This window comes from Watersipora subatra, chromosome 10, assembly GCF_963576615.1.
Source record: "Watersipora subatra chromosome 10, tzWatSuba1.1, whole genome shotgun sequence".
Taxonomy (NCBI): Eukaryota; Metazoa; Bryozoa; class Gymnolaemata; order Cheilostomatida; family Watersiporidae; genus Watersipora; species Watersipora subatra.
In genome coordinates this window covers 46,130,380-46,274,558 of record NC_088717.1, presented here as the reverse complement: position 1 = coordinate 46,274,558, position 144,179 = coordinate 46,130,380, and the positions used below count along the sequence as shown (strand labels likewise).

General features: G+C 33.6%; 5 protein-coding genes and 1 non-coding gene across 6 annotated transcripts in view; 4 read left to right on the top strand and 2 right to left on the bottom strand.

Moving 5' to 3' along the window:
* The window catches only part of LOC137407333 (short-chain collagen C4-like), a 12,997-nt gene extending 7,835 nt beyond the window's left edge, over positions 1–5,162 (bottom strand). Inside the window, exons 1-4 of the mRNA XM_068093954.1 lie at positions 4,842–5,162; positions 4,382–4,425; positions 3,637–4,010; positions 2,299–2,361 (exon numbers count right to left, since the gene is read on the bottom strand). Coding sequence (XP_067950055.1) covers positions 2,299–2,361; positions 3,637–4,010; positions 4,382–4,425; positions 4,842–5,078 — 718 coding nt within the window. The 5' untranslated portion in view covers positions 5,079–5,162. The remainder of the gene's footprint in view (positions 1–2,298; positions 2,362–3,636; positions 4,011–4,381; positions 4,426–4,841) is intronic.
* Positions 5,163–25,760: 20,598 nt separating this feature from the next.
* On the top strand, positions 25,761–25,833 carry Trnar-ucg (transfer RNA arginine (anticodon UCG)). The gene has a single exon. It is a non-coding gene; the product is annotated as a tRNA-Arg (tRNA).
* A 6,598-nt stretch (positions 25,834–32,431) lies between these two features.
* LOC137407327 (short-chain collagen C4-like) lies at positions 32,432–46,878 on the bottom strand. The gene is made up of 8 exons (XM_068093946.1): positions 46,519–46,878; positions 44,654–44,898; positions 39,236–39,588; positions 37,989–38,060; positions 37,321–37,464; positions 36,364–36,446; positions 35,879–35,954; positions 32,432–32,767 (listed from the first exon to the last, which is right to left on the bottom strand). Exons 1-8 carry the CDS (start codon positions 46,756–46,758, stop codon positions 32,565–32,567), a joined length of 1,416 nt encoding a protein of 471 aa, XP_067950047.1. The 5' UTR covers positions 46,759–46,878; the 3' UTR covers positions 32,432–32,564.
* Positions 46,879–52,587: 5,709 nt separating this feature from the next.
* Positions 52,588–102,247, top strand: LOC137407137 (collagen alpha-1(III) chain-like). The gene is made up of 24 exons (XM_068093738.1): positions 52,588–52,839; positions 58,616–58,764; positions 58,867–59,096; positions 59,861–60,130; positions 61,711–61,881; positions 63,565–63,744; positions 65,152–65,403; positions 66,474–66,725; positions 68,304–68,483; positions 69,821–70,072; positions 71,130–71,516; positions 72,575–72,826; positions 76,997–77,266; positions 80,148–80,301; positions 80,876–81,045; positions 82,452–82,628; positions 84,071–84,289; positions 86,772–86,924; positions 89,177–89,347; positions 92,994–93,083; positions 94,487–94,630; positions 98,042–98,124; positions 100,657–100,732; positions 101,905–102,247. Exons 1-24 carry the CDS (start codon positions 52,588–52,590, stop codon positions 102,105–102,107), a joined length of 4,737 nt encoding a protein of 1,578 aa, XP_067949839.1. The 3' UTR covers positions 102,108–102,247.
* A 6,783-nt stretch (positions 102,248–109,030) lies between these two features.
* Positions 109,031–117,735, top strand: LOC137406273 (uncharacterized). Its single transcript, XM_068092814.1, has 5 exons — positions 109,031–109,446; positions 111,118–111,513; positions 112,310–112,993; positions 116,073–116,354; positions 116,942–117,735. Exons 2-5 carry the CDS (start codon positions 111,258–111,260, stop codon positions 117,082–117,084), a joined length of 1,365 nt encoding a protein of 454 aa, XP_067948915.1. The 5' UTR covers positions 109,031–109,446; positions 111,118–111,257; the 3' UTR covers positions 117,085–117,735.
* A 1,254-nt stretch (positions 117,736–118,989) lies between these two features.
* LOC137407136 (uncharacterized) lies at positions 118,990–141,940 on the top strand. Its single transcript, XM_068093737.1, has 5 exons — positions 118,990–119,098; positions 124,103–124,243; positions 134,154–134,522; positions 137,855–138,097; positions 141,524–141,940. The coding sequence occupies exons 1-5, from the start codon at positions 118,990–118,992 to the stop codon at positions 141,766–141,768; spliced, it is 1,107 nt and encodes a 368-aa protein (XP_067949838.1). The 3' UTR covers positions 141,769–141,940.
* The last annotated feature ends 2,239 nt before the right edge of the window (positions 141,941–144,179 follow it).

Below are 144,179 nucleotides of genomic sequence, written 5' to 3'. Positions count from 1 at the left end.
TAGGTAAGTAGGTTTTCAAGTTAGTATTTATGTATGTATGTATGTATATATTCACACATTTTTGATGTATGAACGCATGCACGCATGTATGTATAATGTACATATGTATGTAGGTATGTATGTACATATGTACATATGTAAGTATGTACATATGTACGTAAGTACACATGTATGTAAGTACCAATGTACTTAAGTACGCATGTACGTAAGTACGTAATACGTATGTATGTACGTATAGACTATGTATGTATGAACATATGTACACATGCATGCATGCATGTACGTATGTACGCATGCATGCATGTACGTATGTCTGTATGTACGCTTGCATGTACATATGCATGTACGTATGTATGCATGTGTGTATGTGTGCATGTACGTATGTATGCATGTGCGTATGTATGCATGTGCGTATGTATGCATGTACATATGTATGCATGTACACATGCATGTATGAATGTATGTACAGATGTACGTGCATACATACATACGTATGTATGTTTGTACGTTTGTAGGATGTACGCACGTATGTATGTACATATGTACGCATGTACATACGTACGTATGTATGTACATATGTATGTACGTACGTATGTATGTACGTATGTACGTATGTACGTATGTACGTATGTATGTACATATGTACGTATGTATGTATGTACGTATGTACGTACATATGTATGTACGTATGTATGTATGTATATATGTATGTCCGTACATATGTATGTACGTATGTACATACGTATGTATGTATGTAAGTATGTACATACGTACATATGTATGTACGTATGTACGTATGTACGTATGTATGTATGTATGTATGTATGTACGTACGTACGTATGTATGTATGTACGTACGTATGTATGTATGTACATATGTACGTACGTATGTACATATGTACGTATGTGCGTACGTATGTACGTATGTACATATATATGTATGTATGTATGTATGTATGTTTGTATGTACGTATGTACATACGTATGTATGCATGTATGTACATATGTACGTACGTACATATGTATGTACGTACATATGTGCGTATGTATGTACATACATATGTATGTACGTATGTATGTATGTATGTATGTATGTATGTATGTATGTATGTATGTATGTATGTATGTATGTATGTATGTATGTACGTATGTATGTATGTACGTATGTATGTATGTACGAATGTATGTATGTATGTATGTATGTATGTACGTATGTACATATGTATGTACGTGTGTACGTAAGTATGTATGTATGTACGTAAGTATGTATGTATGTACGTATGTATGTATGTATGTATGTATGTATGTATGTATGTACATACATATGTATGTACGTACATATGTATGTATGTACGTACGTATGTATGTACGTATGTACGTACGTATGTATGTACGTACGTATGTACGTATGTACGTATGTACGTATGTACGTATGTACATATGCATGTACATATGTACATATGTACGTATGTATATATGTACATGTACACATGTGTGTATACATGTCTGTAACTATGTATTTTACTATGTATGATTGTATTTAAACCTTTAAGTATGTGTCAATGTATATACATGTATATGCAATTATGTATGCAAGCACATAAGTAAATATTTACATAATGTACATATATACAATGTGTCCATACATATATGTATTAAAATATGCAAGTCTGTATGTATATAAGTAGGTATGTATGTATGTATGCAGGTATGTATGTACTTATGTAAGTATTTATGTATGTATATAATATTATATCCATTTATGTATGTATTTATGCTAGTGTCTTGCTTATATGCGTGTTGCATGTATGAATGATTTTTAATTATAACTAATAACCATAACAAATGTTTTTGTTGCATGCCAAAAAGAATTGAATTAGTACTGCTTGATTGAATTTTATGACTAGCAAACAAGTTTTTCCACTTATTAATTTGACAACAGAAAATTTTCTTATCAATTGTGGATAATGCATAGACGATGTAAAAACACCCTGTTTTAAAGACATAGTCCTCTTTCACTGTCAATAGTATTGTAATCAGAGAAATAAGGCTACAGCAAAGAGATATCTAACATTACATATTTAAAGCATTTTACCGAATTTATTATTTGGTAATTATTTATTATTTACTAATTAATATGTGATTTAACTAAATCATGAAACAGAAAACGTTCTAAAACCTGTTTTACATTTGTTTCAGGTCTGTTGTGCAACTTTTTTGAAAAAATCTGTACAACATCTATTTCTGTACAAGTATAACATAGTTGAAGAATACTGTTTGTGTAGTAAAACATCTTACCTCGATAGAGTCGGTCTGCAACTTGTGGGCATTGATGACTTCCCCATTTTATGAAAGTGCTGCCTGCAGCAAATGCAATATGATTTAAACAGTCGCTTGAAATGATTTTGTCAAGTTTTGTGCAAAATTTTTAAACCGTCCAACCTTAGCAAAACTCTGCATATTATTTGGCTATAATTAAGCAATTTCTAATTCTATCATCAAACGCATTTGAAACTATACTCATACTTTTATATACATTAATTACTTTTCAGCTTTATTATTATTATACAGATTGAAGTTTCTTGAAAAAACAAAAAAAAACTTTTTAAAATTAATATTGTTTTTTTTCTGAGTGTTGAGTCTGGGATATAAAAAAGTTTTGAACTACAAATTCTACTTCAATTCATCATATCGAAAGCAGTTTTTCACTGACCCGCAACAAGCCGTTTTTACAAATAAAGAATAAAAACTGAGAATGCATAGCCATACATCCACATTTCACAATTTCATTGATTTCTATAATCTGACAAGTGTTGACAACCACAGGTATATTCTTGTACAAAAGACATTGATTGTCCTACCCCTAATTTGAAAAACGTTGTACTTGCATATTGCTTTAAAGTTCCGTGAAAAATTAATTTATTTCAGTAAATACAATTAACGTGGATATATTGCATTTTCTTACAAAACTATTCAATCAAAGTTTTAACTTATGTAAAGTTAATTACAGCTTGTTTGTATCAGATCAAGTTTTTAGGTTTAAAATAGTTGAATATCTTAAAGCTTATTTTACACTCCTAGATACTTAAGCATTACTATATATTAAAATTTTACTTAACAACTATAACTGTCTGAGCACTAATAGTTAGTATTGTTAACTTGCGCTTTGTACATAAACAAGGTGAAATCGGTGTGATGTCCATGTTACTGTCAGTAAATAAACTGTTCCTGTGGTTTTAAAGTAAGTATGTACAATAGCTAAATTAGTCTTGATAGGTGCTCAAAAAGTATCGCAATTTATTGGCTTTGTTTATGACAGGAGTCTGCTTTGTTTTTTTATTGCTTTATAGAAATTTTATAAATTAGGTCAACAACTACCAAAGCATTTTTTTATTCTTATGCAGTCCCACATATATTGTTTTTTATTTAATATTCTTTGCAACTAGTGCCTTCCGGAAAAACACAGATGAAAAGTTTGGTTTTGAGGAAACCTATGTTCAGAGCCAAGTTGTAGTTTACTTTGTCAAGGTTTGTAACCATAGGTACAAGAACTGATTAAAATAATCAGTAAAAACGGGATAAAGGAAAAATTGCTAGGTAGGTTTTTAGTAGCTGACTGAGAGGTTAATAACTTACCTGAAGAACTAGAGTCACCTGGGCGTCCTGGTGCACCATCAAACCCTGGCCTACCTGGAGCCCCTTCTTGTCCAGAGGGACCTGGAGGTCCAATCAGTCCAGGAGTACCACGCTGTCCAGGTGCACCAATCATGCCATTTTCCCCAGGTGGTCCTGCACGACCATCCGTGCCATCTTGTCCAGGTTGCCCTGGGGTACCGTCCATGCCATCTCGCCCTGGCGGTCCTTGTGGTCCTTGAGGTCCTGGAGGACCACGCGCAGAAAGTCCTCGCGGCTGTCCTGGTATAACTGTTGGTCTGGGTGCTGCTGGTCGATTTGGGGATGGTGGTTCTCTCCTCCGTTCTCTTCTTAAAGATTCACTGGGAAGCCTTTCTCTAAAGTTGGCAAATTTTTATGAATGTGACTATTCACAGTACTTTTCTTTGATAGAGATAAAAATGTTATTTAGTCTTTTTTATGCTTAATGTATGCTAAATCTCTACAACAAGTTTTACATACTTTCTAGTGGATAGACTGGCTGGTCTTCAGTAAACCCCAACTAGAGTCATCAAAGGTAGCGGAGCACCTTCCGACATTCAAAAGTGTATGCATTATTTTGGCTTCTAACTCAAGCATGGAAAAATATTGAAAAGCATGAATGGTAGAAAAGACACTAACTGACTATATTAATGTAATAGACGATAGAACTACTAGTGGTTTATCCCACTTGCAGATCAGATTTTGTTTTGCTACAAAATTAACTGACCTTGAGCCAAACTGTCTTTCAACTCTGGATTCTGGTACTGGAGGCTGCAAGATAATTTCCATTATAAGCAACTATAATCTGTACTTTGATAGTCTATATCTCAATGAGCTATACCTATATGGAATATGGTTCTATGGTCTATGCTTTATGTGCACTAAAATTGCTGAACATTAAAAAACAATTCAATGCTGAAAATTTTACATAATAGTAAAAGTGATAATCGAACAATCATTAAGATTGTTTGATTATAGTTTTAATTAATTATTGGTTAATTAATCAATCAATTAATAAGGCAATCATGAAGATGATAGTTTTAATAATCTTCATGTTTTCTTTAAAGTTTCACTGAGATGTTTTCACAAGCAGTTTATCTTTTAAAGCTTTATAATGCTGTGATTCATAGCCTATAGCTTGCAAAAAAAATTTCATAACTTTAAAAATACCAATATGCTTGCCTCACCTTTTGTTGGTTGGAGTAAGCTGATCCAAGTTTCAATCTATCAACTTCTTGTTGTAAATATTTCACTTCCTGTTTTGTAGATTTCATACTCTGCAGCATGTATATTCCAAAAACTATAAAACTGCTGCAAACAATGCAGAACATTAAAACCGACCAACATACATTAGACAGTTTACAACTTTTTGTCTTTTGATCTTTTAAAGTAGCAGGTTTGCCACCCTCGTCAAACTTCTCCATAGTTCTTTACGTCGGTAAAACCAAATATATTCTGAAACAAATTTTGTTCTTATTTTTGTTGCTAAAGGTTAGTATTTTCTCTAAAGCTGTTGCACCCCAAATGAACACTTTTGACTTGCCTTCTAGCTATATACCAAATTCAGGAACCAATCATATTTTAAGACCATAAGCAGAATATATGGCAAGCCAACAAGCTTTTACTCTCCACCAATAAGCATTAGTCAATATAGCTCTCATATCAATATATAAATAACGTCATGTTCCGTTGTTTTGCGTTTTTCTTTACACCCTTGAATGATTTTGAAATTACAATGCAATGACCTGATAATACACAGTCGTTAGCAAAATATTGAACAATCATTAGCAATCAAATGATCTGTGATGCAATCAGATGTAGGATTTAACTTAACAATGCTAGAATGGCCCATGTTCATTGTTACAGTACTGAATTATATACTTTGGAAGTTAAAATTTCAGATGACATCTTCTAAATAAGAGTAATGATTGTGATAATTACATAAGATTAAGCAACAACAGCTTTTCTGGGCCCAGAATCGTCATTTAAAATTGTATTATGTGGTCAGCTATTTGAAGTTGAATTGTACCACACTAGCAATCTTGGACTGAGAAATGTTTAAAACTATAGCATTTGTCAGCTTATCCTTTTTTAAATATAAATGTATTGGAACTATCGACCTTTATCACCCAAAAGCATGAATGCAACTGTTGCAGCAAAATGAGGTTACGATTTTATAGAAGTTGTGCGAGTCGCTCAAGTTCTGGTTACCGAACATCCTAATCGTAAATATGAAATATACAGTATGTAAAGCAACAATTTGCAGTTACGATAAACTGTTTCAAAAAAAACTTTGTGTGTAACCCTTAAGTAAACAGTGTGCACATGTGGACTTGCAAGTGAAAATCAGTGAATGCCAAATCAGCATTATAACATATTACAAGTTGACCTTATTCAGAATTTTTAAAACAAGTAATGTGTTAGAAATAATGTTTTGCACAAATTGTTCAAATTGTTAGCATTTTTAGCCAAAACAACAACAACTATTTGAGAAAACATTAGCTAAATAGAGACCGTATATGTAACTAGTCTTTATTACAATATTTTTAGTGAAGCAACAGTATTGGGTGTATGTTAACTAACTGGCGTAAGCCAATTATGCAGGATCAAATCTAAACTATTCAGAGGCAATATTTTTGTTTGGTGCGCTAGTATACATTTTATCATGTATAATATTGCATTTTGGTATTTTGCTTACACAAAAGAGACTGTTAACCACCTTTAGATTATTCAAAGTTTACCATCACAATTTCTGGCAAACTATATTAAGTTCAAAGTGAGATTTATAAAGCCATTTTGTATTGAAACTTTTACATAAGGTTTTCATTCAGAAAATGTTCTTTTTAGCCAAATATTAGTTTCTGTGCTATGGTTTCAACGGTACACATTCAAAGCTTAAATACTCTCCTTAAACATTACAAATAGAAAAGATTGTTTGAGCTTGGTGGAACAGCAAATAAACGAGCTTCTGATTTTTTATTTATCGCCTGCCTGCTGGTCAAAACGCTACATACAAAGCAAAATAACTCCCCAGTTTTAATCTAGTAACCCCAAAGAAAGCAAATCGGAACCATAAAAACCGTGTGGATGTTAACAATACTTATAGTAATCACTATACAACTGTCCAAATCTGCTCCTTTTTATCTAATTTTACCATTCTAGCTTACTGGTTACATAAAAACTATTTTGGAGTTGGATATTGGCTCACTGATTAAGCGAATTTGAGAAAGCTATTACTCCTCTTTGCGGATGTTATGTCTTCTCTTCCATTGTCCACAATAGCTTGCTTTCTTGGTATTGAGTTTGGATGCTAGCCAATGAAGAAAAAAGGGCAAAAGCGGCAAACTCGGCACCTCTTTTGAAAATGTTCGTCAATTCGGCAGACCAAGCTCAACGCAATAAGAAAAGCCTTTATTATGAATTTGTGAGTATTTTTCTACCTTTTGTGCCTGTAACAAGACAGCCGTAATTCAGTGACAGCTATAACAGAGTTGTTGAAAAAAAGCCTGGTAGAACTTGGAAAGCAGATTTAATGCCAATGGGCTAGTGGTATTAAGGCAAAACAAGCATGAAATCATAATTAGGTATAACTTTTATGCGAAGCCAAATTGTTTTTACAAAAACATTCCTAAATGTTTAAACTGAAACTTCCCTTAACATAGCGCCGTTATGTATAATAATCTAATAATTATACTTACACAAAGCAGGCATGATAAACCTTGGGCAGGAATAGTTTTTTTAATAATAACATGTCTTGCTATCTACAAGCTTTCTAAGTATTGAGTACTAATGAGTATTTTCAGTTTATTATGGGTCAACAATCACTGAAGTATTGCAATTATTTGAATGTATCCAAATTTAGCCAGTTTGTTAAAACTATACAGCTTTCATATGTTGAAAACATCAAGGACAACACTAGGTTGACAAGCATTTGAAAATAAAATTTACAACTGTACAAACAACAAGGCCGTTACGCTAAAAATACTGAAGTCATCATAGATGTTCTTTTGTGTCTAACCATAAGAAGACTAAGTTTTGGGTAAACTAATCGCCTCTAATTTGTACAAACTATAATTGCTATGTTTTTAGGGCGTGGACGATGCACATTTGGAATAGTACACACATTGAGTCATTTGCAAGAGGTTTTTAATAGAAATGAGCTTGCTGCAGATTGGTGTGGGCATTTGGTTAAAAATGATAAGGATTTTTCTGCCAGGCGTTATAATGGTTCTCTCAAATCTTGTTTTCCAGCAAGCTTTTAAAATTGAGCTGACTGAAATGCGAAACTTTTTTACAGTGGAATAGCTTGCATGATATTTTCTTGTGCAAGTTTCTTTTTCTACTTCTATCCAGCAACCATCATACCTTCAATAAAAGTTTGAAAGTAACAAAACTCCCTTGACTTGCTGTTTTTTGCCATTTCAATCTCACAGATGACGGAAAACGATTCTGCGTATGATTATTACTAAGTTGTAACTGCATTAAGAAAATGACTATCTTCAGATGAGTCATCCTCTCAGATAGTCAAAACTTGTGATCCGCAATAGCAGGAACTTTTAGTACAGGCACAACTCATATAGCTATTTATGACTAGGTCTTTTGATTCCGACCGGTTGATTTTAACAGCTTAATTTCCCCATACCTCTTCCTTGTCATATTTGAGTTTACCCAATAAGATACGAGTTCCGTAGATTTTATTGGAGCATAAATTATATCTTTTGCAACTTCTGCAATGACTAATCAGACAAATATTCTCACAGATTTATTGTTGTTCCGCCACCCAACACAAAAAGAAATCATTAGTTTTAATACTTGTCGCTAAATATAAATGGAATGTATTGTTAAGAGAATAACTTATATTAAATTTCAAAAGTTTTGTACCTCTCATTCTAATTTTATTTGAGTTGATGTTTTGCATTTGTTTATTTACAGCCAAAACAATGTATGACTGCTCATGAAAGATCTAAAACTGTCTGAATGTATTACTACTGCAACACGCTCAATATTTTGTGTTTAAGTTATTCACGTAACTTCCTTATTATAACAATCTAAGTTTATAAACATAAGTTTTTAGAAAACAGATTTTTTTAATGATAAACTTAATGTAAACAATAGACTTTCACAAAGTTTTTTTATTATGATCATGTTTTCTAAACTGATTAATTCTAGTTAAAAAGTTTTATAAAGTTGTTGAACAAAACTGTATCAAAAGTAAATACACCATGGATAGCCTAAATGCTCTGCACCGAGTGAGAGTTTCAGTGATGGGAATGCATTCAAATTTAGTTATTTACCAGGAGCACAAAATGTTGTCAGCAAATGACACACCAGCTGATGTAATGCAACTAACTTTTCTTAAACTAATTTTGAAGCTTTTGAGCTGACTTTATATTTCCAGGACCACACCAAGCTCCGAAGAAACCTGCACTATAATGTTTGCTCTAACGTTTTCTATAATATGAGCTGTGTCTGCCAGTCATTCCAAATCCTTGCTCTGAGCATTGAAAAAGAAATTGCACCATACAAGAATTGATCACATATATTCCATTTTGCAGCCAGCTGCACTATCAACTGCACCACCGATCTACCTTTTTAAACTTGCATTCTTGCACCATCTACCTGCATACCTTATACCTACATTATATAAAACACATATTGATTACCGTAAGTCCTTATCCTCACGCCGCGCGGCTTGTCGTTGGGCGCGGCTTCTGGTTCAAGGTCATAGGCTATGGCTAAAGCCAAGTTTTTAAAACTTATGTGAGGCTCAGGGCGGCTTTTCGATGAATGAGGTCTTTGACCAGTTTCACGCTATAACCATAGAATCGCAGTCATGATACACTTTTATGTACGGGGTTTTACCGACCTACTCGTTTATTTTCACGGTCATGTTTATAGAATACTGTAGACTAAAGGAGAATTTATCGCTCATGTTTAACTCACCGCAGTCATAAGTTATTAACACCTTTTCATTCTTGACCGGCATATTTTCATAAACGTGAAGCCCTCTAACAGCGCAATAAAAATCTAGCTGAGACATGGCAAGTAAGTTCTTGATGCAAGGGTTTAGGAATTTTAATTTGAACTTGGAAATAAAAGAAAATTATTTTCACGTGTTCTGTTGTAGCTTGTTTTCTCCTTCAAGAAGGGGGGGGTATAGCGAAACCCGTCTCAACACTCTCGCGTCGGAAGGGGTCAAGGACGACAAAACCTCAGTCATTAGCCGCTGTCTGTAGGCATAGGCAGCTTGTTGGAGGATTATTTTTTCTTTCGTGAGGCATTTGTTTTTGAGCACAAGCCGCGCGGCTTGAGCATGAGGACTTACGGTATACATATATAAAAATGTATTTAGACAGACGACATAAATAGCACAGTTTTATCATGGCAACCAAATAACCTGTAGCTAAAATTTTAATATTTTATATATAGGTTCTTCTATTCTATATGATTTTTGCATAGAGGTTAGAGTAACGACAAGTTTAATGAAAAACATGAGATACATAAAATGACTCTAGTGTTCTAGATTTTACATTTTAATCGTAATGTTAATTTTCATGATGGATAGCAAAGTGTGGTAAACAAAAATTAAAAGTTGTGATCTAAGGCTTACTTTTTCATAGTAGTATAAATCATATTTGTTTGTTCCTAAAGTGATATAATACATCGTCATTTGACTATAAAGTACCTTTAAGCTTTGCAAATATAGCGGTTTTCTGGGAAAGTCAGTAAGTTAAACTAGCTCAGAAAAACATCAAATCTTCTTGTTAAAAACTAATGAAAAACTACATGTAGTCATACTCAGCATTTTTTGGGAAAAATACTACTTGAACTTCTAATTTATATTTTCTTATTTTAGGAATTTCTAACAATTGCAAAAACTATATAAACAAAACAAAGATACACATGTAATTAAGCAACTTTTATTCCTCATTAACACATTTATGTTTATGTTTTGGCTTCATTGGCTGATTAGCTCAGTTGGTTGGAGTGTCATTTTAACAAACTGAAAGTCGTGGGTTTAAGCCTCATATTGGTAAAATTTTAGTCTATTATTTTTAGACTGATGTAATTTTTAGCTTCATTAATTCAACATTGGGATGGCAACCCAAAAGAAATTTTTGAGTGTGGATGGCTATAGAAAACACATTTAATTTTAAGACAGATTGTTTCATTGAAAGTTATTTTATACAAAGAAACCCACAAAAAACCTTAACCAAATTGATACATCTGTATAAATACATGTAGATAAACAGTAAATATCAATGTTTGTTAGTTTGCTGTAGAGCTGCACAACGATTATAAAAATTAAAGGTGATTAATAACTGGTCTGAACCAGTTATTCTTCGATTAATCTTCAAATTAATCTAGCAAAAACACCTCCATATTTGGAAACAAATAATACAGCTACATATAAATTAAGTATATTTGAGAACGTTATTGTTAATACGATTACAAGTTATGTACAATGTACATAAGTTACAATGTAATAACTATTATGAGTATGAAAATAGTCTATTAAAGTCTATAATTAATCCAGCCAAGAGTTGAGGCAGCACAGTTTATTCACATTATTCGAATGAAGAGACGCCCTTTTCCTACAGACAGTAGTAGTAGTTATTTTCTGTGACAGTTGGTGATAATTTATGAGCGGTAAGATGAAAAGTATTTAAATGATATATTGTTGATGAAGTGCTGTGGTGGTAAGCAAATTCTTTCTGGCATATATTACACTTCACTTTCTTTTTATGCTTCCAACCGCGTATATGTAATTGCGCTACCTAGCAGGGAGGAAACTTTTCTGCTTTCATGTTCTAATAAAGTGTCAAACTTCTATTACTATAATTCTAAAGCTGAAATATGATTGTGATTTTTTTGAAAAATGAAGATAAATGTATGATTTAGCGTAAAAGGTTTTTAAATATATATAAAAATAGGCTGTAAAATATTAAATAATATTAAAATCACTTTTGTTGCTAATACCTAGAAACATGTTCAAACAAATAACAACATGGCCGCTTAGAATTAGATTGACACGGGGTTTGTGTCTTTGTGTGATATAAATAAGTTTTATGTTAATGACTCACTTTATCTTTTCATAGTTGAGTGCAAAATAATTGTGGTTGTATCTAATTGAATAGAAAATGTTGCTTGTCATAATATTCATTTTTTAGTAAATGAAATGGTAATCTCGCTATGTTGATGTTATATTGCAGCGGATGCCGGGCTACGAATTTATTTCTTATGTTTTATATACTCCCATCTAATTATTTTTATATATATAAATAAATATATATATAAATATATATACATATATATATATATATATAAATATATATATATTGCATGGTGTGTCTGTTTTTGTTCTGTGTTTTACTTGCATATAGTTACTTTTATATATATTGCAAATTGTGGTTGTCTTTATTATGTGTCTTATCACTAATACTTTGTTAGTTTGGCCATAATTAAGCCAACGTATAATTGAGTCTATTAATCATTTATTCTTATACTGTTTCTTACCTGGTTCTATTAAAAACTTTGGGGAAAATATATGTATATATAAAAAGTGCCTTTGCTAAGAGAGCAGAGTAGTTGCAGCTCTCCGACTAACGGAAATTGCTTCGGAATAAAACAAACAAAAGAGCATACAAATTTCTTTTACAATTTGTGCAACATGTATTACAATCTGGATCGGGCCTGAGTAAAGGTCGGCAAATTCCTTTATAATATATTAAACAATAAAAAACAATCACATCATGATCATCACTTCGGTTGCTTTTTATTTGAAGATTAATTGGCTCAACTCAGTTAATCGTGTGTTTGTACTGATCGCGTTAATCATTTAATTAATACGATCACTGTGCAGCTCTAGTTTGTTGGTCTGTTGTATGTCCAAATATAGTAGAAAGAACACAGCTTTGCAGCGCTTGCCGGTGTTAGGAACAAAAAACATGTTCCTCTTAGTAAACTCAAACTTTGATATTTGTGGCAAATATTGTATAGACAATCTTCGTTCGTTTTTAAATTGTTGGTATTCCATAGGTTTGTCTGTTACACTCTAGTTGACTTTAACTTAAGATTTTCTCTTTTATTAAGAATTGACAAAAATATTAAACTAACTACAGATGATATAATGAACTATGATTGTGTCAAGTTTTTATTGTGCGATATTTGAGGTTTTTCAGCCAACTGGCACAACATGTTGTACAATTTTAACCGGTGAACATAAAAGAAAAATTTTAATGAACAATCAAAATATTCAAATTTCAGTTCAAAAGTTGAAGGCTTAAAACATTTAACAAATCTTCATGTTTTTTCCTACAATCACTTGTAGCAACTAACCTAAAAGTTTACAAACTCTAAAGATTTCAACAACAAAAAAACTTCATACGACCTTCATACGACCTTAATCTAAAATAACAATAGTAATGCCAAAAGACCAGTTACTGATTGGGCAGCTCCACCAAAAGACCTCGAAAATAAATACCGAATAGTTCAACAGACACCCCTGTGAGGGTAGACCCAATGCTTCAGCATAGTCATGTTTGTTCCAGGCAGAATGAAACTAAGTCAATGGCAGGAAATTACGCCAATTCAAGGTGGGATAAAATTAATAAAAATATTACCCATAGAAAAAAGAAAATATGCAGGAGTTAAAAACTTAAAACCATTCTTTGCAAATATTCAGAACTTTGAAAATTTGCCAAAAATGGCAGTTTAAGAAACTGGAGAAAAAAACATAACCAAACTGTTCTAAAACTCATTATTTATGATTAAAGGCATTGATACGCGTGAGAATAAACTTATCAACAATGCTTACTGACTCATACCTGCCTCTCATATAACTCTCGTCTCACTTAACTGCTTTGCGCCATCAGTATCAGGCTGAGGGTTACCTCAAAAAGACATTGATTAGACAAAAATGTATTTTTATTAACTGCTTATGCTTTCAGGAAACCATTAATTTGCTTTAAACATTATGGCTTCACACGAGGAAAGTGTTGCTCAATGGCTGAATGATTGGATAAAGCAATTATCATTAGGCAGATACAAATAAACTGACTAGCCATGAGTGCTAGAATATGACGTAGGTTATATATAGATTAAAGACTGGAGAATTTTTCTTTGTCAGGAAAAACATATTTTGATCTAGGATCAGTGAGTGCAATGCTCAGATAAAAGAATACAACACTTTCAAGTTAAAAGCCTGAATGTACAATAACATAGAATTGAGTAACTTTCTATTTTTGGCGATTGACATGGCTGAAATTGTAAATAGCTTTCTTTGCTCAGTTACTGGTTATTTGATCAAAAATTTGCTTTACATGGAATTTGAAAAATGCAAAATTTGGTCATATGTGCAACATTCACCTAATTTTTATGAACTAAAATTAAATAAACTGTTAAAATATACATATTTTAGTGTATATATAGCTTATTTGTGGTTGGTTTGACAGCAATGTGTTCACGAACGTTGAGATTAAACCTATATTTTAACTAAATGTAGAAAAAATGTTTTTTCCACATTTGTATGTAAAAAGTGTTTGTAGAGAAATGCAAAATAGACAAAACGAGACACATTTTTACATTTAAGCACTTTTAGAGAGCGTCTCATGCATTTAGTGGGTATACTAGCAAGCATTTAATAAAATACAAAAATGGGTCAAATCTACAGATGTTACCGAGTTTCATAAAAAACTAGCTAGTATGAGTTAAATTAACAAAAGAGTATAAACAGTATTTTAATTACAAATACGAAACAAAGTGGTTTTTGTAAATTTAGTTTCAGTCAATACTATAATTGTAGGTAGAAGTAGTGGTTCCATTGTAATAACTTGACATAAAGGTATATTGAAAATAACTATCTAACGGTTGAAAAAAATTACACAATTAACTTTTTTAATAAAAAATCGCATTTTCTTTTCAGGTCTGCAAAAAGCTCTTGGCAGCTGATGTTAGAAACTGTAACATTAGTGGAATAGTTGACAAATGGACCAGATATTGGAGAGCACTGAATTTAAAAATATGATAAAAATGGTGCTTACAGAAAAAACAGAAAATAACAGAATTGTCCCAAGTACCACCGAACCATTGCAAAACATATTGGCTGGGGATGATTTCAATGCATTTAATGTCTATAAAAAGTTTCTGAATTACTTTTCTAGATTGGTGTTTAAATCTTCACTATTATAATATGTCCATTTTTTTCTTCGTCTGTCTGCCTGAAGTTACACTAAAAGCATTAGGCAAAAATAGCTTCACACAAGATTTGAACTCTAGCATTCTGTTTGCAAACCAGCAAACTAATCACACATTATACTAGCACTTCACCGTAATTTGAAATAATTGTGCACAAAGCTGATATACGTCATGATCTCCCACAGCTTGCATTACTGCCATGTTTGTAAGTTAATGTTCAAATAGCCAGGCAGTAACAGCTCAACCTATTTTCACTGCAAGAATGTTTAAACTAATACAGCAACAACTACTACATGAATTACAATCTGTAGTTTTTGGAGAACTCATCGCACATTTCAACTATAGAAATTAAAAAAGGTTACCTCATTGTCATTTTGTTTATCACGAAAAATCACCATGAAACTTGGCAAAGAGTTGATGAAGTTTTTTTCGTCGAGCTTCCTAATCCTAATGATTCATCATCATGTAATAATGAACAGATAGAACCATGTTTTATGGTAAAAAGATTTTGTAGTTTTGCCTTATTGTAGACAAATAAAATATATGATTATAGCTTTACTTTGCAAAACAAACTTCTGTTTGGAAAAAATAAACAAATTATTGTAAATGAATGCCAAGGATGTGCAGTGCCCAACAAATTTTTGTAAAATTATACCAACCATGGTCTATAAGACCAGTAAGATTGATCAGAAAAAGAAGAAAAGTTGTCGATGCAAACTGATAGTACTGCAGTTACGTTACAACCCACAAAATAAAAAAGCTGTGTCATATTTTTTCCTTTTCGTCTGGTCAAAGAGGTAAGTTTAGAAAGGTCTTGGAATGGTTTAGGCAACTTACATGTGTTTTACTGTTCTCATAACATAAAACCCCTATAATTCAATATTTCTTGAAATGAATTATTTACATTGCAGGAGTACCTACTGTATTACAAAAGTTTGAAACAGGCAACTGTTTCTCTTTAAAAATGATTGAATGCACATTGATTTCCCTAACACTATGGATCATGATGAAATAATTTTCTATGTAAATTGTTGTTACACTGGAGCATCAAAAGTGGGCTGGGGCCTAATTGAATATCTGTTTCAAGAAAAAAAACCTGTAAGGAAAAATTTATGTATATGTATATATATATACATATATATAAATATACATATATATATATATATAAATATACATATATATACATATATGTATATAAATATAGATATATACATTATATACACTATGTATATGTTATATATATACATTAAGTGTATATGTTATATATACGTTATATATATGTTATATATACATTATATATATATGTTATGTATATATACGTTATAAATGGCCTAATCAACACAACATATTTTGAGATCCAGATAAAGCATGGGTAGTTCTTAAACAAAATCAAGTTATGCGGTTCACAGTGTACTTTCAGATGAATCATGAAATTCCACAAGCAAAAGATATATTTTATTGAAAACTTCCTCATTACTACTACTGGAATAATTTGAACAAAACATGATGAAAAAGAGTCATACAAACAGAAGAGGTTTATGCAGATATTTGATGAGTGTATGCAGTAAATTAATCACAAATAGAATTGTTTTACCTCAGATTGCTACCGCACAACAAAGTGAGAGCAACCAGTTTTGAAAACTTGTTATCATCATTTCTGAAAGTTTTGATCAGGCAGCTCAGATGAAAACGGTATTATATAATAAATCAATTATGTTATCTTTTTACACCACTACATTTTCTAAACATTTTTGTGACAATTCTTTCAAGGTTACTCACATATTCTGAGTCAGTGACATGCATTCCAGGGAAAAAATCTACAGGAAAATGACATAAAACCAATGCTATGCAGCATGGATAATGATTTGACTCAGTAAGAGTTTCGTGCAACTTATGTTGGACTTTATGTTTCAAATCATGATACCAGAATACACGATGAAACTCATGATAAAGAGAAAAAAATCTCAATGCAAAAGACTTGTGCTACCATCATTGAACTAAAAGCTTAGCAAAAAAATTCTTAAAGCCATTAAACACAAAATTTGCACAGGCTAAGGCGGCTCGATACTCATAGATGAACTGAGTGGCACTGGAAAAGTCTGTTAAATATATTTTTCCAGATTTGATCCAGATTTTTTCTTAAAAATATTTTTTTTATAATTACCTGTTGTTCTATGTTTATGATAATTAATGCATTGCAACAACTATAGTCTCTTCAGGAATTGTTACAACAATTTTAAATCTTGGTCATTTAGCTCGCTCTCGAATATTGTTGCTTAATATGCAAAATATTGTCACATCATGTAACTTGTTCTTTACTAAAAACCTATAATTAATAGCTTAGAAAAATAGCTTGATGAATTCCTGAAACAAAAAATAATATTAAAAACACTTGACAAATGAATAGGCAATACCATGAATTATTATATTAGATTATCGTTTGGAGGTAACTTAACTATTCTAGGCGAATATAAATATTTGCGAAAACTATTGTAGGTTATTTGCCGGTGAAAAAGACTTACCTTGATTGCAGCACAACTAAAAATTCATCAATTTTAGCAGGATGGCAGGTATTGCGCTTTTGTGTAATTATGACAGTGCAAAACAGTTTCAACAATGACGATTCCAATTTTCATGTTCAACAAACTCAACACACTCGGTGGTTATTCCAAATTGGTGTATATGTAGAAAGATTTCTCAATATACCTGAAAATGTGCATGAGACTGCTCTCAATATTCCTTTTTGATCGTAAGCTGATAAAAAAAGGAAAGTAACTTAATATGTCTACGAAAAGGTACAAACCAACTTTATGAATTCTTAGGTGTTACCGTCTTGTGCTTTTCTGATTACAAAAATAAAGAGCTTCATAGGTTAACCAGCTGCATTATGCAAAGATCACCACACAAGATGCTCACTGTAGAGATTGATTTGATAGCAGATGCTAATCAAGGTGCTCTTTATTCAACAGAGTTTTTCTGTTCTCTAAACAATAGCTGCCTGCGCCTTATATTGTTGCATGGAAAGTAGAATCGCCAAAAATGTTGCTGAGAAATCTAGATTACAAGTATTTTATTGTAATAGCGCTTGCTAAAAGCCACTCAGCAATCCCAGATAGTTTGAAAACTTCTTGCAAGTTGGCATGAGTTGATGTTGGAGTAATTTTGATAACTACACACGCTATTTCTCAACAATTGGACATATAATCACTACTTTTTTTAAGCAATACCACTCTCCGATAAGACTCATTTTGCTATGACAATTCAGAAAAGACAAAGACAAAGCGTTACAAATTATGTACATATACTTTATGTACATAATTTGTACATCTCAACGTACATCCCGATGTACTTCTCAAAACAGAACTCGTTAAAGTATGATCGCTTTTGGGTTACGATCGCTTTTCTTCATGCATTGGTTGCAATAACTCTGCCAATGTACATTATGAGTATTTTCTTTATTATTAAAAAATATTGATATCCTTGTACATTACAGAATAGCAACATAAATTGCTACTTGCTATACAGTTATTACTTTATTCGTTGAATGAATGGCAAGTGCTTTTAGTAAAAAACTTTTGATGCTAGAAAAGTTAAGCCTAAAAAAAATGTCAGCACCAGTGAAGTGGGAATCTGTACTATAGGTTGGTTTGGTTAATTAATGAACAAGGTAATAAAATGAACAATGATTGTTGTTATGTGGCAATAGTAATTAGAATATACTTGTACGGTAGTGTAATAAAATGCGCTGAATCTTTACCTCTATTGGTGGAAGCTTAACTTGGCATTATTGATTTAAATTCATCCGCAAGTAAGCGTTTGTGGGACGTTGAATAGTAGCATCACGGTCTTCATATACATGTAGGTGTTTGTTTGAATGATAACGTTTTTTTATGAGTAGGCCTAAGTGCAGAACTCATAATATAATGAAATCAACAAAATTAAAAATGTAATCAAGTCTGTCTTCAAAATAATGGTGTAAATTTTATACAGTAAGTTATTTTTATCACTACTGTTTTTATTACATTATTATATGTGCGCTTATATATATATATGTGCTTATGTATATATATATATAAATATATATAAATATATATATATATATATTTATATATAGATATATATATATATATATACATGTATATATATACATGTATATATATATACATATATACATATATATGCTGTATATAGTATGTCTGACAAGTAGCAAATTTCACTAACAAACAGAATGTTTATTTTGAAAGAGCATTTGTAAACTAGCTTTATTATTATTCTAAGCAACAAAGTAAAAAGGTGAGATATAGGGCCTAAGGGTTATCTTTTTATGGTAAGATAAATTGTATTTGTAATTAAGTTGTATGATATGTTAATTCAAGGTTAAACGGTGAGCGCATATAAGTTTTACTGATGTTGGGGCTTTTTGGAGAAGCCAGTAAATTAAACCGGTAGAGAAACATCTAATTTTCTTGTATTGCCAACTAAAGTAGTTTTTACAAGCAGATGTACCCAGCATTGTCTGGTTGAAATCTTCAATTACAATTTAATAATTTAATCACTTTGTCTTAGTAGTTTTAGAAATATGTAAGCAAAAAATAATCAAAACAAAGATACAAACAAGCAATTCTCACCTCTGATTGGAAAAATTATGCTAATGATTTGGAAGTTGACCAGTTAGCTCAGTTGGTTACAGTTTATTAAGCCAGTGTCATGGATTGAAGCTGCATATTAACTAAAATTTAATCGCTTCATTACAAAACCAATTTTAGCATCTTTTTAATTCAAGCAATGCCGTTTCAAGCCCTAACTTATTAAACAGATAATAACCCAAAGTATTTGTTGATCTAAAACCAGGCTGATAATAAAAAACCTCCTTCAAACTTTCTGAGAGATTCATAATTTAGAGGTTAGTTTGTTAGTTTTTATGGAAAAAATACAAAAAAACCCGGACAAAATATAGACAAAAACAACGCTATAGATAGAACGATCAGGGCTACGATATTTTGAGTTATCAAATTAGATTTTTTCACTCTTTTCTAAAATTAATCATATTAGTTTTTATATAGTCGTCTAAACTTCCCAGGATGATAAGTTTTAGTCTACTAAATTACCATGGTGTCTCTGTCATTGGCTAAAATTTCAAAAAAATATTACCCACCCTAAAACATTAAGGGATGTTGGTATTTAGTTGGCAAAATTATAATAGCATGAATTGCAAATATGACTTTAGATAGGTTTCATCGGCTATCAGCAACACTTTGTAAATTCTGATTATATGTAAGAAAGTACTAAAGTTAACAATAATATTTGTAACAACAATCATTATCTTATGTAGTGTTTTAACACATATAAGAACATGCACCTTGATGATTTTTTGCAGTGATTTTCTAGTGTTTTTAGCAAAGGTAAAGAATTAAAATGACTTATATACTTTTTAAAATGTTTTTAGATGTTTTCAGTTCAGTTTTAGGCCACCTAATGACGAGATTCATATGGTTTATTTATACTAATAGATAAAACTAACCAAAAATAATAGTTTGATGATACAAGTTTTTTATTCAATTCTGCCAGTTGGGAACATCGAACACCATTAATAAATCACTGTTCTGCAAACAGCTAAAGATTTTTATACGATAGAAAACTAGTTGTCAACTGTTTCAAAACTGGGTGAAAACTGGTTGAAGATAAAAGCTCCCAACGAAGATAAATCTTATCGCTAACTTTTAAATCCCAGAGTTTTGAGAGAAACCATCAAGCTCAACCTCTGAATCTATACAGTGACATAATCTATGTAATTAGTTTGATTAAATAATTTTATGTAAAACATAAATTGCTTAATGTCAGCTACCAAAGCAATTAATTTTTTTTCAATAATTTAGTTTGATATATTTTTATCTATTATTTATGCAAACCTAGTTTAATTAATTCCTAAAATGAGAATCTTGACTAAGTATAAAAAACTAAGTGTTCTGAATAAACACTGACATTTTTAACTTTAGAGATAACAATATATGGGAAAAAATACTAATGCTTTTGAGTAATTTTTATGCTAAAAGTAATAAAATATTTCTTCATACTTCTTTTTTCAAAGTAAAATTGGAAAGACAGAATAAATACACTCGCAAAAAAGTTAAAACAGGCATTGTGACGTAAATTCCATTCAGTTTACAAAATTGCTATATTCCTAGATGGTTATATGTCATATTTTTTCAACCCATTTTCTACGATGGAGTTTTATTGAAATGATGTTCAAAAAGAGAGGAGCGCTGTGTTATTTGAATTCTGTGTCAGAGTTTTAAGAAAATAGCTTTAACACTTTTACAGACAAATCAGAGCTATTTTCACCTATGTTTTGCACTTTCCTTTGGGAGGACATTATTGCTATCACCCCCAGAAGTATTGCTAATTTATTGATCATATACAGAAATGTTGAAGTATATGACCGAGTTATATAAAGAACTACCTTGAACCAAAATGTTAGTTCAATACCATTATTATGTAATTATGTCAATGGTTTCGCCTTTAAAGTTTTACAGAAGAAAACCAAAATCCTGTAGTTAAAAATTGTCTCAGATATGCCATAACTTACAATAGCTGTTAGCATGTTGCACGGTGCCTCTGAAAAGTATACTCGTTGCTCATCAGAATACTTTAAAATTTTAAGGTAAGATTTTAATCCACATTATGAACGAATCTAAAACAATTGATTGGGTTTAGGCCTTTGGTGATTTCAAATGAGAATAAAGTTCTGTTGGTTATGGTGAGTGATCTTCTCAAGTGCACTGTCACTAAAATTATGACAGCCACTACAGCAGCAAAAATAGAACTAATTGTTATTGATAAACATTGTTAGTGCTATGATAACTTCTTTAAGTACTGGTAAAACTATTTTGACATTGTAAGTCATTATAAGTAACACTTTGTGAACTCTTTTTAGTAATCTTTTTTAATCTTAGTAATCTTAGTAATCTTTCTAGGAACTTTTTTATGAATTTGCAATGATTAAATAATGTTACAGTGGTGGTCATCTAGAAGTTGTGTTCAATTAAAGGATGAAGGTGTATTTTTCAGCCTTTATCATATAGCGGTGTTTCATTAGAGGTGGTATGACAATTTGTGCAGATGTCCAGGGTAATGCATATATGTTGCCAAATTGAAAGTGTTGCTTTGATATTTGATAAACTATTTACCAAGTTTGAGTATGACTTCACAAATTATTATCCAAAGTTTATTATACTCTAGTGTATTCCCATCATTTTAAATACCATCAAAATCATCATGTCCATCATATCATTATCATCGTGGAGTCTGAAAGAGTGATAATTGTGCTCCATATACTAATCAATGTAACATTGATGTAATTATAGTAATTGCATGCAAGGATTGCAGTAAATGATTATAACAATGGTAATAAACAAATTAAAGTTGACATTCAGAAATCAGAGATCAAAAATACAAGAAATCAGAAAAAGGCTTCATAATCTTCCTAAAACTAACCTTTGCCTTCAATCTTTATAGATCTTTACTAAAAGGTTTCACAAACATTTAGACTATAATTCTACGAGTAAAAACTTTAACTGTATAAAGAATAATAGTTATTTGTCAAAAATGGCTACTATTTATACTTGCCAGTAAACATAAAACAACTCGATCGATACAAAAGCATAGTTTTTGTTGCGTTTATTGGGTGACATACAAATGGTGCAATTGACAAGCTGCCTAATACCAAATCACCAGGTACCCAACAGCAAGCGATCTGCAACAATTCATGCATACTAATCCCATCCCACTTGTTTGCTAAGACAGCTAAAACTATAATGGGTTTTCCCATTGATTGTGAAACTAAACAAAAATAACTTGCTAATTGGAAGCTTTAATACAACAATCTTTACACTTTCACCAAATTTTAATAGTGTTTTTAAAACTTAGACTTTGTGCTTTTTACAATTAAAAAAAACTCAAAGTTTAATACAACCTTTTACAGAGAAAGTTTTACTTTGTGACATGACACAAGACTAAACAAAATGAGTACTAAAGTGAACTGTTAATAGACTTTTGAAGTAGAGAGCAAATGTTGGTTGATAAAAAATATGTACTAGTAAATACCTATAAAAAAGAATAAAAAGGAATAATGTTGCGCAATTCGATCAATTCATATGTTTTTGATGCAAAAGCGCGAGCTTTCACGAAAACATTTTTAGAGTTGTTGCGGTGCCAAGTGGTAAAACCTTTTTCAATGTTTTTATTACATGAACTTATGGGAACGTTTTTGAGTGAACCATCGGTGTTTGGAGAAATGTTTTTTCCACCATTATCTGCCAAAACAGAAGAACTGTTATCGACACTGGTTACTAGTATTATCATAGTTATAAACAATTCTGATTTGTTTTGACGCTTTTCTACTGATCACTTTCTTGTTTTGGGTTCGTAATGATCAAAAAATGTCAAAGTGATTGTTAAATACAAGTGGCATTCAACTAAAGGATGGCATTCTATTGTTCGACCCATCTCCGATAGTGGCGTTTAAAAAAAGGGTGGCGCTCAAATAGTGGTTTTAGAATAACTTGAAAACTTTGAAATCCTCAATAAAAGAACAGACTCTTATGTCCTAATTCTAACCAATAACAGCAATAATAATAAAATTGAAAACATAATTATTGTGCCTAGAGATACTGATTGAATGGCTCTACTAAAAGATGATGAAAAGGATTACTCATTTGTTCAGCAGACCGCTTAGTGAGGTTTAGTTTACATCCTCAGGAAGGGCCTATCTATCCGAGCCTAATAGAACTAGATTGATGACAGAAAATAACACAAGCTTCAGTTGTGATAAAACAAATGATAATAAAATTAAAACAAATGCCCATAGAAAAAAGTAAATAAACAGCATTTAAAGTCTTTGTAAGTATTTAGAGCTTTATTAAAAGCTTCTTAGTTTGCTAGAATTGAAACTGAAAAAAATACATACCTAAAGATTTTTGACATAATATGATTGTTTATATATAAAACACAGTTCATTAGGACAACCTGTTCCCTGATCCGTGTCATATCTTCATATAATTCCCGTCTCGCCTAACTGCTTTGCGTCATTAGTACCATGCTGAGGGTTACCTCAAAAACACATCAATTAGACAAAAATGTATTTTTAGTAACAGTCTATATGCTTTCAGGAAATAGTTAATTTACATTAAGTTGAACATTATGGTTTCTTACAAGGAAACCGGTGCTCATTCGCTAAATGATTGGATGAAGCTACTCCTTTTTGGCAGATAACAATAAACTGGTACTTAATGTGCTAAAATATGAAGCAATTTATAAATTGATTATAGAGATTCTGTAATTTGTCATCATTAAGGGAGACATTGCAAGCTAGTACAAGTGAATGCAATGCTCTAATAAAAAGATTAAACACTTTCAAGTTAAACGTTTGAATTTACAATAATATTAAAATGAGTAAGTTTCTGTCTTCAAGTGAATGACTTGACAGAAAGTTTAAATATCTTTCTATGCTGTGTTACTGGGTACTTCATCTAAGAGTTGTTTCACAAATAATTTAAAGACAGAAAGACTTGACTATGTGTGTACCATTCAACTCAATTTTTTGCTCTGCAGATAACAAAGTTCATGTTTCCAAAGCTAATTTTTTAAAATATAAAAAATAAAACTACTGAAAAATTGATTTAAAAGAATAAACTGTAAAAACTATGCAAAAATGGGAAGATTAGGTTTGTCTATAGCTGGCTTGACAGCAATGATTTCACAAACTGTGAGATTAAGTAAATCTTTGAACTAAAAGTGGAGAAAATAATTCTCTGTTCAAAATTGAGATCGCAGAAATACAAGCTGAAAAAAGTGAGACATGTAATTAAAAATTAGCTACTTTTAGGGAACATCATACAATTAATTAGCATATTGTCAGTACTTCATGATGTAAAAATAGGTAGAGTATATACAAAATAATGAGTTGCACAAAAAAGTTAGCAATCTAAACTAAAATCAATGTAGCATATAAAAAGTAGTTATGAATACATATATCCAGGACAGAAATGGTGTTTTTTATTAAATTGTAAAACCACCGTAATCTTAGATAGACGTTGTTATCAGAGTAATAAGTTTGCATTAAAATGTGTCAAATATAACTTTATAGACGATAAAACATTTGCACAGAAAAAGAAAAGCTAAAATCTATTTTGGTAACCTATTACTTTGAAACTGGAACATCGGATGAGCTGCTGACAGTGATTATGCCGGCAGTAAACTAAACTGCAGCTACGTTGAAACGATATTGGACAGCGCTGATTTTAAAAAGGTGATAGCACAAGTGGAAGCGTACAATGTGCTTACAAGACCTTAGATACTTTGTGTAAATCTACGATGTATCTAGTAAACTTCTGAATTATTTCCTTAGAATAGTATTTTAATAAAGTTAATATTTACTCTTTTCTTTTAGAGTAGTAGTGCTTTCTACTAATTTTTTGCAAAAGCTAATAACTTATTGATTACCAAAAGACCAGTTTACTTATGGCCATAAAAGCTTCTCAAAATGAGAGAAAACACCGAAATGTAGCACTGAGTAAAGGTAAAATAATTTGTATGTAGCTAGATCCAGCAATGCACAAAACTGGCTTACACAGCAATCTATATACATTGTATGCTATATAGTGTGTATATACTATATACTAAATATTGTATATACATGTACATGTACAACTGAGTATGTAGATTGCACATCTCATTATTCCATGTGACCAATGAAAGGTCTCTAATTCTGCCAGTTATTTTGATCAACAGCCAAAGCTAACAGCTTTTAAAGCTTTATGAGCAACAAACAATCAACTGCTTTGAATGGGCAAAACAAGTGAATACATCAAAATTGTTCATCTTACAACAATTGTGACTAAGGAAGTTTCAGGGGCCTAGTGGCCTAATGGATAAGGCGTCTGACTTCGAATCAGAAGATTGTGGGTTCGAGTCCCATCTGGGTCATCCTTATTTTTTTTCTTTTTTAGTGGCGTTTTACTAGTGCATGCACTTTACCATGTTTACTTTACTGTGCATGTTTTACCAGTTCAGTATACTAAATCATTACATGTAGTGCAGTATGTGGTGGTAAAAAGCTTTTAATTTCGTAGCAACTAGTTACCTTTAATTCATTTGAGGCTAGGAAGCAGTGAATCAAATGACAGCCTCCAACAACTACTAAGTATCTAGAAACTATTTGACGGGGAAGCAAGGAGATGATGATGTATGTTTTTACTACTAAACTAGTAATTAGTAAGCTGATTCTGCCAAACATTGGTAGTCTTTTTTTCAGACTGTAGAATATACTTTCAAATGCAAGCTAGCTTTTATAAAAATGTTTGACAAATAAACATTTTTGCAGCTTTAGTTGCAGCTTTTAATTAAAATAGTTTAAAACAAAAAAATTGTGACAGTATTAATGTAAATCTGGTGAGTGCGTTGCAATATCTAGCAGGTTTCCTTGTTGTTTCCTAATAACTTATAATCATACCACCTCTATACGAGTTTTGCAAGGACTAGTATTTTAATCAATGATTTAGATAAGTTTTTTTTTATTTCGCTGATGGCAAAAAAAATTTAATTCATGGTTTTATAAAACTTACAAAAAATAAAACTCAGTTAAGTTTATTTGGAATATGAACAGCTAGTTTTTAAAAAGTTGAGTGTTTTGATCCCTATAGCTAAGTTCCAAGTAGAAAAGTAAGGGTGTGTTTGTTAAAGCAAATTATTGTATTATATCTACTGATGTAGGTAAAATATGCATGTAGTTCTTTCTAAACCTTAAAGGTTGAATTGCAACAAAATTCACATTACAGTTATTTGGTATCAAAAGATTCGCCATGTCTTACTCTGTTGTGTGGTAGGTGCCAAATATGTGGGAATGTGATTAAAAGCTCTTAAATGCTCAAAAACAAAAAGCCGCCGTAGATTGGAATCTCTTTATTTCGATGACGTATCCGCGCCGTTTGGTTATTGTCTTGTCACGTGATGTTCTCGCGTGAATTGAAAGGCCAATAAAAAGCTCAATATCAAACTTATCGTAGCAATAGTTTATGACAAAAACTTCGGGTTTTACCGAAGACCCCGTATCAAATATAGATGCTCGCTACTTTACAGTTTCAGCTTGGCCATTTCGTCCGGCTATTCAACAAACATGTACATGTCCGAGTTGCGATCATAAAAAATGTCAAATTCTGAAGAGTTAAGACCCTGGCGTTTGTAGCCTGATGCTCTATCTGAAGAAAATACTCAACAGAATCAAACCTCCCAGCAAGTAAGCACCGCCACTAGCCAGCTCTTATGTGCCAAGCCAGCTAGTAGTAATAGTTTTAGCTTGAGAGTGATAGAACGAATATAATTATATATATATATGATTTTAATGATGATAATTATCGCTTCAATATTGCGAAAAAATAATTACAGCTTTTTCTCGAATGACAACATTAACAATTTTAATATTTAAATCTACTGCTGCACTGATATACTGTTGGATAACATCGACCTGATGTGTTAGCTATGGTTGCATAGACATATCTGTTCATTTCTTTAGGAGCTAATACCACCGGCTACAGAGTGGTGTGTCTGCAAGCTCTGTCAAGACATCTCTTCCTGAATGTTTGTGCTGCCATGATGCTGAGTTTGCGCATCGTCTCCATGACCGCGGGGAGCATGAATGCCTGTGTATGCATCCTGGTGTGGACGAACTTGTGGCGCCCACCCCTTGAGTTGGGGTGGAATAATTATCTGCGATATCATAGTGAGTTGGATTTTCATTTAATGCCAATAACACCAAAGCTATGCTAATGTGTCATGCATTATCTACAATTCTTGTGTTACACATTTAATGCATCGGTTGAACACACATATTCTGAACTAGTGGAACACAAGGAGAATTGTTATATTTGGCTTGTACACTTACTACAGTAGAGGGTGTATTAGTATTACGATTTTATTATATAAAGATGAGATTATTTTGATGATCAGCAATTATTGTTTTTCAATAATTGTTTTGGTAGATAATCTATTCCCATTTGGAGAGCCATCGCCAAATGCTCGGAAAAGGTTGTGCGCATACCGCAATCTTGTGTTTTGGTTTATGCCACAAATCTTAGACACCAAGCAGGCAGGTAGAGGCCGTCGCTCACCGCGACGAATTTGCGGCATAAGCCAAAACACAAGCTTGCGGTATGCACACAACCTTTGTAACAACATCCGTTGTAATAGACCTCACTCTTAGGCCGTGGGAAATTAGATCAGACTGGCATCGCTTAAAGCCTTCCAGCTCCATGGCGTTAGAGCTGGTGGTCTCCGTTGACTACAAAGTAAAAAGGTTACGACCAACAATCGCTTTCGCATTATTTGAATGAATTATTTAGCTAGATCAGCAACTTCATGTTTATGTATTAATACCTACTAGAAAATTTGGGTTTTTGTCAGGCTGTGAAATAAAAACTGTCAAAGTTTTACCTTCACAAGATGGCTGCTAACTATTAAACCGCAGCTCTGATCCATCATAGTGTAGGCCCCGTATAGTGTGCAATGCCCCGGACTATCACATCTACTGTCACCTGCCAAATCAAGCTCCCAATCGATTGCTGCCATCAGTCCCTCGTTATGCAGGGTGTACTGCTCAGCAATACACTGTAAAATATTGTAAAACTTCATTATACAAGATTAATTTGTATCATTATCATTAGTCTAAGAATGTAGAATCCTCTTCCCCCTTTTTGTGTTATATTATGATGAAGAATCAGAATTTCAAATTATAATATATTTTGCTTGAAGGGTGACATATTTTCATTTCAAGAAAAAAATTGTTTCTAAATGTCGTTATTCAATTAGTGTGCCTAGCTTTTACTCACATTTTCCAAGTTTATGGGTAAATATTAACACTCACACCATGTAAGTATTCTCTTTGTTGGTAGAGGCAAATGCTGTGGCTTGGTATCGCGATGTTCTGGAGTGACAGAAAACGGAGGTTCTGCGTAAGGCATCCGCCAGAAAAGAGTGATGCAGCTGCCAGCAGGGGGTTGATGACGTCAACTCTGTTCACCCTGACAGTTGTTTCCCAAGTGTACGATTGGTGACAGGAGGCACATGTAACCTTGTGCTCTACCTATCCGCCTTCTCGCACCATCGTGAATGAGCAGGAGAGGTCGCGGGCGTGACAGTGAAATAGTCACTGGAGTGCTGTCACACTTACTGTTATTTTCTCCTCTTTGAAGGATTCGGGTCTGAAATCACAACACAATAGCTGACTTGCCATGAGATTTGTACAACATCATTTCCTGTTATTATATCATATTTGCTTGATCAGAAAAAGAATAAATATATAGCCATGCAATCATGACACAGATTTTACAAAAACTTATCAGAATCCATGATATTGTAAACATAACAATGTAAGTAATAACTCTATGGATATTCTTTATATTTTGTCAAGTTTAGTTAAGTTCAGCTCTATCTTATATGTAAATGGAGAGTGTTTGACGCTGGCCAACATAGCACTCAAACTCTTCCCAGTCTTCAGTGGTTGGCACAAACTCTTCATAATCTGATACTAATAATAATCATCTAATAATACTAATATGCTATTAACGATGATACCAGAAAATGACAATAAATATTTCATATAACATATCTATAAGTGAGTGGGGTTAAGAAATTTGGCGAAATTAATCGTGAAACTTATAACATTATTTTATCAATTATAGATTAATATATTACGTTTTACAGATAGATATGCAGTATGAATTAGTTTTGTTATTATAATGAGAATAATACACGTAATTAAAAAGATAAAATACAAATAATATCATATTACAATTAAATGACATTAATATTGTAATATTAAATATAGATTAATACAGTAGTATTAGGAGAATACTAGAAAATAACCCGAGTTACTACTACTAATACAAGTGGTTCATATAACAAATTACTCACGTGCTTTGGTGGAATGTAGAGTATGCAAACAGGTTAGAAAACATGTCGTCTTTGAAATGGCGAAAACAAAGGTAAGAGTAAGCAGGCGAATAAATAAAGTTTGTCACATCCAGCTTCACCCAGTTGCTCCAAGCCCGGTGAAGGTCTGGTCTTTTCTCTGCTATTGGCTAAGAAACAAGGTGCTTCTCAGCTTGCCAGCTGCACAAACACGATGTGGCGTGTTAGAGATTATGACGAATTGAAATTAACAAGTTTAATATGAGAAAGCGTGTTTGCTATTTGCGATAGATCAAACTTGAACTGAAACTAATATTATCTGATCATGTGACTTGCAATTCCAGCTATATGGCGCGAACAATTTCTACAGCATTTTTTGACCATCATAGCGGACCAAAAGGCTCAGCATTTTTATCAGAGAATGATATGCAATCGTTCAAGCTAAGTTTAAAAATTTAAACATATTTTTATGCTATGTTTTGAGATATCAGTTCTCAAAGTTGCAGCATTACGATGTCGAAAAAATAGACGCGTAAGAACAATTATAGACATGGTTTTTATCGCAAGCGTGAAGTATATTTGTGAAAATAGTTCGACGAATAAGGATGCATGAAAGTGTAAAGATAAACCATCTGGCACAAATACGTCACATTTTAGCCGTTTTGGAAATAGACTATTATAGCCCTGAGAGAAATGCTTATGTTTTATTATTTTTTTAAATAGAATTATTAGCAATTGTTGGCTTATTATTATTTTTGTTGCAAGAATGCCCCAAAGGGTTCTTGCCTTTGGTGCTATCAAAACATATAGCTCTAACCATGGATATTTGGGAGCTCCTCCACGTATGGGTGATTAAAAGTTTTCAAATCTCAATGAAACTTCACTCTAACAATATTAAACTATCCATTGAAAAATTCTAAATCAGCCATTGAGTTTTGGCTGCACAAATGGTTGCTTGTCGTGTATAAGTCAGCATTATTCTTTCAATTTGTAAACTCCATACGTATTAGTCTACTTGTACTCCAAGCTAAACTTTAGTGTTTTGTCTTATGTTGTAAAGTTTTAACGGCCTTAATCGAACTGTTTTTTGGTTACTAGCTGGTTGGTGGGTTTTGTGAAGGTTTAGCGGAAAATTAAGCTTGACTACTCATATGGCAACAAGTAAACATTTGCTTAATTATTACATTGTTCTACCGGAATACCTCAAAAGCTATTTACACGTATTAAAGAAGCGCAAACTAACAGTAATCATACTGAGTAGCCAGGATTGGTTGATAATTCTTAAAAATTGTTGTTTTATACGTTTTTTGCAAGCGCTTCATACTGCTGTCATCAACTGTTTTAAAATCAGTACTGCCCAAAATCTAGCCTGGTATCTTGTGAAATATTTCTGGCTTTAAATAATCTGAATTTGAGCCGGTTGACATGCACCCAGATTTTGCTTAGACATTGTTGAAAATACAGAATCTCAACTTTCCAGACAAAAAGTATTGATCATTATCAATCTTATAGGACTGAAAATTACTTTTTCTAAAACATCATCATAAAAAATTAGCTCAGATTGAACAATTTTAAAGATGAGAAAGATATATCAACAATCGCAAACATAACCCAACATGATTGAATCCATAGATTTATGGACATTTCATGCAACTCTTATTATTGTCAACAGGTTATTACTCTCTTTTTAATTTTTGCTTAAAGTTAGCTTCGTTTCTTTTCATTCTATCACTAGCTTTGTATAAAATACTTTTTAGATAATGGTCAGCAATTCAATATATATTTACATTAGGTAAGGTAGCAATCTACTAAATATATTTAGCTGCTTAATTAAAATGCAAAAAAAGATTGTACGGTAACAGCTTACTCGAAATCAAAATATCGAATGCTGAAGACACGAGATAAAGTTTATTAGGTGATTCCGTGTGTTTTGGTAAAAGTATAGATTTGTGATTAGTAAAAGAATGTAACTATGGCACGTGCTTTTCAGATTAGCTACTTTTGCTAACTTTTAGAAAAGCTGGTTACAACTGGTACACATAATGAGTATTTCAATTTTGTGAATCAATACTTGTTTTACTTTACATAAGAGTAAAAAAGATCATTATAAGTTGAGTCTATATGTATGCAAACAGCATAGTTACTAGTATTAAAAATTTCTGTTCCAATTGAAGCAATTGTTGCATATATATATATATATATATAAATATATATATATATATATATTATATATATATATATATATCTGTCAGCACTGACATTTAGCTTTACTTCCTTTATATTTCTATCAATTGCAGCTATATGTAAACAGTTTTTGAAAGGTTCTAGACTTTTTGCATAAACATATATCAAGGTCGGTCTACCTTTTAGAACAGGTAACTTTATAACTTCAGCTTTTCAGACAACATGGATTCCTTTAGGACCAAAATTTTTGGATGCAGCTTTCACCTGTGCATGATTCTCCAATGTTTAATGATTTTTCATGCTCGGCTTTGACATCTTGTGTTCAGCAGCACAACCTAAACCAAATTGCTATATGCCATTGGTAGGATATACTTTTCATACATCGTTTATACGCTTTTATGCATTTTTTGTAAAAATTAGATCAGAGTCAGCATGCTGCTGCAACTATTAAAGCGCTGATTACAAAAAGAAATGAAGGAAAACATTGTAGATATGTAATGAAATACAATAATATTACATAAATATTGTTTAAATAGGCAAACTTCTAACACAACATAACAATTACAATGTTAGTCTGGGTGCTGGGAGCACACAGTGCAGGCCAATATGTTATTCTCTGTGTAGCTGTGACAGGGATACAATCCGCCGTAGCAGCCTCCAGCTTGGAGAAATGTCAACTTCATTCCCATGGTGTCATTATGCCCCGTGTAGTAATCTGGGTTCCTATCTATGCAGTAATTTCTTGATGAAAAAAAAATTTCGTAGCGCACCGCTGCAAATAAAGAACATGCTTAAGAGTCTGTTTAGCCAACTTTAAAAAATCAAGTTGGTGTTCATAACAAAAGGGATTGTAAAAGCAAAAAGCTATGGCAAAGCATTCTAGAGATGTCAGAACAGCCACCCAGTGGAATTGAAGAAAAGCGCATTAGAGATGCTCTAACAGGTGTTCTGTTAAAGTTGTGTAAATACATGCCTGGCATTCTATAGCAGGTTCTCTAATAAAGTTAAAGAAAGACATGCCCGAAATTTTATAACAAGTGCTCTGTTAAAATTAAAAAGAACTTGATATATGTACTATTAAATATGATCTGATTAGGTTAGAACAGAGCGACATGCTACCATTGCAATTCTTTTGATTATCGTTTTTTAATTATATCTTAAAGCCAAATAAAGCAAAGAACCGAAATCAATAACAATTTATTTAAATTATGTTTATAAACTAAGTACTACTTGGTTTATAACCGACCTACTTTTTAAGTAAGTCGCTAATTACTAGGTTTTAATGAATATATTTTTATAACAAAATATTTTTGTAGAGAAAAAAAATGAAAAACCACAAAAGCCAAAGTGCCATGTTTTCTTTTTGGTTTAAAATAACATGGCAAAACTAAATTAAATTTGACATTTTTCAGTTATTTAGTAGTTACTGTTTTATATCAAACAGGTGTAAATCTATGGGCATTGTAGCCGTGAAACTTTTTAAACCAAAATTTGAAAGATTTGCCTCACATGTATGATTAGTGACACATGTATAATTAGTGAAACATGCATGATTAGTGAAACATGCATGATTAGTGACACATGTATAATTAGTGACACATGCATGATTAGTGACACATGTATGATTAGGGACACACGTATGGTTTTTGACAAATGTATGGTTAGTTAAACGTGCATTAATAGGGACACATGTGCGATAATGACACGTAGTTTTGACGAAATAAATGGTAACAATGCATCTTAGGTCGGTACAACGCACATAAAGTGCATGTGCAGCGCACATACAAGGCACTAGCAACGCGCAAACACTGCATATACAAAACGCATACACTAGCATCACAACGAGAAAAAAAATGCCCCAAAGAGCTCAGGGTTGCCATAAACAAAGGAGTTGTGATGCTTTAGACCTGTTTTAAAACAGATAGTAACTAGAATACTTTGTGCAATGTTTTAGACCTGTTTTATTAACAGACTATAAATATAAATATTTTGTTGTTAATGCGTTGTTAATTACTTGTGTCGGCGTTGTATCCTCAAAATATGTACGTTGCAAGTGCCTTGTATGCATGTTACTAGTGCCTTGTATGCGTGTTGCTAGTGCCTTGTATGCGTGTTACTAGTGCCTTGTATGCGTGTTGCCAGTGCCTTGTATGCGTGTTACTAGTGCCTTGTATGCGTGTTACTAGTGCCTTGTATGCGTGTTGCTATAGTGCATTGTATGCGTGTTGCTAGTGCCTTGTATGCGTGTTACTAGTGCCTTGTATGCGTGTTACTAGTGCCTTGTATGCGTGTTGCTATAGTGCCTTGTATGCGTGTTACTAGTGCCTTGTATGCGTGTTACTAGTGCCTTGTATGCGTGTTACTAGTGCCTTGTATGCGTGTTGCTAGTGCCTTGTATGCGTGTTACTAGTGCCTTGTATGCATGTTACTAGTGCCTTGTATGCGTGTTGCTAGTGCCTTGTATGCGTGTTGCTAGTGCCTTGTATGCGTGTTACTAGTGCCTTGTATGCGTGTTGTATTGGCCTAAAATGCACCGTTTCCAATAAATGGTTAGGTAGAAACAACATGACTCATAAGCAACTACTAAAACAATGTTAAAATTTTATATTTTAATGTTTAATGCTGCATCTGTTTTGAACCTTGTAGAAAAAAAGCATCGATACCTTTTAGTCACATAAACTTGTTGAATTGTTTGGCTTCATGCGATAGAAATAGTTTCTTGTTTTGTAAGCTTTTTAATGTTTGAGAGTAAATAATTTAGAATAATCTTTAGATTAATATTTCTCCTAAAATGAACCCATTGAAAATAAACTGATATTAAGATTCAAATTGAGGGAAACAGATGCCTAGAAATAGCCCCTAGTTCAGTTGAGAAGTTGTGTCATCATGGATTTGATATGTGCATAAGCATGTACATGTACGCATCTGGATGCATATGAATTTGCATGTGCATATGTATATATCAAGTGCATATGTACATACTATGTGCACATGTACATACATACAAACACACGCACACATGCACACACGTAGACACATACACACACGCACATACACACACACGCACACACACACACGCACGCGCATACACGTACACATGTACACACGCACACATGCACACACGCACCCACGCACCCACGCACCCACGCACCCACGCACACACGCACGCACACACACTCATGCACACACACACATACACACACAACACGACATCATACCACACAAAGCACGCATATCAATATACTTGTATATGTAACTAAAATTGCACACATACCGTTACAGATACATATACTCACAAATATACATGTATACATACATATATACATTTACTTACACATATTCATACCTTTACAGATACATGTACTCACAAATATACATGTATACATACATATATACACTCACATACACATATTCCGATACATATAAATCTTAGGTGTGTAAATAGACAGGCGCATATACATATACCTACAGCTATATATAAATATATATTTGACCAATTTTTTTCAAAGCACAAAAACATGTCTCTACTAGGAAAATATGCATGATTTTTTTCCAGCTTGCTTGTAAGAGAGCCCCTTTTAGTGACTTCACTAAAATTTTTAACAAATCACTATTAAGAAAAAATTGCAAATTTAAAATAAATATTTTCAATCGCTGTCAATTTTTTTTATGATGAATGCACGTAAAGACTAATGGTACATTAGAGTTTGTTTAATGCTTTCATAGTGTTTCTGACAAGTAGTAATATTCTATAACAAATAAAAATTTAATTTAAAAAAAACATTTTTGGACTAGCTTCATTATTAGAGTAAGTAAATCTGATTGCTAATCTGATAACAAACCAGCTTCATGAAGTTCGTAGAGCTTAATAGTCACAAGTTACCTGAAGTAGCCATTAGATAACCATTATATTCCTTGTGCCACCCGTTTAAGCATTCAACTCTCCCTGGCAGCGTTATCTAAAACATGGATTAATAACCATGTGTTTATTTTTGAACTACTGACAATTTGAGCTATTGGCATCCAGGTTTACCAAATCATAGTGATGCCAGGCATCATTCACACTTGAAGAGAAACTGCAATTACTTTTCAATGGATATTAACTATACAAAAGGTTATCCAGATTTTAATAGCAATAATAATCAAAATATATTCTAAAGAACAAAAAATCGTGTCCAATTTATTCCGACTCTCACATTTCCTGATTATAACTGGGCGGTATTTCTACAAACTGGTTGCCAGCTAGATATTTAGCTGATTGCTATGCTTAAGTTCTAATGAAAAGTTTGCTATATTACAAATCTGCTGTTAGTTGCATTGCATGTCTGTGTACAGCTCCAAAACTATGTAAAGCTAAATAATATTTACCACTGGGGCTTTAGTAGTAAGGCATACAGCACAGGTGATAACTGAGTTATCTGCAGCCGTATCAAAGATTCCATGGAATGAACCTGCAAAAAATGAATGCATACTAAAATAATTTTTTTCAATAGTACAAAAACCCTTAACAACCAATCATCAACTATCTCCAGGAGGATGCACAATAAGCTATTAAAATTGTATACATACGGACACCCACCCATATTATTATACACCGAACATATTATTAGCTGCACATGTTTAGTTTTAATAAACCAATGGAACCTCAAACATGAATATGGTCTAAAACAACATAGGACTACTAAACATGGTAATTAGAAACAAGCATATTTATTTGAATGTTTTTAATTTGATCTCTAAATTGGTATTAGGCTAGCCAATATTAAAATTAGCGACTATTAATTGAAACAAATTACTACATACTTTGCACACTTCCAGTGTTAGAAATTTTTAGTTTATGTAGTTAAGGCATGAAAAAAGATCCGAAACAATGCTGTTCAACAGCAAAGTAAGCATTAGGTCAGCAAGTTGTTGGCTTAATGTTACACATACGTGCTTTCAGGGAAAAATGTGTTATGGATCATTTTCTGATAAACTTTTGCAAATGAAAATAAAGTTATAACAAAAGTCTAAAAAGAATAACAAAAGGTCTGACTGTTCCTTATATGTACACGCAACACAAAATGCCACCTTTATATGTTAGGCTTACATACATAAGTCTTTTTATGAATTCAAAACAAACCAAAGTTTTGTGCTTCAGACAATTGTTATTTTGCTTTTGTTTTGCCAACATTTCGATCAAACTTTATATTAAGATGTTGAGCTCACTGGCAGGTTTCAGTTAATGCTACATGTATCAAGCGGCATCAAGCAGCGTATAGCCTGAGCAGAAAAGGTTAATCGTTCAAAGTATAACTAAATGTACTGGAAAAAAGGTCTGCTCACCTAAGGAAAATTTAGCCGCAAAAAGCTTTGTGGAAGTTTGAACAGTAGTTGTAGCATTGCCATGCCAGGAAGGGGTGGTGCTTAAACACTCTAACTCCGTGGACCCACCCATTCCATACCAAGGATTAGCTGCTGCAGCATACCCTACAAAAAGCAATGAGAAAATGATGATTTAATTGTAAGTTTGTAGTTTGTATTTCAGTAAAAAATTTCTACTAAAATGAAAGATAGTATTTAATAAAGTATTTAAAGTAAGCTGCTCTCAGATTACCTTTCCAGAATATATGACGCACATAAGATTTAAAGCCAAAATGTAATGGGTTAATTTTTTGTGTAAAATTTGATTCACTGTCATCCATTTAAAATAAATTTACTTGTGTTTCTAAAAATTCAAATGCCAATACCAACACAAAACAAGTAAATACTTTTGCAGAATTGTGGCGAATAAAAACAGATAAGATGTTATGAACAAATAGTTTTTTATTGAGATTGATAACCATGAGTAAACATGATGTTTGGCGTTACTTGCCATAATAAAAATAATTAATAAATTGAAAAGGCTGAAATCAGGAATTATTGAGTTTGTTGAACCGACATGTTGCTGTAAATAGTAGGCAAATGCAATTGCTATGTACGTTGAATAGGTTTAGATTGTGGAGCCAGTTTACCTGAGTATAGCAATGTTGACACTTGAGGACACGTAACTTTACCCCATCTTACAAACGTGCTGCCAATGCCACCTGCTAGGCAAAAAAGAAATACATGTTTTTAGCTTACCAATGCATAATATCAGGCTATAACAAATACATTCTGATCAGTGAACAGGAACAGTTATCTACTACATTACTGATATGGCTAAAATATTTTAAAAATATTTTCTATGTAATAAACAAAGTTATATTGTATTTAATAACCACAGAGCTTATAGAGCTGTGCATTGATACAAACTGAACTGCATGGAGAGGTGTAATCTCTTGATGAGGATAGTTGAATAATTTTTTTAATTCATGATGGGCCACAAGCCAAGTTGAGAAATTGTTCAGCCAAAGGTGAAGCAAACAGAAGCGAAATAATGGCAATTGCTTAGATATAGTAACAATAGTTAAGCATATGAATCAAACAAACTGAGGTTTTAGGGCAGAGTCGAATCGAAATTCAATATCTGGAAACTGCAGATGATCAGGATAATTATGCAATGGTCAGGTCAGCAGAAATGGAAACTTACTAATCATAAACTTCATCAGATTGATTAAGCACATGCAATATCTGTATACAAACTTTTTAAGGAAGCTCATAACTCCAGTCTGTGATAACCATAAGCTAATTAGACACTATGGCAGAAGCAGAAGGGCTCAATATCTTCCTAGATAGTGTAGTTTCTGGATTTTCCAAAGTAATAGAGCAAGTTCCTTGTATTTGAGATAACCTAAGGCTTGGTAGATACCACCACTCAGCAAAGTTGAAGGTTTTAGTAATGTTCTCTTTGCTAACTTATAGTCTTTGATGGTTTACTCACTCATTAGCGCAACTGCTAAAATGTTTTTTTAACATTATTTTTTCAATTTTTTGGATATTTATTATTATTATGTTAACCTTAACAATAGGTAAATAAAGGCTAGATGACCACATAGTAAATTTGCTAATGTGTGTTGGTGTGTGAATGTGTGCATGCGCGTGTGCGTGCGCGTGCGTGTGCGTGTGCGCGCGTGTGGGTGCGAGTGCAAGTGCATGTGCGTATGTGTATGAGTCAACTATCAAAGAATATGTCAGCTCAAGAGAATTTTAACGTAGCAAAAAGAAAACTACTGTAGCTTTTAAACCATGGCTACACATAGTTACATGGTGGTCAATTATAAAGCCTGAACGATAAGGCAGTCATTGTTGAATTTATCGACTGCATAAGAAAAAAATTAACCTGATCCGTTAGAGCTTCCTGGTCTTCCTCTTGATGATGCTGTAGACTCCCTTTTTCCAGAGGGCAGTAATCCTTCAGGACCTTCTCTTCCGGATGTTCCAGTGTCTCCAAGTTGGCTATTGTTTCCTGCTTGCCCTGGTTGTCCATCGCTTCCGGGCTGTCCAGGTGGTCGATCTCTTCCGGGCTGTCCTGGTTGCCTATTGCCCTGAGCTTGTCCTTGGTGTCTACTATACCCAGGGCCTGTTGTCGATAAACCACCACCACCAGGTGAACCATAGATATCAGAATCGTTTTCAGGGTCTGGCGTCCAGACAAGATTTGAGCTTTTATAGGCTGTGTTTTGAATATCTTCCCTAAAACATAAGAAGTAAAAATGAGAGACTGAGTTTAAAAAAAAATTTTAATCTTGATAAATTTTCGAATTCCTTTGACCCAGAAGCTTACAAAAAATTTTAAATTATTTGTTATTGTAACACCTAGGAGTCTCTGCAGAACCTTAGCAAATAAAATATACCTCACATAAACCATATTTAGCTACCAAGTTTGTGCACTATAATGCACTTTTATTGAAGTGCACAGACGGCGCTATTTGTTTGGCTCAAGCAAAGTTTAAAAATTTTTAACAATCATAGGCAATGAAGTGACTCAATGTGACTTATTACAACAGAAAAATTTAGTTTTCATGTTGCTGGCAAGTTTTGGTTTGCTAATGCTGTAATCAAAACCACATAATACCTATCAATTGCATGCATAATAACCCAACTTTTTATAATTAGGAGACACATTTAAAATTTCACTATAAGTAGAACAAGGCAAGAATTAGTGAAATTCTTCAAATGATTGCTATGTTTAATTTGCTACATTAGAAGATTGCTTTATTGATATATGGACTGAGAAAATAAACTTTATTTATATTGACCAACGCCTCTTAAAGCAAATTATACAACGAGACAACAAAAATAGTAAAGTACACTATATGATTATAATGATATATTAAAATTGTTGTAATAATAACATTATACCATTATACCATTATATATTATATGAAAAATCTTATATTGTACTATTGCAATGATGATATGCATGTAATATATAACATAGAATATATAGAGCAAAGTTTTTTTTTAAATTTTGGAACCGCCCAGTTTGAACCAGTAAAACACTTTTTTTGTTTAAGCTATGAATATGCTGGGTATTAAGGAAATCTAATGATCCATCTGTATGAGAAACATGGGAAACGATTGGCGAAAAAATACCCTGCTAAAGCAAAGTAATTAAATATGTTAATAAAACCATTTTTTAAGTTCTAGCATAGCCTACTGTTTTTGCTGCACAACTAGTTTTTAAAATGGCATTGACACTAGTCATTCCGGCGATAATATTGTAAATAAAAAGTGAGATTATCAACAGTTGATAAGAAAATCAAAGAAAACAAAATCTAAGGGTAGAAAATGCTATTAAAATCTCATTTTATTCAATATTCAAATTCATTCACATCCAATTATCAGCTCATATTTCGCTCAATCATTATAAGTCTAAAACTCAAAAAATATAAAAAGTGTTAAAATGATCAAACATCAGCAGCTTTTTATTGAAGTACATGTGAAAGACATGTTTCTAATCATAAGATTTTCAGTCAAGTCAAACAATCAAGGTCTTAAAGTGCTTTAAGGACTGAGAAAGTATTGCCCAACATATAGCCTATGCATTTTCTCAGTTATCTTTGTACAACGGGAAGCCTTTCTAGATCAGCACGTCCATGTTATTTGCGCTTTGTGAAGCAAGGTGGCACCCGCTTATTAATAAAAAGCAAAGCATTGAACGTTATTTGAAGGGCAACAAAAGTATTAATTAAAGTATTGACAGCCCTGAGTCAACAGTCCAAATGCTGTTGACTCAGGGCTGTTTCAGTATTAACACTATATTGTTCTTAAGTGTTTACCAGAACTTCCTACAGCCATGGCAGCTGCCAATTTAGTACCTTTTAAGCAAAAGTAAAGTCAAATCAGCCACTTACAATGCACATGACTATTTGAAGTACAAGTTGCGCTGCTACGCAACTAGATCAACTCAGTTGACAATATCAATGTTATAAATGTTCTTCATCAAAATGAAATGTGATAGATTGTTATTAACATTGACAAAATCTCTTCGAAGTCATTCAGCATAACTTCTCAAACAGTACAGATTTAACCCGTGAGGATAATGCTATAGAGCAAGTTCACAGATCATTACTTGCTTTTGTTGGTATACAAATCATTTTTTGGTATTAGTGACGGGCCATTTGCTGCGTATCTTAGTTTGACACGCCAAAATTGCCTGTTATGCCAAAACTGACTGAATCAACTAGTTTTGTTTTAGACATTTACTTGCACCAAAAACTAAGCAAAAGGCATTAATTCTAATGAAAATCTTAAAGTAATTGATCCACTATAAAAAAACATCTACACTGACATATTAAACTCCAAAAGATTGAAGTAGACCATGTTAGTTAACACCTGGTCAGCTAATTAACTCAGGTAACACTGCGATCATTTAGTCAGAAACTGAGGTCAACATTTGTTGTAACCACGTTTGCTAAAAATTCTGAAACCCAAGGTTTTTTGTTGTTTTGATACAAATCGTGGCTTTGTTATTATTTACTGAGTAAGTAGCAACAAAGCCATCTTTGTTTTTGATCTCAAGATGCAGATATCCCAAGTAGTTTTTATTTTATCATTACATCAAAACAGTGTTTCAAGCCACTGAGAAAACAGCAAGTTTATATGAATAATATTATAACAGTGTTTGTATTTCTCAGTTAACATTCAAATATTTGTTAATATACAGATCATAAATTTTACCCTGAGATATAGTTTTACCGAAGTTGTTTGTATTGGCTGCATTTGTGTAAGCACTCAGCACGTGTTACATATTTAAGTTATTTGAAAATATTCAAAGGGTAAAGATTATTTTATTTACTGCTAGAGTGCATTTATAGCTGGTAGCGCATAGTAAAATAACTTAAGTCATTTTAGGAAAAAACAATTTTTGTGTAATTAAGCTTAAAGGTTAACTTCCAATGCATTTCACATTACAGTTATTCGGTATCAAAAGATCCATCATATCTTTCTCTGCTGTGTCGTAGGTGTAAAATATGTAATAATGTGAATACAAGCTTTTAAAAGTTAAAAAACAAACAGGTAATCGCAGCCATCACAAAAATGCCGTAGTTTGGAATCTCTTTATTTCGACGACGTGCTCAACTCCACCTGGTTATTTTTTCGACACAAGATGTTATCAAGTAAAAGGAAATGCCAATAAAATTTTAAATGTAAAATGTTTCATAGCATTAGTTTCTGACAAAAACTTCAGGTTTTACCGGAAAGCCCTTATCAAATACTGAAGTTACTATACAGTTTTGATTCAAGTTGGTCTAATCACCTAGTCTTAATCTGGTCATGTGGCCCACACTTTCTGCTAAAAAGGGCAAACAATTTCTGCAGCATTTTTCAATAATTACAGGTAATCAACAGGCGTGTTATGTTTATCAAAGAATGATATGCATTCTTTCGAGCTGAAGTTAAAAAATTAGTCGAATTTTAACTAGGTTTTGAAATATCACTGCTCAAAGTGACCGCATTACAACGATGATGAAATAGGTGTGTAAGGACAATAGACATGGTTTTATAAAATGTGTGAATTATATTTGTGAAAATATTCCGACAAATGAGGTTGCATCAAAATGTAAACAGAAGCCATTGTGTTCAACCACATCCAATTTGAGCCGTTTTGAAAAAATTCCAACGTACTGCATTTTCGTGATGACTGCAATTAACTGTTCATTTTTTAGCTTTAAAAGCTTGCCATCACATTTCCACATCTTTTCCACGAACAACACAGCAGAGTAAGACATGATGAACTTTTTAATACCAAATAACTGTAATGTGAATTTTGTTGCAAGTCAACCTTTAAAAGGGAATTAAAAGGTAATAGATGATATCAGTTATTAGTTGAATTCAGAATCTGCCACAGTCAGAAAACTTGAATTACAGCCTTCAAAGAGGCCTTAAAATATTGAAATTAATATTTGTTGAAAATAGTCATTTTAAACTTAAAAATAAAATAAACTCTCTGTTTAACCATACATCATTAAGTAAAAACACTTGTTCAACTTTTATGTCTGCTTCTTGCTAATAACCAAGCAACTTCTGTTAATTTACCACTAATATGGAGACTTATTTAGTAAACTAGTTCTGTTTTTTGACTGTTTTTTTCTATTTAAATAGGGAGTTTTTTAATCCTTTCTTTTGGCTGCTCACAATTTTCTATATGAAGTATAAAGTTTTGCTGTATAATAATTTGATTGTCTGCTGCAGTAGGGAAAGTGCACCACCAAACTGTTTTTCACAAATTACAGTGTTTGTGATTGTCAAGCTCAAAAAATTTACTATAAATAAAAATAACCATTGCGCCCAAAGAATCTGTAAACCAATATTTAAAACGATAATTTAGTTTAACACGAAATTAAGTTAAAATTGTACTTCAACTTACATAAGCATCAAACATCTATGTGCAGGCAAACTCTAGTAATTTGCTTTGCCAAGTGCTTTTCTCTTTTAGCTAATAACAGTGATAGGAAAGTGAATCATTTTATATCGTGCTACTCAGATATTCTATCTAAGTGGCATATAATTCTAAATCTAAAATGTTCAAAATTAAAAACTCTCCTCCCTTGCCAAGCAGTACACGTGGAGCTTACCAAAATAACTTTAGTGAGTAATAGCTGTTTTGTCTGAGACGCGTAGATATCGCAATGCAATGTTGTAATCAGCTAATCTTTACCGTAATGTGAGTCATCTCTGCTCATGCTCTCCAAAGCAATGGCTTGTTGGGTGAAATCTTGCATCTTACGGGATTCAAACACATGACTTACAGAGTGGGCATGCTCTAACACTCGCCAACAGTCTACACACTGGCATTCAAGATTAATTGTATGTCTAGCTATTACTCATGATGATCTCTTATGGCAAACTAGCCTGCCAGCGTATTAGTGACTATAATTTCAAATACCTAAAGCTTAAATGTTTTAAATACTTGTGAAATTTCATCTTATTTGCAGTTTTTAGATCAGTCTTAAGTTGCAAAAGCCTCTAAGATTGGTAACCTGTTACAATTCCAAGCAACAATGCAAAACTAGTTACTAAAATTCAGATTAATTTCAGTGAATAGCATACAAGAAAACCAGACGTCAGCGAACAAATGACCTTTAAAGTAACATAATAGTATCCCAACCATGATACAAGTTTAGCTGGTGAGATACAGCCTCAGCATAATTGATCGGTCATGCCTAGCAAAGCTAACCATTTCCTTCAGAATATTTCACCGAACTACAATTTCCATGGTTACGGGAATGTTTTTGGTATAATCTTAAAGTACCTCTGACTAGAGGCTGGTAATGTACTTCCAATGGTGAGAGCAGGTCTGCTTGATAGGGTTGTTCTTGTTGGCTGAGTCGGTCGGACAGTGGTCACGTCTATAGTTGTTTGCCGACGAGAAGGTCCTCTGTCAGAAGAAGGTCTTGTAGTTTGATTCCAATAAGTCTCCCATTGCAAGGAAGAAGGTCTCGTGCGATTCTGATAGGAACGGAACCTAGCTGAGCGTTTTAGGATATGATTTCGAATCTGTGTAGTAAAAAACATTAAAGTCTGACCAGCTCAATAACTTTTATCAAAATATATGGTCACTTTTAAATCATTTTCCATTGGTGTTAATGTTTGAGATTATCTGATTGCTAGGATGTTTCTAGATAAACATTGATAAAACTTGATGATAAAAACATTCAGAAGATAATTTGCGTGAAGTCACTAGTTATTATCATTGTAATCGTTAAAATTGGCTCATTTGTTGAAGTTGAGCTTTTACGCGTCTCTATTCTGTTGGTTTCTTTGCAATTACAAACTTAATAATCACAATTTCTATTGATTTGAGCAACTTAATCGTGATCAAGTTTTATCGGTTTTAATTTTGAAACATATTGACAATCACATCACCTCAAAAATCAAAAATGATGGCAAATGATAGAAAAATACTGATAATTTCTGAAAAAAAATGAAAATATTGTGTGAGGTCATTTTTGAGATTATGTCTAAAATATACAAAGCTATAGAAAATTGTTATAACTATTCAATTTATGCTCTATGCTGGTCTATGGTCGAAGCATTGTAAGCAAAAGCCAACAATATTTCTGTTTTTTGTTTATGACTACTGTCAAGCAACATGGTCATTTTACCTGATGATTTGTGTGTCATTCTAAACAAAACTTGGTCAAATTTAACATTTACCATTTCCCTTGCCAACTAGTACATGCAAAACTTATCATAGTAACTAGGATAGTAATGGCTGTTTGTGTTGCATACATGTGGGTGTAGCATATGTGGGTATCTAATAATCAGTTTTAACATAATACTGTTTGCCCATTAGTTTGTTCAAAGCCACGGCTAGAGACTTGACCAAAGATATTGCATCATTTCAAATTTCAGCTCACAGCTTTCAGCATGGCAGACTGACATTTCAACAGCTGTGCCACTTGAACTTTCAGGGCCGCTGAGACAAAAAAGTTACGGTTTGTTATAATACTGAACAGGTCTATAAAAAAAATTAAAACTGAGACAAAAACAAATTTTGAATCTCGTTCATCACTTTCATAGCATTTTTAGTGAATCATAGCGAAGTAAATGCTCCCTCAATTTCTCACATAGCCATTGCACTGCTACCCGAGTTACCTTTTTGACTAGTCCTAAACTAACCTTGTACAATTCAATGTTTTTTTTACTTGGTGAGTCAGTGAGAATGATTTTTCAAAATTTCTCAATAAACTTAATATTGTAATTCAAATTGGGGTTTTTTACTTAGCTTTTGGTTTAGGCAAAAATCTAAAGCAAAATATGGTCTTTAATTCAAGCCAGTTAGTTCATATTGTTGTTTCAAATAATCATTTAATATTACTAGCATTGTTAATGTAGATAAAATAAACTACATTATACACTAAACAATACAGTATAGAGACACACAAACTACAGTATGCACTGAATGACACAGTATAGAAACACCCAAACTACAGTACACTATGCGCTAAACAACACATTATGGAGGCACATAAACTACTGTACACAGTCCATTACTTTCATTGACAAAAATATAGTTTGCATGTCAAGATTCATAAAATCTACATACTTAGAAACATACTTTTTATTATTCTAACTTTGGAAAATAAAAAAAGTAATAGAAAATACTCAACTGACCTTTTCATTCTTTAAGTTTTCCAGCTCTTCTTTAAAATTGTTTACAAGTGTTTTAAGTGAAGAAACTTCCTCGCTTGTGCTGTGCAGATTATAGATTGTATAGCATCCAAATATGAAACCGCTGCAGCATAAAAAGCACAGAATAGCTAAAATAGAAAAGTTGCTCATATTTTCTTGTGAATTCATTTTCTTGCTGTTTTCTGTACTCAATGATTTATTTTGATCGCATAAGCATCTCATTCTATATGAACACAAAGTAGATCCACTTCGGATATTTAAATCAAAGAACTTTCCCTTGCTGCTCAATAGTTCCACCCTTCCTTCTCGTTCTTTACTATTTAAGCTCAAAACAACCCGCTTCCGTTCACGTCTAGCATATTCAATGAGTGTTCCGTACAACTAGGTGCCTTACAGAGCTACCATGCAAGTCAACCAATGATTTGTGTCAAACATTTTATTTTTGGCAATAACGATGCTTGCGCAATACTCAAAGTCTAACCAGCAAACGAATTGAAAAGTAATTAATCATAATGGCAAAACGTTAAGCACGGTCACTGTCAAGCCTTTTAGAAAGGAGCTAGTGACACTGGCATAAAAAGAAAGTAGCAGAAAAAAACTACTAAGGCAACTTCAGTCAGTGAATGACTGACAAGATCAAAGGTTATTTAGTCTGGTAAGTAACTAACAGAAGAATAGTGGTCTGGCTAGATAAAGCTAAACTATGAGATGATACATGTAAGTTAGTTGTTCCTGTCCAATGGTTGACTGCTTTCTCACTTTTTCAGTTTCGGGTATTTTTAAAAGCAAATAGGTTTTTTACTCGATATTGTAACTTGAATTCTTAATAGGTTGTATCAGGTTGTACAGATTATCATTTATTACATTTGATATTCTACAAAATAATTATGTGCAGCATTACACAAAGGAAGCTAAACGAAGTCTAGAAGAAAATGCGCGCACACAACGAAAAGTCATTAACGAAAATTCAAACCTCTGAAAATTGTTGCAAGTTTTAGGCTACATGGCAAACTAAATGCTGTGCACCATGGTGTTAGCACTCAGCAACCTGTGGTTTGAGGCAGCACACAAAATAGCTCACTGTGTAAAGTTCACAGCAAAATCGATATCGGTAACTCACAATTTCTAAATATAGAGAAATATTTCAGCATTTGTGGCACTCATTGAGCTCCCTCTCCTGTGTGACATCACTTATTTCTAATGATTAACCTCAGAAATTAACCTATTATGAGCACATGATTGATAGGTTGCAGCAGATAGAGAGGCTAAGGAATCAAAACATTTTATAACAGTAGTTGTTGAACCTTTTTAAACAATACCCACTTTCTTTATACATTAGCAAATTTTCTACTAATATCATGATAATAACATTTAGTATATTGCAACAAGCAAAATTAGTTTATATTGGTATTCTTATGTGATTACAATAACCCGTTTTGTTCAAAGGAAACTTCCCTTAACACATTTTCTTCCAAGTACCCAATGAACTACAAATGTATGTATGTTAAACCATTTACATTTTTTTAGTTCTTTGCGGGGCTTTAAAGCGCATACTGATTATGTAAGCTAGTACCCTTGCAGTCCAGTGTACCATGTGAGAGTGACAGAGGTGATAATTGACTGCACAATCATTCCAAAATATGTTGATGCATAAACAAAATAGGACAGACACGATCGCTTGAACAGGTAGTAGAATGTCTGCTACAAGATTGAAAGCTGCAGGTTTGAATCTTATTGAGAGCAATCTTTTTTCTTGACCTGTAAACATGGCTTTGACAGACAAATGAACAAACATGGCTTTTGCTGTAGCATGGACTTGTTGTGATTTCAACAGCTGCCATTCATTTGAATTCCACGCATAAAAATTGCCTTGCATTCTAGAACTAAAACATTCAGAAGAAGTCAACTAATATTGAATAAATTGATGTGGAACAGTGTAAATTTTGTATATTCTGATTAAAACAAATATAACACGGCATAAAAAACTTTTAAAATTAAAAGTTCTACAGAAAGAGTCTAGCATGCTACATATAGTTATTACATGAAAAATCAACCACAAATAAACGAATGCTTCCAAAAGGAAACTAAGTTCTCAAAAGGGCTAACTTTTTATTTAGTAACATTAAAAGTACTGCAACAAATCTTTTCACCAATGTAGCTTTTATATGTCGGAAAATGCGCTTTGCTGAACTATTAAAAACTAGTTTTGCAAGGTAAAATATTTTATCATTGTATCAATTGAGAGACAAAAGGAAAATTGGCAAACTTTTAACTCCAAGCTGTTTGGCTTAAGCCATGTTTTATGGCTCAGAAAAGCACACCTGTGCCCTTTTGCTGAAAATTTATTCTGTTAGCTTTAATATTAAAAAATACCACTAACTTCGCTGTTTGATTTTTTAACACAATAAACAGACCAGCTTGTTAAACATTTCAATCAAACAATCATATATCCATTAAACCAGATGAAAGTTTAAAAAATACCAACAAAATAAAAATATGTCATACGAAGGGTTGATCGCTTTATGGATATATTGAAATTTGCATGCGAAAAGACAACTTTTAAATTTAAATATTTCAGCAATCAATCAAAAAATAAATTGCTCATATTATATTTCCGACCTGATCTCATTAAATTAACTGTCAGCAATTTTAACTCTAGACCAAAAGTTAGAGCACTTTTCTGTTGCCCAACTACTGGATGCACACGTAAATGTGCTAAGGTGTGCCAGGTCTAGACTTTTTATGGTAGCTATAATTAATTTTCCAGTTTCAATATGACGCAAAATGCAACCATTACTCAAGGTTGAAAGATACTGGGGCTACTTTGCAGTCATGTTTGCAAAGATAAATTTTTAAGTTACCTGTATTAGGCTGCGCTTAGATAAACCGAGCGTTAGTGCTAATCTCCCGTAAGAGGAAACGTCTCCCTATTTGACGCAATTAACTTAAGGTGAACGCCTTCAATCATCTTTCCTAGTGTGAGTGTTAGTTGACCAATCAAAGCTGTTATTTTTAATAGTTTGAAGCCTAATCTTATACTAGGAAGTTGCCTAATCTTAGACTATATTAGCAACCTTTCATTAAATATTAAAGCATTTAGAAAAGTACAATTCTCTTTGAAATGAAAATAGTTTTCAAGCTCCAGGCTTATACATTTCAATGAAAAAACAAAAACCAAATAGAGTAAAAAGATTTCTTCACACTCTTTAACAAAAATTATGTTTTAGAGCTAACTGGACAAAATATTTTTATTGCAGTACGCTGAGTCTAATAAAGCATGTAAATTTGTTATGAATTGAAAAGCAAATAGTTTTAGGGTAAAACTATAATAGCTGAAAATAAGCTTTTAGGCTTTGCTTTTGTTTAATAGTTCATTGAAAATAATTTATTCCAGTGTGTCATCAGAAACTAAAGTTCTATTAGCAACCATTTTTGATTTCTTGGGCAGCTAGAAGTGCCCTCAGTGTTTTGGCAATAATTCAGGAACTAATAATCCTAGTGATCTTAAACTTTGTAATTACGCTAAGAACGCACCACACACAAAGCAACCACAATTTTTAGTTTTACATAAACTAGAAGCTTTATAAAAACAAAACAATGCTAAACAACCAAGCTTACTTACATGTAGGAACAGGTAAAATATCATTTCTAGAATTATCTAGGTTCTAAGGTTTAAGGTGTTAAAACATGGCATAAAGTACAAATCAGGCTCACACAGATTATCTGATTAATAATCAACTGATCTGAAGTAAACATTTTAGAAAAAGTGGATAAATCTTTACTATAATAAGAGCCGAGTCCATCTATCTGTCTGAAGTCACGTTAGGAGCATTGAGAAAAACATAACCTCGTACGGGTATCGAACAGGAATTTTGTCTCCAATTGCTAGTGTTATTTAACCAGGTATTCACGTGTAATATAAAAAAGTACCAATAAAGACATTGAAGGGTTTCTGGCACTAACCTCTTTACTTTAATGTTTTAAAGCCCATTTATTATTTATTTTGCATAGAAAAATAACCTTTTAAGATAGGTAAATAAAATTAGTAACAATGTTTTATAATGTCTAATGGTGAACCGCTAGTTAGCTTATTGTGAAAAAGTGTTTAGGCTTTAAAAATATCTAAGCTGTTCTACTTGTTAAACCATTTTGCTAAATTTTTTTCCTATTTATCACCTACATCTTTGGGTTTCGTTTTTACTGTAGCTTATAAAAAATAAAACTGAATTGAGATAGTGACCATCATATCTCTTTCAGATATTGTTGAAAATATTTTGGCAAATGGCATATTAGAATTTTGTTGTAGTCAGTACACCAACTGCCCAAATTTAATTTTGAGAAAAAAAATTTTAATTGATATAATATGGTGGAAAAAAAGTTGAAGCAATTTGTTTTGTTGTTGAAGCAATATTTTGAAGACAAAAAATATTGTGTTCCATATATTGAGGCAAAAAAAATTCATAACCGAGGTATACTCTGTAATTTTATTACAGTTAAAGGCTGCATAACCAACATTTGTTTATTTATTATATTATCAGTTTGGAAAGGTAAATAAATGGTGTGTATTTTCATTAAAAATACCACTGTGATGTCGAATTAGCTTTTTGTATGTAAAATGGTGCCAGCTTTAACTATTTTTAGCAAATCCAACAAGAAATCATATTAAACAGAGTCTTTCTTTTTTTCTCAACTTTACCATGAACAATTCATCATTAGGAACAAAATTGGTGTTCAGGCTTTATTATGATTTATACTCTTTATTGTTTTTGATTAATAGTTTAATTTGATTGAAATAAGATTGACTTCTGATAATAAAGCTTGCATCTATCTATGCAACTGGACTCTAAAGTTTTCTGAGGAGCTTTTTCTAATCTTCTTCTTTCACCTAATGTGAAGATTGTGCATGATTTTTTTGTTGATTTAACTTTTTATTTTGTTCACTAAAATCTGGTTTTATAGCAAAGGTATTTTCAACCTAATTACCTCCAATTAATACATTGTATAGCATAGCAAAGTCATTAATTATTTGTTTCGAATTCATATGTGTTTTATGAATAATATATACCGCAGTATGAGTTTTTACCGTATAAATATCTGTTACATATGTAGTAATAATGTTGACCGCAAATTTTCAGTAAATTGTTTTTGATGAGTATTATTTTTTATTTAAAGCTACTTTTTTCAAAGTATAAACAGTTAATAGCTTTTTGTTTCAAGAACCGAAATGCCAAAATTTTGTGTCGTGTTAGCTCTTTAAAGTTTGACACAGGTGCTATGATCACAACCAAACAAACTGAAGCTTTCATTGATTTGAAAGGTCAATTTCTGCTGATGGTGCAAATATTGAAGTTTCTTTAATAAATTTAAACAAGGTGAAAATTAGTATGAAAGATTTTAATGTACACAAACAATTTCGACAAGGTTTAACGCATACTTTAATTGTAGCTTTCCTAAATCTAGCTTCTGACAGCGGCATCAGAGGTCTTGTTGTTATTTGAAGCATGAATTTTAAAACAATTTGGCTAAAAAACTAAATCCAAAATAAAAGTTAACAGTAAAAGCTATGTATTTAGCAAAAGCTGAGAAAAGCGCAAAGCAATATGTTTTAAAGCATGTCTAATTTTGCGATGATGGATCTCCAATGTCTGCCATTCTAGTATGTTATACAATATTTACGTATATTATACAGCATATAACAAATAAAACCAGTCAAACAAGTCTCTAAGCTTTATTACGAGACAGGTTTTGAGGTTTTTTGCAAGCGCATCTTAGTAACCACACAACAACTTCAAGGAATATGAAAACAGACCTTACGAGGTTAACCTTACACAGATCTACAAATGGTATCAACTGGTACTACCTAGTGATGGAACAGAGCCTGAGGCCTACACTACGGTTAAGACAAGTTAATGTGTTTGACGCCTACTATACCACTCCATCATCACTCATGCATAAAACATGACATTTTTAATCTTCGCTTGAAGAGTCTTGAAGAGTCTTAAGAGCCGAGGTAGCAGTGGATCTTTGCAATATGCATAAATTCAAACAGTAATGAGCTGTACTAGCAAGGACGCAGAAGCGGCTGAGGAGATAAGCTCAGACAAGCATGCGTCTTATCAATTCTCTAATTTTCATATACCCTTTTCAGTTTTGGGGCGATACGGCATCTGGACTGTTATTATACTGCTTGAACTATATGTTTTATGGAGTCTGAAATCTCACCAGCAGGAGATACACTTTTTGAAGCACAAGGTTGAAGAACTTGCTAGCGACCCTGATAGTCTCAACTACATGTACAAACAGGTAAGCCTCATTTTCAGGTTTTACATTAAACTTTCATGATTAAGTTGTGTGATTTGATTTTGCTGTTAGTTTTCCTTAGGAGATCAGCTATTTAGTATACTTGCATTTGGTGATAACTAGTTTTAGCAGACTTGATTAAGAACTCGATCAGTTAGTAGATTATAAGACTACTGCTTCTATTTGCTTCATTGCTTGAGTTCGATAAGCTATAATTTGTTTTTCTATAATTTGGTTGCTTGATTTTTTTAAAACCTAATACTTCAAGCATCTGTTCTGTGGAATACTTAAAACATAGCTGGGATATTGACCTAAAAGTATCTAGGAGCGTACCACTGAATTTTGGCTGTTTTAAAAATGTCAAAAAAGTGCTTTGTAAAGGGTTTAATTGCATGCGCAACAAAGTTAGATTTATGAAGTAATGTTTTAGAAGGCTAAAACAAATAAATAAACATTTCACATTTGGTTCAGTTTAGTTAAAAGTAATTGGGCAGCATTGTTTCTAGGATGCATATTAAAGGATGTCACTTACAAGAATGCCCCTCCCTTCACTCTTCCAGCACTTTAAGTGCTTAAGCTGGTTGTTAGCGTTATTTGAATGAGCTGTATTCTGAGCTTATGATGCTTGCAAGGTACTAGTTTAAGATTTAGCAAAATATTAGCTTGGATCAAATCTTAATAGATGTTATCAGAAAGTACATGCATATTTAGTCATTTGCAATTGTTATTTGTTTTTGAGATAACCTGACTGCCAGGATAACCTGACTGCTAGGATAACCTGACTGCTAGGATAACCTGACTGCTAAGATAAACTGACTGCCAGAATAACCTGACTGCTAGAATAACTTGACTGCCAGGATAACCTGACTGCCAGGATAACCTGACTGCTAGAATAACTTGACTGCCAGGATAACCTGACTGCCAGGATAACCTGTCTGCCAGGAGAAGCTGACTGCCAGGATAACCTGACTGCCAGGAGAAGCTGACCGCCAGGATATCCTGACAAAACGTAATCATGGTTAAAAAGCTTAGCTTTAAACAGAAGTTCAGCTATAACATCTATAGTTGCTATTCAGTAAATAGACTGATAGTGTAAAAATGCGTAAGACTGCAACATGAATGCAATAATCAATATCAATAAGGAGAGAGACAAGCAGCTACAAAATCAGTGAAATCCTTTGGGCACATATTTTCCTTCTGAGTGTATTGACTACAATCAATTTTTCTCATTTTTAATCTTGAAACATTCTGGCTGTCAGATTTTCCTAAACATCGAAAACATTGAAAATGATAAAAACTACTGGTAATCTTTGTTAAAATTTACTAAAATTTTGCATAAGTTTATATTCACCAAGGTTTAACAGCAGAGAAGTTGTTCAAGACAGAGACACTGTTAAAAAATTAATCATAATCCACTTTGTAATACTAATTATGTAAATAATGTAGATTATTTTAAAACTATATTTATTTTGGAACATTAATTTTTACTAAATTCTTAACATACTTACAAAATAAATATCATTTACATCTGGTGTTAAAACTGCATATTAGTAAAGATGTACTGCCACTGAAGAAAGCTATTTTTACCTTGCATAACAAAAAAATTGAGCAAAAATTATCATAAGACATGAAATGTTCGTAGAACGAAATTGTGATAAATATACATGTAAACCAAAACAACAATAATTACTCTCTTGAACAATATACAAAGTTAAAACATGGTAGCTTATATCTGCTAGTCTAACCCGTTCTAACTACTAGTTAACATAGGCTGGCACATATCTGAATTGTTAATCAGTTTACTGGTTTTTGTGTAGTTGATTAGAAACTCGCATCAAACTATCTTTACTATACCCCAAATATGCACAATAGTGCATTTTTCATGTACAAAACTAGTAACAAATATCATTACTGATTTTAGTAAAAATTGGTAAATTTTTGCTCATGGTAATATATAACTAGATAAAAAGGTCATAAGCTCAGTTTTATGCAATGAAATTATAATATTCTTTACTTGTAACTCTGTTAATTAACTGTATCACATTCTACAGAAATTACTAAAACAATAAACCGTTCAACTGACTATAAAATCATAAATTTTGCTGACGTAACCCTTAAAATAATGTTTTAAAATGTGAATATAACACAATATTTGGTATAGCACTTATCTTTGTTTTTTTCCCAGTGCATAAATAAATAGATTCTTTGAATATCTATTGTTTTAGTATCTGACATACAACTGACTGTGGAACATCATAGGTTTTTTTAATATTTTAACATCAATATTTTAAAACGTTCCACACACATAATAACGCTTTACTTTCCATTTTTTTATTTAATTTCTTTCCTTGTGACCTGAGCTATATTTATAAACTCAAATTAATACAATTAAGCCACAACAGGGCCTTCAATCAAGCCACTCAAAACATTGAAATCCTAAAACCATATTTAAACTCACGAAATTTAACTGCAAAGGCTTAGTCTATATCTGACTAATATAGTTTATGTTACAGTAGTAAAAGTGAAATTAATGTTATAGTGATGCTGTTCTTTATAGCTTCTAAGGAGTCTCTAGCCTCAGCCCATAGAACCATATTAAATTGATCTCTATTAATTAAACATCTAAAATTAGCTTTGAACCCATAAAGGCCGCCCAGGTTTTGTTCATACTCGATTGCTGACTTTGGAATGCCGAGAGAGCAAACATTCAGGCAGACAAACCATGACAAATTATTGAAAAATTCAACTACGGAGTGATTGCCAAACGGTTATGATTTCTGAAAGGCATTTTTAATATAAACTTAACTACATACTCTACCTACCTTTGCAAAAAACGCTGCAAATTTAGACGTTTTGCGCAAAACTATAGGGGTGTCAGAAAGTCTTTGTCCGCCTCAAACCTCGTTGGCCATTTTAAGCAAATTTGCTGCGGTAATCATGTAGTAGGAATAAACCCTGACAATTCATTCATCATTAGAAATGAAATTATCTGTAGATTTTCTTTGACAGTATCAGTGATGCAATTAGTGTCAATTGAGAAATAATAATCAATATTAAACCCATCAATGTCAATCAGTGCGCAATAAACATTTTAAAATAAAAAATGACATTTTTCAATTTTAAGTAGAATATTACCCTTTTCAGGACCCCGATAACAGTACAAGAGTGGCTTCCTTTCCATTTAGAAAACGGATAAAGAGGAGGCTGTAACATAACTTGTGATGACTTATTCTTTGGTATCTAGTGTGAATTATTAGGTCGTGGTCGATACAGTAAAAGATAGTTGGCAAATTTAAAAGCTAGTTATTTGTATTATTCAAACCGATAAGATTGTATTGATATATGCTTCATTTATATATGCACTACAAAATCTATCCAAGTTATAGTGAATTTATTGCAATGGTACACTCATTTAAACAGACAGAAAAAGACTTTCTGACAACACTGTAGGTTAGAAAAGATAGTGCAAAGATTTTTTGCATTAATTCACCAAATATTGAGATGAAGATTTGTTACATGGACAGAAAGTCTGTGCCGAAAACCAAAACTATTTATCATTTGTGAAAGACCATGAATAGAGACAAAATATAAACCACCAAAGTACTTTACCTGTACTAGTTGGCTAGCAGCCTCATGTGTTGTGAGAGATCATTTTGTGTAATAAATACGTACACAGCTATTCTCACTTATAGAGAGGTAGTTGAGTGGCAAAATGAGGGTGTGGGTGGCTAGAAATCCAAACATTCAGGTTCGATTCTAATGTGGGCAAATATTTTTCTTAGCGCTCTTAGTGTGGCCCCAGACAGACAGGCAAATAAACAGGTAGACACAACTCCTATCATAGTGAAGATTGAGAAGGAAACAATGAATTAATATATTTTCGACGATTTAGCAATGGCTTCATAAATGATAAATAAGCTAAAAAATTCTACTTTTACCATTAGGCTGCTAGCAACCCAAAACATTGTGACGGTAAAGCTGTTCAGACAGCCCATTTTTTTGTTTCAGATTTCCAACTGCAGAAGTTACGTAGAGACTAAATACAGATGCTAACAAGTGTGACTGTCATTAAATATCTTATTAATTTAGCTACAAAAATAAGCAAAAGAGTCACTGTCGCTTATGCAATATCAATAGACCATGCATACTAAAAATGTAGGTATTATAATAAAAAAACTATTTTATTTTTCACAAATTTTGTTTGAGGGACGATAAGTTGTTCTAATAAGTTTCAGATGAATTTTATTGACCTTATGACCTTTGTGTTGGAAACAACAAAAAACAAATGAATTTTTTGAAATTTGTTTTAATGAGATATGTTGACAAATTTAATTAGTAATGGAAAGTTTCAGTTTATCTTAATGAGATCAAATTTAGGCAAAACGATGAATGAAAAGGACTGAAACTTGGTGAAATTATAATATTCAAGCAAAAGGAAGTTTCTTACTGCCTTTGCAGTCACTCAGTTTCTTGTAGATCACTATAACCTAAATATGTGGAATCCGCATGTCATTGTCTCCAAATGGTGGTTTCTCTGAGTAAGGATTACGGATACACAAAAGTAAGAGATATCATGCGATACCATATTAGTAAGCCAGAAATTTTGCTTGTTAGAATTATAAGAAAATGACAATGTAACAGTAACAAGGACACTTACGTACTTATACATGTATGTATTTATTGTTCATCAGAGTGAGACACTGAAAGATGCATTTATTCGATGCCAGCTATTTACCAAGTTTTAGTATAATTAACGCTTTTAATATTTTTTAGAAATAGTAATAGTCACTTATATTTGTAGTGCTAATAGTTATTTTTTCAAACTAAATGAATTATATATCTAATGCTGCTACAGTTATCAATCAGAATTCTTACTATAAGTTGAAATTGTGTGATATTTTATCACTGAAGTAGAAGTTGTGATACAATCATACTTATTTGAACTGTAGACTCTGTTTTCTATATCATGCACCAAATGCTCCAGCCTCCATAGAAAAAAGTACAACCAGTTATTACAGTTCACTTTTAATACCTATAACATCTTGCTTGCATTATATTTCAATGTTCAAATTATTCCATTTAAATTCTTAATGTAGAACCACACAATTTTTTTTATTTCATTTGAAGGTTTATAAGCCTATGTATTTAAATTATTTTTTATTTTGTTAACAATTTTACATTTAAATTGTTATGTTTGAGCAATAATGAATTTGAATTTAACTGATAGCTCTAATTGAATTTAAGTGTAGTTTAAAAAGCATTCAATTCATTATTTTGAGAAGTGAACACTGCTAGATTTTTGCATAAACCTTATGATATGGCAAACTGAAAACATTAAAAGCTCTTTACAACCAGCAGTAGAAATAGAGAAAAGAAACAGAAAATTAACAGTTTCTTATCGGGACATAACAATGAACCCCAAAATTTTGTTTGCCAAATTGAAATTAGTGCACCCTCGCACAACAAAATTTAAAACGAAGTTGAAAGAGTGTAATAGTGTAAACAATTAAAACTAGAATAGTCTAAAATCCAAACTTAAAAAAAAAAATTAATCATCTAAAATTAGCAATAGTTCCAAATAACAAAACGTTAGTCAACTGAAATAAAAGAAACTTTAGGAAAAAAGAAAGAATTGAATAAACTGAAATCGAATAGAGTATAAATTTGATTGTAAACAACTTTAAAAATATGCAATTGTTTAAAAAGTGAACTTTGCTAAATTCTAGCATAACTCTGATGATGCGGCATATCAGAAACAGCACAAAACCTTTTACAACAGGCATTACAAGTAGAGAAACGAAGACAAAAAAGATTCCATAATATCTTAAATGATGGGATGAATGATGGAAGCAGCACATACACATCTGATGGAACTCCCCGCCCTGTATTTCCTACTAGTACTCCACTCGTAACCACAGACTCTCAAAGGTACGATCATTCACACAGAACAAGATGATTGTGGAGTTTTTTTCACGAGGCTTATCACATACAGTGCATTGAATATTGAAAAAGAAAAACATTTGATTATAGAGAACTTCCGAGTACCACATATCGGAGTCCAAATCTCGTAATAGGGGTAGACGATGAAGACGAGGAAGGGAAACCTGGATGGCCAAGACTTGACAGTCATCATGGATTTCAAGGCAATCTAGGACATGATGGTAGTCGCGGACACTCAGAACAGTCCAACACGCAAAGATCCCCTGTAGGTGGGAGAAATCATGCTCGAGATGGAACACCGGGAGCTGCTGGCGAAACTGGTAATTTGGGATTAGATGGGCTATTTTATAAATATTTTAATAATTCCCTAGAAAAAAACTATGAATATAAAAATTTTAAAAGTGACCTGATAAATTGGATGTGGTGTTATTAAAAATAAAAAGAGAAATGCATTGTATCAAATCCAATCAAATTTTGACTGAAGTATAAACTTACACGCTGAACGTTTGCTCAGCAAAAAATAGGATTTGATATAATAAAAACATATTCTTCAGCAATAAAAGTCTAGTTTGTTTTAACTTCAGGTACTTTAACATATTATAAAAATTTTCATTTAAAATTAATTTACTTTAGGCAAGTTTTAGCAAGAGGAAACATGTACACTTTTCTTGCTACTGATGTCTATTATGTTGCTTAATTTCTAGCCACAGATGTTCACCTTAACAAAAGACAGCTTGATTTACTGATTCAGTCGTATCTTTTAGCTAAAATTATAAGTCTACTCTGTTTGTTGTGGAACGCTATATTTACATATACTTTCGATTGAAAGCTTTGTCAAAAGCTAAAAACATTTGCTTCTACCCAAAAATAATTTCTTTGTTTATGGAAACTAAAACCAACTAACTGTTATTTTAGTTCATCTCAACACGTATGTTAGATGACTTTTGCGTGTTATGCTGCAAAATAAGTTTGGATAGTTGGTCGATAAGTATATTGTCTGAACCGACTTAAACCATGCAGATATGACCAATGGTTACAATGCGTGATACTTTGCCAAGATACTGTAAATATATGGCTAATTTAGGACCATGGGGAGATTCTGGAACACATGGTTCTCCAGGATTCAATGGACGAGCTGGCGAACCAGGAAGAGATGGTGCTGCTGGCTCACCTAGCTCGCCTGGCTTTGATGGCCAACCAGGAGCGGCTGGTGAGCCCGGTAGAGATGGACCTCCAGGCCAAGCTGGTGCTCAAGGATCACCAGGATTTGATGGTCAGCCTGGAGCACCTTGGAGAGAAAGAGATCGAGGACAACCGGGATCACCTGGGCAACGAGGCAAACCTGGCACACCAGGTATATTAATGACAGAACAAACAAAAAACTTGGTACAAACGAGAATAATTTCCAGTATCAGTTCAAGCTAAACTCTGACTGATGAGTTATAAAGCTACTCACTAAATGTAAAACATCAAACGGACCACTTTATATAGCAAAAGATTGTTCTGGTTCAATTAAATACCAGTTTATTTAAACAGTAAGGACTTCTATAAAATATAAAAAATTCTAATTTAACACAGAAACCTAATTTAGTGTGGGTCATGTCTAGTATCAAAGTTTTTGATGTAATTTTTGCAAAATATTTATTTCTGTTTAACTCTCTAAAATCAATGCCACAGTTGTTTACCGTGCCGAAAGCACACCAAACGCGAAGCAACATAAAACATGTTACGTGAAAAGACCTAACGGTTCCAGCTCAGAAGGTTTTCTGCGACACAACAGAAAAAAGAGAGAGAGAAACAAAGAGCCTAAAGGAGAAAGAGAGGGAAAGAGAGAGAGAAAGGGGAAGAGAGACAGAAAAAACGAGAAAGAAAAGAAAAAGAGAGAGAGAGATAAAGAAAAAAAGAGAGAAAGAAGGAGATTGAAAAAAAAAGAGCGAACAAGACAGAAATAGAGAGAGAGACTGAGGGAAAGAAAGAGAAAAAGAAAACATAATAGACATTAAGATAGAAAAAGAGAAATAGCGAGAGAGAAAAAAAAGAGGGGAAGACAGAGAAAGAGGAACAGAGAGTGAGAGACAGTGAGAGAGACAGTGAAAAAGAGTGCGAGAAAGAGAGAGATAGCAATAGAAAAAAAGAAAAAAAAAAAAGGAGAAAGAAAGAATGAGAGAGGAATCCAGAGAAAAAAAATAAATGTGAAAATGAGAGAAAGATCTAGAGAGAAAGAGAGAGAGAGAAATATGAAGTGAGTGAGAGAGAGAGAGAGAGAGAGAGTGAGTGAGTGAGTGAGAGAAGTTGACTGAGAGAGTGAGAGAGCAAAAAAGTGAGAGAAAGTGAAAAAAGAGATAAAGAAGGAGATAGGAAAAAGAGGGTAAAAGAAAGAGGGAGAGTAAGAGATATAGAAAAGACAGAGAAGATGGAAAAAGAGTAAAACATTGAAAAAAAGAGAAAGACAGAGAAAAGAAAGAATGACATAGATAAATATAGGGAATGAGAGAGGGGAAAAAAAGAAAGTGAGAGAGGGAGACTGAATTAAAGAGAGAGAAAAAGAGAGAGCAAGGGAAAGAGAGAAATGCCATAGTAGAATAAGACCGAAGTGGAGACTAAATAGAGAGACAAAATATATAGGCAAAAATGTACGATTACAGCGGCAAATAACAATTTATGAAAGCTCTAGAGATTTGTCAATATGAATACATGAAATTTAAGTTTTACTACTATTTATAGGTTTTTTAAGCTTATATTACTTCAAGTCTTTCAGAAGATGAAAAAGTAGTGACTGCATTTAGTAATTTAAAGGTTGATGCTAACAACAACGAAACACTCGCCATAATGCTGCTTTCTTGATAAATATTTGCTCTAAACTAATTAGAACCATGAAAAGCCTTATTAAGATAACAACACATAACATTTTGCAAAAAATATATTCTAATTTAGGAATTGATGGATGGTCTGAAGAGTTGGGAAGAGATGGACCTCCAGACCAAGCTGGTGCTGATGGATCACCAGGATTTGATGGACAGCCTGGAGCACCTGGCTCTCCTGGGAGAGATGGAGAGCGAGGACAACCGGGATCACCTGGGCCACAAGGCGCACCTGGCACACCAGGTATCTTCACAAAGTAAACAAACAGAAAACTTAGTGCAAACTAGAAAAATTTCTAACATGAGTTAAAGCTAAACTCTGACTGATGAGTTATGAAGTTACTCGCCAAATGTAAAACATTGAACGGAACAGTTGATAAGGCACGCAACTGTCCTGGTTCATTCAAATACCAGTTTGATTAGAAGGTAAAGACTAAAATATAAAATAAAAAAACAGAAATCGACGCAAAAACATTTTAGTGTAAGTCATATCTAACAACCAAATGTTTTGTTGTAATATTTGCGCAATGTTCATTTCCATTTGACTGTGTGAAATCAAAGCAGGAGTTGTGTACCTTACTAGAAGCCACCGAAATGTTTGCTATCTTGATATACTTTGCTTACATGAAACAACCTAAAGGATTTGTTAACGAAGGGTTTCCGCGACAAAAAGAGATGGGAAAAAGAGAGAGAAAGAAAAAAAAAGAGTTGCGAGAATCAGAAAAAGAAAGAGAAAAAAAGAGAGTGAGAGACAAAAAAAGAGGAAGAGAGAAAGTAAAAAAAGAAAGAAAGAAAAAAAGTAAAAAAAGAGAGAGAAAAAACGGAAGAAAAAAATAGATAAAGTAAAATAAAGTGAGAGAGGACAGAGAAAAAGAAAAATAAAAAATAAAAAAGAGCAAAAAAAAAGGGAGAAAAACAATGAGAGAAAAGGAGAGAGAGAAAGCGATAAAGAAAAATTAAAGCAAAAAGAGTCAGAGTGAAAAAGAGAAGGAGAAAAAAATAAAAAATAAAAAAAGAGCAAAAAAAAAGGGAGAAAAACAATGAGAGAAAAGGAGAGAGAGAAAGCGATAAAGAAAAATTAAAGCAAAAAGAGTCAGAGTGAAAAAGAGAAGGAGAAAAAAACAAAAAAAAAGAGAAAAAGAAAAAAATAGAGGAACCGAGACTGTAAGAGAGAAAGAGAGAGAAACAGAAAAAAAATAAAGAGAAGGAAATAAAAAGACTTTTGCATAATCTGAGCATTTTGTGACCAAGATCAAGTTCTGTCATTTTTTGAATTTTGAAGAGTTTTGGCATTCTAACCCCTAAAAGATCAAAAACAATAGAAAATGATAAAAAATACAGATAATTTCTGAGGGAGTTTACTAACATTTTGTAAACTAGCAATTTTCTTTAAACACAAAGTTTTTACAAGTTGCTTTAATCTACTCTCAGCTTTAGCTACACCATACTTACTTAATTTGCTCACCTCGTACCTGTTCAATCTCCTTTTGACCGCATTCGGAATCTTTGTTGCCTCAAAGTTTTGTGGTGCACCTGAATTTTATTAAAAAATACTAACCATTAAAACTTTGATTTGGTAATTTCTTTTGGGATTTTTTTAGTCTGAGTTTGGTCAATTCTTCATAATTTTCTACAACCATACTTTGTCAATTTTGAACTTGTAGAATTAATTATAAGAAGGCTTCAAAAATACAAAGTTATTGTTTTTACAAATGACATCACAGTTATATTACTCTGTTTTATTCATTATTGAAGTGATCAGATAAAACCTCTGAAGGTTTAATGTTTTATTGTGACAATGTTAAAGTAATCATAAGGCTTATGATTGGTCTATAAATATTCTGTATAAACTAATGTAAACCAGGTGATCCAAGGCTAAAATAACAACACATAGTATTTTGCCTAAAGAAATATGTGTTAACTTAAGGGTTTGATGGACAACCTGGAGCTGCCGGTGAACCGGGGAGAGATGGATCTCCAGGAAGAGATGGTGCTCCTGGGTCAACAGGCTTTGATGGACAAACTGGAACACCCGGCTTTCCTGGAAGAGATAGAGAGCGAGGACGACCAGGAACACCTGGGCAACGAGGAGAACCAGGCGCACAAGGTATATTCACAATGTAAACAAACAAAGAACTTGGAAGACACGGGAATAATTTGCAGCAGCAGTTAAATGAAACCTTGACTATGATGAGTTATAAATTCACTCACTAAACGTAAAACATCAAATGGAACACTTTATATAGCACAAAAAAGTCTTGGCTTGATTAAATACAAGTTTACGTAGAAAGTAAGGACTTTAAAATAATATATAAAACACTAATTTAACACACGCTAGTTTAAGTCATATCTAACAACCAAGGTTCTTATTGCACTCGTTGTGCAATGTCGATTTATATATAATTACGGAAAATCAAAGCCACAGATGTTTACCTTACCAAAATTCTTGGTAATTACTTGCTATCTTTAAATAACTTGCTTGTGTGAAACAAACTAACTGGTCTGGTTCAGAAGATTTTCCCCGACTAGAAAGAGAAAGATAGAGGGAGAGAGGGCAAGAGGGAGAGAGGGGGAGCGGGAGAGTGAGAGAGCCGGAGAGCAGGAGAGTGAGAGAGTGGGAGAGCGGGAGAAAGGGAGAGAGAAAGGGAGAGAGACGGGGAGAGAGGGGGAGAAAGGGGGAGAGAGGAAAAGAGACAGAGTGAGTGAGTGCGCGAGTGAGTGAGTGAGCAATAGAGAGGTGGAGAAAAAGAGAGAAAAATTCAGAAAGAGAAAGAGAAAAGGAGAGAGAGAGAAAGAAAAGAAAAGAAGAAATAGACAGAAAGACTTTTGCATGATCTAAGCGCTTTAACCAAGATCAAGTTCTGTCAATTTCAATTTCGACTATCTTTGGCAGTTAAACCACCTGAAACATAAGAAAAATCACAAATGATACAAAAATATCAATACTTTTTGATAAAAGTTTACTAGAATTTTGTGCAAGTTTATCTTTAAACTCTAACTTTTAAAAATTTAACTTAACTCACTCTCAGGTGTAATTTTATTTGCATAATTGCTCACCTCTTTCCTCCTGCATTTTCTTCAAACAGCATTCTGATCCCTTTTGCCAAAAGCTTTGTGCCGCACCTCAATTTTATTAAAAAAAGACTAGCCCTTGATGATTTGAATTGGTAACTTTTCATGGGATTTTCTGTGTTTAGCAAACTCATCATTTTCAAAAACATAGTTTATCAATTTCAAATTTGTAGAAACAATTATTAGAAATACTGCTAAAATGCAAAGTTCTTATTCTTAAAAAATTGCCTAACAGTTATCTCATTCTGTTTTATTCATTATTAAAGTGATCAGATGAAACATCTGAAGGTTTACTGCTTCCCGGTGGTGACAGTGTTAAAGTGCGCATATAGTTTCTGATTGGTCCATAATTATTCTTTATAATTTAATGCAAACTAGGTGAACCAAAGCAAAGATAACAACAAATAATATTTTGCTTAAAGAATTTATGTGTTAACTTAAGGGTTTGATGGACCACCTGGATCTGTGGGTGAACCAGGAAGAGACGGATCTCCAAGCATAATTGGTGCTTCTGGATCACCAGGCTTTGATGGACAAGCTGGAGCACCCGGCTCTCCTGGGAGAGATGGAAGGCGAGGACAACCAGGAACACCCGGTGCTCCGGGATCTGATGGGCAAGCAGGATTTCCAGGACGTGATGGTTATCCTGGACAATCTGGAACTCCAGGATTTCGAGGAGAACCTGGCACACCAGGTGCAGTTGCATTGTAAACAAACAGCAAACCTTGAAAACCTTGCAGTATTCTGTGGCATTCACAAACACTTAAGCTCAAGGTCAAAGATTCATGAAACTGCTCATTGAGTGCTTTCATTGTTTCAAAGATAGCTAGTCCTTCATACTGGACTACTAGACTTATTTCCGCTTGAATGATTTAAGATAATATCTGAGGTGTTAAACTAAAATGAGTCCTGTTAAGCCATATTTAGTAAGAGCTGTGCTTGTAAATTTTGATCAATGTTTACTTCTACTTAGTTCTCCAAAATCCAGCCACAGATATTTAAATTAGCAAAAGCGAGCTAATCAGTTTCGAACTTTGTATGATTTGCTAACTTGCAAACAGGTCACAACTCTGGTTACAATTTTGTTATAAATACTCTTTAATGACTAATAGGTAATCGAATATACAGCTGTAGATAGAAACTGGACTTGTTGTGGCAAGCTTCGTTAAAACCAGATTTTAGAACCTTAATTGTAGTTATCATATTACCAACTCCATGAATACTGTCAGGTCATGTAATTGAAGTTGTAACTATTATCTGTCAGTTTTAAACAATCAACTTAGATAAAACTTTAGTAGATTTTATCAAAATTTTCAGTGTAATCTATCAATTGCATTTGCTTATTTGTGTTTGAAGTGAACTGTCTGTCAGGATGTTTAAGGATTAAAATCGACAAAGCTCTATTGCAGTGAAAATACTCGAAAGAAAAATATGTCTGAAATATGTCTGAAATATGTCACTAGTTTTTATCATTACTATAGTTCATATTGACTATTGCATTTAGTTTAAAGCATTACCTGTCTCTATTAGTCTCTGCAACTGTAGACGTCATTATCGTACGCTCATCAGCACCATTAGACACGCAACCAGAAGTTGTTCTTCAACGAAACATCTTCTGATTTGGTGTCTGATGGTGCCAACGATCAAGTGTTCATCAGGTTGCTAGCTGGTCAATAAATGTTTTGTCTCTGAACTTATAAAATAATCTAGATACGGTTAAAATAGCAATGAGATACATTTAAATAAATATATGTGGTAATTTAGGACAACCGGGAGAAGCTGGTGCACCTGAATCTGATGGACGACCTGGAGATGCAGGTAGAGATGGTACTCCTGGATCACCAGGCTTTGATGGCCCAACTGAACCACCTGGACCAAGTGGACAACCTGGGCAACGAGGAGAACCTGGCGCTCCGGGATCTAATGAGCGACCACAAAGCCAAGGAAGACCAGGGCGTGATGGTTCTAATGGGCAACCTGGAACTCCAGGATTTCGACAGGAACCTGGCACGCCAGGTACAGTTGCAATGTAAACAAACATGAAACCTTGAAAGCTTTTTAGTAATCGGTGGCATTTGCCAAAACCAAAACTTAAGTTCATAGGGTTACGAATCTGCCCATTGTGAGCTTGCAGTGTTTTAAAGATAACTGGTCTTTTGCAGAAGACTACTAGACTTATTTTAGATGAATACTTTAATATAATACCTGCGATATTAAACTAAAAAGAGTTCTTTTAAGCCATATTTAGCAAGAGCTGTATCTGTAAACCTTGATCAGTGTTTACTTTTATTTAGTTGTTTAAAATCCAACCACCGATGTTTACAATAGCGAAAGCCCAGTTTATTGCTTTCAAACTTTATATTCTTTGCTAAAGCTCAAACAGATAACAACTTTAGTCAAAGAGTTGTTACAAATAATTGGCAACAACCAACAGGCAGTCAATATATACAGATGTACATAGAAACTGGGTTTGCATTGAGAAGCTTTGTTTAGACCAGATTCAGATCAGCAATCGTAGTTATCATCTCACCAATTCTGTAAAAAACTGTCTGTTCATGCGACTGTAATTGTAACTATTACCCGTCAGTTTTTAAAAGTGACTGCAAAGATATACTTAGCAGTTGAAAATTTAGTAGATCTTATCAGAAAGTATCAGAAGAAACACCATTGTAACTGAGTGTGTGTTTCTATCAATTGTGATCATTTTTGATGTTTGAGTTGATCTGACGGCCCGAATGTTTTGAAATTAAAATTTAAAAAAACCTAATCGCTGTTGACACACTCAGAAGAAAACTACCAGGAAAGTAATATCATTAGCTGCTATCAATGCTGCAGCTGATATAGGCAGATGCATTTACATGGAAACATTTCACGTTTCTATTCTGTAAATGGCTTTGCAATTATAAATGTCATGTATGATCTGGATGATCACTCTTGCATGATCTGGGCGATTTAACCAAGGTCAAGTTTTGTTGATTTTAATCTTGAAAAATATTGGCAGTCAAACCACCTCAAACATAAAAAACAATCGCAAATGATAAAAAAATACCAATACTTTCTGATAAAGTTTACTAAAATGTTGTGCAAGTTTATATTTATAAAATAACTCATCAAAATTTAATTCAATCCATTCTCAGCTGTAACTACACTTACATAACTTGCTTACCTTTCACCTGTTTGATCTTTTTTTGACGCTATCCTTGTACAAAGTTATTATAAGCGACTTGCTCTTGATGAGTTGATTTGGTAACTTCCTTAGGATTTTCTGAGTTTAGCAGACTTATTTATCATTTTCTAAAAACAAAGTTTATCAATTTCAAAATTCTAGAAACAGGTATAAGAAATCGTGCCAAAATGCAAAGTTATTACTTTTACAAATGACGACACAGTTATCTTACTCAGTTTTTTTCCTTTATTGAAATGATCAGATGAAACATCCGAAGGTTTACTGTTTTATGGTGACAATGTTAAAGTGATCATAAGGTCTCTGACTGGTCTATAAATATTCTGTATAAACTAATGTAAATCAGGTGAACCAAGGCTAAGATAACAACACATAATATTTTGCTTAAAGAAGATATGTTTTAACTTAAGGACGTGATGGACAACCTGAATCTGCGGGTGAACCAGGAAGAGACGGATCTTCAGGCAGAGATGGTGCTGCTGGATCGCCAGGCTTTGATGGTCAGTCTGGAGCACCTGGCTCTCCTGGGAGAGATGGAGAGCGAAGACAACCAGGAACTCCTGGGCAACGAGGTGAACCAGGCGCACCAGGTATATTCACAATGTAAACAAACAGAAAACTCAAAACAAACAGAAAGAACTTCCAGCATCAGTTCAAACTAAACTCTGCCTATAATGAATTATAAAGTCACTCGCTAAATGTAAAACATCAAATGGAACACTTTATCGAGCACAAAACTGTCCTGGCTCAATTAAATATGGGTTTATGTAGAAAGTAAGGATTTTATTACAATATATAAAACACTATTTAACACACGCTAGTTTAAGTCAAATCTAGCAACCAAAGTTTTGTTGCACTTTTTGTGCAATGCTTATTTCCAATAAATTACTAAATGTCAAAGCCACAGATGTTTTTACCTTTCAAAAATTCCAGCTAATTGTTTGCCATATTTAAATAACTTGCCCCCGTGGAACAAGCTAACCGGTCTGGCTCAGAAGGTTCTCCACTACAAAAAGAGAGGAAGAGAGAGATGGAAAGTCAGAAAAAAGAGAAACAGAAAGAGGGAGAGAGAGAATCAAGGAGAGAGAGTGAGAGTGAGAAAGAGAGAGAGAGGGAAAGAGGGAGAGAGGGAGAGAAGGAGAGGAAGAGAGGGAGAAAGGGAGAGAAAGAGAGGGAGAGAGGGAGAGGGAGGGAAAGAAAGAGAAAAGAAGAGAGAGAGACAGAAATACCTTTGCATGATCTAAGTGCTTTAACCAATACCAAGTTCTGTCAATTTCAATTTTGACAAACTTTGGTAGTCCAACTACCTCAAACATTGAAAAATCTATCACAAATGATTCAAAAATACCGATTCTCTCTAATAAAGATCTACTACAATTTATTGCAATTTTATCGTCAAAAACTAATTTATTATCAGCTAGTTTAACCCAATCTCAGCTGTAACTATACTTACATCATTAGCTCACCTTTTTTCTGTTGCATCGCCTTTTAACGGCATCATTAACCTCCTTTGCCTAAAGTTTTGTGCTGCAGCTGAATTTTATCAAACAAGAGTAGCTCTTGATGATTTGATTTGTTAAATTCTGTTGAGATTTTCTTGGTTTAGCAGACTCCTTTACCATTTTGCAAATACATAGTTTACCAAATTCCAATTTATAGAAACAATTTTTAGAAATATTGCCAAACTGCAAAGTTCTTGTTTTTACAAATAACAGCACTGTTATCTTATTCTGTTTTATTCATTATTAAAGTGATCAGACTAAACATCTGAAGGTTTACTGCTTCCCGGTGGTGACAGTGTTAAAGTGATCATATGGTTTGTGACTGGTCTATAAATATTCTTTATAAAATAATGTGAACCAGGTGAACAAAGGCTAAGATATCAACACTTAATATTTTGCTTGAAAAAAATATGTGTTAACTTAAGGGTATGATGGACAACCTGGATCTGCAGGTGAACCAGGAAGAGACGGATCTCTTGGCAGTAATGGTGCTTCTGGATCACAAGGCTTTGATGGACAAGCTGGAGCACCCGGCTTTCCTTGGAGCGATGGAGAGCGAGAACAACCACGAACACCTGGTGCCCCGGGATCAGATGGGCAATCAGGATTTCCAGGACGTGATGGTTATCCTGGGCAACCTGGAACTCCAGGATTTCGAGGAGAACCTGGCACACCAGGTACAGTTACATTGTAAACAAACAGCAAACCTTGGAAACCTTTGAGTTATCTGTAGCATTCACAAACACTTAAGCTTAAGTTCATAGTCATGAAACTGCTCATTGGGTGCTTTCATTGTTTCAAAGATAGCTGGTCTTTTGCACTGGATTACTAGACTTATTTCCGCTTGAATAATTTAATATACTATCTGAGATGGTAAACTACATGTAAAATGAGTTCTTTTAAGTCATATTTAGTAAGAGCTGGGCTTGCAAACCTTGATCGATGTTTACTTCTACTCAGTTCTCTAAGATCCAGCCACAAATATTTAAATTAGCTAAAGCCAGCTAATCAATTTCAAACTTTGTATTCTTTGCTAACTTGCAAACAAGTCATACTCTGGTGGAAATTTGGTTATGAATACTTTTTAATGAACACTAGGCAATCGAATATACAGCTGTCGATAGAAACTGGACTAGCTGTGGCAAGCTTCGTTAAAACCAGCTTTTAGAACCATAATTGTAGCTATAATATTACCAACTCCACGAATACTGTCAGTTCATGTAATTGAAGTTGTAACTATTATCTGTCAGTTTTAAACAATCAACTCAGATAAAACTTTAGTAGATTTTATCACAATTTTCAGAGTTTTTCATCAATTGCGATTGTTTTTTATCGTTAAAATAAACTGACTGTCAGGATGATTAAGGATTAAAATTGACAAAGCTCTATTGCAGTGAAAATACTCAAAAAAAAAGTCTGAAAGATGTCACTAGTTGTTATCATTACTATAGTTCATATTGACTGTTGCATTCAGTTTAAAACATTACATGTCTCTATTAGTCTCTGCAACTGTAGACCTCATCATCGCACTCTCATCAGCACCATCAGACACACAACCAGAAAATGTTTTAAGACGAAGCGTTTTCTGATTTGGTGTCTGGTGGTGCCAAAGATCAAGTGTTCATCAGGTTGCTAGCTAGCCAATAAATATTTTTGACTCAACTAATAAAAAATTCCAGATAGCGGTTAAAATGGCAATGCGATACTTTTTAATAAAAATATGTGATAATTTAGGACAACCTGGACAAGCCGGTGCACCTGGAGCTGATGGACGACCTGGAGATGCAGGAAGAGATGGAGCTCCAGGCAGACCTGGTGCTCCAGGGTTTGATGGGCGACCTGGAGATGCAGGAAGAGAGGGTGCTCCTGGATCACTAGGCTTTGATGGACAACCTGGATCTGCGGGTAACCCAGGAAGAGACGGATCTCCAGGCAGAGATGGTGCTCCTGGATCACCAGGCTTTGATGGCCAAACTGAATTACCTGGACCAGATAGACAACCTGGGCAACGAGGAGAACCTGGTGCTCAGGGATCTGATGGACAACCAGGTTTTCCAGGACGTGATGGTTATTCTGGGCAAGCTGGAACTCCAGGATTTCGAGGAGAACCTGGCACACCAGGTACAGTTGCATTGTAAACAAACAACAAACCTTGAAAACCTTTGAGTTATCTGTGGCATTCACAAACGCTAAAGCTTAAGTTCATAGTCATGAAACTGCTCATTGAGTGCTTTCATTGTTTCAAAGATAGCTGGTCTTTTGCAAAGAACTACTAGGCTTATTTCCGCTTGAATAATTTAATATACTATCTGAGATGGTAAACTAAAATGAGTTCTTTTAAGTCATATTTAGTAAGAGCTGGGCTTGCAAACCTTGATCGATGTTTACTTCTACTCAGTTCTCTAAGATCCAGCCACAAATATTTAAATTAGCAAAAGCCAGCTAATCAATTTCAAACTTTGTATTCTTTGCTAACTTGCAAACAAGTCTTACTCTGGTGGAAATTTGGTTATGAATACTTTTTAATGACCAATAGGCAATCGAATATACAGCTGTAGATAGAAACTGGACTTGCTGTGGCAAGCTTTGTTAAAACCAGATTTTAGAACTGTAATTGTAGTTATCATATTACCAACTCCACGAATACTGTCAGTTCATGTAATTGAAATTGTAAATATTATCTGTCAGTTTTAAACAATCAACTTAGATAAAACTTTAGTAGATTTTATCAAAAGTTTCAGTGTTTTCTATCAATTGCATTTGCTTTTTTGTGTTTGAAGTGAACTGTCTGTCAGGATGTTTAAGGATTAAAATCGACAAAGCTCTATTGCAGTGGAAATACTCAAAAGAAAAATATGTGTAAAATGGTGTGACTAGTTGCTATAATTGCTATAGTTGATATTGACTATTGCATTCAGAGTGAAGCATTACATGTATCTATTAGTCACTGCAACTGTAGACGTCATTATCGCACGCTCATCAGCACCATCAGACACACAACCAGAAGATGTTCTTCAACGAAACATGTTCTGATTTGGTGTCTGATGGTGCCAACGATCAAGTGTTCATCAGGTCGCTAGCTGGTCAATAAATTTTTTGTCTCTGAACTTATAAAATAATCTAGATAGGTGTTAAAATAGCAATGAGATACATTTAAATAAATTTATGTGGTAATTTAGGACAACCGGGAGAAGCCGGTGCACCTGGATCTGATGGACGACCGGGAGATGCAGGTAGAGCTGGTGCTCCTGGATCACCAGGCTTTGATGGCCAAACTGAACCACCTGGAACAAATGGACAACCTGGGCAACGAGGAGAATCTGGTGCTCCAGGATCTAATGAGCGACCACAAAGCCAAGGAAGACCAGGACGTGATGGTTCTAATGGGCAACCTGGAACTAAAGGATTTCGACAGGAACCCGGCACGCCAGGTACAGTTGCAATGTAAACAAACATGAAACCTGGAAAACTTTTTAGTAATCGGTGGCATTTGCCAAAACCAAAGCTTAAGTTCATAGGGTTACGAATCTGCCCATTGTGAGCTTTCATCGTTTTAAAGATAACTGGTATTTTGCAGAAGACTATACTAGACTTATTTTAGATGAATACTTTAATATAATACCTGCGATGTTAAACTAAAAAGAGTTCTTTCAAGCCATATTTAGTAAGAGCTGTATCTGTAAACCTTGATCAATGTGTACTTTTATTTAGTTGTTTAAAATCCAACCACCGATGTTTACAATAGCGAAAGCCCAGTTTTTTGCTTTCAGACTTTATATTCTTTGCTAAAGCTCAAACAAAATTAGTAACAACTTTAGTCAAAGAGCTGTTAGAAATAATTGTCAATGACAAACAGGCAGTCAATATATACAGATGTACATAGAAACTGGGTTTGCATTGATATGCTTTGTTTAGACCAGATTTCAGAACAGCAATCGTAGTTATCATCTCCCCAATTCTGTAACAAACTGTCTGTTCATGCGACTGAAATTGCAACTATTACCCGTCAGTTTTTAAAAGTGACTGCAAAGATACACTTACCCTAGGACACTTTTATTTTGCTAGTATTTAGTTTCGTGAGTAGCACACAGAGTAAAATTTCGCTGCAACTTAATTTTGCGGCTCTGATGAGTGTGAAAATATAGTGATGTGAAAATAAATGCAGTGGAAAAAACAGATTACATTCCTCAGGTCCAGTTCGCTAATAAAAAAAATTCAATTTGGGACTAGTTCGTATTTGTAAACCGCAGGTTGAAATGTGTGGGTGAGATCGATAATTCAATTTGATCACTTGCTGCCATTTGTTTCTTTAATTATCAATAACATCTAGGTTCCTCCCGCCGTGACTTTCACACACGAATCCCAAGAAAAAGAAAATAGATAGGTAACAACCCACTTTACAAACAAAACTGTATAACCCTTTCGCTGCCATAAACACATTTATGCGTTTTTTAGGGGCCACTGCCATAAACGCATTTTTGAACTTTCTCAGCAATTGCGTGGTAACCTGATTTTATTATTTTTTGACCACATAACCCACGATCTTTAAGAGTTTTATGAAATTGGCTGTGTTGTCCGAAGATTTATCTATAAAATCAGCCTATAACAACAAAGCAATTTTAAAATTTTGTTTGAGAATGTCTAATCTAAAACAAACATTTTTCTGCGAGTTCATTAACTACCGCGTGCGAGTCATGAAACAGGTAACTAGTTGTTGATGACATTATAGCCAGTTAAGATTTAGATTTTCGTGAATATACAGATAATTAAAGTAGCTGCACTGTCTCTGACAGTGGTGAAAGTAATAGTTTTGTAAGAGTAAGGAACATTGTGGTGGATTGTTTTAGCCTCGGATCGATCATAGCTTCACATAGCTTACAAGCAGAGATGTATCTCTACTTGTTAGCTTCTAGCTAACAAGTAGAGATACATTGAATTTTTGCATAGCAATATCGGTTAAAATGTTGGCAAAATAAAATATGTAACAAAAATGTTCTAGATAGAGATTGAACTTGAAAAAATACTGTATACATATCATGAAGCAATATCGGCAATCTCGGTAAAATGGCTGGCACTGTTATGACGGGATTTGGGCGTTTTCAGATACTCGAGTTAACAAGAGGGAGTGAGGGGATTAATAACATGAGTGAACTAGCCACACAATCCCGTAAAACAAGGATTGTTATTTGCACTTGCTTGGAGCAAGAGTTTTATACGTTTAATATCTTATTTCCCAAAACCTTATTAGTATTAGTTTTTAATAGAAGAGACACGTAATTGCATGATTATTACATGCTTGAAGTTGTTACTATAAGCTTAGTAAAACGAAAGTATACAGGGATTCAGCATACCTGATCTGAAGGGGGGGGGGGCGAACGGCAAGTTGGTCGCTCCTTCTTGGATGTACGCAATCTGCCACGGCAAGCGTGGACTTTGTTTGTTGGTTCAATCAGCAGAAAGATCGCACACGTCTATCCACCAGAAATCCAGGAGAGAGAAGAACGCCACGTAGATAGCGGAATCTGATCTCCCTAAGCTCCAGAAAGTGTAGACGGGATCACTTTTGTTTGCAGTCAAGGGAGGGGCGGTTGTCAGGAAATTTTCCCACTAAAAGAGAACTTGGGCTATAGTTCAAGGCGCAGACCTGCTGGCACGAACCTATTGGCTGAGGAAAAATTGCGCCACCCTTAGTCCAATTCAAATGGCAAATGCGATGCATTCCATAGGCGCCTTTACCGCAGTACAGTGTCAGCCATGAAAATCACCCCGGCGCCGGGCGTTGGGAGTTATCCAAAGTAAGATGACAACTCCAAGTCTCAATCGGTAAATAAAAACTAACGAAACCGGATATAACAGCACTAGGCCGATAGCGATTTTGTACTTGGTTGGCAGTGAAAGAGATAATGTGGTTGAACCTGATGAGGGTTGATGTTGTTTTTGGTTGGTAATAAAATTCATCACTACAATAACTATTCTTCAATTTTATGAATTCACCTATCAGACTTTCATCCTCATCAGTTACAAATTTGGTGACTAAACTGATATCATCTTAAGTTGCTTTGCCATGCTGCTCAGTCAGTGTGTTAGCTATAATGAGTTTACCAGAAATTTCCCATTGAGCCCAACCACAGACGAAAATGACCTGCATTTCTAATACGACAACTTTATTGTGGATATCAATAAACAAAGCTATTTAACTTCGCGTTTTCGTTCGTTATGATAGTTTAGTTTTGCTCATGAAATTTTTGCGAGAGGATGACACCGCGAAAATGTGAAATTTAGATGACGTGAATACATAAGCGTCCTAGGGTAGTAGATGAAACTTCAATAGATTTTATTGGAAGAAATACCATAGTAATTGAAAGTGTTTTTCTATCATTTGCGATAATTTTTGATGTTCAAGTTGATCGGACGGCTGCAAGATTTGGAGATTAAAACCAGAAAATACTTTATCATAGTTGACACGCTCAGAGGAAAAATACCTAGAAAGTAATATCATTAGCTGCTATCAATGCTGTATCTGATATAGGCTGATGCATTTACATAGAAACATTTCATGTCTCTAATCGGTCAATCGCTTTGCAATTATAAATGTCATGCATGATCTGGATGATCACTCTTGCATGATCTGGGTAATTTAACCAGGGTCAAGTATTGTTGACTTTAACTTTGAAAAATATTGGCAGTCAAACCACCGCAAACATAAAAAACAATCGCAAATGATAGAAAAATACTCGTACTTTCTGATAAATTCTAATAAAATTTTGTGCAAGTTTACATTTAGATAATAATTCTTTACAATTTAATTCAATTTATTATCAGCTGTAACTACACTTACATAACTCGCTAAATTTTCACCTGTTTGATCTTTTTTTGATGCTATCTTTGTTCAAAGTTTTGTGCTGTACATTGATTTTATTATAAACGACTTGCCCTTGATGAGTTGATTTGGTAACTACTTTAAGATGTTCTGAGTTTAGCAGACTCATTTATAATTTTCCAAAAACATAGTTCATCAGTTTCAAGTTTTACAAACAGTTATAAGAAGTACTGCCAAAATGCAAAGTTCTTATTTTTTACCAATGGCTGCACCGTTATCTTATTCTGTTATATTCGTTTTTGAAGCAGTCAGACTAAACATCTGAAGGTTTACTGTTTCATGGTGACAGTGTTAAAGTGATCATAAGGTTGGTGATTGGTCTATAGATATTCTGTATAAACAAATGTAAACCAGGAGAACCAAGGCTAAGATAACAGCACTTAATAATTCCCTAAGGAAAAATATGTGCGAAATGATGTCACTGGTTGCTATAATTGGGATAGTTGATATCGATTATTGCAATCAGGTTGAAGCATTACACAACTCTATTAGTCTCTGCAACTACAGACTTCATCATCGCACTTTTAATGGCACCATCTGACACAAAACCAAAATATGTCTTAAGACAGAACAGCTTTTGATTTGGTGTCTGATAGTGATGATAGTGTTCATCAGGTTGCTAGCTAGTCAATAAAGATTTTTGTCTCAACTAATAAAAGAATCCAGATAACTGTTAAAATAGCAATGCGATACATTTTAACAAAAATATGTGGTAATTTAGGACAGCCTGGAGAATTTGGTGTACCTGGATATAATGGACGACCTGGAGATGCAGGAAGAGATGGAGTTCCAGGCAGAGATGGTGTTCCTGGATTACCAGGCTTTGATGGACAACCTGGATCACCTGGACATGATGGTCAATCTGGGCAACGAGGAGAACCTGGTGCTCCGGGATCTGATGGGCAGCCAGGAAGCCAAGGAAGTCCAGGACGTGATGGTTCTTCTGGACAACCTGGAACCCCAGAAATTCGAGGAGCACCTGGCACACCAGGTATAGTGGCATTCTAAACAAACAGAAAACCTTGAAAAGTTGTGAGTAATCTGTGGCATTCGCAAAATAAAACAAAGTTCAAGTTGGTAGGGTCATGAAATTGCCCCTTGAGTGCTTTCATTGCTTCAAATATATATGGTATTTTACAGTAGACGACTTGTCTTATTTTTGCTTAATTTCTTTAATATAATATCTGTGATTTCAGCCTGAAACGAGTTTTTTTAATCCATATATAATAAGAGCTGTGCTTGTAAACCTTGATCAATGTACACTTTTATCTAGTTTTTTAAAAAATGGCCTTAGAAATTTTCATTGAAGGTTGAGTTGAAATAACATGTATGTTACAGTTATTTGGTATCAAAAGGTTCATCATGTCCTACTCTGTTGTTTTGTAGACTCAGAATATGTGTAAATGTGACTACAAGCTCTCAAAATCTAAAAATTGAACAGTTAAAAAACCACTGTAGATTAGAATTCTTTATTTTGATGACGTACTCAACTCGACGTGGTTATTGTTTTGACACAGGATGTTATCTTATGAAATGAAAGGCCTATAAAAGACCCAATATAACACTTCTCATTGCTTTAGTTTATGACAAACAATTCAGGCTTTACTTGAAAGTCCATATCAAATATAGACGCTCGCTATTTTACAGTTTCATTTCAGCTTGGTCTAATCATCTACACATGTAGTCATAATCTGATCATGGGACCCATATCTTCTGCCAAGCGACGCGAACAACTTTTGCGGCATTTTTTTACTATCACAGGTGACCCACAGGTTCCTCATGTTTATCAGATGCTGATATACACCTCCTCTAGCTTAGGTTAAAAAAATTAACTTAATTTTTAGCCTAGGTTTTGAGATATCAGTGCTCAAATTGACAGCATTACAATAACAATAAAATAGAAAAGTAAGGACAATAGACATGAATTCATTGAATGCATGAAGTTCATTTGTGAAAGTATTTTGACGAATGAGGTTGAATAAAGTGAAACAGAAAGACATTGTCTTCAACTATGTCACATTTGAGCCGCTTTCAGAAGGATTCCAACCTATGGCGTTTTTGTGATGGCTGCGATTAATTATTTGTTTTTGAGCTTTTAAGAACTTGTAATCACATTTCCACATATTTTTTACCTACAACCCAGCAGAGTAAGACATGATGAGCCTTTTTACACCAAATAACTGTATTGTAAATTTAGTTGCAATTCAACTTTTAATTAACTTCGGTTAATTGCTTTCAAACTTTTTATTCTTTGCTAAAACTCAAACCGATAACAACTTTAGTTAAAAAGTTATTATCGGTTTGAGTTGTTATTTAAGTAGTTGTAACAACTTTAGTTAAAAAGTTGTTACAAATACTTGGCAGCAACCAAGAGGCAGTCAATATATACAGACTTATATAGAAACTGGGCTTGCATTAAAAAGCTTTGTTTAGATCAGATTTTGAAACCGCAATAGTAGTCATCATCTCAAAAATTCTGTGAAAACTGTCAGTTTCTGTGACTAAGGTGGTAACTATTACCCGTCAGTTTTCAAAAGTCGCTGCAAACATGAACTTGGATAAAATTTCAATAGACTTTATCAGAAACAATGAGAAAAAATACGATCGTAAATTAAAGTGTTTTTTATCAATTGCGATAATTTTCAATGTTTGAGTTGATATGACGGCCCGAATGTTTTAAGATTAAAATTAAAAAAAACGTGGTCACGTTTGACACACTAAAAAAAATACTAAGAAAATAATGTAATTATCTGTAATTAATGCTGCAACTGATATAGGCTGATGCATTTACATGAAAACATTTCACGTCTCTATTCTGTCAATCCCTTTGCTATTATAGACGCCATTATTGCACTTTTGCATGATCTGGGTGATTTAACCAGGCTCGAGTTTTGTTAAGTTTATTCTTGAAATTTTTTGGCCATCAAACCACCTCAAACATATAAAAACTATCGCAAATGATATTTTTTGATATCTATTAAAACTTTCTGCAAGTTCATTTCTAAACTCTAACTTATCAAAAGTAATTCAATCCTTTTTCAGCTGTAACTACACTTACATAACTTGCTCACCTTTCACCTGTTTGATCTTTTTTGACGCTATCCTGGTACAAAGTTTTGTGCTGTAAATTAATTTTATTATAAATGACTTGCCCCTGATGAGTTGACTTGGTAACTACTTTAGGATGTTCTTAGTTTAGCAGACTCACTTATCATTTTTCAAAAACAAGTTTATCAGTTTCAATTTGTAGAAACAGTCATAAGAAGTGCCGCCATAATGTAAAGTTGTTATTCTTACCAATGGCATCACAGTTATCTTATTCTGTTTTATTCATTATTAAAGTGATGAGATGAAACATCTGAAGGTTTATTGTTTCACGGTGGTTACAGTGTTAACCCTTTCGCGGGCGAATTTTCAAAACTAAATCAGACTCCCATGGGCGAATTAATTTTCCAAAAAATCAATTTTTTTAAAAGGTTCATACACTTTTCTGTGTGTTATTATGTGCATATATCTATGTTTAAATGTGCATATGTATACATGTATATGTCCATAGGCATATATATATTATAAACAAATAAAAATGTATAACATAAAATATATGCTTTTCATAATAATTGTCTATTTACGAATGATATTTTCGAAAGCATTCTCCTTTACAAAGGCCCACATCACAGTCTTTGCACCATGTACTTATTCGTGTAACAAAGAGCTCCCACAAAAATGTACTTCCTGGATTGACAGGCTCAAAAAACTTTTCAAAGTACTCTACTGGTTGAGCATCTACTGGAGTAAATACTGGGCCTGTCACTGCTATAAACTGCTGAATCGTAGGAGATTTATCTCTGTTTATGTTGGTTATATTCTTCTAGGCACTGGCATCACTCCTACTCACATCCTCATCATTACTGCTATCAGCAGTAATGATGCCTTTTCATCACTGTCACTTCCAGATGTAAAGTCATTACAATCACAATTCAAACCTGATTCACTGTCATCTCTTGCTACTAAATCTAAAAGGTCACAGTCAGCTCTGAATCTCTTAGTAATTTTGGTACTAGTACTTGCTTTATTAGAATAATCTAGGGAGGTTCTTTTAGAAGTCGCCATGACGGTAAACTAAAGTCAAACTCTCAAAAAATTTGGTAAATAAAAGCTAAAACCGAAGCAAGAAAAATAAAAGTTGATAAATTATTTACAATTTTCTAATTTTTTTCGAAAGTTTATTCATTCATCACTGCTAAAAACGATAGTTTTTTTTTCAACCTTGAAGTCAATTTTTGAAGCTAACCAAAACTACTATATCGTAGCTTGCTATTGGTAAAAAAAGTAAACAAAAAACGGCATTTAGCTAACCAGAAACGGCAATAATAAAATACGTTACCGAAACGACAAAAACGTCGCACTGCCCATTAGCAGCCGTATCGCAAAGTGAAAAAAACGTCGCACTGCCCGCGAAAGGGTTAAAGTGCACATATGGTTTCTGACTGGTCTATAAATATTATATATAAACTAAGGCGAACCAGGTGAGCTAATGCTAAGATAACAACACATAATATTTTGCTTAAAGAAAATAAGTGTTAACTAAAGGGCGTGACAGATCTGCGGGTGAACCAGGAAGAGACGGATCTCCAAGCAGAGACGGGGCTCCTGGATCACCAGGCTTTGATGGACAAACTGGACCATCTGGATCACCTGGAAGAGATGGAGAGCCGGGACAACCAGGCATGCCTGGATTTCCAGAATATCAAGGGGCACCTGGCACACCAGGTAAAGTTGCTTTGTAAACAAACAGAATACCTTGAAACCTTGAGTAAAGCTCAAGTTCTTAGGGTTATGAATTTTCCCATTTTGAGCTTTTATTGTTCTAAAGATAACTGGTCCTCTACAGTGGGTTACTAAACTTATTTTAGCTTGAATACTTTAATTTAATATAATATCTGATATATCCATTTAAAATGAGTTTTTTTAATTCAAACTTAGCTAGAGCTGCGATTGTACACCTAGTTCAATGTTTACATTTATTTAGTTGTTTGAAATCGTGCCACAGATGTTTACATTAGCGACAGCGCAGTTAATCATTTTCAAACTTTTTATTCTTTGCTAACGCTTGAACAGATAGCAACTCTGATTAAAATTAGTTATAAATACCTTTCAATGACTGATAGGCAATCAAATATGCAGTTGTAAATAGAAACTGGACTTTTTGTGACCAGCTTTGTTAAAACCAGATTTCAGAACAGCATTTATATTTTTCATATTACCAACTTCGTGAGTACTGTCAATTCATGTGATTGAAATTGTAATTATTACCAGTCAGTTTTAAAATTAATGTTAATGATCAACTTAGATATAATTTTCGTAAACTTTATCAAAAAGTATCTATCTTTTTTATTAGTGGCAATGGTTTTTATGAGTGAGTAAGAGAGATTAGGATAAAGAGTAAGAGAGGAAGAGAAACAGAGAGAGGAAGAGAAAGCTTGAGAGAGAGAGAGTGAGAGAGAGAGAGAGAGTGAAAGAAACTGATAGATAGTAAGCAAAAAAGAGAAAGAAAGAGTAAAAGAGTAAGATAGAGAGTAAATGAGGAAGGAACAAAAATAGGGAGAGGAAGAGAAATAGAGAGAGAGTGAGAGAGAAAGAGTGAGAAATAGAAAAGGGAGATAGAAAGCGAGAAAAAAAGAGAGAGAGAGAGAGAGATAGTGAGAGCGAGAGAAAGAGAGATAGAAAAAGAGAGTGAGTGAGAGAGATGAAAAAAAGAGATAGTTAGCAAAATAGAGAAAAGAAAGAGAAAGTTGGAAAGGGTAAGAAAAAAGGAAGTGAGAAAAATTAAATAAACTAAATTGATGACTAAATAGAGAGGCTAAATAAATTGACAAAATTTTACAACAATTAGTAAGTAATGATTTACGAAAGCTTTTGAGATTTGTCAACTTATATAAATTTTAGGTTTTACTACGTTATATTGGTTTTTCAAAACATATTAATTCAGGTGCTTGGGAACTTGAAAAAGAATTAAAACTATGCATTTGGTAATTTAGTCTTTGATGGTAACAACAACTAAAAGTTCATTCTAACGCTGACTCTTTGATAGATGTTTTCTCTTAAACCATTAAAACCATGAAAAAGTTATTAAGATACAAACACAAAGTATTTTGCAAAAAGGTGTCGTAATTTAGGAAATGATGGACGACCCGGAGAACCAGGAAGCAATGGACAGCCGGGCCAAGCCGGTGCTGCTGGATCACCGGGCTTTGATGGTCAGTCTGGAGCACCTGGCTCGCCTGGGAGAGATGGAGAGCGAGGACAATCAGGAACTCCTGGGCAGCGAGGCGAACCTGGCACACCAGGTATATTCACTATGTAAACAAACAGAGAACTTAGGACAAACGAGAAGAATTTCCAGCATCAGTTCAAACTGAACACTGCCTATAATAAATTATAACTTCACTCGCTAAATGTAAAACATCAAATGGAACACTTTATCAAGCACGAAACTGTCCTGGGTCGATTAAATATGGGTTTATGCAAAAAGTAAAGATTTTATTATAATGTATAAAACACTATTTAACACACGCTAGTTTACCGTACAAAATGAATTTATTCGCGGAGTTATACATTATTTCGCGAAAATTGAAATTTCATGCATATTCGCGGATTAAATTATTCGCGTCTGAAAACGGTCACTCTCTAGGAAGAGTTAACTCTATTGCGAATAGCAATAGAGTCAAACATGCGCATGCGCGCATTGCGTGTTTCGGTTTCTATTTAGCTTACAACTACGAGCCGATCGTGCTAAGCTATAATAAATTTTTTGCTGCGTTCAGAAGTTTTCACGAATACTCATCGATTTTGAGGCCTTTGATGAACCAAAAATTTGTGGTAAGTAATTAGTTTTTTCAAAACCATTTACTAATTTAGTTGAATTTTACTTTGGTTCTTTGGTAAAACGCAATATTTATTTTTTCAACCAAAATTTTTGAACCAAAATGACTGCAAGGGTGGTAGATGTCATTCTTAGAAGATCACCAATCATTCAGGGAGATCTTGAAAATGGGGTAGAAGTGACTGCAGCTGTTAACGAGGAGAATATATATGTTTTAAAAAGGAACAAAAACGCCTTTACGAGCACAAATCTTTGGCCAACCGGCAGAACTTTGCAATAGTAAGCCACGAGGAGAGTTCTGATGATAAGTTCCTTACCAGTCATGTATTAGCGAGAGAATTGCCTATAACATCTACTCAAGACAGTGACAGCGACAGAGCTGCTATTACCAAAATAACTAATCAGAGGGCACCATTACACGCTATTATTCACTTATCAAGAGTACCAGTTTAATTTTATTACTAGACAACCGCCATATGGACTAAACTGTTTATATTTACTCCATTCATCGTTTGCAAAATTTTATTCGTATTTGAAATATTTTATTTGGGTACTCAAGTTTGTAATAAATTATAATATATCTATACATGAAATAAAACATATAATTTAACCATGTTTGCTGCAGCGATATCAATGAGTTTTTGTCGATAAAGGTGTCTAAGTTGAATGGTTGCTTCTCTGCCAATATTCCTGCCTTGATGAATATTACTACTTGTCTCTAGTTTTTGTAATCGGAGTAGGTTGTTTCATTCTCAATCTGCAGTAAACACAAAAAATAAAAAATATTGATAAGTGTTTAAGGAAGTACGAAAACAATAGCTGAAGTATTTGATGAAAGTGATCAGCTTTTAAACAAAAGACTTAACTAATGCAGTTAAATATGGAAAAAACGTATTTGATTTGCGGGTAACCCAGGAAGAGACGGATCTCCAGGCAGAGATGGTGCTCCTGGATCACCAGGCTTTGATGGCCAAACTGAATCACCTGGACCAGATAGACAACCTGGGCAACGAGGAGAACCTGGTGCTCCGGGATCTGATGGGCAACCGGGAAGCGATGAAATTCCAGGACGTGACGGTTCTCCTGGGCAACCTGGCAGTCCAGGATTTCGAGGAGAACCTGGCACACCAGGTAAAGTTGCATTGTAAAGAAGCAGAAAATCTTGCAAACTTTTGAGTAATATGTGGCATTCGCAAACAAACCAAAGCTAAAGTTCATAAGGTCATGAAGTTGCTCATTGAGTGCTTTCATTGTTTCCAAGATAGCTGGTCTTTTACAATGGACTTACTGGATTTATTTTAGCTTGAATACTTTAATATAATATCTGAGATTTTAAACAAAAATGAGTCCTTTCAAGCCATATTTAGTAAGAGCTGTGCTTGCACACCTTGTTCAATGTTTACTTTTATTCAGTTGTTTAAATCCGGCCACAGATATTCACATTTAAGGTTGACTTGCCACAAAGTTTACAGTACAATAATTTGGTATTCAAAGGTTCCCATGTCTTAATACGCTGTGTTTCGGGTTTAAAATATGTAGAAATGCGATTACAAGCTCCTAAAAGCTCAAAAACGAAAAGTTAATAAAACTGTTCTAGGTTGGAATTCCTTTATTTTGATGATATAATTAGCCCACTGTGGTTATTGTTTTGACACATGATGTTATCGAGAGAAATGAAATAGAAGGCCAATAAAAGACCCAATATAACACTTCTCGTAGCACTAGTTTATGACAAACACTTCAGGTTCTGCCGGAAAGTGCAGATCAAATATAGCTGCTCGCTACTGTATAGTTTCGTTTCAGCTTGGTCTAATGATTTAGCCATTATCTAAAAAATGTGACCTATAATTTCCGCCAACTGGTGCGTACAACTTTTGCGGCATTTTCAACAACCACAGGTGATTAACAGGCTCCTCATGTTCATCAGAGGATGATATGCAAACCCTCGAGCGAAGATTAAAAAATTAAACTAACTTTTAGGCTTGGTTTTGAGATACTAGTGCTCAAAGTAGTAGTATCACAATAATAATGAAATAGATACGTAAAGACCATAGACATTTATTTGTGAAAATATTTTGAAAATATTTTGAAAATAATGAGGTTATGAAATTATGAACAGAAGCACATCGTCTTCAACTACGTCACATTTGAGCTGTTTCGACAGGGATTTCCGCCTACAATGTTTCCGTAATGGCTGCGGTTAGCTGTTCGTTTTTGAGTTTTCAAGAGTTTGTAATCACACTTCCACATACTTTGTACCTGAAACATCGCATATTAAGAAATGCTGAGCCTTTTCATACCAAATAATTGTAATGCAAATTTTGTTTCAAGCCAACCTTTAACAAAGGTCAGTTAATAGCTTTCAAACTTTATATTCTTTGCTAAAGCTCAAACAGAACAACTCTAATTAAAATTTTTTTACAAGTACGTTGCAATGACCAAGAGTCAGTCAATATATATAGTTGTACATAAAAACTGGGCTTGCATTAAAAAGCTTTGTTTAGACCAGATTTTAGAACCGCAATCGTAGTTATCATCATATTACCAATTCTGCAAAAACTGTCAGTTCATGTGACAGATCTTGTAACTATTACCGGTCAATTTGTAAAAGTAAATGCGAAGACAAACTTAGAGGATAAAATTTTAGTACATTTTATCAGAAGAAATATCATCATAATTGAAAGTGTTATTCTAACAATTGCGATATTTTTTTATGTTCAAGTTAATCTGACGGCTAAAGAATTTTGAGTTTAAAACCAGAAAATACTTTATTGTGGTTGACACTTTCAGAAGAAAAATACCAAGAAAGTAATATCATTAGCTGCTATCAATGCTGCAGCTGATATAGGCTGATGCATACATAAAAACGTTTTACGTTTGTATTCTGTCAATCGCTTTGCAATTATAGATGTAATGTATGATCTGGATGATCACTCTTGCATGATCTGGGCGGTATAACCAGGGTCAAGTTTTGTTGACTTTAATCTTGGAAAATGTTGGCAGTCAAACCACCTCAAACATAAAAAAACATTCGCAAATGATAGAAAAATACTCGTACTTTCTGCTAACGTCTACTAAATTTTGTGCAGGTTTACATTTAACTAATAATTAATTACAATTTAATTCAATCCCCTCTCAGCGGTAACTAGACTTAAATAACTTGCTCACCTTTTACCTGTTTGATCTTTTTTGACGCTATCCTTTTACAAAGTTTTTTGCAGCATATGAATTTTATTATAAACGACTTGCCCTTGATGAGTTGATTTGGTAACTTCTTTAGGATTTTCTTAGCTTAACAGACTGATTTATCATTTTCCAAAAACATAGCTCATCAGTTTCAAAGTTTTAGAAACAGTTATAGACGAACTGTCAAAATGCAAAGTTCTTATTTTTACATATGGCAGCAACGTTATCTTATTCTGTTATATTCATTATTGAAGCAATCAGACTAAACATCTGAAGGTTTACTGCTTCATGGTAACAGTGTTAAAGGAATCATAAGGTTTGTGACTGGTCTATAAATATTATTTATAAACAAATGTAAACCAGGTGAACCGATGGTAGAATAGCAGAACATAATATTTTGCCCGAAGAAAATATGTGTTAATTTAAGGGAGTGATGGACAACCTGGATATGTGGGTGAACCAGGAAGTAACGGCTTTGATGGACAAACTGGATCACCTGGATCACCTGGATCACCTGGAAGAGATGGAGAGCAAGGGCAACCAGGAGCACTTGGACAACGAGGAGAACCTGGCTCTCCAGGTATATTCACAATGTAAACAAACAAAGAACTTGAAACAAATGGGAAAAATTTCCAGAATCAGTTAAACTAAGCTTTCACAATGAGTTATGAAGTTACTCATTAAATGTAAAACTCAAACGAAACAGTTGATAAAGCACGAAACTGTATCGGTTCAATTAAATATGAGTTTATGTAGAACGTAAGGACTTTCATATAATATATAAAGCAATAATTTAATACATGCTAGTTTAAGTCATATCTTGCAACCAACGCTTTTTTTGCACTTTTTGTGCAATGTCTATTTATATTTAAATACCAAAAGCCAAAGCTACAGATATTCACCTTACCAAAATACCAGCTAATTGCTTGCCATCTTTAAACAACTTGCTCGTGTGAAACAAGCTAACTGATTCGGCTTATAAGGTTTTCCGTCACAAGAGAGAGATAGAGGGAGAGAGAGAGTGAGTAAGAGAGAGATGAAGAAAGAAAAAAGTGAGAGCGTGAGAGAGACAGCTAAAAAGAACGAGAGAGTGAAAGAAAGAGAGAGAACTGTGAGAGTGAGAAAGAGGTAGAGAGAAAAAGAGTGAGAGAAAAAGGGAAATAAAGAGAGAAAGAGAGAGAGAAAGACTGAAAGATAGAGAGAGGGAGAGAGATAGGTAAAGAGAGAGAGAGGGAGAGAGTTAGAGAAAGAAAAACAAATAGAGAAAGAGAGAGGGAGAGAGGAAAAGAGTGAGAGAAGAAATGAAATAAAAAGAGAGAGAGGGAGGGAGGGAGAGAGAGAGAGAAAGAGGTAGAGAGAAAAAGAGTGAGAGAAAAAGTAAAATAAAGAGATAGAGGGAGAGAGAACAGAGAGAGAAAGAGAGAGAAAGTAAAAGATAGAGAGAGAGAAATAGAGGGGGGATGGAGAGGGTGGGAGAGGGAGGGAGAGGGAGAGGAAGGGAGAGGGAGAGGAAGGGAGAGAGAGGGAGAGGGAGAGGGAGGGAGAGGGAGAGGGAGAGGGAGAGGGAGAGGGAGAGGGAGAGGGAGAGGGAGAGGGAGGGATGGAGAGGGTGGGAGAGGGAGGGAGAGGGAGGGAGAGGAAGGGAGAGAGAGGGAGAGGGAGAGGGAGAGGGAGAGGGAGAGGGAGGGAAAGGGAGAGGGAGGGAGAGGGAGGGAGAGGGAGGGAGGGATGGAGAGGGAGAGGGAGGGAGAGGGAGGGAGAGGGAAGGAGGGAGAGGGAGGGATGGAGAGGGAGGGAGAGAGAGAGTGTGAGAGATAGAGAGGGGGGGAGAGTGAAAGAGAGAGAGGGAGAAAGAGAAAGAGAGAGAGTGAAAGAAAGATAGAGAGAGGAAAAGAGAGAGAGAGTGAAAGAGAGAGAGGGAAGGAGGGGGAGGGATGGAGAAGGAGGGATAGGGAGAAAAAGGGATGGAGAAAGAGGGAGAGAGAGAGAGAGAGAAAGAGAGAGAAAGATGGAGAGAAAGAGAAAAAAAAAACTTTTGCATAGTCTGAGCGTTTTAACCAGAATCAAGTTTTGCCATTTTTAACTTTTAATAATTCTGGCATTCTAACCACTTCAAACATCAATAGCAATTGCAAATGATAGACACATACCGATACTTTTTGATGTAGTTTACTGAAGTTTTGTGCAAGTTTTATCTTTAAACACAAATTCATTATTGTTTTCAGATTAGATTTTGGAACCGCAACCGTAGCCACCCTATTACCAACTCAATTAAATACTGTCAGTTCAAGCGACTGAAATTGTAAATATCACCTGTCAGTTTAAAATTTATGTTAAATCTCCACTTAGACAAAAAATTTGTAGACTTTATCCAAAAGTATCAATGTTTTTTATCAGTTGTGATCGTTTTTATGTTTGAAGTGAGTTGACTGTCATTGTGTTTCAGGTTTGCAATCGAAAAAACTTGATTTCAGTGAAAATGCTCAGAAGGAAAATACGTGTAAAATGATCTCACTAGTAAACTGTTGCTATCATTGCTATAGTTGATATTGGCTATTGCAATCAGGTTGAAGCATTACATGTTTCTAATAGTCTCTGCAACTATAGACTCTATCATCGCACTTTTAATGGTACCATCCGACACAAAACCAAAAGATGTTTTAAGGCGAAACATATTTTAGTTTGGTTTGGTCTTCTAGATGGTGCCAGATGTTGAGTGTTCATCTGGTTGCCAGCTAGTCAATAAATATTTTTGTCTCAACTGATAAAATGCTGCAGATAGCAGCTAAAGTAACAATTCAATAAATTTATCAAAAATATGTTGTAATTTAGGACAACGCGGAGAAGCTGGTGCACCTGGAACTCCAGGATTTGATGGACGACCTGGAGATGCAGGAAGAGATGGAGCTTTAGGCAGAGATGGTGCACCAGGATCACCAGGCTTTGGTGGACAAAATGGACGACCTGGCTCTAATGGAATAGATGGAGGGCGAGGTCAACCAGGTAAACCCTTTCAGCAAAAAAATACCTGGTACTCAAGAGTTTGATGAACCACCCAGAACACCAGGCTCCTGAGAGAACCTCAGTACCCTAAATTAGTGAACAACCTGATATTAAATACTATCATAGAAACTGTTACGCTTATAGGGTTTTAAAGATAATGCTACATAGATTTACAAGAGGTTACTATGGTTTACAACATCATCAAACAAACAAAGAAACCTGGAGATCTAAAATGACTTTTTATTTTTTCCTTCTGAGGCAAGCAGCTGTACTATTGGATCAAGACAGAGCAATAGCTATTTATTTTATACAAAACCATAATTTGGCCTCTATTTAACACAATATGAAGTACCAAGCTAATAACATGTTGCCTTACTTTTAATTCTTTCACTGCCTCATGCGAGTTTTTACAAAATCAATGATCAACTGCCAAGGACCCATCTTTGCGAAGTTTTCTGTGACTATGTAGTATTGAAATATTACTGACTCGTGACAATATAACCAACGATCATTAGTATTTTTAAGTTAATAAGAGAGTGGTCAAAATATCTTTTTAAAAAATTAACCTATATTGGCAAAGCAAATTATAATCTTTGGTCAGAAAATTTCAAGTTGAAAAAGAATTTTTTTTTCCGACAATCAAACTTTTTAGTTGTACATTTAGTTTAGTACATTTTAGTTGTAATTTTAGTTGTTTAGTTCCCCAAACATCATTTTTGGCGTCTTTGTCAAAATCACAAATACGCCAAAAATGATGCTTGGGGAAAATATTTTCAAATTGCCTGAAAGTGACACGATGACTGATTTCTTTCAGTTCAGCAATTAATAGTGTAAAACGGTAATATTTTCCTTCTAAAACCAGTAGCAAAGTTGGAGTTGCAATGCTCCCATACTGAAAGTCTAGTGGTCAGACAACTTCCTTTAACTTGCCAAAAACCCACTTTATTACAAAAATAACATCGATCAAGTTGTTGTTTTGCGAAGTTATTTTGATTTTTTTTAAATAGGTTTGCTGAAAGTTAAAGTGAAAATGAAGACAGAAACTGATAAATCATACAATTTTAGTGATAAAAAGTTGAAATTCAGTAAAATAGTTAAAAATACATACTAAAGCTTAGCTTTGAGTGTGTGTGCGTGTGTGCGTATGTGTGTGTTTAGTGAGCTAAACTTAGTTTGGGCGAAGTCCAAGTTTATGTTACACATACGTCTGACTTGAAGGTAAGAGCTTTTTATGGTACATCATTATGTTACATTTATTGCAGATCGTAGCAACTAAATGTAATGAATACATAAAAGCTACTACAGCTGTGGGTAACTATAGTTAGTAAGGTTAACATACTATTTAGTTACTAAATTTTTTTATGTACAGTACTCATATAATCTTTTGACGAGTTTTACCCGCAGTTGTCTGAATTATATAATTATTATCGCTTCTGTATGGTGCATAATAATACTCCCACATACAATATTTTCACCATATAAACGGATCAAAATTTTATCATGAGAGTGGACTGTTGTAGGGTTTCTGCAAACACCTCCAGTGTTATAAACAGAATACTTCTTTTGATTACATTATAAAAATTTAGATTCAGAATGAATTAAATACTCAGACAATTAAAGTGACAGTGCTGACTTTGATGGTGTTGAAAGTAGTAGTTGTGTAAGTGTAAGGAATATCGTAAAGGATTGTGATAGCTTCTCAGTGATCGCAGCTTCACACAGCTTCAGCAATGCATAGTATAGATCTATTCGATTTTTTGCATAGCTCTGTTTTTTAAAATGTTAGCAACCTTAAAGGTTGACTTGCAACAAATATCACATTACGGTTATTTGGTATCAAAATATTCACCATGTCTTACTCCGTTGTTTTGTAGGTGCCGAATATGTGGAAATGTGATTACAGCTTTTAAAAGCTCAAAAACTAAAAGCCGCCGTAGATTGAAATCCATTTATTTCTCTGACCTAGCCATGACAGTTTAGTCATTGTCTTGTCACGTGATGTTCTCACATGAGTTAATAGGCCACTAAAAAGCTCAATATAAACTTATTGTAGCACTAGTTTATGACAAACACTTTGGATTTTACCGAAGACCCCGTACCAAATATAGATGCTCGCTACTTTACAGTTTTGTTTCGGCTTGAACTAATCGTCAAGTCGTAATCTGATCATGCGAAACGAAACTTCGAAAATAGTTTTTGCAGCTAGTTTGATTACCACAGGTGACCAACAGGCTCATCATAATTATCAGACAATGATATGTACTCCTTTGAGGTAACATTATAATAGTAAACAAATTTTTACGGTAAGTTATATGATATCTCTGCTCAAAGTGACAGCATTACAGTGACGATAAAATAGACGCCTAAGAACAATAGACATGGTTTTATTGAATACGCCAAATATATTTGTGAAAATATTTTGACGAATAAGGTTGCACGAAAGTGTAAACGGAAACCATCTACCACAGCTACATCACATTTGAGCCGTTTTGGAAAGGGAATTCAAACTACGGCGGTCTCGTGTAGCTGCGATTAACTGTTCGTTTTTGAGCTTTTAAGAGCTTGTAATCTCATTTCCACATATTTTGCACCTACAACACAACAGATTAAGACATGGTGAATCTTTTAAGATCAAATAACTGCAATGAGAATTTTGTTGCAATTCAACCTTTAAATTAAAAATCCAAAATCATTTAAATAGGGATTAAATTTGAAAAAAATAATCGTATACATATCATGCAGCCAAATTGGCAATTTTCAGTACAATGCTGGCAGTAGGGTGAAAGCTATATTTGTAAATGGACAGCAGTTAAAGGGTTAACATAGAAATTATTTAAGCAACTTAGACAGAAGTTTTATTTGCACTTTTTACAGCATGATAATAGTATAAAGGAAAAGATAACTTTATTGTGGCCTTGATGCTCTTGTCTAAGTCAATTACAAGCATGACTTGGTTGGTAAAACTGTTTTTCAAGCTGGTAAGTTTGGTGACATCTATTTTAAATGTACTGTATGCTACACATAGTAATTATTGACAGTTTACTAGCTGCCAGCTATGACCACAATATTATACTTTTCCATTTAGCAGCAGTTTGTGAAGATGCTATATTTAAAGTTGAATTTAAACAACCATGAGAAAATGCAAAATGAAATATATGTAAAAAAGTCAAGTCATACAATATGAATTGACCGTAACAGCCCAAGTCATAATGAAAGGAACAAACAAGAAGTTTGACCACTGAAATAATTTTGGAACTAGTATTTTTCTTTTGAGCTTTCCAACTGTGATCACATTTTGCCGATTTCAATCATAAAACATTTTGGCAGTCAAATCACCTAATACAGCAAACAAAATTTCCAATAATAAGAACATATCGATATTTTGTGATAATTTCTTCAAATAGTTGACATGAGCAATGCTTCAACTGAAAATATGTTAAGCTCATAGCAAATGGAGTTGAAATTACTAACCGCTGTGTACAACAAACATTTTCGTGGTTGTACCTCAAGATTGTAATAATTATAATAATAACAATCAATTAACTTGCCAAACGTAGAGATTCGTTAAGAGCACATCAATAAGTGTACATTTTATAGTTACTGTTTATTATTACAAATCTCTGCTAACATTTTTTTCTATTCTTAGGAGGGAGCTCAACTGGTGGCAGCCGGGGAAGCACTTTTATAAGGTGGGGCAAAGTCGAATGTCCACAAAGAGCAACGAGGATTTACCATGGTAAATTTTCAATGTTAGAATGCTTTTTGATCTTGAAGTGCAGGTTTACATACAAGTACTAAATTGTCTATATACTCATGCATTTGGCATAATGAATTAAAATGCATTATAAGTGGTAGAAACACCTCAGCTGGTTAATTGGCTGTGACGAATCTCCACTGCTCATAAACCTTTCTCATTGCTTTTTTGGTTAAAATGTGTTGCACATTGCTACTGCTCATCATTATTGTTCATTGTTAATTGTTTTTGCCAATGCTTATTACTATTGCTCATCATAAATGCTCGATGTTATGATTCATTGCTAATGCTCATCTTTTGCTCATTTGTAGCGTTATTTGCTATTGCTTGTAGCTAATGCTGATTGCTTGTTGCTATCTCACATTGCTATTGTTTGTTACTAACGGTAGTTGTTATTGCTTTTTGATATTTTTATTTTGCTGCTGTTTGCTGCTGGTGTTTATTTCTAGTGCAAATTGCAGTTGTTTGCTGTTATTGATTGATAGTATTGCTCATTGCTAGTGCAAATTGCAGTTGTTTACTGTTATTGCTCATTGTTAATGTTTGTTACTGATGCTCAATGCTAATGTTCATCGCTATTACTCATTGCTTATTTTTGCTGATATACCTTTTGCCCAATATATATTCTCATTGTTAGTACTATTTGCTGTAGCTCGTTTCAACTTTTTCAATGACTAATTGTATTTAAATTTGTACTAATTTTTTCTATTAAAACATCTGTGTGCAAAGATCAAGGTCAAACTTCTAATAGGATTTGAAATACTTTTTCCAATAAAATGCCTAATGTTGTCACATATTAAGGTTGAAATTTTTATAACTTTCATATTAAACATATTTATCCAGATATTTATATAACTAGTTAGTGGCGATCAAGGTAGTTAACAGGTTTTACAAAAGCAACATTCAAAGGTTTTACTTATCACTTAACTGCGGGAAATGCTGACCCATACTTTAAAAAATTTCTTTTCCTTAAACTGCTTAAAAAATTTTTTATAACTAGTGAATAAAAAAGGACAGCATTTCAGGAGATGGACAAAAATACAAGATTTTTGTATGGAAGCATGTAATTTGTTTGACAGTAAATGCTATCTAATGTATATAGTAACTAATAACTAATACATTGCTTAAGGTATTTTTTATTTTATAATTATCAATTTTTTTTATACAAAAAACAATAGCCACTATAATAAATGATACAATTACTAATAGTAATATAATAAAACAGCACAATGGTCATGGCAAAAAGTACTGGGTCATTCAAATAGGTAGCCGTGTAAACATTTTTGGTGATGACTCGCACACTGTCTGAAGACTCATTGCATCTCATCTCCCAAAAAATAAAAAGTTGTTGAAAAGTGAACGAGACCATGAAAATCTTATTCTAGGGTATGCAGCAGCTGCCAATCCTTGGTATGGCATGGGAGGATCTACAGAGCTTGAGTGTCTTAGTCTCACACCTTCCTGGTACAGTAATTCTTTCACAGATGTTCAAACCTCTACGAAGCTCTTTGCTGCAAAGTTTGCTTTAGGTTTGTTGTACTTTTTGGTTTGCTACTTTACAAAAACTGAGAGCTTCTATGTATGAAAACCTAACATCTGCTAGCAACACTAGTGTGTTCAGAACACCCAAGTGCTGAGATACACACAATCTCTTTTATTGACTGAATCATTATTAATGCAGTGTTAGCCAGTGTGAATTTTATTATACATCGATTTCTTCTATTTTGTATCTATATATCTAGTTTATATTATGCTATGTGGTATTTTATAATCTTATGCTACAATAAATGTTACTACCTTACAAAATTATGCAAATTCACACTATAATATATTACATTTTATTATGTTAAATTGTTTTTGTGTATGCCTTTCTTTAAGGTAAAAACTTCCCATGGTACATCGTAGTGTTACATTTATTGCAGATCATAACGACTAAGTACACTAAATACAACAAAGTTATTGTAGGTAATTATAGCTACTAAAGTTAGCATACTATCTTTTGCTAACTTTTAATATGTACATCACTTACATAAAACTTTGACAATTTTTACCACCGATGTCATCATTATATAATTACTTAAATTATGTTAGTTTATAATATATTATGTTATATTATACTAGGCTGTATAGCTTCAAGTTATAATATATTATGTTGCATGTTAGTGTATCATTTTGTATTATTTTATTATATTCAATTATGCTACATTATAATTTTTGGTATAACGTCGTAATAGATTGCATTGTGTTTCTTACTAGTAGTTATTTAGTTATAGCCAAGTAATAAACAAAGTGGTCATAGTATTGTAAAACTGACCTTTGTTTTTTATCCCACTTTTGACAAAGCAGCTAAAATACTCGGTAATGTACATGTATATATATTAGATTGCTTGGGCATAAAAGCTGCTTGCATGGGAAAATATTTTTCACCTTTGAGCGTAAACTAAAATGCTACGTAAAAATGCAAAAAACTAACAAAACATATTAATAGTTGAGCAAAAAAATTCAATACAAATCTTGAAAGCTAAGAACAGCTGAAAAAACACAAAACAACCAGAATATGATTTTCAAAATTATTAGCTTCAACATAAATGCAAAAGGTTTTCATGGGTCGGCTAACCCAGTGAGGATGATGGCAAATTCAAATTCAGCTAAGGACTGTAGCCAAGCAGAAATTTTAAAGCAGCAAGAAACATGGGAAATGTTTTTTCTTCTGAGCGTTTCAACCGGGATCAAGATTTGGCCATTTTGATCTTAAAACAGCCTGCCACTCAGATCACCTAAAACTTTCCAATAAAATAATTCAAAAGTTATGCAAGTAGCCTTCTACATGTAATTATACACTAACAAGTAATAAAATTATTTGATTTGTTTTAAAAATCAGCGTTAGTAATAAAGATAAAACATTTTTTGGATTTCCATGCTTTGAATGTATGTGAATTTTGTTTTTTGCCAAATAATAAAAAGCTGTAAAATCCAAACAGATTCGACAACATTTTGCTACACTAAAATTGGTGTGAGGGCATTTGCAATAAGACTACTATTCAAAGTCACAAAAATTCTCACTGTAAATGAATTCAAATTGTTAAAAACCTAGCAAAGTTCTCCCCAGTGAAAGTAAAAAAATCAGAACACTTCATCACAACACCACATAGGTGTATTTTAGCTACTATTGCAAACAATATTTTTTCCTACGACAATAATGAAATAATTGACCTTTTGTTTTATTACCAGAATCATTAAATAATCAACAGTTCCGATTGTGCAGATTCTGTCTGCACCGGTGCTGACATCTTCCTAGGCTTTTCTCTTCTATGTAGCATAGGAGATTTTCTTATTAAAAGCGACCGCCGTTTATGCGACCTTGAATGTAATAACGGTATGGTAAATAGGAAATATGTGTTGCCGTTCTATAAAATAAAGGGCAGTATTTAAAACCGTTTAGAAAATTTAATCAGGTAGCCAGGTTGAGGTAATGTAACAATTATACAAAGCGTGTATTGAAAAGTGACTGTTAACAGAAAGCGAGTCTACTTTAACAAGTTCTGTGTTGAGGAGTACACCTCTAGTCTCGGAAAGATCGATAAAGCGCAAGTCCAAATTATTGAGCTAGGAGCGTGCCATTTCATTGACAGAGGTCTGTTTCAAAACTATTTTGAGCATGAAACTCCGTAATTAAATTTATCTCACAATACTTTTAATGAATAATCATGGCAGGCTTTTTTTTATTCAGCATAAATTCATCAATGGTAATTGCTTCAATTTAACTTATTGCAGTTTGGACTCTAGGACTTCTCTGCATATACAAAACTGATTGTCGTTATTTAGTCACAGACCTATGGCTCACCACTCTCTGACAGTAGTAACCATGATAGCTGTGTACCATCTCTAAGCTTACCATTCATAATCGAACTACAACCTGCATGCTAACATTTCTGTTCTCTGTCACTTGAATTTGATCTATTTAATGAAACATTAAATTTGGAACTGTAATAATATTTTTATAATTTTTAGCATAAAAGTTATAGTTCATGGATAAAAAAGCATTTAAGAAATTATGTCATTATAAACTACCTGGTTACATAAAGACTTGCTTTAGGAGCACTGGTGAATATGCCACCTTCCAGATTTTTGACAATATAAGAAATTTCAGAAATATATTTTTGAAGTTTATTACTTGCTTGAATTACAGGGTTTGCATGCTTCATATGGATTTGGAGTTGTTCCCACTTCAAGTTATAAAAAGTTAAATTCCGAATAGATTTGACAGTAAGTCGCTTTGCAAAGTTTGTGCAAAGGCAGTTGCGGTGAAACTTCTATTTGATGTAAGATAAATGCTCACTGCAGATAAATTCAAATTGATAATACCTATTCAAGCTCTCTTCAGTACAGGGAAAATAGTCTGCGGAATTCATCCAACTACATGTATCATTCAAACAGAGGATTTATGGCATTGATTTTAACCTTTTACAACACAATTTTATGATGGATAAAGCTGCATCGAGTTCTGAATTGAAATATTTTCTAAAAACATCAACTTTTACATAAAATTAAACACAGTTATCAAATCACAAATAACCACTTGGTAATTTGAAATTAAAAAACTTTGAAGAGTGTATTAGGCTGACTCTGTAGTAAATAAGCCATTGAACACTGAGATTTTAAATAATACTAGAGGTTATTAAATTTATTAGTAATTCTGTAAATATTTTATCAATTTGGAAACTTGTTAGTGAAATATATTGAAGTCTTTTTTCCTAAGACCTATCAATGCGTGTGAAAAAAATCAAACATTAGTGTCAAAATCTTTCTGCCTGCTCAGTCCTTATACAACAACATTCCCGATAAAACAGATAAGTTTTAACCTCCAACTATTTACAAGCCCCAATGTTGGGCTATTCTGCATACAAATTTATACACATCTTTTTCTGCATGTATTTCAGGCCTCCATGCTGGTACTTTTGATGAGAGAGCAGATAACTCAGTTATAACATGTGCAGTCTGCCTAACAGTTAAGTCTCCTGTGGTAAGCAGATTAAGTTATTCTAAACCTGTATTTGGAGTAAACCACTAATATTAACGGTAGTCGTTACGATAGGAAAAACTGAGTCTGATAATTTGTCTAAAGCCACGTTTTTTGTTCTGAAAAAAATTCATTAGACAGGATTTGAACTCGCAACATTTTTCAGTGCAGCAATACGCTTTAACAACTGTTCTAACCAACTCTCTTTCAGCATTCCACAGCAATTGTATGTAATTTTGTTACATCTCTCACAGCACACTAGAATGTCAGTTTCATAGTATTAATAGCTTCAAATGATGTTAGCTTGAATTTAAGGTTTTCCTCGTAAGCAACGCTTTGTCACCTCAATTTTTAGCAGGCAGTCACACTGCTTTGTAGTTAGTCAGCACAATCTGTTATCATTTTGCTATAGTATAGGGTGAATTTCATTAGTATATACCGCAAATCAATTTTAGAGCACTTCGGTCCTGGTTTTTAAATGGTGCGACAGTCTTTTTACCATAAAAAACATTTGCTTTTTTCTCAAAACTTTTCAAAAAGAAATACAAAACAACCTCATAAACCAACTGTTTACATCATTGAGATCGAAGCGCTGCAAAACTAAAAGTACAAAGCAATGCAAACTATGTTGTCGCTAGCTTTGTTATCTTAAAAGAACTTATGCATGTCTTAAAATAGTTCTGCACAAAACTGTATATTGGTAACTCAAAGCCTTGCTCTGACATTTGATAGAAGCTTTTTGCAGATAATTGTGTTAAAGATCTTTCACTGTAAAGTAAAGCTGAAGGTTGTAGTAACATCTGACATAGTCCTTATGCTGCCTTTAGGTACCGGCCAATCTACCGACAAAAATCTGAGCATAAATTTACCACCATAAAATACAGTGCATTAAACTATTCTCGCGACATAACTGCAATAAGATTTGATATGGTATGATATGATAGAAAACATTTTTTCATGTTTCTTATTGTTAATAACATGAATTGGACCTAAATTCTTAAAACTTACTTTGGTTGCTAATATTAAAAAATATTACAAAATATAAAAAAATGACTGTTAACTTTGTAATCCGCGCCGACCTTTTGCGAACGACGTAAATTATTACACTGAAAAAATATTTTTTGAGATTAGCAGTGCACTTAAATTGCACCCTACCAAAGCATACATGTAGGTGGCTTTTATCAAGTAAAATCTTTAAAAACGCTTATGACGACTATTTAAAAAAAACCTTCAGTTAAGATAGACAAAGTTAGACTAGACAGCTTTGATGGTCAGTATCAGGCGGCATTGCTTTGGTTGCACCCCTCTAAATCTTCTAAAAAAATTTCACATCATTGTGAGAAAAGTGTTATATATAAAATATATTTGTGCCATAACCTGGCACATTTTATGAGACCTTTCTTTTAGTCTATCAGAATTAGTGCCTAAAAATTTAAGTCACATTCTCAAGTGCATGAGAGTTTTTTTGCTGTTTAGTATATGGGGCTGTTGAACCATAGTTGATAGTAAATCAAAGAATCAGTTTTTGTAGGGAAGGTTAACTTGGTGTCACTAACATCAGCAGCATTCTTAAAGTCTTTTTCTTTGTAAAGGCTAGTTATCATGAGGACACATTTTTTTGTTGAGCAATATATATGAGTTTTAGGCAATTCACTTCTTTTCTGCCATACATATATTTTGCGAATATGCATTATTCATCAGTAATCTGTAAGTTAGAAATGGCAAAAACTGCGGAGCAGGCAAATTTTTTTACTTTCTATTTTTAGTGAACGCTTTATGCTTGCGAAACATGGATACAGCCGTTGATAATGATGTAGGAGAAAATGTGGTGCGAACTAATCCATTTCGAGCATTTTCTACAATTGAGCCGCTTTCTTTTGGAAGCATAAGAGACTAACACTAAGAGGTTAACACTAAGAGGTTAGCAATACTGTTCTGCTAAGAGAACAGTAGTGTTAATCTCTGGCATACCATTCCTTTTTTGGTTAACAAAGTGCCTGTGTGAATCCGTAATGCGTGAATGTCCGTTAAAATTACTATTGCATGGTAACTCAGTGTGTGGACAACTCCAAACCGGTATCATACACACAGTGAAAATATGACCATAGAAAGGTTTACATGTACATGATGGCAGTGCCTACAAAACTACTTGATGGTTTTGTCTGATAACAGTAGAAGCTTTTAGCCGTATATGAAATAAATTACTATGGTAACTGCAAAAAATACTTTAAAAAAAAGGGAAAATGAACAGCCTTTTTATTTTTTATTATCCAACCTAAAAATTTGAGCAAGGCGAAAAAAGATAAATAAATCCTTTAATGTTGTAATTTAATGAACACTTCAAATTGTGTAACCAACATTACAAAACTTCACATGCACATAGTAGTGATACTTGTGTGCTCTACCCGCTGAAACAAAAATAAACTAAATATTGCAAAATTAAAAGAAAATTAAAGTGAAAATTTTCTTTAGGAAAATAACTGCATAAAATGAGGCTTCTGTTGAGCATCATTGTCTTTGATGAAATTTATTTAGATAACAATTCCTGGAACAACAGTCTGCCCTCCAAATTGGCACAGAGAATACCATGGCTACCTAATGACAACTTCAGGTACGTACTATCTAGTAACACTTTCTTTATAAACAAACATGTTTTAGCTCAATAGTTTGTTAAACTAAACTGTTATGACTCAGCTACACATAGTTATCGGTATAGTCTGTGCACAATAAACAATTTTTTTTTATCTAGAATCGTCATATCTTGATGTGAAAAATATAAAATTAGGTCATTTGTGCCAATATTGAATAATTTATATTTAAACGCTTCACGACTTTCGAGTATAAATAATGTCATTTGAAAAGCAAGTTTTTAAATTATTTTTAAGCAGTAAAATGAGCAAGATATTCACATAAAACATACTTTACTAAGTAATTTTTTTAAACACGTAAAAATATATCAAGTTATAACGATGTGTAAACAATTAGTTTAACATGATTAATTGTTGTGAAATAATATCAGTCGGTAGATACATTTATATCCTATTATTATTGAGTTTAAAACCATTTATCTTTGTTGTTTCACTCAAGAAATTTTGCTGAACTTTTTTAGCGGTTTGTCTAGTTATTTTGTAATTTTCAAGTAATTCTTAAAACCTTTTTTAAAAATCGATTTTAGTTTAGCCTTTATAGAATGCTATTAAAAATATTAATTAAAATTTTAGTGTTTTATTGGTAGCTGAAATAAGCTGTTAGAATGATAAAATTAACCACATACAATTTCTTGCTTAATAGGAACAAAGTTCAATTGCTTTGTTAGAAATTTCCAATAGAGGCATTTTATTTAAGTTTTGAAAAAAAAATTGAAAATACGAATAGTAAAAGTTTTGATGATAACAATTCTTTTAGTGGAAACAGTTTTCGAGCTTTATTATACTTGAACTTTCACAGGACAAATCTTGTATTCAAAATAATAAAAAATGGCTCTGGCCATAAACTATGTATGTAATTGTAGTTTGATCAAAAACCATTTATTGCTGAAGACTTTTTGATTTAGAAAACTTCTTGCTGTAAACTTTTAATAAGCCTTAAATAACACTCTTTATTGTCTCATTGACAAGTTCAGAAACTTTTAGACGATTGTGTATAAAGTTAAATTAATGCAAAGCAATTCAATTAAATTCAAGCTCAGCCCGTCGGCAAAAGTGGCAGTATGGAAACCACTATTCTACATGTCTATGATAAAACCAAAACTTATTATCAAAATAATCTATGTATCTATTTCAGCGGTACGCTATGAGCTGTTCTTCTCTTCAAAAAACTACTGCGTAAATAGGAATCCAGATTTTTATACTGGTCATGATGACACCAATGGAATGAAATTGACATTTCTACAAGCTGGGAGCTGCTACAATGGAATGGATCCTTGTCCCGAATACATAGAAAACAACTTAATCACTTGCACTGTCTGCTCACAGTATCTAGGTTGATGCTAGTTATTGCCATTAATTCTAACATACCTGTACTTGCAATAACATATTGTGTTTTTAAGCAAAAACGTCAATACAAATTTATATGCTGACACAGCTGTCAATACAAACTTTAAATAATCTAAACAATAAATGACATTGCCACGCTTTTGATTTATGTTAGAAAGTCTATATGGAACTGACGAACTATTTTCACTCTTCTTTTGGCTTATCCGATTTAATGGTCACCACGAAAACTGGTATATTTTGATGCAAAATATGTCATGATCAGTTGCTCATAGGATTTGGTGCAGGAGTGATTTTAGCTGGATGTCCTTTCTACTATCACCAATGATCCTTCTGTGATTCAAACCTCACTGGTTGTATGCCAGCGCACTAACCACTGAACCATGACTGCTTCCATTCTTCTGAAAAGAAAAGTCACTTATTTTTTTAACGTTATGAAAGATACGAGTCTATCAAGTAGACATTTTTTCATTATCAAGGATATGCAGCGGCTAATAGCCTTGTCATTGAGTCAATTATATATAGGTACTTTTTATGGTTCTTTAACAGCTCTGTTTGTGGCCTAAAACTCTGTTACAAATAACTCAACTTCTAAGAACATGTCTGCTGTAAACCTGCTTACAACTTTAGTTCATAAAATCCAAAAAGTTATTGAACAGTTTTTCCACACAAAAATTGACAACTTTGAAATATTATCTGTGTGTTAACAAGCTTAGAAAAGCAGAACTTGTTAAAGTGGAACAATACTTTTATGGAATTCAAAATTAATGCCTGAACTATTTACCATGATGCAGATACAATGATTGGCAGTGGATCACCACTTATAAACACAGATTTAAACTGTTACTGCAAAATATTAGAAAATCAATTAAGAGCTGGTTTTTTGTTTGCTATCTCAAAGATGTTATCACAACACCGGGGAGCTTTAACATCCTACCATAGACATTAAAAATACATAAAGCTATATAACTATATTTTCTTAGAAAAGTAGATATACACTGTATGATAAGAGTGGCTGCAGAATAATACAATCATAGAATGATTAAAAGATTACTACTATTTCGACTTAAGTAGACGCCTGTATTGGAAAGCTTATAAATCTTTGGAAAATTTTACACATTTAAAATAAAGTTGACACAGTTATACAGATAAGCTGAGTCCTCATTTTTTTCTTTTTGGGTTAGTAATTAGCAGTGGGTCAAATTTTTCTTTATTGAATCATTTAATATCATTTTTAGTGGTAACTTTTTTAAATATTGAAAGGTTTATTTTACATGTATGCATCTATAATTTTAATTTTAAATTTTTTTTTAAATAATTTAAAAAAATTGGTTTACACAAAGTTTTTGTATATTTTATCGGAAGGGATCGGTATTTATAGCGTTCACTACTCTTTTTTGGTGTTTTGTTGATAGCATCCAGAATGTTTTAAGATTAAATTCAAAACAGCTGGATAAGGATTCATATACTCAGAAAAAGGTGTGTACAAAATTACGTCACTATTTGTTACTGTTGCAATAGTCTGTATCAGTTATTGCGATTAAGTTGCATCGTGAAGTGTTTGAATAGGTTTGTTTAGTTTTAGGTGCCCTACTTAGCTTAGTTATCACATGCCCAATAAATGATATGAATGTTGTATTTCTTTTCGAATGTATGAGACCATTGCTAGAAATCAAACCATGTACCATCTATATGTTTGAAATCCAAAATCTGCTTTTTAATTTTTATTTGGAGTAAAGGCCCTATTTTTTTACTTGTTTTTTTTCAAAAGTTCTATTAAATTTATTTTTCACTTATATGCTATCTAAACTATGCTTATATAGATATGACTGCATGGCTCACTTCACTATGAGATGCATTGTACATGTGGCATGAAAACAATCATCCAAACTGTTCTGAGCATATAGTTTAACCAAACCCTCAGCAAGTTGAAAGGTAATGTGTAGGTACAACAATAGCAGTGCGAAGTTACAAGCTCACCTATCTAGTATACATGTACTGATCCTCTATTGCCTGCAATAATATAATGTTTTCTCCAAAAAAATAAAACAAAGCCCTGCAGAACAAACTAGCTCTTATCTACTATTGCATAAGGGTATAAAAACAGTTGAATCCTTATTCAAAACTTTCTTGCAACTGCTGCCAACAGAAAACAAAATAGCCAATATGTAAATATATATACATAATAAATACTTTTAATATTAACTAATAATTCATATTTATTAATAATAATTAGTAATTAATACATACAATTGTACATTAACACATTAATGTATCTGTCCTACAAAGTAGCGATTTAAATGTCAGTCTTGGACGTAACTGGCATATATGAGAATCAAGTTAAGTTTAATTGATACAATTCTATAACAAATTATTTTAGCCAATCACATATGTGTTCAATTGACATCATCATAGCAAATTATTTAATCAAATTAAAATTATGTTTGCTTGATCTTTAGCAACGTAGACTTAAATTTCTTTTAAAGGAAGCATTGACAATGCATTAGCTGCAAATTTCATGAATGATGGCTTACCTAAAAAATGCTTTTCACCAGTTAGTGTAGTCTAGCTTTTCATTATTTCAATATAAGTGCATGGAAGCTATGTAATACCTTTTATCTGGTGTCGATAAACAAGTGAATAAAGCTTCTGCTAATGAAAAGTGTTAAATTACCCAGGTCAGAGGTGTCCTTCAAAACTATGGTCTGCCAACTGTTTTAGATGCAAAGCACACATTTGTTCAACAGGTCACTATGCTGAAGTTTCATCAAAAATGGTATAGCTATATTTTAAATGGTGTTAGTTAATTAGAAACAGCCCTAGCCAATGTCAAAAAGCTGTGTATTCAGGGAAGGAAAAGGATGATTAGTAAAGCAAGTTACCTACACGCTATTAGGGAGTTCAAATATAATTTTCTATTTTCACATTAACACTACTGTTTCAAGCTAATCTAGCTCACTACTAAGTAGGCCTCGTAACAACAATGGTTGCAACCTGATCTGTTTCATTGATAAGATGTCTCCTTCAAAGCTTTGAGAATGAGGTGAGCTTAGGGGACTCCCCTACTAGATTAGCTACTTATTAAAAGAGATGTGAACGACAAACCCACATAATCCTTATCACACTGATCTAGCTAAAGCTATAAAAACATCCAGATATTCCCTAGTCGTTCAGCAATTCATCATACATAAAAGCCATGAATTATGTCAGTTGCGGAAAAATTACAGACTTCATTAAATTCCTCAAGCACAACATAGGCCAGGTATCCATGGTGATAGTTTTCGATGAATAAATGTTTGTAGTATAAGGATTGCAATTTGTGGCCTAATTGAACCTTGACATGCAATTACAAGGAACTATATTTCGAAAGTAGCTTTAGTGTGACATGAGCTTGTCAAGCTTTAACTTTTCTCCGACTTGATCTATCACGCCATAAGCATGCACATTGTTATAGCTTTCATTTTGGGTAAGTACGCTGCTAGTAACAACTAACAAACTAGTAAAGATCGTAGTATAACATCAACCCTGTTCAATTTGCTGCCAAATTTTGTTTCCAATTTATGGAATGGTTTGGTTCAGTGGTTAGTGCACTGATCTCCAATCAGTAGGTAAGTGGTTTGAATCACAAAAATACCACTGTTGGTGTCAGGAAAGACCTCAGGCTAAGATTGCTTCTGCATCAAAGTTCATGAGTAAATTGTCACCGTATACTTGTATCAAAATTATAGAGATCTAACTTTTGTGGTGCTGACCCCTTAATGAGAGAAGCAGCGAGAAGAAAAGGTGAAAAATTTTAAATGAGTGGGTCAAATTCTTTCAACAATGCAAGTCTCAGTGTTCTTGTAATTGCATCATGCTTCTATCTTTTGATTCATACCCACACAAGGTTTTTAGTGAATAAAAGTTAACCAACAGATATGCACTGTTGCTCCATCAGTGTGAGAGACCGACATCCAAAACAATAACCATTTTAGTGAATGAAATTCAATTAGGTTACAAAAAGTCTGAATTGAAAAGATAAATTGTAGCCCTTCTACTGCGCCAAACCTTGACAATAAGGTGCTATATCTGTGAGGATTGTGGTGAATCTGAAGGAGCGCTAGAGACTTGCCCTGTATCTTTAAATGCCGACTCATGTCTTTTATCAACATCATCTGCAACCGGCAAAGGCAAGTTGTATATCTAAGATTATGCATTTAGATTAAGAACCCTCGGCTGCTTCTTTAGTTTTCTAATATATATTGCACTTGATAGAAAAGGAGACATAAATAAAATGCTAAAAGCTTATAAAAATAATCAAAAGAATAAACAGATAAATTGTAATCTCTAATAAATCCAAACTATCCAGACTCATTTTCAAAATGCAAAAAAAACCAGCTCGCTATTAGTCTACTTATTAGCTATTTTCTACTTAACATGTCTTTTCTGGCTTTTTAGTAATTCTGGCTAATAACAAAATTAAAAAGTCACGTAGTTTAATGTAATAAAATGTTGAGTTGTCTAACTACCAGATATCTTGGTACAAAAAAAGGGAAACCGTAATATGCTAATTTATATCTGCACAGCATAATGCTAATAAAATAGTTTTGAATAGTTTACTATTATACATATCATACTTTACCGCAGAGCTTCCCCAAAACTTAACTTGAAGGTTAAGTTAAAGGTGGAATTGACCGAAGGTTGATTTGATTAATTCATGTGAGTTGAAATAATTAGTTAATAATAATAACTATAATATTAATAATAATAGATAGTTTTTAACTGATTGGTTGACACCAAAGTTTACATTCTCAATTTTAAACTGTAAAGATAGTTATCTGTTGAATATTAGTAATACCTATGTTATGGAATGGAGTAATCTTTTCATGCTGATACTATTTAGAAATCTATTGGAACTTTATGGAAATGGCACAAAATTCTATGCTTAATAATATGTTCTGTGATATGTTCGTATTGCTTTTTTAGAAAACTTGTTGGTCTGATAAACTATAAATAGAAAAAAATGCAGTGAATGTGTTAAAATATATTATGCTTATGAATTTGCTCAAATTTTTGAAGCTATTTAAAGCCTCTTTATGTAAGAGCAACACCTTTATAGAAATTACATAATCTAAAATTTTTGAATTAAATTAATGTTCTCTGATTAAAAAACAAATTCAAAACTGAATAATGAATGTACAAGTACCATTGACATGTGAAAGCATATTAATGGATAACAAAGCAATTAATTGTTGTTATGTGAGGCTCTATCAAACATTTCAGCTTTTATTTCTGCCATGGTTCATTTTCATATTCAACTGGTGTCTGTGTTTATTAATATGTTTAATTAGATAGCAGGTTACATACATTTTATAAATTATGTTTACCTAAGAGTTTGACCCAAAATGAGAAATGCAGATAAAATTTCTGTACAGTGAATGGTTCTTTATATAAAGCTGCAATAGTAACACACTCTAACGATATAATCATCCCTATACTAATCCCGTCAAGACATGCCTGGGGAAAACTAGCAATCAACTTGATGCCATTTCTAACCAAAAAACTTTGTGTCTAACGCGAGTTTGTGAATTACATTTTTTGCAATGCTGCTACTCAAAAGCCTAAAATATGTAAGTTTAATAGTAGGTTAAGAAACAGGCCTATTTTCAGTTTTCAGCTTATTCTTTGAAAATTCACCTACAGACTTGGTACTGGACAAAATTTAATTTGCGTCTTTACTAGTTTGACACTTGCTTTCACTTTTGCATTGTGCTCTTAGTTTTATTATTAGATGCATGCCAAACCTGATTCCTGAAGGATTTGATGGAGTTTAGAAAAACATAGTATGTTCTGCATAAATACAACACTTCTAATCAAAAATGGCGGTCTGATTTATTATAAAATAAACTCATTAGAAAATAAATTTGCATAAAAAATTTACATCAAAAAAATATGTCCGAGATAATCAGAGGATAACCTTTTTTGATCTTAAAATGACGCTCTTACTATTGATTACATTGTGTTAAAATAGATGTAAGATTAGCTGTTATTGCAGGAAAAACTTGCAATGACTGCAAATTAGAAACTGTCGGGCCAAATGTAACTACTGACAGATATTTTACCAATGTCAAAGAAACAAAAAAGTTGATTACTGATATGGTTGCGAGCAAAAAAGCAATACATTTGTTTTAGAGTTTAGTTTGGAAATTGGCTTAGCCCAGTAAGCTTGCTAAAAATTATAATGGCTAACATCTATGGGATGTAAAATAACTTTTAACAGTGGCATGCATGAGGTGCAACACAACTTTCGAAAGCTGCATGCACAAATTTATGAATGAACATGGCAACGAAAAATTTAGCTGTAGGTTTAACCTTTTGAATGACCTATGTTTTGGTTAAACGTTTTAAAATGAATCCAACTTATACAAAATTAAGCATATCGTGTAACTTACCTGCAGGATAAAGTGTTGTAAAAACTGATTGGCATTCTGAAAAAATTGAACAGTATTTTCTGGTAGTATAATAATATTGTTGGACTAGTTTTAATTTAGATTGAGTCTTTGTTTAGTAGTAGGAAATGTTAAGATAGCTCTCAGTAATTTTATTTTTGCTCAGAAAGAATTCTGAGATATCTGGTTTATAAACCAATATTTTTGTAACACTGCTTTTAAATATGTCGGAATGGTACATTAAAGGGCTTAAGTTTGCCTGGCATTACTGCAAAAATATTAACTTGAAAATTTTGAAAGTTTTTTATGTCTGCAATAGGAGCAAAGCTAAAATGGTCAAGAACATTTTTACCAGTTCCTTGTAGGGCTAAATAGTAGAATGACAATGACTTTGTGTAAAAAATAGGGCATATATGCATATAATTGCTTTCTTATTTGTTTTACTATTGGATAAATCTCTAATCTAATTCTTACAGTAACAAAAAGTTGTGGAGAACAGCAAGCCACTTCTAATTCACTTGTTGGCTGCATTTCCATTGGATATTTTGGATTATGCCGCTGTTTGACTGATGCATGCAACACTAATGCCATAGTTGAAGCCGGGGTAACCAGTAGATCTTCAACTACAATACCAACTACAACAAGATCTGACCTCCCGCCCATACACTCAGTAACAGAAGTTAGACCTCAAAATCGGTCAATAGTTAACGAAGAGTTCCCTCGGAGGTTGGGAGAGTTGATTCAGAATGCTATAGTGCCCTCGGAACGAGTTCATGTCTTGACAAGAAGTGCTTGGTACTGCTACCGTTGCATTGATTGTGGAACATCTGTTGGTGTCTTGACCAATTGTGCTTCTCAAACCAGCTGGAGATTTTGTATTTATTCTATAGATATCGATGGCAAAAGTAAGTTCTACCAATCAAAAAATTCATCAGCGAAATAACTGAAGTAACTTTAAATATCCAGTGAAATAAACTGAACTTCAAGAAAACACATGTATTTTGTAAATAAAAATATATTTAATTTTGTTCAAAAAACAACAAATTTTTTAACAATATATTAAAAATGCTGCAAGCCTAGTTTATTAGTGACATTTATTTTTTGAACTGTATAGGGTTAAAGGAAGTAGTTCCCTACTCCTAGTAAAACTAAAACTTATAGCAAAAACGATAATTATCAGTTCATTAAAACGATCAAACAAATTTAAAAACAAGCATCGTGAAATTTCGAACAAATAACTTATCTCATATTAAGTTGAAACCAAAGTTAGAAAATGTATTAACCAGTTGTTGGTAATAAAATGAATAAATGTTTTGGTTCAAATGGTGATCGTTTACTGGTTTCTACCTTTTCTCATTGAAAAAAGAAGACAAACCTGGACATAAATGTTCTCAAGTAGTGTTCAACTGAAAATTAATTCTTTTTCAGCTTTTCTCACTACATATTTAGTATTTTTGAATCTCTTTGGTTTTGATTGTTCAAATCTTTTAGGCTAAACCATGAATAAAACAGAACTTACAAATACTAGTTTTATTTTTCTAAGCAGGATCTCTGATAATGTCGATATTTAGATGTTTTACTATAAAGAATGCATTGACATATTTTTTACAAAAAGGATATTTGAACTTTTTTTCAAATTTTTAGTTTAGAATCTTTTAAAAATAAAGTTAGGTTTCGCGAAAACGCACTGATAAAGAAACAAGTTAGGACGTAAGAAGTAACAATTAGACAATTTTATAATATGCAGGCGATAAATTTTCCCGCCACATAATCTGATGGTTTGAGATAACAAAGTAATATACAAAAGACGTTCTTATAATGTCAACCTTCTAATACACTATGTTTTGTTAAAAAAATAATGAATTTTTTGCTTTGTATTATATAAAAATCTATGACATAAATCGTCAATTCAGTGCAAGTTGTCACACTCAGTTCGATTAATGATAATCTTATAACTGACCTTAAAAAAGTTGTTTTATCTCTTTTATCACTCTGGGAAGTAAATGGTGGGTAAAGACGTATTTTCCATTTGCACGATTTACACGCTATTAAATATACTAATAATCTGGTTGTCTAATAATGTCTCACTTTTGATCCCTTTAGACGTACAAGTTTTTGCAGCATAAGCAGCTGCAGAGAAAAAAGTAGAAAAATTCAAATTCAATTAATATTGAAGGATTTTTCTTTCATTAACTTAACATAAGTCTATTGGCTACCTAGACCTTAAACAAAGTGAATTGGATTTAAAAAAAGAAAAGTTGTTGATACAAACCAGCAATGTCACGGTTGCTGTGCATATATTTAATTGAAAAGTTTTGTTTATTAAAGTTTTTCCTTTTAAAAAGGCCAAAAGGATGAGTTAAAATAGAGCCCACAGCAAGATAAGCAATTTACATGTATATTAATGTTTTATAACGTAGAATCTCTACAGCAAAAACAAATTATTCATGATATGGGAATGTCTATTATATAGCTATTTGTTAAACAATTAATGTGTAATTCATGACACCCTATTGTGATACTTTCTTGAAACGACAAAAACTTTGTGAAGTACTTTTAATTTTCAATAATTGCAGTTAATCGATATTGTGGGTCAGACAGTCTAGAAGAGCAAGTAGAGTATGGATGCAATACATTATTTGGTTGGACTTACTGTAAATGCGCTGAACCACAATGCAACAGAGATCCTTTTTCAACCACAACACCGAGGATTATAATGACTCAAGCAACCACAACACCAAGTGTTAGAACGGCTCCAGCTACTGCAACTCAAAGCGTAGTCAGAACTCAAGCAACCACAACTCAAAATTATGTAACAACTCAAGCATCCACAAATCTGAGTTTGTCACATCTCCCAATATGGACCTGCTACTCTTGCTATGATTGTAAAGAATCTACCGGAAAACTAGTTAACTGCTCAGGAGAGGACGCGGTAAAAACATGCTATCACGTAACATACCCTTCTGGACGAAGTGAGTTTAACAGAAAAACTATACATGTAAATAAATAAACGACATCTACGAAAATATGTACTGCGCTTTTTCATCATTACCAATCTATCAAATTCTAAATTATAAATATCTATCATCAGCAGCTACATTTAAAGTTTGCTTTTATAGCAATTGACCATGTTTGTGAGATGCGGATTTGCAAAATATTTTGAGATGTTGATTTCGTAAGTAAAACACAGTTTACTGTTGCCAATAGAAATTGCTAAAGTGCTAATTTGAATCGATGCTTTTTTAATCGAATTAAATGCTCATTTGAGAAAAAAACCTAAACAAAATGTGTTATGATAGCAAAAAAGTTAGAAAACAGCCACCTGCTTAAAAATAATTATTGTTTTAAGTTTACTTAAATTGAAATAACTGCGTACTTATTACAAAATATAGGATACCAACTATAGCCAACTGGCAGCATCGGTATACTTTTGGTTTCATGATGATAGTAAAAAACTATTTTGAGTTAGCCTTCTGTGTGCATACGGCATACTAGGAAGATTTACTTGAAAACAAAAAGTAGAAAATTAGCGAATGAAACATGCACTTTTACAAACAAGAAAATACAGATTACTTTTAGTTAAAATCAATTTTTGACTTTTCAGTTATGCTAATCATATAGTTTAATCAAAAATGTGAAACACCAGTATCTATATCCAGGTGAAGCCTGCAAAAACACTGTTTTTAAGGTGGTTTCGTGTATGTAGGTGGTTAAAAAGTATCTCAATTTTGGTTGTGTAAAGTACCCTACTTGTGATGTTTGTTGTAGTTTTAAGATCATGTGGTCATGCAGGAGTGGATATTGAAATTGCGCAGGTCGGATGCCGAGAAACACATTCTGGGCTTACATGGTGCCGCTGTAGAGAAAGAGGATGCAATAAATATCCCAACATGACTGAACAAGTTCAAGAGACAAAAAGCAATGCATCAACCGTGTTGTCAGGAGAAGCAGACCAAAATGGACAAGAAGATGAAATGGTGGAAATATCCTTGCAGAGAAATATATCATTTGGAATGAATATTTCAACAAGCAATGCAAGTACCCTACCATTCAACATGTCAAACTCATCAAATTTTGAGAGTGAACTTGAAATGTTTAATTTTACTAGCGAATCTGCCAAAAATTCAATTAATAATTTTACAGCAACGGACATTTTAATAAACAATACAAATAACTCTTCTAGTTTTACTAGCTCAACTCTTCACGTGACCACTACAGAAGTTTTACATGATTTTCGACTTTCTGAGTCGACTACCAGAAGAACTCAAGAAACCGTAACTGCCGATGACATGGATGCGGAAGTGACATCTACAGCAGCACAAGTAGAAGAAGGAGAATCATTCTTTTGCTATAGTTGCACCGAGTGTGGTAGAAGCGCAGGAAACTTAATAGATTGTAGCCTTTTTCATGAAAGTCGCCACTGCACTCTGGTGAGAAAGCCAAATGGTCAAGGTAGGAATAACTTTTTATTTAAAACAAACATGGATTTTTAAATAGTGTCAAAACTTAATTTTAATAACTTTTATTTTGAGATTTGTTTGCTGAAACGGTTTTAATGAAATAAACTTTTCTAAAAACTTTGCATTAATACCATTTGGTGTATGAAGTGAGTTTAAGTGGTATTTTCTAAGAATTGTATTCACACAAAACACTCAATATCGCCTGCATATCTCACTAGCGTTGAAGGCCTTTGATGTTTTTGGTTTGGTAAATACTGCAAAATAAATGTATATAAAAATGAATATGATAGAAGTCTGAATTTTTTGACTTGTAGTTAATAAAGCCATAGGCTTACAACAAGCAGCTAGATAATAATTCATATCAACTCTATAAACTTTCGTAGATATTTGATTAATTGAAGAAACTTAATGTTTTAAACCTATACAATGTGAATCTGTCTCATAATACTGCATACTATGATAGTAAGACTGTACTTAAAATAAGCTATGAACTGGAATTTGATGAATGACAATGTGATTAATGGTTTGCATAAATAAAAAAATAAAACGTTTGTCTAAACTTTCTCATGAATTCAGTATCAATTTCAAATGTTAAAAACTAAAAAACTAGCAAGTTATTTTGTTCAATAAAAGTTTGAGTTAGCAGATGACATGTGGCTGTTAAACAAATAAAGAACAAATATACAACCTAAATTAATGCACACTAAATGGCCAAAAATGTAACAAAACACTGCTACACTCAGAACTTTGAAAAACTAACAACAATAGTTTTTATTTATTTAATAGCTAACATTTATTGTTCAGTTTTCTTTTTTATTTAAAAGAAGCTTATACGCATGTTTCAACTTAAAATTTCAAAAAGTTGGTATTGTGAACTTTTCAAGTTGCTGTTGTTGCATTTGACTATAGATTAATAACTGGTTTTTATGCTTGCTTTCAATTTACGCTAATTAAATTTTGTTTCGATGCACAAATTTGTATTTGCTTGTTTTATTAATTGACAACAACAGTTATATATCACTCAGAAGCCTTCAAAATACTACTAACTAAAATTTCATAGGTTAAAAAGAGACATATTCAATGCTAAGCTATTGGTAATCTGTAATGCATAACCCAATAGTTTCTTCAAAAGTAAAACCTTGAGAATAAAATAATTGCTAATTTGCGAAACTACTGCTTAAAGTAGCACATCATTGCATGTAATTGCTTTACTAAAACTAAAAGTCTTTAGAATTGATGTATACACTCTAGAATTGCATGTGTGAAGCAACATAGGGAAAAACTACCTGAAATGAGTGGAATAGGAATATCCGTAGTCGTAGAGGTATTGATAAATTTTCAAATTATTCACTGAATATCCCCTTTAGTGAATAAGACCAACAGAGCAGTTACATGTAGTTTATACTTGAAGGTATACAAAGTAAGAAGCTTTCTCTCTCTCCATGATCTGTGCGTACCTAAGCAATCATGCTTTTCTCCAATGAATTACAATAGCCATGAAGTTCCTTTGGCGGGTTTCAATGGTGTTTGCGTTTCCATGATGCCTTCTGTTAGGTGTTTTTATTGAGACATCCTTAGTTTTTAGCTGCTTGGCTATAAGCTTAAAGAAGAGCTCTTCCAACCTTTGTTAGGTGTTGATTGTTACAAATAATTTATAGTAGTCTTGCATGATTGTTAGCCATCTTCATCATCAATGCTTAAGCGCAAATGGGGGACCAGTTTAGTCACCGACAACCCAATCATCTTAGCTCCCTGATCTTAAAGATTCATAAGTGATTTTAATGATTTATTAAAATTACTTAAATTATTTATTTAATATTTCGTAATTTTAATGATTTATGTCAATCAAACTTGCTTGTTTAATTATTATGTAATCTTAAGACCACCAGGTCAACACAATAAATTTAAAAATTTGGAGTTTGGATGTTTTACATGTAACACAATTGTGTACACCTACTCTTAAAAATATGTTCTATACAATACCATACTATACTATAATTTACTATACAATACTATACTATACACACTATTGGCTACCATATTACACCAAACCATACTATACCATTCTATACAATACCATACTATTACTTACGTACTATGCCATACTAAACATTACTATACTACACTACGCTATACTATACTTTGCTATACTATGCTATAATATATTATACTATACTATACCATACTATAGTATACTGAACTATACTATACTGCACTGTACTGTACTATACTGCACTATACTATAATATACCATACTACTCTATACTATACTATTCTATACTGTAATGTACTGTACTATACTGCACTACACTGTGCTATACTATACTATACTATATTACACTATACTACACTTTATTATACTATACTATACTACACTATACTATACTATACTATACTATACTATACTATACTATACTATACTATACTATACTATACTATACTATACTATACTATACTATACTATACTATACTATACTATACTATACTATACTATACTATACTACACTATACTATACTATACTATAATATACTATACTATGCTATACTATACTATACTATACTAACTATACTATACAATACAATACAATATAATGCAATACTATACTATACTATACTATGCTATGCTATACTACACTATACTATATTATACTATACTATACTACACTACACTATACTATACTATACTATACTATACTATACTATACTATACTATACTATACTATACTATACTATACTATACTATACTATACTATACTATACTATACTATACTATACTATACTATACTATACTGTACTGTACTATACTGTGCTATACTAAATTCTTCTATGCTATGTTATATTATGATATGCTATACTACATGTATATTATACTATACTATAATATGCTATACTATCCTATACTACACCACACTATACTATGTTTTACTATACTATACTACACGACACCATACTACTTAACACCATACTATACTTTGTTATGCTATTCCATACTATACTGTACCATACTATGCCATACTATACCATTCTATACCACACTATACTACATACACTGTACTATATATGTGTTTTAGTTAGTAGATCTTGTGGGCAAGGGAGCGACCAATTCCACCTGCCTGGATGTAATACTACCTTTGGATGGAAAATGTGCGTGTGCTTTGAAGATGGTTGCAATGAGTACCCTGATATCATCGATGACCGTACTACCTTCCCACCAACGATGATGGAAGTGGAGAGCACAATTAGGGGCTCCTTCTTTTTTTGTCGACTCTGCTTCGATTGTGGCGAAGGAACAGGAATATCTTTTCCTTGTTCTGGGGTATCATCATGCTCTCTGACTATTACCCAAAATCGCAGTACGTTCAGAAATGGTAAAACCTATGCTTATGCATGATACAACAATTTGAAACACTTCGGAATGACTTGCGCGGGCATATTTTAGGACTTAGGAGTTTTCAAACTACAACACTTGAATGATTTTCCAAATTATTATGTGCTCTGATAGATAGTCGTTAATTTGAATAAAGGGAACATTTAGGTATTTATGAGAAATTAGAAATTTCTTTTCAATATTTCTTTCATTATTGAAAACAATATTGAAAGAAGCTGAACTAAAACTTTAAATAGCTATGAGACAGTGTAAAAATCTTTTCTTTTTGCAATTAAATAAAATTGGACTTTAATCTTTAAAATATTTTAATAAACTAGGCTAACTGGGCACTTTATACTTTTTAAAGATAATTTGCTGCAATTCTAGTACTGTCTCCCACTGTTTATCTAGTAAAAACTCGAAATGTTGAATATTTTTTAAATCTGTTCCTTTTTACTACACAATTTTTTTTCTGAAAAATGTACGTCAAGGTTTTATGATAAAATTATATGAAGCCTTAAATACTTGTTCCTAGTTCAAAATACGGAAAAAATTTTACCTATGTTTTTTTAGTTGTGAGAGATTGCGGGTCTACTGAAACCGACTTGATGGTTCCTGAGGAAGATGCCTGTGTGACTTTGGATAATTTTGATGTTATGTGCAAGTGCTCCACAGAGAACTGCAACATATATCCAGAACTTACTGCTTCTGGATGAGTGTAACTTTGGTTATAGTCTTCACTCATTTATTACTTGAATATTTATCTGTTCATTCATGTTTGAAGTTAACTGAATTGATTTTCGATAATAAAATTTACCAAAAAATTTGTATCTTGAGTTAGATACAATATTTTTATTTACTCAAATGCATGCGTGTATTAAAGTATTTATATGCACTGACTAGATGGCCTTCTGGGTTTTGGACACACACAACCATAACATGTACACTATTTTACCTTGCACTATAAATAAATATCTGGGTTTTTTTCAAATTTTTTCTCAAGCCAATAGCTCTAAAATATGACATACATGTACATGTATCTGTCAGTGGTTCACTGGTTTGATTCAACATAAAGGGTAATTAGAGATATAGCTCAACAATATTATTATAGTGTTTCAATATACTCTCTTGTGGAAACAAATACTGAAGCTAAAAAATTGCAAAACCCACTTGTTAATGATAAAAAAAATTTTAAAGCATCCCTAAATGCTTTTAAAAAAACATTCTTATGCTTGTTGCATAAATATATTTAAATAGGGCTCACTCAGAGAGCATTCCTTGTTTACAAAATTTCAATTATAATGCTTTGCCGTTGCAGTAAGTTTGCTTATTTTTGCTCGATTTGTTTCATTTACTTAATAAAGCTAGGTAACTGAAAAAAGTTACGGGAAACCGCAAACCCTTGTTTCAGTATAAAACAATTATATAAAGATGTTGCATATAATTTTTCCATAAAAGCACTTTTAGATTTTTTTCAGACCATTAGCGTTCACCACATATTATAAAAAACAAGGATTTTTTACGTGAGGCATTTTTTTTGCTTAAAGAACAAATAATTTATTTTGTGCAAGGAAACGATAGTATTTACTCACAGATTACCACATCTAGTTACTATGCTTTTTTGAAATATATCTGCTATCAAATATTCATGAGCCATTAGTAGGCAAGTCGACTCTTAAAGTGTTTTCAACAGACGTAGTGACATTAATCATAAGCATGATTTATTTATCAAAAACAGAAAGCCACACAAGCAAACATTTACAGTAAAATATCTGGGTCACAAGTTCTCTATGCTTCAACTATTTTTTATCCTTTAAAAAAATAGGTGACTGAGGCCAGTGGTGATGATTAAATGAGTTTTACTCAGGACGGGTGGAATGAGGATCAGTCTTAAGATGCTTAAGGTGTTTACAGACTCCAAAAGGCTTGTTGGTAAATAAATTTTTGCTAGCAAAGGCATTAATAAATGCCTGTTTTAATAGCAGCGCTATATGAGTTGAAATTTATGTGATAATTAACTCAATACCAAAACCTTTCTAGTTCACTATTTATAATGCAAAATTAAGTTTGAACTGTTATAGTCCATAACCGATGTTCACAGTTCCATAAGCAAACCTACAATTTTGCATCAAGCCGTTGGTGCTAAATAAGCGACTTCCAAATTTGCAGGGAAATAATATATCAATGAATAACTGCTCATGGATCAACTTCTAAATCCACTGCTTTGGCAGTTTGTCTATTTTCAAAAATGTTCATTATTGTTTTAAGATTTGTAAGTGCGTTCGCTGAATAGCCAATTACATTAGAGATGACTTTCAGTTTTAATGGATCTAGAGCTTTTCTACATGTATTATTAATAAAAAGTGTCTGAAAGCTTTCCAGCAATAGAGTTTTGCTAGAAACTACTAAAACTAACTGGTTTGCCAAGTTGCATTTTGCATAGAAACACCAACTAGAAATTAATTGTTAGCCAGATCATTCGCTATATTGCAATTGTGTCACGTATGAGAAAATATTTATATAAGCTAGATTGATGGATTACATTTATGTCAAAATTGTTGGGATTGCCATGGCAACCAAATGTTTCATTTGATACTGTGTTTCAAAACACATGAAGATACATGTGCATCTATCTCAATCTATTTCGAGCTCCGTGGTACTTAGCTAATGGAAACATAGATTCACAGCAAAGCCTCCCAATGAAACTTAGATGCGTAATTCTTCTTGTTGGTGAGTTTACTCTAATCTATTACACTGAAGATTGCTGCTATCAAACACATAAAAATACAGTGAGTACAACCTTAGATTTCGAAAAGTATGAAACAGTGATTGCTTAAAACATCAACCCAGTGCAAAATACTTGAGGAAATTAGAAACTGTGCTCCGGAAGGTGCGTTAATGCCTTAATTTAAAGTAATGAAAGTGTTCATGTCAGCAGCTATCATTATGTCAACAGTAAAATATTAAGCAGCTATAGCAATAATGTTTTTTTCATGAAAAAGTTACTGTTGGTGTGCTCATCTGAATGTTGATTTTGTTAAGTTGTTTTAGAGCTAGGTAAAATCATATCCTAGTTGTTATATTGTAGGACTAACTCCAAACTCACTGAATACACATTTAACTGATAGATTGATACTAACTGTAAATAAACTAGTGCATTCGTATTACATAATGGCTTTTCAAGTGTGTCAATACGAGAAACATTGAAGAGATAAGCCTAAGCAACAATAAATCCAACAAGAACTATCGGTAGAACTAATTGCTCAGTCAGAAGCAAACAAGTACAATTATACTATAATGATTGGTTACCAATTTAAAATGACAAATAATTCACATGTTAATTGCAAAAACTTATCTCTTCTTTCCACCTGTTTTACTTTCTGGTTTAAGCCTCCTGATTATGCTAAGAAGATGGTTAAGCTACATTAGATGTTGCTGAGCGCTTGGTCTGAATGCGCTCAGTGAGTTTATGGTTTAAAACTATTATTCTACTGCTGCCTGTAACAGGAACTGACAAATCCAATTTAGTTTTTCAAAGTAGTAATCACCATTTTTGCACATACAAAAATAATTTGCCCTTAAGAAAATTTACCCAAACAAATATTAGAGCTTTTGTAAATTTCTTATACTGACAGATTTAATGAAATATCGAGAGTGTAGGCAGCAAGCCTTGCAAATTTTACTTGCTTACTAAACATATTTGAAGCTACATAAACTTTTTACAATTGAAGTTTTTAAATAGATTTATTGTTTTCTCTGTACTGAATTATGAGATATGGAGCGATGTAAATAAACAGAAGCCTTAATTCAAAGAATAATAAATGAATGCAGGTGTTTCTTTAAACGTAGATGCCGTATACATAGGCTATAGTCATGTCGTCTTTACTTTGAATAGTGAAATCTATGCTCATAGTGAGACATAAGCATGTTATTTTTCCTTAAATAGAATCTTGGCAAATTTAGGACTTTGGTAGTTCGCTGCTTTTTGAGAGATTGTCAGACGTCATGAAAAACTGTCCAATTATTTTAAAATCTGATAACGTAGTTGATTGGAACCGTTGGGGAAGTGTTGGTCTATTAGACTGTAAGTTGTGAGTTTGAATTCTTTTTAAAACCACCATTTTTTCCTAGTGTCAAAATGTGGCTTTGAACAAATGAACAATGAACACATCCCTTTTTATAGGAAATATTCTCTATACAAAAAAAGGTTTTAAGCATCGCCGAATGCAGTTTCGTTAAACGCAAAAAAATTCTAAAGAGAATTCAGTAGACAGATGCCAGTAGACTCTTGATTGTTGCAGTGTACTGTCCCTTCAAAACTTATTGATCGAAATAGACAGTTTTGTTGATTGATAAGCGTTAAATAACTTTATGACCTAACAAAATTTTATCCTACTTTAAATTTTTGCTGTAAAAACCTAGCTGTCTGTGGAAAAGTTACTAAATTGCTAAAAATGATTACAGAACCATGAGAACGTAGATTAGAATCACTTCTAGTGCTAAGTTGAGAAGTAACAGAAAACTTTTAACACGTTAGCAGTATTACTTTCTTTCCAATAAAATATCTTTTTGTGAGGTTAGTAGTTCTACCCAATTTGTTGCAACACAGATAACTTGGGACTAAGAAATTAAAGAAACAACTTTTTTGTGTATCAATAAACTGGAATATAAATAAAAAGCAACAAATCTTTTTGGCAATGTCTCCAAACATGCCTCAGTGAATTTTATTTGTCAGCAACATATGAGGACAGTAAGTAAGGGCTGCTTTACCAAAGCCCTATGAACACCCAGATTTGCTAAGAGTGACGATTCAGTCATGCATACATGAATTTCTCCCAATAAAAGTGCAGCAATGAAATACTATCTATCTCTAGAATATGCTGATTAGGCAATCAGTGTAGGAATAGGAACTATTCATAACTATACAGAGTGTAGTAGAATGTAGCTTTAGCAATACTATACTTACGACGAAAAGTTTCAAAAAACGTTATGCTTTTTTGAATCCACATGAATGCTAAATTTGCATTCTTCATCAGTTTGAACCGTATAAGAAAAAAGTATTTCAGTTTAAATTAAACAGAGAAACTAAATACACAGAATATCCTAACCATAGACTTCTTTGCAATGACAAAGTTTAAATACACTTGGAGCAAATGAATGTTGTAAATTAACTCTTTTAGCAATAGTCTTTACAAAATCAGCCATAAAAATAGTGTAACTAACCTTTTGAGAGAGCACTGGATTTGCATAGTTCATGTTGTTAACCTTTTCTGTAAAGTGCACCAATGACAGCTGTTCAAGTTACAAACATTAACAACACATTCTAATTTTGAAAGTACAGGTGATAAATATGCTAAAACAGCTAGAAATGAACCTCATGAATAACATTCAGCTAGTGTGATGAAGTGTGAGATGCTTTCGTAGTCGAATTGCGGCAAACCATGTTGCAGCAAGTCATATCGTAATATTTACTTTGAAGTACTAGGGTTTCTACTAAAATGGCCAACGCATATCTTAAAACAGAGGTTTTGAAAGCTCCAGTAAAAATAAATATAAACAAGTTAATTTCACACGGGTGGCAACTTACCATATCTTATTTGCAGTTTATTTACAGAGAACACACAATATACGCTTGTCTATACTGAAATATTTAATCAGCAATTGCTGACTTGGAAATTAAATAAAAGTGTATATATATATACATATATATATATATTTATACATATATATATATATACATATATACTAAAGAAATAGTTGGACAGGCTAGCTTAATATACTTTCAAGCTTTTCAGTAAAAAATGCAAGTTATCAGGTGTTATACTGTCATTAAAAACCATGATCACACGCTCATCTGATCACATGGCAGTTTGCTATTGTAGCTGGATTCAGATAAAATCAATCACAAATTAGTCTAATAATGTGACAAAGTCAAATTAGCTACTATATTATATGATAATTATACCACAACATTGCAGACTTGAACTACGGTAAACTTCTCTGTAGTGCGCCTAATATTTTCAAATACTCGTATTTGTTTTGAGCTCACTGAGCTCCAACAGCAAAACTGTTGGAGCTTAGTAACCATCAATCTTCTCTAAACTAACCTAGTTAAAACTAAGTAGAAAACAGCTTCTAATATTTTTAATCTGTTCATGAATGCATGTGATTCATTATTTATGGTTGGCACTAAGTTGACACAGTTTATTAATTGTAAAGATGAAAATGTATCAACTTAAGCCATTTGACATATTTAGTAGGTTTATGCCTTTTAAAAAGTCTGATAATCTCTGAGAAGGTTTAGTGTTCTGCCATTTACATGTACAACTGGTGAGAGCTTCTGTCACCTATGAGCAACAATCTGTCATAGCTTATAATTTTATGAAGAGCATCAATGAAAGATGCATTGCCCATTAACCCATTTCAGTACATAAACCCAACTATTAGTGTACAATTTATCTGTATCTATTATTAATGTATTAAGTTCATTCATTGTTAGTCAAAACCTAAAGCTAGGTGGAAGAAGCTGTAAATTTTGATCTAGGTTCAGAAACTACATGTAACTACTCATTGCAGTATATAGTTCTCTGACAAAACAAATAAGGGTATTTGAAAATATTAGGCGCACTACAAATTTGTTTACTGTAGTTCAAGCCTGCAATGCTGTGGTATAATTATCATATAAGATAGTAGCTAATTTGACTTTGTCACATTATTAGACTAATTTGTGATTGATTTTATCTGAATCCAGCTACAATAGCAAACTGCTATGTGATCAGATGAGCATGTGATCATGGTTTTTAATGACAGTATAACACCTGATAAATTGCATGTTTTACTGAAAATGTCAAAGTGTACGCATGTAACAGGCTTAAATTTTCACTTTATTTGTTTTCAAAAGAACACACAACCTTTATTGATCGCAAACTTTTTTCAAAGTTGCTGCAGTTAATTTTGAGGTAGGTAACAGTATTAAACAGCTTTGAATATATAGTACACTAGTAAATAACATTAAGTACTTTTAGCTGATACTCTGCTGAGGTTGTCAAGGGATGAAAACTTTTTTGAAAGGCTTTTAAAGCAAGGTTGTATAAATCTGTGAAAATGAAGATCAGTGTAGATCACCTCTTCTCAAATTGTAGTGTGTTAAGTGCGCACTATCATTTGAGAAGAGGAGATCTACACCGGTATTCCTAAAGTTTGAGGACAGAAAAAATAGGTTCCTTGTGATAGAAAAGATAAAAAAGTATAATATTGCAGCGAAAGCCACTATTTCTGGTGGAAGCATCGTCAAAATTTTAATGCTTTTACACATATGCATTCTGAAAGTCACAACCTCTAATGCTATAAAGTGTGATTTCCAGCTGAGGTCAAATACGCATGCACATATTCTCTATTTATAAGAAAGCCGAGGCTTAAATTATCTGAAATACTGTTATTCTAAAAGTAAAAGGCTTTGCTTAACAGCATTATGTAAACTGCTCAACTCACTTAATTGCTACCCAAGAACATATTTTTATATTTTAGTCCCAACAATAGATTTTACCTTGATGCACGTATTTTTGTCTAAAAATATCTCTAAAACACTGTATTTTTACCAAAAACCTTAGTTGATCATAATCAAGCATCTGAAAGTTCTAATTACCAATCTCAAGTTTAAAATCTATGATTTTATTTATGACATTGAATTTTATGAATATACCAGCTATTAAGAAAAGCCCATGTTTGTTTCAGTCTGTATTCAAGCTATTGAGCAAAGTCATGCTACCTACTGCTACAGCTGTGCTAACTGCAATGAAGAAGAAGGATTTGTACTAGACTGCTCAGCGCTGTCAGACTCTTGCTATCTCATTGTTGTTCAAGCAACAGGAGAAGGTAAATTTTGACAAGTAAAAATGTTGCTTCTATTGACTAAGATATCATCTTAACTAAACTCAATATAAGAATCTTTAACACTACAGTAAAAAAGGCTAAGTAATGCATTTTAAATAGAAATAACTGCCAAATAGTTAAAAAAAACATGCAATAAAAACTAAAAACTTTTTTTTTTTTAATTTATTACTTTAATGCCTTTTCTTGGTTAAATGTGAGTAGCCAAATATACACCGTTTATAACTGAGCTATTTAATCTAACAAAATCAAATTTTATTAGCAAAAAATGGGTAAGATACGCTAAATTTTAATCAAGTACATTTTTCCAAAACAGGTAAATAAGGGCTAGGTTCTTCACACTAAAGATATGGCATGTATATGTACATATTTTTGTAGACACCTAATTAAGCATTGTATGCTGAAAGTGTTAGGGGTGCAGCACGAATTTCTGTAGTCTTTAGTATTAGCTCAACTTAACGAGAAAAATAACAGTGTTAGTATATGTGTTTAAGAGCATAAGTAAATCTTGCTTTATGACAATCCAGAATGTATAATGCTATCAAGTGCAAAAATCCATGTGAAAAGAGTTAAAAAGGACATGTGAGGACAAAAATTAATATCGTGCAAACAAAATACCATGAAAACTCTAATTGAACGCCATGATGCTCAATTTTATTTTGATGGTATTGCGTTCAAAGTTAATCTACAAACGTAAATGTAAACCTTTTTTATATAGGTGCATGTATATCAAAATATCAAGACCATGTTAAACAAGGGACTAGTCTTGGCCTGAGGTCGTTGTTGATTAATTCTATGATGTTACTTTCTAAAAAAATGAAAAGCCCAAGAGTTGGACAACAAGAGAGTTGATTGCTTTTAATGTAAACGATTTGTTATCAGTACAATTTTGTGGACACTTTTCTACTGATCACTTGATTTTATGGATTTACAAAGATCAATGATAGTCAAAGTGGTGGTCAACTGGAGGTGGCGTTCAAATGGAGGTTTTAAGGTATTTTCGCAAAAATACAACCAAAAATTGTAAAAAAGGTAACATGATTGAGAGGTCTAACTCTAGTGCTGATTTGAGTCTTTGGGAATGCTGACCAACCAACTACTCAGCCAAACGCTGGGCAGCTTGGCAAGCCCTAGCCCACTCGACAAGCAAGGAAACAACCTGCGACCTTAATGGGTCAAAAGATCACTGGCTTGACACCCCCTTACCCAAAGGACCAATGCATAGCCAGACTTGGAGAGCAACCGGCTGGGTGATAGCTGGTGCGAATGAAACAAGCTGGCTTCCACAAAAAAGAGTAAAACCTTCAATATAGAAAGGCACGTCTCAAAACCCAACAAGCCAGAGAGCAGAAAATTCCTAATGTGTACAGGTGTGCGTACATGTTGCATAACATTAACTATAATAGCATAGTGCAAAACTTGTTTTCATAAACTCAAACCAATAAGTTGAGCAGTCACAAGACTAAGTAATTTTTTTCAATGATTTTGTCAGCGAAATCTTTTAAATTCCCGCCCAATACAAGCCAAAAACCCTTTGGATAATCTTTGCACCACTGCCTTTAAATTGGCAGCTAGAAAGAAACTCAAAAATATTCAGCGACATAACTTAAGACACCCTGTGGACAGGTGGAAGCTGAGCTGTTTTAAATATGGTCCATGCTTTTAAACTTCTGAAGACGAATTTTAGCAAGGAAAGTCACCAGCATTGCCACTTGATATGCTCAAAATGTACAATGAGAGACAGATTCTCTGGTTTTTTAGTTGAAAAAAATGATAATATGGCTCATAACCTTGGCTTTGGCCCATCAGTTTAAAGTACCTATAATCACAGGGAGCGGCAGACCTGTAGTATTTCATAAGCTGCTTCTGAGAGGTAGCAAAAGCCACTGGTTGATTGAAGCTGCCACGCTGCTGAACTTAAAAAATGGCTGAATGAGGAAGCAGAAAATAGTAGCCAGGCTCACCACGTGAAGCCGTTTTCATTTTTCACTGCTTGATTTGGCCTGTCTTTTGATCAGACTTAAGAAAAACGGAGTACCTTGCGGAGGGACTCTCAGACAATCCTAAAAAAACATGCTGTCTGAGTAGAAAAGTGGCTCCAAGTGCCTACAAAAACATGCTGAGCTCAAACGGGCCAACATGGCAAAATAAATGCTCTAGAGTACTCTAAACATCATTTGCCGGTAACAGCATCTGCTGGTCGAACCAACTGCCACGTTCAATTTATACGTGTATACTAGCTGTTCTATCTGGCATTTTCTGGGTAATAAAAGTCTTTGGACAGAAAATTTATTTGTGTTTAACATTTTACAACTTTTATATGTGTTTAACATATAACAACGTTTGTCATTATAACTTTCAATTGTGTAGTTGAAATAGATTAGGAGTGAAAACAAAAACAGCTCCAAAAGTTTTCAAACTTTGTCAAATAACTGTAACATTCAAACTTCATATCATGAGCAAAATACTTTGTGCACATCAAATGAACTAAAAATTAATAAAACCACTATAAAATGGTTTAAATGTAAACAGGAAATATTTAGTAAGTAATGTCTAAATGAAGTCTGTTTTGCTATGATTACAAAAAATATGATTTGGTAATAATACAATTAATATGAACTGAGAAAACAAAATAAAAATACTGAATATGTTGAACGAATGATAACAATTACTTATTTGGTTACTAAGGTTAAAAAATGTTACTTTTCCACCAGAAGTTACGTATCTATCAAGGCATTGAATACAAGAATATTGGTACCTGTCGACACTGGTGCAAATGTGAAAATGAGATATCATGCTATCTCTGTTTGACTGAAGCGAGAAAGAATTTTAAAACTCTTCCTACAGAGATGACAAATTTGTCCGAATAAAAGAGTTTGGCCCGATCGCAGTATAGCAATCAAACTTTTCAAAAAGTTGATATTAGAAATTTAAGAAAAGATGAAAAACCGTCATGTTTCACAGAGTTAGTAAATTTCATAAGTTTCAAATAATACGTTATTTAGTGTATGCATATGGTATAATTATGGTAAATGATAACGTCTTTGATCACTAAGCCTTATATAGCTCAGGGCTGAAGCCCCTGGATAAAAAACCTGCGGTTGCATTTGTCGTGAAATCAAATCTGTCTGAACGCGAATTTTAATATCAAGGTTTTAATAGCTATAGCTGAACATACCGAATAATTAATACTCAAAAGCACAGACAAAATTTTAAAAGTATATGTATAGATATATAAATGTATGCATATAAATATACATCATTCTTATCAAGCCAGTCAGAGAGTTTACTTATATATATACACGTATATTTACATGTATATATATATATTTTTTTTTGTTCCTCACCCCGGATACCCCGTATGGGTGGTAAATTCTGCTCTAACTCGGGTCTCCTACCAGAGACCTGGGAGTTTGAGCACTCGCCTCAAGATCTTAGCTGCTCCCAATAGCGCACTTTTCTGCAACTCACCTAAGTTGATTGTTGTTGGTATTTGGGCAAGCCACATTTTATGCGCCGGTGTTATTGTGCCCAGTGCCCCAATGACTACTGAGATTACATTTGTATATATATATATATATTTATATATATATATATATATATATATTGTTTCCTCACTCTGGTTAACACGTACGTATGGCTAGGAAATTCTGCTCTAACTCGGGTCTTCTTCCAGAGACCTGGGAGTTTGAGCACATGCCTCAAGATCTTAGCTGTTCCCAATAGCGCACTTTTCTGCAGCTCACCTGAGTTAATTCCTGTTGGTATTTGAGCAAGCAGATATTTATGCGCCGGTGTTATTGCGCCCAGTGCCCCAATGACTACTGGGATTACGGTTGTATATATATATATATATATATATATATTGTTTCCTCACCCCGGTTTACCTGTATGAGTAGGATTTTCTGCTCTAACTCGAGTCTCTTACCAGAGACCTGGGTGTTTGAGCACATGCCTCAAGATCTTAGCTGTTCCCAATAGCGCACTTTTCTGCAGCTGTTGGTATTTGAGCAAGCCGAATTTTATGCGCCGGTGTTATTGCACCCAGTGCCCCAATGACTCCTGGTATTACAGTTGTTCTTACATTCCAGCATTTTTCAATCCCTTTTCCAAAAAGGAGATATCTCTCTACCTTTTCTTTCTCTTTGATGGCTATATTGTAGTCATTGGGTACTGCTATATCTATTATAGTAGCCCTCTTGTTCTCCTTGTCTACCACCACTATATCCGGTTGGTTTGCTAGGACATGCTTGTCAGTTCGGATGTAGAAGTCCCAGAGGATCTTAGTGCAGTCATTTTCATTGACCTTACCAGGAGCTTCCCACCAGTGTTGGGGTTTATTAAGGCCATACTCATCACATAGACTTCTATACACAACACCTGCGACATGATTATGCCGCTCAGTGTATGCGTTTCCTGCTAGCTGCTTGCATCCACTGATGATGTGTTGGATGGTCTCAGGTGCATATTTGCACAGTCTGCATCTAGGATCGTCTCTAGTGTGATAGATTTTCATTTGGAGTTGCCTTGTTGAGAGCACTTGCTCCTGGGCTGCCACGATTAGCAACTCTGTATTGGCCGTTAGGTTTCTTTTGTTCAGCCACATATATGTCTGGGGAAGATCGCCAACCTTAGATATTTGTGAGTGGTAAGCACCATGAAGAGGTTTCGTGTGCCAGTCAATTTTCTCATCATCAAGGCGTAGGTCCGTTGTAAGAGCAGCGGATTGAAATTCATCTAGCAACTTATCTGAAATGGCCATGGGGACTTCATATGCTTTGATGCTTTGCTCCTCCTCTTTCACTTCCTGCTGTACACTTTTGAGTCCCTTACCGCCATCTTTCCTATCAAGATACAATCTAGTAGTATTAGATTTTGGGTGGGCTGCTCCATGCATGGTCAGCAGTTTACGAGTTGCTATATCTGTTTCTTTGATGGCTTCCTCAGCCCACTTTATTATGCCTGATGAATATATTGTTACTGGCAGTGCGAAGGTATTTATTGCCATGACTTTGTTTTTGGCATTGAGCAAGCTCCGCAAGACCTGTCGAAGGCGTTTCTTGTATTCGGTGATGGCTTTGTGACGTACGTCGGCTTCGTGGTTGATGTTGCTTTGCATAATCCCTAAGTACTTGTACCCTTCTTTTATGTCTTTGATGGTTCCATTTGACATTCCTAGGCCATCTGTAAGCATAGAATGGCTTTTCCTAAGAATTAGCCTTCCACATTTCTCAATACCGAAGGTCATTCCGATGTCCTTGCTGTATACCTGAGTGGGGTGTATTAGCGAATCAATGTCCCTTTCTTTGTTAGCGTACAGCTTGATGTCATCCATGTAGAAGAGGTGGTTTATCTTGGTGCCACTCTTAAACTGGTATCCATATTGAGTCTCCTCCAGCATATTGCTCAGAGGGTTTAGGCATATGCAGAAGAGCAGCGGTGATAAGGAGTCACCTTGATAGATGCCTCGCTTAATTTTTACAGTCGCCAGTTTTTTGCCATCAGCCTCCAGTTCCGTCTTCCATTTGGTCATTGACATCTTGATGAATGCCACAAGAGCAGGGTGAACATTGTACATACTGATGCACTCAAGTATCCAACTATGGGGAATTGAGTCATAGGCTTTTTTGTAGCCAATCCAAGCCATGGCAAGATTGGTTTGCCTTCTCCTGCTGTCTTGACATACCGTCCGATCCACTAGTAACTGATGTTTGGCTCCTCGGGTTTTGCGCCCAACTCCTTTCTGAGCACTGGTAATATAGTGACTCATGTGTTCTTCCAGTTTGTCTGCAACTATTCCTGAGAGCAGTTTCCAAGTGGTGGGAAAGCACGTTATTGGTTGATAGTTTTTGGGAATCGGCCCCTGCTTTGGACCTTTTATCAGAAGTACAGTTCGTCCTTTGGTCAGCTATTCTGGATGGTCACCTTGTTCTATTAGGCATTTCATCTGCTTAGCCATTCTATTGTGAAGTGATGTCAATTTCTTTAACCAGAAGGCTTTAGTCATGTCATGACCAGGTGCTGCCCAGTTCTTCATACGCTGCACTCCGCACTTGATATATATATATATACATATATAAATATATATATATATATATTTATATATATATATATATACAAGGTATAGGTTAGGTATCGGGACCGTGATCATTAGGTCCTCGGTTCAAACCCCAACAACTGCACTTTTCTGGTGGTCCTTGGACAAGACCATTGCTTGTATAACGTCTACAACCTCTATGATGAGTGCAATAACCAAAGCCATGCCGGCTCGGATGTTGCCCGGTCAAACAAGGTCCACGCTGGCTGTAGCTGAACCAGGACAAGGCAGTGAAAAATGGGCTACCGGTTCAAAATTGATGAAATGGACTCGGACTGATAACACGGACCTCATGCAGTGCTACTTTATGAGTGAACCTCAAAAGTGGGGCTATATGGGAAGGATGCGGCAACTGTGGATAAACATGCGCCCTGAATTGCCACTAACCGCTAAGCAACTTGTAGTTCAGAGGAGTAACATAATCAAGCGGCACCTCAGATCGGAACTTGAGGTAGATGAAATTAGGGAACAGTTCGCCCAAGTAACCTCAACCAACGAGGAGTGCATATCAACACACACTGTCACGCATACACGATCATGTGTTGACTCACGGGTTGAAGAAGACATGCATTTGGACCTTGACCCAAAGGTGAGAGAGCTTGCGGAAAATATCATCAACAAGATGTCAGCTGCTAATGATTATGGAAGCAGGGTACCACTACGAAGAGTTAGCAAGGCCATACCTAAGAAGCTGTTAGAAGACATTAACATGGCACTGGAGTCTATCTCAACTGGATCAATCAGTGAGACTAATGCCTTAATCTACAGTACAGCAACCGTCATCTTGGAGGAGATGGATATTAAGCCAATGCCAACAAGGCTTCAAGCCGTTCCATCCTGGCAGCTGAGGCTACAAAATAAGATCAAGGACTTGCGCAAGAAAGTTAGTAGGCTCAGTGAGAGATCTAACCACAGTTTGGAGCGTCCAAAAAGGGAAGCCACAATAGAAGCTCTAGAATCTGCCAAACAGCAGCTAGTAGCACTCTCGGCACGACTGAGGCGGTACACCAATGAGCGGGATAACAAGAGAATGAACAAACTGTTCATCAATAATCCATCTAGAGTGTATTCCCAGTTCAAAGGTGAACTGCAGAGGCCAATGTCTGAGCCTCCCCGATCTAGCACTTCAAAGTTATGGAAGGACATCTGAGAGAAAGAGATTACTCATAACACCACTGCAAATTTGCTGAAGAGGCTTAAAGAGAACCATCAACACACTGTGGCTCAGCAAGGACTCACCATCAGCAAAGAGGACATCAAGTGCAGAGTGCAGCGTATGAAGAACTGGGCAGCACCTGGCCATGACATGATTCAAGCCTTCTGGTTAAAGAAATTGACATCATTTCACACTAGAATGGCTAAGCAGATGGAATGCCTAATAGAACAAGGTGACCATCCAGAATGGCTGACCAAAGGATGAACTGTACTTCTGATAAAAGGTCCAAAGCAGGGGCCGATTCCCAAAAACTATCGACCAATAACGTGCTTTCCCACCACTTGGAAACTGCTCTCAGGAATAGTTGCAGACAAACTGGAAGAGCACTTGAGTCACTATAATTATGACCAGTGCTCAGAAAGGAATTGGGCGCAACACCCGAAGAGCTAAACATCAGTTACTGGTGGATCGGACGGTCTGTCAAGACAGCAGGAGAAGGCAAACCAATCTTGCCATGGCTTGGATTGACTACAAAAAGGCCTATGACTCAATTCCCTATAGTTGGATACTTGAGTGCATCAGTATGTACAATGTTCACCCTGCTCTTGTGGCATTCATCAAGATGTCAATGACCAAATGGAAGACGGAACCGGAGGCTAATGGCAAAAAGCTGGCGAGTGTACAAATTAAGCGAGGCATCTATCAAGGTGACTCCTTATCACCGCTGCTCTTCTGCATATGCCTAAACTCTCTAAGCAATATGCTGGAGGAGACTCAATACGGGTACCAGTTTAAGAGTGGCACCAAGATAAACCACCTCTTCTACATGGATGACATCAAGCTGTACGCTAACAAAGAAAGGGACATTGATTCGCTAATACACCTCACTCAGGTATACAGCAAGGACATCGGCATGACCTTCGGTATTGAGAAATGTGGAAGGCTAATTCTTAAGAAAGGCCATTCTATGCTCACAGATGGCCTAAGAATGCCAAATGGTACCATCAAAGATATAGAAGAAGGGTACAAGTACTTGGGGATTTATGCAAAGCAACATCAACTACGAAGCCGAGGTACGTCACAAAGCCATTACCGAATACAAGAAATGCCTTCGGCATGTCTTACGGAGCCAGCTCAATGCCAAGAACCAAATCTTGGCAATAAATACCTACGCACTGTCAGTAATAAGATATCCAGCAGGCATAATAAAGTGGATAGAGGAAGCCATCAAAGAAACAGATATAACAACTCATAAACTGCTGACAAGGCTTGGAGCACCCCACCCAAAATCTGATACTACTAGATTGTATTTTGATAGGAAAGATGGTGGCAAGGGACTCAAAAGTGTACAGCAGACAGTGAAGGAGGAGGAGCAAAGCATCAAAGCATATGCAGCCTCCATTGCCATCTCAGATAAGTTGCTAGCTGAATTTCATTCGGCTACTCTTACAACGGACCTACGCCCTGATGATGAGGAAATTGACAGGCACACGAAACCTCTTCATGGTGCTTACCACCAACAAATATCTAAGGTTGGCGATCTTCCCCAGACATATATGTGGCTGAACAAAGGAAACCTAACGGCCAATACAGAGTCGCTAATCATGGCAGCCCACGAGCAAGTGCTCCCAACAAGGCAACTCCAAACGAAAATCTATCACACTAGAGACAATCCTAGATGCAGACTGTGCAAATATGCACCTAAGACCATCCAACACATGATCAGTGGATGCAGGCAGCTAGCAGAGAACACATACACTGAGTGGCATAATCATGTCGCAGGTATTGTGTATAGAAGTCTATGTGATGAGTATGGCCTTAATAAACCACAACACTGGTGGGAAGCTCCTGGTAAGGTGAATGAAAATGACCGCGCTAAGATCCTCTGGGACTTCTACATCCAAACTGACAAGCATGTCCTAGCAAACCAACCAGATATAGTGGTGGTAGACAAGGAGAACAAGAGAGCTACTATAATAGATAAAGCAGTACCCAATGACTACAATATAGCCAGCAAAGAAAAAGAAAAGGTAGAGAAATATCTCCCTCTTGGAGAAGAAATTAAAAAATGCTGGAATGTAAGAACAACTGTAATCCCAGTAGTCATTGGGGCACTGGGCGCAATAACACCGGCGCATAAAATGTGGCTTGCCCAAATACCAACAACAATCAACTCAGGCGAGTTGCAGAAAAGTGCGCTATTGGGAACAGCTAAGATCTTGAGGCGAGTGCTCAAACTCCCAGGTCTCTGGTAGGAGACCCGAGTTAGAGCAGAATTTACCACCCATACGGGGTATCCGGGGTGAGGAAACAATTTTTTATACATATATATTTATATACATGTATATATATATATTTATTATTTATGCATATACATATATATATATATATTTAACCTTGAGTTTATCATACAAACAAAACTTACAACATCTATTAATAACTTTTATGTATGCATATTTTAGTACAAAGTGGCAACTGAATTACTTACATTGTAAATTTCATCCAAGTTTGGACTTCCACAAAGCTTTCTTCGTTTTTATAACAATCTGTTTCCAAAATTATAGTTGAAAAATCGTTGCATGTTTTAAACAAAATAAAAGTAGTTGATCCAAATATTGGACCGGTTTGTTAATATTTTACAGTGTCAAAGTCATGTGGCTCTTCTGATTTGGATGCCTTAAAATTTCCTCAAGGCTGTTTAAGTGGAGCTGGTTATACCAGTTGTCGATGTGAAACAGATCTCTGCAACAGCAATGACTTACCATTTAAGTGTGGCGTTTCGAATTACCATAAGCTAAGTACATCTCCAGCCATTCAAACCTCGCCATCTACCCGAGCAGTATCAACCTCCACAATGGCCTCAGTCAGAGTTACCAGCCAGCAAGCACTTGATGATACTTGGTTTTGCTATATATGTAATGATTGTGGTGATTCACTTGGAGAGCTGTTTGACTGCTCTATGGTTAGCAATGCAAGGTCATGCATACTAACTCGAGATCAGTCTGGAAAGGGTAAGCTTTGTTATGGTTCATATTTACAACAAAATAATCTTTAGAAACAAAAAGCAGTCTGTGCTAAAAACCATTGAGCCTTCCAACTGATACAAAACAATTTTGAATAAAACAATGCAGGTTTTTACAATATTTTTGTAAATTTCCACCATTGAATTAGAAATTGGACAATTCTATATAACATCCCAAAATCGACTCAACAAATTTCACCAACACTATAGAAAAAGCAAAACTGCTAATCTGAAGTGACAAAATCTAAAATTACCATGTACTTGTTTTGTAGTAGTTAGTTGTATCGCAGTTTTAACAATAGCTCAATAGCCAGTGATCATTTAACCTTCACTTTTAAAGTTTTCCATCCAGTTGGTCTGGTTGATAAAAGTTGGACTGTATTATTGACATAAATAATCCAAATATGTCAATTTACAGTCCACATGATATTTGGACTGTAAATTGACATATTTGGATTAAGTGAAGCTGTAATGTGTCAAGCAAAATTACATTTCGAGTGTGCAAAACATTTGGAAAGTTTTTATAGACATGTATATGTCCGTGTTGCAAGCTACACTCAGGACAACATTTGATAATAGAGGAGCTATGAACCATTAATTTTTTATTAAGCTAGCACATATTAGCCGTAAAGAAAAACAACATAAATATATTTTATCGCTTGAGTGAGCAAATAATATTTATTTTGCCCCATGCTAATACTCACAATTTATGTTGCTGTTTGTAATATGAAGGGATATTATATTATTAATGTTAAAGAAAATTCTGGTTATGTATCCTGGCTGAGTTAGTGCAACTAACGTTTAAAGCATACTAGTGAAATGTAACCAAGTCTACTTTTACAATAAACATGTATGTTTTGAGAAGAATGTCACAAGTTTTAGGGAAATTGATAAAGGACAACTCTGAATCGTTGAAATGGTAGATGGCAAATTCGTTGGCAGAGGGGCAGTGGTCACCTTTAAATTTATTCAAAGCATGAAAAATCAATGAAATTAAAAGTATTGTCTAAAGGTGCTTGCAATATGCTATAAGCTAAAGCCTGGTTTCCATATACTCTGCAAAGCGCCGGCGACAGCACCGCAGGCTAGTGCGGGGAAATGTGAACCTAAATGCCGAGTGCTGCCGATGACGCACTGTACAGGTGATGGTAACCATTATCGAAACGGCCTGGCGAGAGAACATTTTATGTGAATATGAGATTATGATTAGCGATGAAGCTTATACATGTATGCGAACCGAAGTCATCGAGCCTAGCATCGCATGTGTTTTTCTGCGTAAGTTACCGCTAGGGTCTCACAATTAATATGGAAACCAGGCTTAAAGGACCACAGAAACTAGATCCTCACTAATTGGACAAAAAATTAGTCAGTGTGCAACTTGACATACTAAACAAAAATCTATAACCTTCTTTGATGCTGCAGTGATTAACGATTTTTTGACTAACAATCATAGTGATGGAAATGCTGAAGACTTTAAATACACTGTGATAAGTTATGATTATAGTAGCTTGAACAAGTCACAACATTGTGTAAGGACTGTGGCTTCGGTCTCGGTTAAAAAGAATGTTCTGAAGCAGACAATTTACAGACATGTTGCAATGCATGCATGCATAGAGGTTTATGCACATAATAAACCTAATAACTTGGTAATATTTACTGGAATAAGGGCCTTGACTCTCTGTCTATCTTAAGTCACAGCTGAAGGCTCAGGCAAAACACTTCTTCACAGTTAATGTAATTTTAAGCCATGTCACTTGGTACACCGACTTGGTGCCCCAACAGCCGCACCAATTATCCGCCTGCTAGGGAGTTATAATTATTGTGAATGTAGTTATTGTCTTTGCTTTTGTTACACACCTAGTGATATTTTAAGGCATTGCAGTCCGTCATGATACTATAGTTCAAATTAATTTGAGTCCAAGTTCTTAATGCACATATAATACCAATTTTAAGGTTTTTAAACAAAAAGTACAATGGTTATGGTGATTTTTAGGAGAATTTAACCCAGATAAAAGACTACCACTATTTCGATGTCATAACCTTATCTATGTGTAGCATAAACGGTTGACACAGCATTCTTTTCTTAAATAAAACATGGGGAGTCATAAGATAGTAACAAATCACTGATTGATACTCCGTAGTTTCATATTCCCGCTTGGGCAATTTTGAGCAGGCTCAGCAGATTTTGAACAAATGTCACACGAAAGCAGTTGAGGTTCATGCTGAAGTTTCATGTCTTGTGCCTTCTAAAATCATCACTGGTCCTCATCTGACTCAAACTACTGAAATACGAATCATAAATCTGTGCTGAGCCACTGAATTACTTTCCATGAAACAAAATAATTGAAATTGGTTAACTAGTTTCAAACAGCTCACATTATTTTATTTATTTGTGGATTTTATTTTAAGCGTAAAGGTTTGCAGTAGCTAATGAAAAAAAGTAATACCCTGACAGTCTAGTCTGCAGTGAAAGTTTGCCATTATCATCATAATTATTCTGAAATGCGTAAGGGCCGTTGATTTTTGTAGGTGTTCAAATGCTGAGCTATAAAGCTAAATGTAATAAATTTGAGTTGAGTACAAACCAATATTTTATCTTCATCTCTAATGCTGGTCTCAAACAGACAGAGTGACAGTCACAAATCTTATTATGCTGAAGGTTAGAAAAAGACTAAATATGACTCACATTGTTTGAACGCTACTTGCTGTCAGTGAATATTTACCTTACATCTACATATGTATCTGTATCAATAGCCTCACTAATAATAATCTCTGAAACAGAAAATAAAAACATTGAAGTTAACTAGTCAGAAAATAAAAGATATCAAAGTTAAGAAAGAATAATTTAGATAACTCAAGAAATTTACACTAATTTACCTCAGTATGTTTTAATATCATTACAGGAACGCAACATCTATTAGGTACTCATAAACATATTTAATTCCAAATGATTACTTGTTTTGCTTGTTTTATTTACCGTAGCTGTCAAAGCTGATTAAGTTTCATGATGGCTTACCAGATATTCTCATAAATTTCATTGTGTGCTGATTAGACACTCTAGTATCAAGACAAATCTGAAGTCAAAGAGCAGAACAAATGCATTGTATTGTTTGTGTGAAATATATTAAATGACCAGATAGATATTATGAGTACAGACTAAGTACTCATGCAAAATAACTTTCTTTCTGTGTTTTTGTATAAAAATACAACAAAATTTAGAAGCAAGGCTTCACTTTGTCTGCTCATTCTTAGCTACGAATACCATCAAAATTATTGTTTTGTAGAAAAACTTTGATTTAATATTATTATGATTTCATTCAGTGTACAAGCATTGTGGAACATCTCACTCATCAGAAAGTGAAGATGGGTGTAAGCAAACTGATGGAGGGACTCTGTGTGCATGTTCGGAACATGCCTGCAACACCATTCCACGATTTGCTGAATCATGGACCATAAATGCGTCTATTCAATGTCATATTTGCATAAACTGTGGACAACGAATTGGCCTTCTTCAGGACTGCCTATTCACGACAGCTTGCTCCATGACTATTCACGATGGAACAGGTAAAATAGGTTTTGTGATAGAAAAAAGGTTGTAGAAGCAAAGGCTTCAAGTTTTTTCAAACATTTTAATAGTAAAATTTTTGTTAATGTATGTAGTTGCGAATATTTCTTCGAAGAGCTGATCTTTTGAGCTTTTGCTTAGCATTTAGTAGTTATTCTACTAAAACACACTGTACCAACCTTGATTCATTATTTCCATAGTTGAATGATTTTTAGGGAACACGATGAGATTTTTATCTTTTCGTTTTAGGCAACTCATATAATTCACAATTAATTATTTGTTGCCGCTTTTTCTTGAGAGTATTTTTAGGTGTTGCCTGTGAACATGTATATTTATTCAGCCGTCGTATCAGTGTTTACTTTTAGGTTGTCTGAATACTTTCTTGCTTTCATCACTTTCAAACATTATGTGAGGTTTTTTAAACCTTACCCATTCTACAATATTGGTTTTTGCATATCTTTTCAAATTCAACAATTAGCACCTCACAGTGTCCTCCACATTCATCAGTATCATTATTGTTGTGAATGGTTCTCAGCTCTCTGTTTGGTAGTATACTAGTACCTAGTGAGTTTACTTTCTCTCCAATAATCAGTACGTTTCGTAATATATTCATATATCCTCGCAGAGCAAAAAATGTTCTCTTCCTACCCTGTATTCAACTTCCCTAATTCTATTTTTGAATCTTCGATCGCCCCTAGCACTTCAATTACTAAATGTAGCACATTTAGAGGTACCTTTCACAGTTATATTTGTTCAGCTAGACCCGGTACTTTTCTCTCGTTTTTTCTTTTTCCTCCCTTGTCCTATCACAAGGCATTGCAATATCTAGCACCAACACATGATCCAGTGTTTTATTTAAAACTAAGATATTCGGTTTTATTACCAATATTATATGGTCTGTTTGTATGATGAAATGACATGGTATTTTTGCCTGGTTCTCTACAAACTTCTCCGCTACATGACCATACCAGTTTTTTGCGCAGGGTAGCTCATACTTACAACATAAATTCAATTTTACTAGCTGTGCAACCTTATCACCTCTCTTTTCATAATTGCTCTGAGCAAGTTTTCTACACTCAGTTGGTATGTGCAGTCGTTCATTTCTCATGTTACACATCTGGCATTTTAATGCTCTTTTTTGGGTTTTTTATCTTGATTTGGCTCCATATTTTTGGTAATGCTTAATTCTGTGCAGCAGTTATCAGTTCCTTAGATTTCTTTTTTCATTACCAATGTTTCGTAACTTATAACCATTATTTTTTTTATAATTATTTATCAGCTCAAATTATTGTTTATTCATAGCCTTTTTCTGACCAATCTATCTTATTCATTTTCTTCATCTCATTGCTGAACTCTTATTTTGCTGGTGTCTTTTATTAGTGCCCTCAACAGTCTGTTGTATCGCTTGTTTTCATTAATTGTATAATCTGGCAATTCATACTTTTCAGTTAGTATTGTCTATTATTCTATCAATAATATATTATTATTAGTATTACTATTATCTACCAGTTCGGTGTGCTGAGTTTAAATAGTTTATACAGAACATTTCTTATCAATAGGTGTATTAAAATATGACTAATGTAAGTCTAGCATAAATTTTAATAGAAGAGAAAGTAAATAATTTTGAAATCATTAATAAGAATTGTAAAATAATGTGTAAATTACAATATTGATGTTATGCTTTATAGTCTATTCCCACATAAACCTATGTTATTTTGGGCGAATAAGCAAGTTGATTTTATGAAATTGACTGCACAAACCTTTCCTTGAATAAATAGAAAACTAAACAAAATTTACTTTTTTTAAAAGTTATCATTAAAGCATTACTACTTCGTAACTATTTAAAAGTGTTTTTGGACATTTTTGAACCAAAAAGTATTGAAGTATTGCCTCAAATGGTATGCCTAATATTTGCGATGTTTGAAGATGTATCTCATTTTCCAGTTACAAACATTTCCTATAGAATCTGCCAGAAGTAGAACGAGACAGGTTTTTTAAGTTCGAGACGAGACTCGAGACACTGTCTTGTAAAAATTTGAGACTCGAGACACGAGACATTTAAATAATGAGCATTTGGTGATGACTTCACTACACAAAGACTAGCGTACTTGATATATAAAATTGATAAACCTCTTTTTAAATTGAATTTTCATATAGTGTAACCGAATTAAATACAACATTTTAATAGTGATATGCATGTATTTTTTGTAAACAAAAGTGACAAACAGCTCTAAAATAGCAAAGTTATATATTTCTCAGAATTTTGAGCTTGATTGATGATAATTATTATAAACATATTGCTTTGTGCATGTATACTTTTACCATCTATTGAATATGTCTTACTTTTTAATGTAATGTGTAATGAAACCGATAGCCGTCGATTTACAAAGAAATACCGCAACTAAAATAACACACGATAACAATTTCATTCTTATTGTTTCATTAATGTTAAGTTTTGTTTGTGTATTAACTGTAGTGTGTGAATTATATTTAATTTGTATTCATGAAATTATATGAATTAATGTAGACATGTATATTCTTATATTAAATAACAATCATTGTTACCCGAACACGGACTATGGTCGATACGGCCTTTAGTTCATTTCTCTCTGTCCGGGCAAGTTTTACCCGCAATTGGTACTATATAAAAGAGACCGGAATTTCATGAAGGGCAGTTGGTGTTTCGACAAGATACAATAAAATATAGACATTTTACCCGCAAAATTCATATTTATTAAATCAGAGTATCTGGAGGGTAATTGAATACGGCCCGGTATCTGTTTTAAGGACACAGAACCGGACTGCAATATATTAACAGGGCCGTTGTCCAGACTACATGATTAGACTCGATGGCCAACATAATCAATAGCAACAGGTAGTAACAGAACGGTTATAACTTTAAAGGCAGTTGCTCGTAATCCGTTACAATATATGGCTTGTTGCTACTGCGAGAAGCCATGTTTTAACTGCCTTGCACAGGCGCTTTAGTTCTATTTCCTGTCTCGAGTTTGGCAATAGTTAAGTCGAGACGAGACCGATACGAGACGAGACAGGTCGATACTCGAAACGTCTCGTGTCTTGTTCCACCTCTAGAATCTGCTTTATGGCTAAATTAAAAAACGTAGTTTGTTAGTGAGTTTGCAGAGGGAAATGTTAAAGGTGATGTATTTGGTTTGATTAATCAGCCTGACAGCATAAAATCTGCTCAGTGTATCTTGTTCAGGATTTTTAATTATGTGGTTGAAACAATCACAGTATAAATGGCACAGAGTCTGTCCATTTATGGCTCACAATATTTTAAACAGATTTGCCACTAGATAAACTAAAACAGCTAGCTTGAGAAAGCAACATAAAATAGTTGAACGCATTAGAAATATATTTTTCATAAAACAATCCGCAAAATCAAAATGTCAACATATTTACAGTAAGCAAGTCCTGCGGCTCAACAGACATCAGCAAGCTTATTCCTGAAGAGCAAGGATGCAAGTCAACAGAAACAGGAATAATTTGCAAATGCTCTAGAGATAGATGCAATGCCTTCCCCGGAATTCTGGCTGAAAAAAGCAGTCCCCAGTATTCAGCAAGCAGGAGTCAGGCTTCAGTAACATGTTCAACCAACCAATGGCTTGGTTTGATTTTCATGGTCATGGCAAGAAACTGCTATGACTAGGCTACTGCAACAAATGTTTTGATAATGAAGTTGAACTTCAATAGAGTTGTTTCTGACCAGTTTTCTAATAGACCAAATGCGTATGGACTGTTTCAATTAACCTCAAATTGATACATTAAAGTATTTGTAACCTGTGATATAGCTTTCATTGCCAAATAGTTCAAAAACTGTTAAAAAAGAAACAGCTTTTTGACCGCGAAAATACAGTGTAGATGTGTTTTGGGAGAAAAAACTCAATTTTGCAGCATCCAATGTTTTATGTTACTAGCATGAACGAGCAGAAAACTTCAGTTTTTGATAGCACTTAGAACTGTTTTATTAATTTTGTGTTGTGCTATATTTTTGCTTCACTTATAAGAACATAGTGTCTGCATGAGTTGCTCAAAGGTGTTACAAAGAAATGGATTTTTTACCAACCCTTATATTGTTAATATAGCTTCTTTGCTTCATATAGGTTAAAAAACTATAATATAGTAACTAATAACTTTTTATGAATAAACTGTTCTTAACAAAACGAAAATAACGACTTTGAATTTATAAAAAACTGTCAAGACTGCTTTTTTTATCATAATATTTTGGCAACACACTTGCAAATTCTAAATATCAAGGTAATCTATAATTGAGCCTTAAAAAACTTATTTTAAATAAACATTTAGTGTCTCAATATTTAAATACTTGATTTTGTGTATTAACTAGTTTTGTATACGTAAATAAATATTCAAAATCCTATCAAACCCTTAAGTTTGCACGTATTACATAAGGACGGCAATTTAACCAGTGCCAAATTCTTCATTTGCTTTTGATACTTCAATTTTTTGGCAAAAATCGTTGTAATATAGCTTTTTGATTCTTTTTCGAACATCAATATTGGTTGAAGCCCATTAGAATTTTTCTCTACGTAGTTAAAAGTTTACTATCAAAAACTTGGCAGAAAGCTTTAATCTTGCGGTAAAAAATAAATGGCTCAGTCACTTTAATGCAAGGGTGAAAACTCATCAATAACAAATTTATAAGTAAACAAGAGGAGTGATGAGTGTCACGGTTGATGTAATATGAGAAGTACAGAGCTATTACTGCTAGTCGTGTACTGTTACTAACCAATGCTCAGCTATAAATGAGCCAGCAAACACAAGTTTGCTCAGACCACTAATCAGCATATTACTGCGACCAAGACTAGCACTAACGATGAACTTACTAAAAATTTAAGAGATTTTGTGAGAAAGCTTCACTATTCTTTACCATGTGTGATTGTTTTTTTATGCTTGAAACGACCTGATTGCCAAGATGGTTCAAAGTTTAACCCTTTCAGTGCCATCCCTGTACAAATTTAGCAACTGGCCTAGTGCCAGCCATTTTACTGAAAATTGACGATATTGCTTAATGATATGTATACTATATTTTTTCAATTTCAAACTTTATGTAGATCAAATTTGTAACATATTTTATTTTGCCAACATTTTAACTAATACTGCTATGTAAAAAATTTCAATGTATCTATACTTTGTGCGATAATAAAGCTATGTGAAGCAATCGCTGCGAAGTTAGGACGATCCTCCACAATGTTCCTTACTCTTACAAAACTATTACTTTCACCACTATCTAAGTCACTGCTGCTACTTTAATTAATGTATCTGTATAATCACAAAAATCTAAATCTGAATTGGCTATATCGTCATCGACATAAGTAATTACCTGTTTTCAGACTCTAACGGCACTTAAAAAAAGTTACACAAAAATTGTTCATTTTTAAGTTAGTAGCTTCAAACGAAAGTTTAAAAATGCTTCATTATTTTAGGCTAATTTTATTAAAACATCTTTGGACAACATTGCCAATATCACAAAAATACCTAAAGATCGTGGGTTATATTGTCAACAAAAAATAAAGTGAAGTTACTATCCAATTGCTGGGAAAGTCATAATTATGCATCTACGGCACTTGACAATAGAAAACGCATTTATGCGGCTATGGCATTGATAGGGTTAAATTAACAAAACTTGATAGGCGTTAAAAGGCACCGTCTCCTAATCTAGATCTCTTATCGGCAACTGCAATGCTAAACCATGAACACTCACAATACATAAATGCTTCATTTTATCCTTCATGAACCAGTAAGAATTGTTAACCACTTCATTAGAAATTGCTTGCTCTTGTTAAGGCAGCCAGTGATAACTCCAGTGTTTGCCCAACCATCTGTAAAAACAATTTATCGAATTCTTAAAACATTATAATAAATTTGAGTCAAAAAATACATTGATTTGCTAAATGATCAACTTCTAGCTATGTCAAAGTGAAATAATATTTTATCTGCTTGTGAAGGCCAACAAGAATGAAGCTAATTTAACAGAAAAACAACAACAAAAAAAACAATGCAAAGAGTGCTTGCTCTCTACTGAAATTTCGTCAAATTATT

Coding starts and splice junctions, on each gene's coding strand:
- LOC137407137 (XM_068093738.1), top strand. CDS start 52,588: ATGAGCTGTACTAGCAAGGACGCAGAAGCGGCTGAGGAGATAAGCTCA. Junction 63,745..65,151: donor AGGAGAACCAGGCGCACAAG/GTATATTCACAA, acceptor TGTTAACTTAAG/GGTTTGATGGACCACCTGGA. Junction 100,733..101,904: donor CTACCTAATGACAACTTCAG/GTACGTACTATC, acceptor TATCTATTTCAG/CGGTACGCTATGAGCTGTTC.
- LOC137406273 (XM_068092814.1), top strand. CDS start 111,258: ATGACTCAAGCAACCACAACACCAAGTGTTAGAACGGCTCCAGCTACT. Junction 112,994..116,072: donor GAGAAAGCCAAATGGTCAAG/GTAGGAATAACT, acceptor TATGTGTTTTAG/TTAGTAGATCTTGTGGGCAA. Junction 116,355..116,941: donor GACTATTACCCAAAATCGCA/GTACGTTCAGAA, acceptor ATGTTTTTTTAG/TTGTGAGAGATTGCGGGTCT.
- LOC137407136 (XM_068093737.1), top strand. CDS start 118,990: ATGTGCATCTATCTCAATCTATTTCGAGCTCCGTGGTACTTAGCTAAT. Junction 119,099..124,102: donor ATGCGTAATTCTTCTTGTTG/GTGAGTTTACTC, acceptor TGTTTGTTTCAG/TCTGTATTCAAGCTATTGAG. Junction 124,244..134,153: donor TGTTCAAGCAACAGGAGAAG/GTAAATTTTGAC, acceptor AATATTTTACAG/TGTCAAAGTCATGTGGCTCT.
- LOC137407327 (XM_068093946.1), bottom strand. CDS start 46,758: ATGAGATGCTTATGCGATCAAAATAAATCATTGAGTACAGAAAACAGC. Junction 44,899..46,518: donor AAAACTTAAAGAATGAAAAG/GTCAGTTGAGTA, acceptor TTTACTACACAG/ATTCGAAATCATATCCTAAA. Junction 35,955..36,363: donor TTACTACTAAAGCCCCAGTG/GTAAATATTATT, acceptor TCCATGTTTTAG/ATAACGCTGCCAGGGAGAGT.